General features: G+C 37.6%; 2 protein-coding genes across 10 annotated transcripts; one reads left to right on the top strand and one right to left on the bottom strand.

Moving 5' to 3' along the window:
- The first annotated feature begins 2533 nt into the window (after positions 1-2533).
- Positions 2534-25413, top strand: PANK2 (pantothenate kinase 2). Of its 8 annotated transcripts, XM_079127866.1 has the most exons (8): positions 2535-2911; positions 10357-10709; positions 13390-13643; positions 15186-15362; positions 18344-18467; positions 20084-20209; positions 23668-23711; positions 23815-25413. In XM_079127866.1, exons 1-8 carry the CDS (start codon positions 2653-2655, stop codon positions 23822-23824), a joined length of 1347 nt encoding a protein of 448 aa, XP_078983992.1. In that variant the 5' UTR covers positions 2535-2652; the 3' UTR covers positions 23825-25413. The 8 variants fall into 8 exon arrangements, 6 of the variants coding, with proteins under 6 accessions (XP_078983991.1, XP_078983992.1, XP_078983993.1 ...); XM_079127867.1 differs by having other exon boundaries at positions 23668-25413; XM_079127864.1 differs by lacking the exon at positions 23668-23711 and having other exon boundaries at positions 2536-2911; positions 24382-25413.
- Positions 25414-27542: 2129 nt separating this feature from the next.
- Positions 27543-112904, bottom strand: RNF24 (ring finger protein 24). Of its 2 annotated transcripts, XM_079127881.1 has the most exons (7): positions 112700-112904; positions 71507-71575; positions 48162-48311; positions 41432-41474; positions 40262-40303; positions 33454-33533; positions 27543-32709 (listed from the first exon to the last, which is right to left on the bottom strand). In XM_079127881.1, the coding sequence occupies exons 2-7, from the start codon at positions 71560-71562 to the stop codon at positions 32574-32576; spliced, it is 507 nt and encodes a 168-aa protein (XP_078984007.1). In that variant the 5' UTR covers positions 71563-71575; positions 112700-112904; the 3' UTR covers positions 27543-32573. The 2 variants fall into 2 exon arrangements, with proteins under 2 accessions (XP_078984007.1, XP_078984008.1); XM_079127882.1 differs by lacking the exon at positions 71507-71575 and having other exon boundaries at positions 112700-112898.
- Positions 112905-124100: the final 11196 nt, after the last annotated feature.

Here is a 124100-nt window from a genome sequence, read left to right as displayed (position 1 = left end):
TTAAGGTCCCCCTTTCCCAGGAATCCTTAGATTTCCTCCCGTGACAATTTCACTTTTTTTGGTGGGGGTGGTTACTGGAGATCAAAATCAGGAGCACTTTACCATAGAGTTACACCCCCCAGTCATTTTTATTTGTTTCTTTTAATTTTTTTTTTTTGTACCAGGGATTGAACCCAGGGGTGCTGAACCACCAAACCACATCCCCAGCCCTCTTTTATACTTTCTTTAGAGACAGGGTCTTGCTGAATTGCTTAGGGCCTTGCTAAGTTGCTGAGGCTGGCTCTGAACTCAAGATCCTCCTGCCTCAGCCTCCAGAGTTTCTGGGATTACAGGCATGCACCACCACGCCTGGCTTCTTTTAAAAACATTTTTGCGACGGTCTCGCTAAGTTGCCCAGTCTGGCCTCAAACTTGCAATCTTCCTGCCTCAGCCTCTTGAGTAGCTGGGACTACACGCATGCACCACTGTGCCTGGTGACAATTTCACTTTGTTTTTGTTTTTGTTTTTTTGGTACCAGGGACTGAACTCAAGGGAGCTTAACCACTGAGCCACATCCCCAGTCCTTTGTATTTTTAAATTTTGAGACAAGGTCTGTGCTAAATTGCTTAGGACCTTGTACATGCAATCCTCCTGCCTCAGCTTCCCGAGTTGCTAGGATTACAGGTGGGCAATACCATGCCTGGCCAAAAATTTCACGTTTCAAAAATAAATATCTAAGCTTACTCATGAAGTTGTTTATCTTTGGAGATTTGCTCCAAAGCAAATCTTCAATTACTCTTTTAAAAAATAAATAATTTAAGTATAACACATATACAGAAAAATGCACAAATCATAAGTGAACATCTTGATGAAATATTACAAAGTGAACACACTCATGTAACTATCACCCATCAGAGAAACATCACCAGCCTCCTGCCTATCTGGTTCCCTTTCATTACTTTTCTTTCCTCATTTCCTTAAAGTAACCATTGTCTTCACCTCTCCCATCCTCTACTAATGTTGAACTTAATTATTGTAGTGCTGGGGATCCAATTCAGGGCCTTTTGCATGCTTGGCAGGCGCTCTACCACTAAGCTATATATATGCCCAGCATCTGAACTTACTATCTGAACCATACAGTAATGTATTATTATTTTTTTTATACTGGGGTTTGAACCCAGTGGTGCTTTACCACTGAGCTACATCTCCAGTCCCTTCTATTTTTTATTTGGAGATAGGGTCTCACTAAATTGCTTAGGACCTAAGTTGCTGAGGCTGGACTTGAACTTGCCATCCTCCTGCTTCAGCCTCTAGTTGTTGGGATTACAGGCATGCACCCTGTGCCTGGCTCCGTATGTATTCTTTGGTTTTTGGTTTCTTTTGCTCAAAATTTGCATTTCTGACTTAGGATTAGAAACTTTCCATCTTGTTGCCATTGACATATGCTTCATCTTTTATTTTAGATAAACTTTAATGATTGCCAGATTGTCAGCAAGAAAAGAAGGGCTTTGACCCAAAGGCCCATATGCCTAGGGTAGGCACTTTATTGGATAATTAGCAAGCCACACAGTCCACTTAAACTTGAGGGGCTGAGGAAGTACCTTAGGGATATAGAGCTGGGTAGCAGGCTAAGGTAGCCTTAGATGGAAGGAGTGCCAGGAAGGGCTTTTGGTATAGGAAAGATACTGGGTCTCCGGGCTGTAGGTAATCATTTTCGCTCTTTAAAAGAGAAATGAAGACAACTAAGGGTGGAAAAAATATCCAAGTTCCAAGGCAGTCGCCAAATCCTATGTCCCCCATTACAGCACAGCGAAGTGGCTCTGGGTCTCCTTCAAAAAGCCAACCCAACTTCCGGGCTCCCACGCACCCTCCTTCACCACAGGAGGGTGGCGAAGGATTTATAACCCGCCTCCTTCCTCCGGTTGCCATGGAGACCAACCCCAGTCCTTTCAGTCCTTCTGGTACCCGGAACATCTCTCCAGCGCAGCCAGAATAAGAGGTGGCTTAGCGCAAACACGCTGGGGGAAGGGGGTCTAAGTGCAAAATAGTGCGAAGGAGCTGGAGGCCTCGAGGGTAGCTGCGGGACCAGATCCAGGGACAAAAGCTAATGTCTGTCGCGGTTCAAGCCTTTACATTTGCCAACGACTGGTGGCCAGGCGCTGAGGGAGCTCTGTTGGGCTGGAGGATGGCACCAGCCAGGAGAGGACCGCATGGAGCGGCGAGGCGGGACTCGAAGGCGTCCCGGGAGAGTTCCGGGGGCTGGGGCAGCGACCTACCCCGGGGTGGGGGAGAGTGGGGAGAGAGAGGCGGGACCTCGGCCCCTCCACCCACGAGCCCATTGGCCAGCTCCGCCATCACTCCTCACTGCGCAACATCGCCTCCTCCTCCGCGGTGCCCATGTACTCCTCTCCTCCGCCACCTTCTGCCCCGCCCCATCCTAGGAGCCTCTCATTGGACGGGAGAGCGGTCTATCCGCCTTGAGTCAGAGCTCCGATTGGACCAGAGGCCCTTGGGCCGCCCCCAACCTACTTGGATTGGCTTGATATGCCTTGGCGCAACGGAAGAGGCGGCCGGCAGAGGGTGCGCCTCTGCTCAGGCTGGACTGCCGCGGAGGAGGCGAGGAGGAGTTCGGCGCTGGGGGGCTGGCTCGGGCGGCAGCGGTGGCTGCTGCGGATGGGAGCGGGCCGGCTCGGCGCGCCCATGGAGCGCCACGGCAGGGCCGCCGCCACCTCAACCTCGTCGACCGGGGAGCCGGCGCCCGGGGACTCCGAAGGGCGGCGGCGGGAGCCACTGCGGCGCCGGGCGAGCAGCGCGTCGGCGCCTGCAATTGGGGCCTCGGCGGATGGCGTGAGGCGGGATCGGCCCAGCTCCTACAGCGGCCCTGCCTCGGTCTCCCGCCAGCGCGTCGAAAGCCTCCGGAAAAAGCGGCCGCGTAAGTGCTCCGCGGGGCGCCCTGCCCCCTTCGTTCCCGGCTGCCGTTTTTCCCGCGCGTGGACAGTGCCCCCGCACGGTGATCCCACGGTGGTGCGTGGCCTGGTGCTAGGCTAGAGGGCTCGAGTTCCACTAGCGCTGCGCCTTCAGAGTTGGGGCCCCTTCGGGCCCTCGCGGCCATTGGTCTGCGCTTCCCTCTTGTTGCAGTGCCAGGACCCTTCCTCCCTCTCCTTAGCTCCTCGGGCGTTCTTTCCCAGAGAGTCACATGATTTTATCCTCGAGAAGGCTTCTTTTGATTCATTTCCATCTCCTTGTCTCCCCTCCCCCCAAATCCTTTGACTCCCCAGTGTCTGTCTTCCGTGGGTTTCCAAAGAGCTGCTTTCCGAGACGTTAAGTCCCTTTTATCTCGCGATTTCGAGCTTACCGGAAAATGATTAACCGCCCCCGAGTCGCTCCCAGCCTAAAACTGGATTCCATGTTCCGTGCACCTCTAAGCTTTGGCTGCTTTTCTTCCCATGAGAATTCAGGTCATCTCACACCCAGATATCTTCCGTTTTCCTTCCATCTATTTGCAGGTAGTCACGATTCAGGGCTGTAACATTCTGGGCATTTACGGGTTTTAGTTGTGAAGGAAAACTTCATCTTCCTGAATTTTGCCTTGGGAGTTGCATTCGTTTTTCCCAGAGAATCGATTTCTCAGTTTTATTACTAGGTTTCTTTTTCTGCATTTTTTTTCATCCCTCCCTTTTACAGGTCTTCAGTTCAAGATTGCTGTCTCACAGCCATTGCTACTGTTCAAAGTATCAGTTGTCCTGATACTGTAATATGAGCTTTTACATTGTAGCCGTGTTTTTCATCGGGTTAGACTTGCTGATGGTGGTGGTTGCTAAATTCCTATTTGAGGTAATAGACTTGCCGAAATGAGGATTGTGAGAATGAGGTTAAGTGGCAGGGTGTGCCTGAAGCCTGTGTTGGTTAGTCTGTACCCTAGCCCAACCACTCATTTGCTTTTTCTATTATCATCTGTGATTTGGGTGATTAAATATAGCTCTGTTTTGCTATAGAAAGTTTGGGAATTTTCAGTTCTTTTATCTTTTCCCATCTTCTTGCAAGAGATTTGGAAAACAATCTCAACTGATTCCATTTTCAGAGTTAGTTACCTAGTTTTTATTTTATTAAGAAGCACCTGATTTTTAAGCAGCCAAAACATTAGTTCCTTCATTGTTTTGTAGTACATCATTGAAGATGTTTGTAAATTTCATATTCAGCAAGGAAGAAACACAGCTATGTAGACAGCCATTTATGGTCATTAGAGGATCATAAGTATTGTATTTTGGATGTTTGCATGGGTCCAGCACTCTTCTAAGATCTTTAATAATTCATTAGCCCTTAAAACTCTGAAATAAGTAGGTAGTATTCCATTTTACAGGTGAGAAAACTGTTATGTTTGCCCCGTGTTGATGGATTAGTGTGTGGTGGGAAAGAACTGTAAACTCAGGCCCAGGGTGTTGGTGCATACCTGTAATCCCATCTACTCTGGAGGCTGAAGCAGGAGGATCCAAAATTCAAGGCCAACTTGCCCAAACTAGGGCTTTGCACATGCTAGATAAGTACTCTACATCTGAGAATTCTACCAGCCTGGAGCTGGGTTTTGATTTTAGGTGTCCGATTTTAGACCCAAAATGTTCTTGATCCCCATATTGGGACTAGGGGAGAGCACATGTGATATACTCCAGAGGTGTGGTTATAAGAGGTTTTAAAAATTGTCCCTCACCCTCTCCAACCCCCCTTTCATGCAGAAAGGTCTAAAATTATTTAAAAATTGTTGTCAAACAGACAATAAAATGCAGGGTTTTTTTTTATACTTTTTTTTTTTTTTTTTTGGTGGTGCCAGGAATTGAACCCAAGGCCTTGCACATGCAAAGCAAGCACTCTACCAACTGAGCTATATTCCCAGGCCCCAAAATGCACAGTTTTGATAAACATGAGACCATACATTTTTATCAAGGGCCTCAGATGTGCAGCAGATGTGCAGTAGGTGTGGAAATCCTGGGATCATAGTACTCCATAGTGAGTTCTTTGAAGTTGACTCAAGTATGTTGTAGCATACCAGGGAGATCTTTGGGACTTGCTGATTTTGGAATCATGCCAATCATGAGAAAGCCTTAACCTTTAGTCTAAGAAGGTTTAAAGCTTTTGTTTGTAGCTTGACAATACTAACCTGGAAAAAGAGTATTTTCCTTGTCTTTTGAGGGAGCATCAGTGTTGGGAGAATAGAGTTGCTCTTGGGGTCCATTGAGACCCTGCCAATACCCTTATCAGGCTCTGCATTTCAGCTGCAGTTAAGGAATTAGGAGCCCACTGGGAGCTCAGGAAGAACGCTGATTTCCTGTAGCTTTGTGAACCCTTATTGAGAAACAGAATGGGAGAGGATGTTTTTTAACTTAATGTTTTATCACCTTTTTTTGTTTTCATTGCTCAGACTGTATATAATACAGGGCTTAACTCATGCTACGCAAGCATTTTACCACTGAGCTGTGTCCTCAACCCATGTTTTAAGCATTACCTTTAAATCTGAATGAAACCAAAGTAAATATAGTCCCTCATCTTGGATGTATAACAGATATGTAAAGTATTAAGCAAGACCTAAAAATAATTCAATTATGCAGCTGTGTAAAATGGCACAGTGAATTATTTTAGGGGTTATATGTATGAAACATGGTTTTGAATAATATGGTTATTCAGTGTTGCCATCCCTGCCCTCTATTTTTCTGGGACCATCAAGGCAAGAAGAGAGATGCTATTAAAAATATTTTACTTAAGTACTTTTTCAAAGGAGAGAGAGGGAGCAAAGATAATGAACTATATGCTGTTGGAGAGAAATCTTATCAGGCAGTGAAAAGAGTGCCTATTTTTATTGGTTATTTAAAGGAGCAGTGATGTTTATTGGACTTAAGTTAGAATAAACTGAGTACTTTGCAGGTTCAGAACTTATAGTACCTTTGTCTTTAGGAACTGTGTTTCTCAGTTTATGTCAGCAAGACATAACCAGGATATGAAACGTCCCTTTTTACAATTACAGCTTAAAGTTTGCTTTCTAAAAGTGAAAACTTTTAGAAAATCAAGTTTTTCAGTAGTATATACTTTTTAAAATTTTTAGTTGTAGATGGACACAATACCTTTTTTCTTCTTTTTTTTTTTTAATGTGGTGCTGAGGATTGAACCCAGTGCCTCACATGTGCTAGGCAAGCACTCTACCACTGAGTCACAACCCCAGCCCCAAGTGTACCATTTTTAATAGTGACAATATACCTGTAGTGTTAGACTTATTCCTAAATATTTTGTTTTTTGCTATTCTGTTGTGTATGACCTTTTTTCATGTCATTCTTACTGAGTTTTGTTTATATGTAATAAGCAAAATGAAAAGGTGTTTGTATCTGAACACCTTTAAGCTTTTTTGTTGTTGTTGTTGTTCTGTTGGTTTTAGTTTTCTTAGATTTTATACTTTTGGAATATTGAGATAATTGTTTTTTTTCCCTTCAACTTATAATACAGAAAACCTCAGTAATTGGAATTTCTACTGTGAAAACCATCCTTACATTCCTGAAAAGATTCCCCATTGCCCATGATGGTATTACTCTTTACTGTAAAGCTGGATTCCATTTAATAATTTATGGTGTTTTTACATTTGGGTTCCCAGATGTCTTTTTTTTTTTTTTTTTTTAAAACCAGGGATTGAGGCCTGGGGATATAGCTCAGTTGGTAGAGTGCCTGCCTTGCATGCACAAGGCCCTTGGTTCAATCCCCAGCACCAAAAAAACAAAACAAAAACAAAAAACCAGGGATTGAACCCAGGGGTACTTAACCACAGAGCCACATCTCTAGCCCTTTTTAGTTTTTATTTTGGGACAAGTTCTCGCTTATTTGCTTAGGACCTCACTAGGTTGCTGAGACTGGCTTTGAACTTGGAGTTCGCCTGCCTCAGCCTCCTGAGCTGTTAGGATTACAGGCATGCTGCACACCAGCCTCTCCTATAGTTTTGATATGCGATTATGCTACAATGATAAAGAAGCTTTGCCTGGAAACCAGTAGGGCCTGAGTTTTTATTTCCCTTGGTGGTAGATCTTTGACCTCTTTAGAAATGTTTTCAATGCATTTGATTTCCATGTTTTTTATCTCATTCTGAGCTATTTTTTTTTTTTCTAGTCGATCCATGTTAGTTTACATTTTAAACTGATTGCTATTGGCTTATATGTAAAATTTCTGAGCACATACTCTTTCATCCTTTTTTTTTTTTTTTTTTTTTAAAGAAAAGCCGTATCTTCTTTTTTTGGATGTAGTTAACCCGAATCTTGTCTGTTTACTGATGTTTTCATTAACTACTACATAAAAATTGTACATTATTTGTGGTTCTCTTGATGTTTTGATACATGTATATACTGTATGTATAATGTTCAAATCAAGGTAAACAACTTTCTCCTCAAACGATTTTTATTTCTTTATGGTGAAGATATTCAAAATCCCTTAGGACTGAGGGAGTAGTAGCTTTGTGGTAAAATGCCTTGGATTCGATCCCCAGCACTTCCCATCCGCACCAAATACAGCATACTATTATTATTTACATCTAGTTTGAAAAGTTGTGTTCTTTTTCTCTTCTTCTGGTGTTACCTATACATTTTTCACACATTTAAAGTTACTTCTCTGTTCTTGTCTAGAATTAATCAGAATCTTTATCTTTTCTTCCTTTTTCCAACACGGCAGAAATGCTGCTTGCTTTCACTTCCTACTCCTTTTTCTTCCTCTTTGACTTCCTATGTTGAAACCATGTAAGTATTTTAGTTCCAGATTGCTTGTTTTTTCTAAAAGTGCACTTGTGCTTGTTTCTCTGCTTATAGCCCATGGATAAAAAAGTTTCTTAGAGCTCTGGATGTTTTAAAATGATGTTGATGTGCACCTACTAATTATTGCAGAGGAAGTCTTGGAGTAGTAAAAGTTGAGCCCTTTTGTGTGTGAAGATTTCTTTTACATTCCACTTGAAAGCTGGTTTAGCTAGATAAAAGTTTCTAAATCCTTTTCCTAATAACTTTGAAGCAGGTACTCCATTGTCTTCCACCATTGCTCCATTGTCTTCTAGCTTCGTGTTGCAAAGTCTGTTTACCTTTATGTATTTGTGTATCTTTGCAGGGATTCAGTTTTTTCCGTAGGATTTCCTGAAATTTAGTAGGATATGTCTGGGTCTTCCTTTTTCACTAATTTCTATATTACACTTTCAACCTGATGGTTCCTTTCTTAATATAAAAATGCATTATGTTCTTTTCTTAATATAAAAATGTATTTATTGAAGCATAATTTACATACAGTAAACTGCAGCCATTTAAAGTGTACGACTTCATTTTGATACAAATATTTATCTAGGTATTGATGGGCATGGTGGTGCATTCCTATAATCTCAGTGGCTTGGGAGACTGAGGCAGGAGGATCTCAAGTTCAAAGCCAGCCTTAGCAACTTAGCAAGACCCTGTTTCAAAATAAACAAAAAGGACTGGGGATGTGGCTTGGTGCCCCTAGGCTCAATCCCTGGGGTACCAAAAAAAATTTATTAGTTATATAGACATACAGTCTCCATACTCCCAACAATCACGATTTGGGTTGCCATGGAAGGTGTTTTCCTTCTGTCATCTTTCTTCCAGCCTGTGATTTGCTTTTTCTCAGATGCAGAAGTGATTGGTTTGCATTTATTTTCACATAAGTGGAAGCATAAAATAGGTAGCCTTTTGTGCAAGTTGCTTTCTTTCACTCAACCTGTTTTTGAGATTCATGAATGTTAAGTATGTGGTAGTTTATTTTGGAGGGGGGTGCATTTGAAAGCATGTACCTTTATAACTGGGAAATTAACATGGGCATATTTTATATTTAAATTTTACCAGTTTTAGTCAAATTCTTTTGTGTGTTTAGTTTTATATACTTTTTATAATGTGTTAAATCTTGCAACCACACTAGTTGGCAGTCATTTTTAAAGTTTTATTTTTTCTGTTAGCCTGAGGACATTTAAGATTCTCCTGGTTATTCTTGCAGTTCTTCTTCAGGTACTTAGTTTTTCATTTTGTTGCTTTCATTTCTGTTTGGTGACTCTAGCTTGTACAGTGTTCATCCCTGGTTTGAGTTTTGTTGTTCTGTCAGTGAATGCAGTTTCTATTTACTGATCTGTCAGGATGGACCATAGAAGAGAGAAGGATGTGTGTATGGCCAGATGTGAGGGTTCCCCATTATTTGTGGGTAACAGTAGCCATCCTGATGTCATCTTTATTCTGGGACTACAGTGCCAATGAAGAGTGTCTCCGCAGGGGTGAAGTGGGGAAGCGGGTGGCCTGTCCATTTGCACCAAATGTATTTCCCTACCATATCCCTTGAGACTGCACCAGAGCCTGCTTCTGTTCCTCATGGCACCCATCCATGTTACAGCTCCAGTGGATCATCCACCCTTACATCCTCTCCCACCTTTGTAGTTGCTCCCAGTTTTAATAGCATTCCTCTTGTGAGGGTTGTGAACTGATATTACTTAGTTCTAGTAATATCACTAGATTACGTATATTTCTTGGTACCTGGAATTAAACCCAGAGGAACTCAACCAATAAGCTACATCCCTAGCCCTTCTTTTTTTATTTTATTTTTTTAAATTTTGAAACAGGGTCTTGCTAAATTGCTGAGACTGGCTTTGAACTCATGAACCTCCTGCCTCAGTCTCTCAAGCTGCTGGGATTATAGGCGTGTGTCACCACACCTGGCTCATTTTTCCCCCGCAAACTTATGATTCTATTATTAACAGGGGCTTTGGTCATTTGAACCAAAAATATATATATATTTATTGGGGGTGTGCCTCCAGTCTTGTTTTGCAACGCAAATGAACACTTAGTGCATCTATGATTTCTGACCTCAAACACCTTTTGGGTCTACTACTCTGATGACTGGAAGAGACCTTCCTGGCCCTGGTGATGCCTCTTTCATCCCCCAGTCCTTGTAGATTGTCCCCGATGCTCTTCTCTGAGCTCCCTGTAACGGGACAGGGTACTCCAACACTGACATGTACCATGTAGCTCCCTCTTCATACTATCACCACATAGTGTTAGCTAGGTTGTTCACATAAATTTGCCCAGCAGGTTACACACTATGCACTAGACAGTTTTTTATTTAAAAAAAAAAAATTATAGTACAGTTTGGACCTGTCTGTACAGGAAGTTAGGTTGACTCAATACTTTGATATTTTTCTTTATGATCTTTGTCCTAGATTTTTCCAAATCAGAGATGGTCACATTTATTTACCACCCCCCCCCCCCAACTTTTGTTTAGAATAAAATCCCTTGGGAACCAGAGGGTGTGAAATAAGTTGCTAGCTATAAATTAGGTTTTTGAAAAGAGCTGTTCTGATTTTTTTTTTTTCTTCCCTAGTTTTTCCATGGTTTGGCTTGGATATTGGTGGAACCCTGGTCAAGCTGGTTTATTTTGAACCCAAAGACATCACTGCTGAAGAAGAAGAGGAAGAAGTGGAGAGTCTTAAAAGCATTCGGAAGTACTTGACCTCCAATGTGGCTTATGGGTCCACGGGCATTAGGGACGTGCACCTGGAGCTGAAGGACCTGACTCTGTGTGGACGCAAAGGCAATCTGCACTTTATACGCTTTCCCACTCATGACATGCCTGCTTTTATTCAAATGGGCAGAGATAAAAACTTCTCGAGTCTCCACACTGTCTTTTGTGCCACTGGAGGTGGAGCATACAAATTTGAGCAGGATTTTCTCACAGTATGCATTTTTTAGCTTATATACAATTTATGGTAATTTGATTGTTAAAAATAATGCCAATTGCAAGTGGTAGAATATTTCCATTTCTAATGGAACTTTAATTTTCTTTAGTGCAATGAAGAATAATAAATTAGTGATAGGAGTTAGCCATCTAGAGATTGTTGTGTAGTTTACTTTTTGCCTGATTGAGATATGTTGATGAGAATCAGGACCTCTAAAAGCATTACGTCATTCCTTTACATGAATACTTAGTGAGTCTGGGATGAGGAGAATAAGAAACAATTAGCTTGAAAAATAAAACTTAAAAAAATCTTGTCATAAAATTGTTTCCAGACTCAGATCTATCACATGATTCTCGAGTGCCTTTCTATGTGCTCTGTGCTGCACTTGTTCACTGAATCTGTCTACCCCATCTGTCCCCTTGGGCAAGTGTCACCCAGCACTTGGTTTTGCCCTCATTCTGTGAACAGTTAGCAAGACCTTGAGCCTAGGTCCTTTGAGAGTGGATGTCAGGATAGGTGTAAGAGTTGACAAGTGAATGGCTAAGACCCTAACCTTCAAGGTGCAGTACAGATTTCAAATGTTTCCAGTGACCAATGTTTTTCATGCCACCAAATGAGATCATTAGACCAAAGGAGATTCTGCCTTTGTTTTATTCTACACATCTTTCTTTTTCCCTTGTGTGTCATTATATGGCTTTTGACTTTGTCCTCTTTCTTTGTTCTCTGTGTCCTGACTTTTTCCTGTAACAGGCCATAGTCGTCATAGTATGAAACTGACACTAATTATTTAACAAGGTTTTATATGCTTTGCTTGGATTTTTCTTGGTTGCTGGTTTTCAGTGGTTTCTTTTCCACCTGTGAGTATAGGAGAGGTAGCAGTAGAGAGGGTTCTTGTCCTTTGTGGAAGCCTCCTAGTGGACTTTGCACTATAACTGATAGAAGAAAACCTCTCTGTTTCTAGGACTCATCAGGGTTCTTTGCAGCATACTTGGAAACTATTCAGGCTATTAGAGACTCCATGTTGTGTGATAATCCAAGGAGAAGGTTCAAAGTGAATTTTATGCCTTAGGAATTGATACTTAGGCTCTTGGGATTTCTCCTTTGTATGCACCAGTGCCATACTTAAAAACTATATGAAATGTCTGTCAAATCCTGTTTGTGCTTTAGAAGTGATTAATACTAAAAAGTGAATTTTTAAAATGCTTTTATTTTTTAATGTGAATCAGATTTTCTTACTTTATATTGAGTTTGCTTGTTGGTGCTAAACATATATTCTGAGTAACTTGGGATAGTGAAATTACCTGTGGATTCAGTCATTGAATATGTCACTTGGATTGAGATTCATTAGAAATAATACCACAGCAGAACATTTTAGGATAACATGAATTATGGGAAGGGTAAAAGGAGAAATTGATTTGACATACAACATCAGAAAACTACTTGGATTCTAATAGCCCACTAGTGTAAAATGATTTGGCATAGGAGTGCAAATAGTGGCACTTAGAGAGGCAGGAAAGTAAACTTTGAATTCATTTTGACATGAGGAAGTGGCTAGATGAAATGACAGTGATGAGCACTTTGGGTTTGGTCCCAGGAGTAGCTTAATATTCTTAATTAGGGATTAATTAAATTAAGGATTCATCCAAGGTTGTCCATTAACTTTTCCATAACCCACAGTGACTGGGAATAAATTGAATATAAATGTAATCAAATGGGATTTGGATTAAAGAGGGAGAACTTGATGGGCTAACCTTGGTTATAAACAGAATTGGGTACTTTAGGGGTTGAGGCTTGCAAACATCCAGATGGTTCAGAAGTTCATAGACTTGGTGGTCTGTATCAGCTCTTCTAAGTACCATGAAAAGTTTATATATCTTAAATTTTCCTGTGCATGACTGTGTATGACACATGCATGTAAACATGGTTTTAAAAAGTCAAATCATTTTATAAAATTGTTTTCAACTTGCTTTTTGACTGACAGCATGTCTTGTGACTCCATTTTAATAACATATGGAGATCATCTTTATTCTTAATTGCTATACCAACTCCATAATATGAATAATAATTAACCATTTATTAATACTTCAAAGAAATTAAGTTAATAAAAATGATTTCAATTTTGATATTGCTAACCCCACTTTCACCAGAGGCTTTAACCAGTTTAAATAGGGAAAAAATCTTCTAATTGGTTACTCTAACACTTTGCTTTAGGTTAAATAGGAAGGTGTGGCTTCTTTTGATACTGCTCTATAGCCTTGAAGATGGTCTTTTAGAAGGCTGATGTCATAGTCTTTATGACTTCTGCCATTGTCACCAGGTACTCTATGACAGAGCTATGGCCCAAGTTGTGCACCTGCCTCATTGTACCTGTGAGCATAGATCTTGTTTTCTCCTTGCAAGTTGATAACCTTTCACTGAAGATTTTTGGCACACTTCTTCAGGTGCTGCAGCTATTTGTACATGGAATGTATTTGGGTCTGTGGGAGCAGGAGTCTGTTTTGGCAGTCCATCCTGTGTTTGTTGTTACTAAATCTGTTCTGTAATGATCTGTATCAAATAATATACATTTGCAGGTGTACCTTTATGGTGTGTTTAATGTAGAGGGTATGTGTTTTTAAACAAATTTTTATTTCTATTGGTTTGTTAAAAAGTCTGAATATATTCTTATTTCATTACAGATAGGTGATCTTCAGCTTTGCAAACTGGATGAACTAGATTGCTTAATCAAAGGAATTTTATACATTGACTCAGTTGGTTTCAATGGACGGTCACAGTGCTATTACTTTGAAAATCCCGCTGATTCTGAAAAATGTCAGAAGTTACCATTTGATTTGAAAAATCCATATCCTCTGCTTCTGGTGAACATTGGCTCAGGGGTTAGCATTTTAGCAGTGTATTCCAAAGATAATTACAAGAGGGTCACAGGCACAAGGTAAGTCTTTTATAGAGAAGTCATTGTTCATTCTTAGTATCATAATAGGTTAACTAAGTTTTTGGGTATTACATATAACTATACCTTCAAGAACTTGTTAAAATTATGTACCTTTAATGTCTTGTGAGGATTTTATTACCGCAGTTTAATAAAACGTTTCATCAATAGATTCATTGATCAAGTCCATAGTCCTGGCCCTCAGTTGGTTTTATGGTGGGTATATACAAAATAAGTAAAATTACTAGGTAGCATTTTGAGAAGGGAAGGTCCTAGTTTTGAGACCTGTAGATTTTGTGTGATAATTGGAAAAAATATATGTATATATATACACACACACACATATGTATATTTTAGTTGTAGATGGACACAGTACCTTTATTTATATTTAATGTGGTGCTGAGGATTGAATCCAGGGCTTCACACGTCAGGCAGGTGCTCTGCCATTGAGCTACAACCCCAGCCTGAATACTGTAGATTTTATACATCACATTCATACACACAAGTGATCAGGAGAAGGTATCTGAAGAGGGAGGTTTAGGTGGAAGAAGAGAATGAATATGTTTTGGTTTAAGAATCAGAGGTTACTTGAGGAAAAACAAGGATCTGGGATTAGGATGAACATTTTTCTTTTTTTTGGTACTGGGGATTAAAACCCAAGCATTTCACCATTGAGCCACATCCCTAGCCCTTTTTATTTTTTATTTTGAAACAAGGTCTTGCTAAGTTCTTAGGACCTCACTAAGTTGCTGAGACTGTCTTTGGACTTGGGATTCTCCTGCCTTATACTCCCAAGTCTCTGGGATTATAGGCATGTGCCACTATGCCCAGCTAAACAATTTTTTTTTTCTTTTTTTTTTTTTTTTTTAAACAAGAGTGAACTAAAGAATGAGAGGAGGCTGGGTGTGGTGCTGCATGCCCGTGATCCCAGTAATTTGGGCGGCTGAGGCAGGAGGATTGTGGGTTCAAAGCCAGCCTCAGCAACTTTTAGCAGCTCAGTGAGACCCTGTCTCTAAATAACTATAAAAAAAGGGCTGGGGATGTGGCTCAGTGTTAAGCGCCTCTGGGTTCAATCTCTGGTACCAAAAAAGAAAAAAATAGAAGAGAGTAATTGTTGGAGAAAACAGAGTAATGGAGTCTGATGAAGTGCCAGTGAGCCAGGGTGACAAAGTGCTTGAAAATGACTTCAGTGAATGCATGGAAAGAGGGAAAGTGAGAAGGTGCCAGTGTGACTGGTCCCAGGTGTGGGGCTGAACTGTAACTGAGAGACTGTGTATCTACTAGCGTCCTGACTGCACTGGGAACTCGGGAAGGGTGGGGGGGCCTACGTTTTGCTGCTTTGCTTGTCTCATGAATGTGTACATGCAAGGTGTCTATGAAGCAGACTTGTTTCATGTCATAGACTTGGTTTTTACTGATGGCATCTGCAGGATTATATTGGAGCAAGAGTGAATTGGCATGTGAATAGTTTTAGGGTTCATGATTTTTACTCATCTATTCCTATTTTTTAAAATATTGTCCTTTATTGCTTGTTTTTAATTACAGTCTTGGAGGAGGAACTTTTTTTGGTCTCTGCTGTCTTCTTACTGGCTGTACCACTTTTGAAGAAGCTCTTGAAATGGCGTCTCGTGGAGATAGCACCAAAGTGGATAAATTAGTGCGAGACATTTATGGCGGCGATTATGAGAGGTTTGGATTGCCAGGCTGGGCTGTAGCTTCGAGGTAAGGGAGCCTGTGTATACTAAGTAGTACAGGAATAAAATATTAAGATATGGGCATATGTTTTCTTTTAAGCAGCTTTATTGATATATAATTTATATACTCTGAAATCACCTATTTAAAGTGTGTAATTTAGTGGTTTCTAGTATATTTCCAGAATTGTGCATGATCCATCACAATTGAACCATCACCATGATCCATTTTCATCTCCTGGAAATAAGCCTTACATTATTAGCTGCCGCTTCCTATTTTTCCCACCCCTAGCCATGCCTGACACTAATCTACTTTTTGCCTCTATAGATTTGGCCTCTTCTGTATGTTTCCTGTTGTATCATGTAATATGTGATCTTTTATGACCAGTTTCTTTCACTGAGCATAATGTTTTCAAAGTTCATTTTTATTTTGTCATGAATATTTATTCCTTTTTATTGCTGAATAATATTCCATTATTTGCATATACCACATTTTTATTCATTTATCAGTTGGTAAACATTTGGGTAGTTGGTAAACATTTGGGTTGTTTCCACTTTTTGGCTATTTTTATGAATACTGCTAAATTTGGTGTACTTGTCTTTGTGTGTACACATTTTTTTAATTCTCTTGGGTTAGTATCTAGTAGTGGAGTTGCTGGGCCATATGGTAACTTTATGTTTAATCTTTTGAAGAACTACTAGACTGTTTTCTAAAGTGTCTGTATTTTACAATCTGGGCTTTTTAAGAGTGTTTAAGTTTGTTCCATGTCCTTCCAGGCTGTTTATCTCTTTGGCCTTAGCTGTCTTAATCGGCATGAAGTGATTTTTTTTCTTTTTTTAAATGGGAATTGAACCCAGGGGCACTTTACCACTAAGCTATATCCCCAGTCTTTTTTAATTTTTATTTTGATATAGGGTCTCGTTGAGTTGCTTAGGGCTTCATTACGTTGCTGAGGCTGACCTTGAACTTAACAGTTCTCCTGCCTCAGCCTCCTGAATCACTTGGATTACAGGTGTGCATTACTGTGACCACATGAAGTGATAGTTCATTGTGGTTTTGATTTGCATTTCCCTGATGGCTAATGATGAACAGTTTCACATGTGCTCATTGGCCTTATGTCTATCATCTTAGGAGAAATGTGTGTTCAAGTCTTTATCAACCTTTTCTGTTGTTTTTATCTTTTTATTGTTGAATTCCAATAATTGTTTATATATTGGATAAAGCTCTTTATTAGAGATATAATTTGCAAATATTTTCTCTCTTTTTCTATTGTCTTTTCATTTCCCTTGATGGTGTTCTTTGCAGCATAGAAGTTTTGAATTTTGGCAGTCCATCTTTGTCTTCTCTCTTTAGCTTTTGTACTTTTAGTGTCATAGATAAAAGTTCATTGTTTAATGTAAGATCATGAAGGTTTACTTCTATTTTCTTCTAAGAGTTTGATAGTCTCAGTTCATATATGTAGGTCTGTTACCCACTTCAAGTTAGTTTTTATGTATGGTGAGAAGTAAAAGTTGAAATGCTTTCTTTATTGTGTTGCTATCTAGCTGCCCCAGCACTTTTGTTATAAAGACCATTCTTTTCCTGTTTAACTTCTTTGGTCCCTTTGTCCAAAATCAGTTGACCAGTAATTAAATTGTAAAGGATTCCTGACTCATCCCAAAAGAAAAAAGAAAAAAAAAAAAAAAGAAGTGTTTAGGGTTATTTCTGGACCCTTAGTTCTTTGTCATTGGTCGGTATATTCTTAAGCCAGTTTTACACTGCCTTGGTTACCATAGCTTTGTATTAAGTTTTGAAACTAGGAAATACGAGTCCTCTAACTTGTTCTTTTTTTAAAGTCATTTTGACTATTTTGGTTTCCTTGAATTTCCTTATGAATTTTAGGATCAACTAGGCAATGTCTGCAAAGAAGACAGCTGAGATTTTGATAGGGATTGAGTTGAAACTGTTGACCAGTTTAAGAGTATTACCAGCTTAACATTGTCAAGTTGTCTTGTCCAAGAAGATGAAATATCTTTCCATTTATTTAGGTTTTTGCTTTTTTTGAAGTGTTTTGTAGTTTTGTAGATTTCAGTGTACAAGCATTGTACTTTTTTTTTTTTTGGTACCAGGGATCGAACCCAAGGGCGCTTAACCACTGAGCTGCATCCCCAGCCCTTCTTAATATTTTATTTAGGAGACAGGGTCTCGGTAAGTTGCTTAGGGCCTTGCTAGTCTTGAATTCACTCCTCCTGTCTCAGCCTCCACGGTGTGCCAGCGTGCGTGGCTGCCATTATACTTTGGTTAAATGTTTCCTGAGCATTTTTAACATCTATTTGATGTTATTATAAATGGAATTGTTTTGAGATTGTTTAGTAATACAATTGTATGTTGATACACATGGGTGTTAGTGGAAGAGGCACTTATTTATTCATGCTTGTTCATTAATTTTAGGCACTTAGTAAGTGCTATAGATTTTATTTTGTTTGGATCATTCACTCATTGGTCCTCACTTCCTTTTTGTGATTGCCTAGGTTTCTACTCTGGTCAAGTAGCAATTCTTATGGTCAAGAAATTAATTTCTAAGGGGATCTGAAACTCTTTAAGTAGCTCACTTTACATTCAACTGCCTGCACTTTGCTCTGATAAAGTAGTTTACCAGATGTCAATATGAGCATCTGAGTAGAACAGCTATGTGGTTGGGATGGATTGCTGATAGAACTGTCTGTGGTGGCAGAAAGGGTGCTGCCTTCTGTTGGATCTAATGAGATACTAACTGAATGTGGGACTATCTGGGTATCAAAGCTGGGTGTTGTTAGATACCACAGGGAAAGCTGCCTGTTCATTTAGAATGCTTGCGGGCTCTTTGAAGCTGAGTTCTCTGAGCAGATGCTTCATCATTTGTGAAATAAGAAGTTGGAATATGTGAACAGTTTTGCCCTAAAGAACAGTTTTATCTCAGTAAAGTAAAATTGAAGTTCCATTGGGCTGTGTTGCCTTTGGTTTAGCAATGGGATATTTTTTTCCCATCACAGCTTTGGAAACATGATGAGCAAGGAGAAGCGAGAGGCTGTCAGTAAGGAGGACCTCGCCAGAGCAACTTTGATCACCATCACCAACAACATTGGCTCCATAGCAAGAATGTGTGCCCTTAATGAAGTAAGGGTCATGGGTTTCTTATGTTGCTCTAAGGAAAATACTGAACTTCCTAAGTGGGTCCCACCTTGACATCAAGCTTTGTCTCTCTTTGAACATTGCCTAAATGTAGTTGTATGGGTAGACTTTTGTTTCAGTGCAAAGTTAAGATTTCTTCTAATACAGGTTAATCTTCACTGATTTATATTTTCTTCTTACTGAAGATAACACTGCTGCTGTCTAGGTAAAATGGCCTCTTTTGAGGAGAAAGTAGATGAAGTTAGGAAGGTAGCTAGTGTTCAGATGATGGGGAGTGGGGAGGTGGGTGATGATGGGTAATGATGCTGAATCTAGACTCCATGGTCATCGGGAGCACTAGAGGCCCAGGGAAGGAATCCACAGAAGTCACTGAAGCTGGGAGAAGACTGAGCAGGCAGAGGAATGTCACCCTGGCTCCCTTCTACTTCAGCAGAGCTGTGTCTTTGTGCTTTCAGCTTCTTTACAGTGCTGCCTTGTAGCATTCAGGTCAAGCAGCATTGTACAGGGCTATGAAAGAACCAAGAATGGGCTGCCCTTGGGGAAGGAGGATCTAGGATCCAGTTGGTGCAGCTTGATGGCTTGTCCCTATTTATACATTTTTGTTTAAAGTTATTCTTTAGATGATATAGACATGCAGCTTAAAAGGAAACCTTAAAGACATAGAAGGATTTGTTTCATTTTAATTAAAAAAATTTGGATGGCATCAAATAATTAAATTTCTTCATTTGAATATTATAACTACTTTTTTTCTTTATTGCATGTTCCCTTTCCTGTGCTTATGTATTTTAAGATAGCTAGTGTACATACCATTTCACGTATTTTACTTAAGTATTATACATTTCATGGCTGCATATTTGTTTGGGTTCATCTGTGTCATGAATTATTCACATAACTTGGGCATTTCACATGCTGGGTATTTGGTTGCTTGCCAGTGATAACTCTTCAGTATGCAGTTTTTAGTGTGAAACTACTCTTTGGCTCAGTTTTATTCTTGATGTGGGACTTACTTAGGAGTGAGACTGGTCTTAATACGAATCTTGGTCTTAGTATGACCATCTTATGAATCTTGGTGTATATTTGCTGGGATACTTTGCACACGGTTGCACCCATTTAGATGGTCTTTAGCAATGAATGAGTGGATCCATTGTACTGCAATTTTACTAATAATGTTGGGGGTGGAATTTCAGGTAGTTTTTTTTTGTTAATAGGTCTATAATTTTGCTTTCTTTGAACAATAGAGAAGATGAATTTTTCCTGCCTATTTGTGTGACTTGCCTATTTGTGCCACTTTCCTTTTTTTGAATTGGGGTTATAGTTTTTACTTGTGTAACAGATCTACTTAATAGTTGTCATTTGTCATATTTAATACAAATGTTTTTCCTAATCTCATTTCTTCTCCTGTGACATTTTTTGGGCATGCTTTGCAGTGGGTCCAGAGTTGTTTGGGGATCAAAATTTTGGAAGTCTTGGAACAAATGGATTAAATTTGATCATCAGTCAAGTTGCTGCTAAAAACTGTTCACGGTGCTCTTTTGGGGTAACTTTTATGAGAAAACAGAAATTAAGATGCAAACTAATTGCCTTTTTTTTGATGTGCTCAGAACATTAACCAGGTGGTATTTGTTGGAAATTTCTTGAGAATTAATACGATCGCCATGCGGCTTTTGGCATATGCTTTGGATTATTGGTCCAAGGGACAGTTGAAAGCACTTTTTTCAGAACATGAGGTAAGTGGACTTGTTTCTGGTGATGTGTCATATATACAAAAGGGCACAGTTTGCACTGTAGAGGAACTTGAAGCAGAGGCGAACTGGGCTGCAGTATTTCTGTGTTTTGTAATTGTATATGATTGTAATGTGTGAAAGTTTTTTTTTTTAACTTGCTATAGTACCAGGTAGATTTTTGGCTATTTTAATTGTAAGTTTAAGCAGTTTTTAGGAAAATAATTTTTTTGTTGTGGTGGTGGTGCTTGGGGATCAAACTCAGAGCCTTGTGCATGGTAGGCAAGTGCTGAGCTATACTCCCAGCCCCCAAAGGAAAAAAAAGTTGCTTAACACTTCTGTTTATTACTGTTGCTGTATTCTTTTTCGAACAATCCTTATATTTTTTGCACTGACTCTGAAAATGCATTTGTTCTGGGTTTTGACTTTTTTCACTGTTTCGATGCCAGTTTTTATGCATTGATACAATTCATGTACCATTTATTTAAGATGTATATTCTAAAAATGAATGGATCAGTGAAAAAATATTCCAGACTAGAACCACACTGTTGTAAGAACTTGTAGACAGGCTAGAAATGACAAAATGGAGAGGAATCACTAAATTGGTCAACCTGATATCCTGTCTTGGAAAGTACCCTTTTTTCCTCTTTGGAAAAAAATGGGATCAAAGGTATAGAAGGGTTTCTGTCTTCCCTCTCTTTGGTTGCTGGGCAGTTGAACTATTAAGTGTTGTTGGAGTTTAGGTAGTATTACCATGAACATTTTTCAGAATTATATGTGCATATTTACTTTTAAGTATTTATATGAATTGACAGAAATCAAAATAGGATTTGAGGTGCTGTAAATAAAGATTATTTTTTCCTTTAAAGTTGTTCTAACTTTTTCTTTTTAAATTGCTGGAGTTCTTAGTTAAAATCCCAAGTATACAAATTCTCCATATCAAAAAGCATTATCAAAGCCCCAAGTCATCTAATTCTTTTATAGTAGTAAATCAGTACAGAATTGCCCTGGGTTTCTTAGAGTTCATAATTTTTGTGCATTTTGCTTTTATAATCCTTGACCTGTTTTGTTTTGCTTTGTTAGAATAAAAATAAACTTTATTTAATGTTATGTGATACTATAAATTTCCTCTTGTATAATTTCTATATCTTGTTGAACCTTTTCCTAGGTAGAACTGAAGAGATTAGTTTCTCAACCTTTTTCAATCTTAAACCTTCTTATCATAACAACATTGAATATCTCTAGTCAGGAAATTGGAAATCTGAAACTCTTTTTGTGCAGGGGATTTGAACCCAGGAGTACTCTACCACTGAACTGCATCTCCACTCCCCGCTCCCTTTGTATTTTATATATACAAATATAAATATAAAATATATATATTTTATATATAAAATGTATTTTATATATATTTTAGTTGCCAATGGACCTTTATTTTATTTATTTATATGCGGTTCTGAGAATCGAATCCAGTGCCTCACATGTGCTTAGCAAGCGTTCTACCACTGAGCCACAACCCCAGCCCATCTCTACCCCTTTTTATTTTGAGATAGGTCTTGCTAAATTGCCCAGGCTTGTCTCAAACTTTAATTCTTCTACCTCTGCCTCCCAAGAGCTGGGATTATAGGTGTGTGCCACCATGCCTGGCTGAAATAAGAAAGTTTTTAAATGCTGATTGAGCATTTTGGATTTTGGATTTTTGGATTAAGGGTGCTGTACCAAGTCTATGCAAATATTTCAGAATCTGAAAAATGCCAAAATATGAACCATTCTAGACCCAAGCATTTTGGGTAGATGTGCAACCTATAGTTATAAATCTTTTTTTTTTTTTTTTTTTTTCTCTGGTACCAGAGATTGAACCCAGGGGCATTTAATCACTGAGCCACATCCCCAGACTTCCCCTTCATTTTTCATTTAGATAAGGGGTCTCTCTAAGTTGCTTAAGGCCTCACTAAGTTGCTGAGGCTGGCTTTGAACTTTCAATCCTGCCTGAGTCACCTGAGGCTCTGGGATTACAGGATTGCACCACCACATCCGGCTGTAATTAGCAATCTTTATAAACCCTAATGTGTTTTACATTTTTGTCGTCTGTACTGCCTGCTGAAATCATTTTTCCCTGTGTTTAGCATTGTTGCGGTATTTGTCCCTGTTTCTCCATTTGTGGTCAGCACTCTTACTCTAGTATTGATCATTGTCCTTTGGTCTTGAAGTATTCTGCCCTGCCACAGCAAAATGGTTGGTTCAACACATTTATTAACACTGTGTTTTTTTCAAGACTTCCTTCTCTTATTCTTTCCCATTGTTATCCTAGCACTTGCTGGTCTCCAACAACTTGTCTTTACTTGATTCTGGGTCTTCAGTGGTTAACTCTTAATGTTTTTTTTTTTTTTAATTGCAAAATAAAGCAACAGACAGTGGAAGCTACATGCAGCAACATATACTGCTGGTATAAGATGACACCTTGTGTCTGTTCTCTGTCAGTGTTCCCAAGCATTGCTGACTCTTGGCTGTGTCACCTCTACAATTCTGGCCTGGTAACAAATGGATGTGGCTGCCTTTTTGAAAAACAGAAATAAGAGTGACAGGGCCAGCCTCTCTGTGGTTTCATCATAGGTTTCTTGAGCTAGCTTTTCTGGTTTGTTTGTTTGTTTTAATTTGTTGTTTTTAGATATCCCTGAGAGCTAGTTTTTCTTTAAAGATAGACTGGACCTCACTGTTAACATATTTTAGACGTTTTTAGCACCTTCTTTGAAATTCACAGTCACATTGTTCAGGATCTTCCTACATTCCTTTTTCAGTTTTTTTTTTTTCCCCCCCCCACAAGAACACATATTCTTGTTTGTGTGTTGGCATCAGAGAAGCCCCCAGGAAAATTCATAGGAGAGGCATGTAGAAGAAATTATCTGCTGACTACAATTAGTCAGTCTCCTGTCACTTCTTGGTCTAGTCTTTCCCATTTCCCACTCTCTCAAGGCAGCCATCAGTGGAGTTGGACCCTCCTTGGGTCTTGTTGGGTCTGGGGTGCTGCAGTATAGTTACAGCAAGCCAGAGCTCGTTTTCCATGGAGACAGTGGTGGTGTTAAGGCAGGGTAGTCATTTCTTTTTTAAAGTACTTCAACACTTGATCTCATTGTAGAGACCTTGAAGGATTCTGTTAACATTGTGGAATTCTTCTCTGATTCCTGCTGGCATTCTCTGTCAGCATGGGTTTTATTCCACTTTCTTTACTATTTTGTCCTTTTTTGTTTATTTGTTTGGATTTTGGATTCTTGATTGTGTTGTGGTATGGCACTTGTCCTCTTTCAGTTGCTGCTTCTCAGTCTTCCCTCATTGCTGTCCAGTCCTGTGCTTCCCGCTCTGGTCCAGTGGATCCAGTGAGTGCTGGGCACAGCTGCTCCTTTGCCATCCTGTAGGAAACCTACCTGCCTTGTTCTCCACATCTCATGTTCCTGTGTTCCCATTCTCAGGGTTGGTGTCTTCAGACCTTCCCTGCTGCCCTCATCCTCTGCTTTAGGTGAGTCTTAAATTTGTTTTACCTCCTCCTCATTTTCCCACCTCCAGCTAGTCAGGTCCTCACCTGTGATGCTTCATGTCCTATCTCATCTTTATTCCTTAGTTGTCTGAATGTGTGCCATGCCTGTGCTGGTTCTCATCTCATTCTTCAGGACTATCCAGGTATCATCTTTTACCAGAATAACTGAGCTGCTATCGGCTCTACTGCCCTTGAGTACCTACTGTGGGTTTGATAATCTTTTTTCTTTTTCTTTTTTTTGGTATTAGGGATTCAACCCAGAGATGCTTTACCACTAAGCTACATCCCCAGCACTTTTTATTTTTTGTTTGAGACAGGGTCTCTCTCAAGTTGCTGAGACTGGCCGGAACTTGTTATCCTCTTGCCTCAATCTCCTGAGTCACTAGGATTACAGGCATGTGCCACTCACTGCTCCTGGCTGGGTTTGGTGTTCTTACACAGTGGTCTGATGTGTGTGGGGTGTCTTGTACGTCTAAACCTTCCCTGACTGGGGAGCAACTCAGCCTTCCCTATTCCCAGCCTGCCTTGGGCCTACTGCCAGTGCTCAGGAGTTAAGGGCAATGTTGATTGTAATACTAGTAATCGTATTTGTGGTAGTTTAAATAAATCAAAGGAAAATTGCTCTTAATTTTGGTGTATTGTTTTACAGGGTTATTTTGGAGCTGTTGGAGCACTCCTTGAGCTGTTGAAGATTCCCTGATTGTTACCCGGGAGGGCATCCTGGAAATTTCTACAATGGGATCTGTGGACTTTTTGTTTTTTAAAAGACTTACTCAGTTTTATGATCGTGTACTACCTGAATCAAAGAGGGAAATGACGTGTATTTTTCTAAGTCATCACGATAAATCCTTAAAAAAATTCAGTCTAAACTAGCAACCAGTAAGGAAAGATGCATTAAAAAACAAGTGGACCATGTCCAGGCAGTGTGAGGATCGCTGTGTTTAAGTTGCTGTTCAGGGTAGCACTGTTAAGCCTGTGGTGTTTTTGGAAATCTCAGCATAAACTCACTGCAGACACCCTGGGAGAGCTGTCCTGTGTTGAGCTGACTGGTTGTGGATCCTGTTTTAACTTGCTAAATGCAGGACAGGCTGCTGTGTATTATAATCTAATCATAGTTTTCTCAGTATGGCCTTAGAGATCATCTGTGCATTACTCTGGTTTGCATTTCTCTGGTTTGCATTTAGCCTTAGTGTATACATATTGGAAAATGGTTTATATCAAGCTTCTGCAAACTTAACTGGGTGGGTTAATTCTGTTCCAGAAACTGGAAGAGCAACTTTTAGAAGGGCAGCTCATGTTACTTCTGTTAATCGTGGGAAGATCTGTATGGAAGGAGAAAACTGCTGGCAGAATTCCCTAGGGTAAGGGGGCATTAGTGACCTGACCAAAGTGGGTGAACTAGTGGAAGAAGCAGAGGCTGGTATGTGACACCAAAGAGCCTCTGGAATTGACAGCTCTTCAAGGGGCCAGGTAGAGGATATCCTTTCAGGCAGAGTGGTAATGCAGGAATTGAGGTTATCTGCTGGTGAACTCTAGGAGCCTGTGGTGCTTGGGTTTCAGACTACTTGAGAGTATTGCTAAGGGCTGGACCTTTTCTTTCTGCTGTGCAGAACAGAATAATTTAAAAAGCCTTCCCCTTGGAGATGTACAGCTTTTATATCTTATGTATCAAGTGGTGTCTGAATCAGTTGAAGGCAAGGAAAGGCCTGGTATAAAGCAGCCTTGCAGTCAGAAGGAAGGTCCCAAGACTCTCCCTGTTCTGTGGTCTCTGCGTGCAGCTCAGTTTGTCTCTTTGGGGTGGAGGGGAGGCGATGGGTCAGGCACAAGATTGGGTGTGGACCATGTGACGGCAGCAGAGGGACTGGTTGCATGCAGGGTGTCCCATAGCTAGCTTTTTCTGCAAAGGGCAGCTGCCTTTATGCACATGCCTTGGCACTTCTAGAGTGTGGGTCCAGCTGGCCCGGGGCCTCCTGCAGCCTAGAGTAAGAAGGGTTGCTCCCAGGATGGCAGTTCTTCCTTGTTGTAGCTGCTTATCTCTAGGCCCTCCATTCTCAGTTGTCTGCTCGTTGGCTCCACTTTCTCCTTGCTACCAAAAACACCGCCACCATCCACCCCTTGTACTGGATGTGGGGGTTGGGATTTCTCAGCTCCTGTGCCCCTGACTTTCCTGCTCAGCTGGGCAGATTATTCCTGTGAACTTCCACCTCGTGGAGCACACTGAAGTGTGCTGTCTCTCAGCCCTGGCTATTTCTCCAGTGTAGCAAAGAAGGAAATTGAAACCTAGAGGGGAATATACCCAAGGTCACACAGCTGGTAATGGGCAGAACTGGAATCAAGTCCACATCTGTCTGGAACCACATCTGTCTGGAGCTGTGAATGTCCTTCAACTCGCCGCTCCTCTCTTGAGAAGCTGCTGTTTTTCCTCACTTTCTACCTTGTGCTCAGCCCACCCTGTCATTCCATGGCAGTGTTCTTGGTAGGCAACAAGTGAACTTTAAGTACAGGTCTCATGGGAGTTTCGGGATCTTTTTTGCTTCAACTCTTAGCAGGATCCTTTTGCTGCTCTGCCTTCTGGGCTACTTCTGCCTCTGCCAGCTTGTTCTCTGATGACAGATGGTGCCAATCCTGACTCAATTCTGGATCTCCTCAAGCAGTTATCAGCTTTCATCTTGACTGACTTCCAAGGCAGCACCCCAGCCGGAACTGACCTTTGAACTCAAGCCCCAGACATTGCTTCCTCTCCACCTATGGACTTCCAAGTCATTCCTGCAGATGTGCATTCCCTCATCCAAGCTTACCACCATCTCCCCACCTCCAACCCATAAGGTGCATTCAAAATAGTCAGCATGGGCACCACCTGTCTGCTCTCAGCAGTTGTTACAGTCTGCCTTCCATCTGGTGACCTGAGAGTCTCACCTTATACTACCCGCACTAGAAGCAGTATGTGGGCTGTGGCTATGGTGCACAGAAAAATACATGGCCTGAACTATGATAGGAGGAGGATGGCTGGTAAGGGGTAGGTGGTTGCTGGGTGTAGGGGATGAGGGCAGTGAGAGCACCTATGCTTGATTTTTGGATTGATCAAATAGCTGAGTTTTTAGGTTTGAGATACAGAGCTGGATAATGTGCATGCAGATGGGAAAAGCGAGGGGTTTCTGTGAATTCCAAAAGCATGAGAAATATAATAGTAATGAAATGGGCAGTGAAGGAATAAGAAACAAAACAAGCTAGTCAGAGGGGCCTGTGGCTCAGACTGAGGGCAGGTCTCCAGACGCCTGGGGAGAGAATGGATGAGGCTGCTCAGATTCAACTGCAAGGTCATGGATGGTCTCTGCAGTTTTCCGGAAGCCATGGGACTGAAGCTAAGCTGCAGATGTCCTAGTGAGGAGTGAGGAGAGTAGCACTGGCCTAGAGGATTTTTGGACCAAGACTTTTTTCTCTTCAAGACAAATAATTCCAGGTCTGGCATATAGCAAGAGGGTTGGTTTGGGGGTGAGTCCTTGGGGTCATGTGGGCTGAATGGGGAAAAAGTCCAGTCCTGCTACTTCAGGCCACCCCAAGTTCAGAATTGAGAGACTTGGGTCCACATGTGGCTGTACGTCCGAGGCCAGGTGGTTGGTAATGCCTGGACCTCCACTTGTAATCTCCATTGAAGCCTAGCATTCTTACCACCACTGCCTGTCACAAGAGTGGGCAAGCCAAAGGCATCAGGACCTACCTCCTCTGCTTGATCAGAACCTTTCCCTCTATTTCCAAGTCTTGTTACACAGGCCAGTTCTTCAGTTGAAAGACACATGCTGAATACCCAAATATTTTCAAAATCTGCTTTTTATTTACATATGTTTCAGTCAATTACATGCGTGTTTTGTTTTTAAACGAGTGATTAGCAAAAAATGCATTAAAATTTTAAAATAGCAATTAAATATACAAAAATATACCTTACAAAAAAACTGCGGATGTTTAAAAATATTCTGCTGCAGAATTTTTAGTGTACAAACACGTCTATGAAACCTGAGGCTCAGCATTTCATAAACCTTATTTTTGAGGGAGTTATACAATATCTAGTGAATAAGCCCCAGAGGGCTAAACTGCAAGACGAAAGTGCCCCCCTTCCTGGCAGTGATCTATCAAGAGACCCAGAGACGAGTTATCAGTGTTCTCTTGGAAGACCAGGCTGTCACCAGGAGGGACTTACTAATGCTGGGCACCCTGCCCCACCCACCTAGCTGTGCAAGGGAGGGAGGAAAGTGGACGGAGAGTAATGGTGCACAGCAGGCCTCAGACCTGCTAGGCTGGAACTGGCATAGGGAGCTGGGAAATTTTGTCAAAGTACAAACAAAGTCTCTTGACATTGGTGGGGCCTACATTCTAGGTTACACCATGTCTATAAAGCAGCAAGGGTGGTCTTCCTGACCCTGTGGCCACAGGACTGAGGACTGGATTGGGAAGCTGAGTGTAGATGCTTGATCTGAAGTGAAATTAAGTGATCTGCATCTTGCCACAATTTGGGCTCTAAAGCTGAACAGGAAAAATAATTACTGAGCAATTTCCACTCAATTGGAAGCACATTCCATGGCACATGGGATCTTGTTCATCTTACTAAAGAGCTAGGATCTGGTGTTTTCCAGTTATCACATGCAATTTTCAGAATTTACATTGGGAGTTTAGGTACCTCCATCTCCTTTACTTAGGGCATTCCTAACAGCTACAGGGAAAGACACCAAGGCCAGATACTCCAGAAGTGCCTGAAGGGTGTGTTTTACCACAGAATTTCTTCTCATGGATCAGGTTTAAGTGGGCCCAGTTGCACTTTAACACACATGGCTGCTGCTTGAAGCAGCAGGCAGACAGATACCATCAAGGCTGGTGAGAGGCACTGGGTGGCTGTTGGTGAGTGAGGCATGAGTCTACCCCTCCCCCAGGGCCACCTGGAAGAAGCAGCTTCAACTTTCATTTGTCCTTGAAGGACAAAAATGAACTTAAAAAAGATTATAGTTTGGGCAATTTGTTGCCAAATTGGGGGGGAAAAATGGTTGGGCGAAGGGAAAATTCTCTAGGAAGCATTTGCCTCTTGGGTGTGTGCATAAAAATGGGAAAGGGAAAGGAGCCCCTCTGGAACTTGGTTATGGACATTCAGGTACAGTAGCTAGCTGATTGGTAGAGCCTCCAGAGACATGTGCCCTATAGGATAAGCCGTCAGTTGCTGTTCAAACTCCTTCCTCAAACACTGGCACTCTGAGACCATGGCAGTCACAGGCAGACATCCACACTGGGCAGCCAGATAGGGGAGGGGCACTGCAGATACTGCTCAGGGTTGGGGAGCTGGTCTTGCTACAGAGCCTGCTGTGATGTCACATATCAGGAAGACCATCTGAAAACTGGTGCTCTTGGATTAGCTGGGCAGATGGCCTAAGGAAGCAGTTGCTGATTCACATAGGAAACTATAGTTCCAGTATGTAAACATCACATAAGAAAACACCTTATTCAAAAGGAATGTGATGCAAAAACATCCTCCAGTTCTGGGCTCACCTTTTAGAGACTGATTTCTCAAATGAATAGAAATGTCCCTTAATAGACCTGTCTACTATAAGGAGTAAAAAAATATACATACATACACACATGTGAATGTGTATGCATGAATAATATCTGGAAGGCTATATATACAAGGAACAAAAAACTGGGTGCTCATGTGCAGAGGAACTGGGTTTGATGGGCGTCAGGAATGCAAGGAAGACAATTTTTAACTGTTTTGTGAACCCTGTGCAGGATTACCTATTCAAAAAGTTAAATCTAGAAAGGAGAACAGCATAGAGCAACCAGGTCAGGGTGCACTGTGGGCAAAGGCAGGTGAAAGTGACCAAGGAAGATCAGGAGAGGAAAGGGAGACAGATGAACCTGCCACCAGGTAAAGCCCCTGCAACTTAGGAAGCTCTTGGGCCTGTGGAATTCAGATGTTACATGGATCAGCAGCCTGCTGTCCCCTGGTGCTAACCAGACACGACACTTGCCAGTCTTCCCAAGAGGTGGCAAGGACATTCACCACCCTGGGTGGTGAATGAGGAAAAAAGGCTTTGAGAGACAAGCCTGCAGAACAGCACAAGGCAAGTGAATGGTAGGGGGGTGATTTAAATAGTTTTGAGTCCTTCTGTCTAGAGCTCTGGGATACTTCCCTGTGTATCTCTTAATACCCAGGAAACCTCTCAGAAAATAATTTCTATAGTTGTTCAAAACAGCTTAAAGTGCAACCTGGCAACAGAGATAAGATGTGGAGTCATGAAAAGGGACAAGGCCCAAAATCGTTTTTTCTGATGCATCCAAGGGGTTTGGCACAGGGGAAAGGATCTTCATTTGTCAAGAACAAGGTAATTGGCAATGGTGGGAGGTCTCCTGTATTCCTTAGCCCAGACCTCCAGAAGCACCTGTTTCCATTTGGCCAGTTCTGTCTTGTCCTGCTCCTTGGCAAGAACAGTACAGGTTGCAAGGACTTTAAGGGGAGATAACTAAGGGCAGGAAGAATACTCTTGACATTTCAGCTTCAAGCCCAATTCTAGCAGAAGGAATTCCTTTTAAGAAGCACTTTGCATTCACAAGTGTTGAGAAGGTGAGGTTAGTGGCACCTCATCCAGGCACAGCATATCCAAGATGGGACCCAGTGCAGAATACAGGACATTCTTGTCATTTCCTCTAAAGGTCCTAACTATCTGGGATATGTGCTTTAACCTGCCTGGAGTGAGATGAGATTATGCCTTGGCACAAAGCCAGGGGCTCTGTGAGGCTATTTCCTTAGTACTAATGCACAAGGACAGAAAAGGGTGACAACTGAAAGGCTACTTTCCTAGGAAAGTAGTGAGTGGCAATAATTTGCACTATAGACCAGAACGGGAAATTTTTTTTTTTCCTATTGGAGCCCCATAACAAAGAGGCAGCAACATCTGTCCCAAAGGTCATGCCATGGAAACTGGTGGATGCTGGCCATTAATGAGGCTAGACCAGCAGCAAGCACATTTGATGTGGGTCACTGAAAACATTTCGCTGTAAACTGGCTGTTGCAGCATTCAACTCTATCATGCTACACACAACACAAAAGGAGGGTGAAAGAGTGTACAGAGTTCTCATGAGGGCCAAACAGCTAAGGCGTTTATATAAAAATAGTTCATACTTCTCTTGCCCTGTTTAGGCAGCAATCCAGTTGGCATACCATAAATAGTCACACATAGGAAACAGCCAATTCTGACCAACTGCATTTGTAATTTTCCAAACTGAATTAGCCTGGTACTTTTCTAAGCAAATGGGAATTTTCCTCCTCCTCTGACAAGCCACCTGAGCCAAGGTCAAATTCCCTCTCATGATGGTAGAGGCTGGCTTACAGAAAAAATGACTGGAGATGTACCATGAGCCAGCAGCAATGCCTTCTCCATCCTTTCTCCATGTCACACAGACTACTTCCAGTAAAAAACTCCCCTACTCACACTTTTGGGACAGAGTGGAGCAAAGCAGTTGATAATGCACCTCTTATAATAGGATGGGAAGCGGGGAAGAGCAGGCTATGGAAGTGTTCTGTCTTACCCACTGCTGCTTTACATGGCTAGTTTACACAGTGTTCACAGATCCTAATAGACTGAGTCATTTCTAGAAAAGTTGGACAGAGAGAGCCAGAGTAGCATGCATTTCTCTCTTATGAAGACACTTTCAGTTAGTGATAACAAGTTCAAATACTGAGGCACACACCAAGGGTAGACAGCCCTGCAGGGGTGTCCTGAAACTATTTACAATTACAAATGGATCACCAGCTTTAGGCTTCAGAATTACATAGGGACTTATAGGGGGTAGACTTCAAAAAGTCAATCACAGGCATTTTTTTTTCCTCTTAAGTAGAAACAGCACACGAGAGGGAAGAGAATTGAGGGAAGGAAGAATAGGAGAGGCAAAGGGGTCAGTATCCTCTTCATCCAGCTGGGCCAGGAGGACCGGCCTTTATCTTTAAGGCCATCTGAAGGGCTCACAGCTGCTTCACCTGAACCAGTGGGCCAAGGCCAGCAGCTACACTGGCACCATACTGTGCTTGTAGGGATGTGGGCAGCACCTTGGGGGCCCCGGGTCACACAGGGACTGTGGGCACAGGGTCTAGCCCCTGTTGAGGCTCCTGACAGGCCTCACTGATGAATAGGAGGAGGAAATGATAAGAGGAAATGGCTTCTGATCAGGCCTTTCCAAGCACATCTAATGTTTTCAGCTTACATGATTTGATAGCAAGTATTGTGAACTTGGCCTTATCAAAGGAACATCTGAAATGCTTGTGGGCCCTGCTTCACCAACCACTGGCAGCCGGCTGTGTTTCGGCTGGTGTAACCACTGGTTTTACTTGGCTCTTGGCTGCCAAAAGGGTTTGTGGTTACAAAGGGATGTGTGGTCTGCACAGAAGCTCATCTGTCCACAGGGTGGGGGTGTGGCTTTAAAGACCATCCCTCAGTTCCCTTCTCTAACACCTATGTTTATCTTCCCTTCTGCTTGATAAAGATTCACCTCAATATGGAGGTAAGTGTCTAGGAGATAAAAGTGTAAAGGAGTTAGCAAGAGACCTTCATGAAGTCTCCGGAATCAAACCTGCAGGCTCATCCATTCCTGCTCTCTTGGCCATGAAGTAGTGTCAGAGTGCTTTGGTTGTCACAAGACCCAGATGCCTAGGTTGCCAGCCTGGCTGACTCAGAGTTCTTCATGAGGCAAAAAAAGTCTACGGTAGCTGATGCCCCAGGTAGAAAGTAGCCAAGACAGAGACCACTTGTGTTCCTCCTGGCTCCACACAGATGTCGTATCCAACAACAGCCTGATCCTTGCAGTGAGCTATACAATGTTCTCTGCCCCAGGCAGGGGTCCCTGGGGGGGCCCATGGTCCTGCTTATGCAACTGGGCCAGCTGCAGAACTGGCATGTTGCACAGGGGACACACTTTCCGAACTTCCAGCCACTTAATAAGGCACCTGCAGAACGAAATGCCATATTAGGGGAGATGTCAGTCCCACACTCAGAGCAACTCCTGCCCCCATCTCATTGTTTCCAGGGATAGTGAACATGTCTGCCACCTAGAGCCAAATGCGAGAAGTCTAGTATTGGTTTCAAGGAGCCCCACAGTAGGTGGAAAAGACTTGTCACCCCCTGAAGGAATCAGACCCTCCTGTCTTCCACAAGATGATATTAGGAAGCCAGTTGGTATGTTATATCCTCAGTTATCCACAGCTTCTTAAGGAGTGAAGTATACTGAGGAGGGAAGTAGGAAAAATAAAATTTTCTAATAGAAATACAAAACACAAAATTCCAAGAGAAGGGAGACATTAATGCCTATAGTAAGGGGGAGGAGATGGCACCATACTACCATTTATATACAGACTTTATTTTGATTCAAAATAACTATGGTTTTGATTAAAATACATTTTTAGGAGATGGAAACTCATTGGAAATTTAATAGCTTTTTATAACCTGGGCTCCACACAGGTGTAAGAGGTGCAGGCTTTGCTGATCCTCTGTCCGAGCCCTGTCATGGTAGTCACATTCCACCTCTCTCAACCTTCTTAATGTCACAAATACACACACCTGCCTCTCAGAGGATGCCGTCAACTTCCTACATTACAGATGAACCAAGAAGCCATCAAGCTTCTTACCCCACAGCCCCCGCTTAGTTGGCTGACATGCCAAGTCACATTAAATAATTCCATGCCAATACTCACTTTCTGTGGAAGGCATGCTTACATGGACAAATCCCCAATTCGTCTCGAGGCTTGAAGTCTTCTAGACATACTGCACAGAGCTGAAAGACAAAGTCACAAATGAGGCCAACTGTCTGCTAGGTACTCACCCAAGTCACAGAGAAAAGTTCAGGTTCCTCGGTGCCAGCCATTTGAAGAGTCTCAACCAACTGGAATGCTAAGGCCTTCTGAAGAAGATGCCCATGCTCTTCCTGTTGCAACATTTTGAAGGTAGCAGGCAGATGGAGAGACAGAAAACAGGTACAGGTTCCTTTACTTCTGTGCATGAGAGAAGTATGGCAGGATTCCTCTCTCATACACAGGCTTCACCTTGTATCTGCCATGTGACCAGAAACTGACTTCCCCAAGAGATGCTCTGCCCGTTCAGCAGCACAGTCCCAGCTCCCAAGCACTCACTGAAGGGCCTGCTTGTACCCTGGGCAATTCCTACTTCAGTTTTTATGGCACAACTTGCAGTAACATGCTATTTATGGTTCTTGGAGCTGCCCACTGTGGAACTGACCTGTCAGAGCCTGTCTTTGTCAAATTAAAAATTATTAAAGTCACTAAATTAAAACTTACCATAATATGCACATGGGCCAAGATTGCTCTCTGACAGATGGGCAGTTCTCACTGCTTTCATACTCAAGTGTCCTGGATACCATGCATCATCACATTTACCCATATTACAGATGAGGAAACAAACTCAGAGCAATAAACATGTTGGGGAGAGGCCAGGCTTGGTGGAGTTGGGGAGTAGCTAGGCCTGACTGGGTACTCAAGTCTGTTACACTGATGTGTTGCTGAACCCGTCTCCTGCCCAAAGGTGGCATTCTTTGCTTGTTTTTCCTGTCTATGCCCAGGGATCCTGGCTCAGGCTATCACCATTTCTTGTCCTGACAGTAGATATGGCTTTGCTGTCATAAGCTTCTTCTTTTTTAATATTTTTAAAATATATTTTTTTTAGTTGTCAAAGGATCTTTTATTTTATTTATTTATGTGTGGTGCTGAGAATTGAACCCAGTGCCTCACACATGCCAGGCAAGCACTCTACCACGGAGCCACAACTCCAGCCCTGTCATAAGGTTCTTAACCTGTAATATGTAACCTAGCCTTCCTAGGTTAAATGTGTCTACAGCCAGTGTTGTGAATGTCAACCTTCCAACACACTTGAGGCAGCTACTGGGGTCTTTTGTATATAGCAGACGGGATCTTCTCAGTATGTCAGATTTAGCATCCCATCAAGACTGCAGGAGGGAAGAAGGCAAGAGAGGTGTCTGGCCTGGGCTTGGATACCCACTAGCTGTGTGGCCTCTGCTCTCACAATATTCCTCAGAGTGTTGTTCCTTATCTGTAAAATGAGGACATTACCTGGCCTGCTCCTCCCTGAACTGCTGGTAAGTCAGGTTGGAAGGATACAGTAAGGCATCTATCAATGCCAATTGTCTATAAATATTTAAAATTTGTGATGAGAGCATTATTTTCAGGTCTATTTTTATTTTCTGGAGGCAGGGTTACCTTTTGGGCCTTAGCTTCTCAACTATAAAGGCAGACAATGTTCCCACCTTCGAAACTGTGTGAACAACCCTATGATCTTCAAGAGTTAGCTTCCCTCAGAAGGCTAGGGCCTTCTGAAACAGGGTTAGGATTGTCTTCTGGAGGTTCAGTACAAGTTAGACACATTGCTCATTTTTATAAACTTAAATTTCAGGATCCAAATTTGTAGCCTTTTTAAAATGGAGTTTGTTACAGTTTCTAATGTGCTATTATGTTCTGCATAAACAAACTCTAAAACTTTAGATGCCTGAAGAAGAAAAAAACCCACAATATATACATACAGAAAGTAAACTCCGACATAGTAAGTGCTAAAGGTGACTAAAAATTAATCACAAAGAGACAAAAGCCTCAGACTGGTCTTCCTGGAAATTCCCCCAGGGCCAGAGTCATTTTACAACTTTCCTTTATAGATCATATTTTGCAAATGACCTTTGCTTTCCAGTATTTCAATGACAGATTGTTTGTCCAGTGTGACTTCCTATCAGTTTTATGAAAACTAAGATATAATTCACATACCATGATATTTACTCCTTTAAATAGGTAGGTATATAATTCAGCAGCATTTTTTTCTTTTCTTTTTCTTTTTTTGGGTGCTGGGGATTGAACTCAAAGCCTTGTGCTTACAAGGCAAGTACTCTACTGACTGAGCTATCTCCCCAGCTCTGCATTTTTTTCTTTTTTGTACTGGAGATGAATCCAGGTGCACTACTGAGCTACATCCCCAGCCTTCTTTATTTTTATTTTCAGACAAGGCCTTGCTAAATTGCCAGGGTTGGCTTCAAACTTGCAATCCTCCTGCCTCAGCCTTCTGAGATGCTTGGACTCAGGGGTATACAGGTGTGTACCACTGTGCCTGGCTGAAGAACTCTTCCCTCTCTGCTCTCAGTACTGAGCATTGAACCCAGAGCCTTGTCCATGCTGGACAAGTGCTCTACCACTGAGCTATAGTCCCAGCTCCTACAGAGGCTTTTAAACACATTCAGAGTTGTAATCCCAGTGATCCAGGAGGCTGAGGCAGAAGGTTCACAAATTTGAGGTCATCCTGGTCAATTTAGTGGGACTCTTTCTCAAAATAAAAAATAAAAAGACCGGGGATGTAACTCAGTGGTAGAAAACACCCCTGGGTTCAATCTCCAGTACTGGGAAAAACAAAAAATAATACATTAAACCATTGTCGCTATCTAATTTCAGAACATCTGCCTCACCCCCCTACACCCCCGAAACACACAGCCATAAGCAACCCCTTCCCATTTTCCCTTTTCATCAAATCCTGGCAACCAACCACTAATTCTGTTTTAATGGATTTCACCATTCTAGATATTTTATGTAAATAGAAGCATATAATATGTGGTCTTTTGTGTCTGGCTTCTTTTCCTTGGAATACTGTCTTTAAGGTTCATCCATACTGTAGTACTTCATTTTTTTTTTTGGTACTGGGGATTGAATCCAGGGATGCTTAACCACTAAGCCACACCTCCAGTCCTTTTTTATGTTTTATTTAGAAAAAGGGTCTCACTGAGTTGCTTAGCACCTCACTTTTGCTGAGGCTGGCTTTGAATTTACAATCCTCCTGCCTCAGTCTCCCAAGTCACTGGGATTATAGGCTTGTGCCACTGAGCCCAGCCTTCATTCATTTTTATAGATGAATAATGTTCCCTTGTATGGATATACCACATTTTGTTTATCCATTCACCTTTGATGGTCACTTGGGTTGTTTTTACATTTTGGCTATTATGAATAATGCTGCTATATATTTGATGTGCAAGTATCTATTTGATTCCCTATTTTCAATTCTTTGGGGGTAGAATTGCTAGGTCATAGAGTAACTCTTAATTTTCTGAGGAGCTATCAAACTGATTTCCAAAGTGGCTGTATCATTTTACATTCCTACCATCAGTGTATATGGGTTCCAATTTCTCCATATTATTACTACACTTATTATTGTCTTTTTGATTATAGTTATCCTAGTGAGTATAAAGTCATTTCCCTAGTAATTAATTATGTGCTTTTTGGCCATTTGTATTTCTTCCTTGGAGAAAAGTCTATTCAAGTCCTTTTGCCCATTTTTCAGCTGACATTTTTCATTTTTAGTTATGAGTTCTTGTATTTTAGACATAAATCCCTTATCAGATAAGCAATTGGTTTTGACAAATGTGTGAAAGTATTTCAATGGCAGAAGGATGGCCATTTCAATGAATGATGATAGAACAACTGCAAGTCCACAGGCATGAAAAGCACATACCACCTAAAAGCATAAGCCATCTGGAAAAAAAAAAAAAAATTGATAAACTGGGGCTAAAAACTTATTTTGCAAAAATCCCTGTTAAGATGAAAAGCTGGGATCATATATTGGCAGACCTTTTATCTTACAGGTTTACTATGACTGAGTTATAAGAGTTCAGATATAAGACTTGTAAATATTTTCTCTCTATGGGTTGTCTTCACTTCTTGATAATGGCATTTGAAGCACAATAGTCTTAAATTTTGTTAAAGTTCAATTTATCTATTTTTTTCCTTTGGTTACATGTGCTTAGTTGTCATATCTAAGAATCCATTGCCTAATCTAGGGTATTGAAGATTTATGTACTTAGGTTTATTCTAAGAGTTTAAGACAAATGAACAGAGAAGATAAAAATAACCCAATTATATGCTGTCTATAAAAAAATTTACTTCAAATAAAATTATATAGTAGACTAAAAATAAAAGGATGGAAAAGGACATACCACGCAAACATTAACCAAAAGGAAGCTGGAGTCACTATATTATCAAAGACTCTGGAGCAAAGAAAATTATCAGGGATGAACAGGGATCTTGAGAAAAGGGTAAATCACCAAGAAGACTTAAAAATCCTAAATGTATAACAGCCTAACAACAGAACTTCAAACAAATGATTAACTAAATAAAAGGAAAGATGTAATATATTCATATATTAGACAATAAATATAATAAAAGTCAATGCTCTCCAAATACATTTATATACTTAATATAATACTAATCAATATTTAGTTTTTGTTTTTTTTTTTACTTATAAAGACAAGCTGATTCTGTAATTTACATGGAAGGGCAAAGGAACTAGATTAGTGCTATGGCTTGAATATATGGTTTGTCCCCACCAAAACACACGTTGAGGCCTGGTCCTCAATGTAATGGTTTTGAGTACTGGTAGGACCTTGAAGAAATGAGACTTACCAGAAAGTGATTAGATCATGAAGTCACCACCCTCATGAATGGGTTAATCTTTCCTGAGAGACTAGATTATTCTTTGAGACTGGATTAGGTTTAACATGATTGAGTTAGACCTCTCAAGACTGGAATAGGTACTGTAACAATGATTATGAAGCTGCTCAGGTTCTTCTGTCTCTCTTGTTATGTGACCTTTCTTCTGCATATGCCTGCCCTCACCAGAAGCAGAGCAGATGCCAGTGTCATGCTCTTGGACCTTCAGCACCATGAGCCAAAATTAACATCCTTTCTTCATAAAGTACCAATGCTCAGGTATTTTGAAACTAGATTAAGTCATCTAATTAAAACAATTTTGCAAAAGAATAAAGTTGGAGGAACCATACTACTTAATTTTAAGACAATATAATGCTACTGAAATCAAGGCAATGTGATACTGATGAAAGAATAGGCACATAAATTATGGAAACAGGAGAGAATATAGAAATAGAGCCACAAAAATATGGCCATTTATCTTTTGACAAAGGTGCAAAAGAAATTTAATAGTGAAAGCAACTGTTCACCATAACTAGAACTGGTTATAGATAAATTGAACTTTAACACAATTTCACCATAACTAAACACAAATGGCCAGATTCAGCAAAACAAATTGATAGGAGCAGCTGGGACATTAATTCTAATATGTAATGAGGTAACAATCTACTTTTTTTTTTTTTTTTTTTTGTAGTATTAGGTATTAAACCTAGGGCCTCACACATGCTAGGCAAACATTCTATTGCTAAGCTCATCCATAGTCCCTTTTAAAAAAAAAACTTGTGAGACAGGATCTTGCTAAGTTGTTTGGGTTGGCCTTGAACTTGTGATCTTTCTGATTTAGCCTCCTGAGTACCTGGGATTATAGGTATGTGCATCACTGCAGCAACACAATACATTTTAATCATGTATTCAGGATTAAGTTTCTAAAAGTAAGGGTCGAATCAATACTGAAGACTTCTGTTCCTGACAAACCTAATTATTCAACTTGTTAATGTATATCGGAATTAAAACTTTTCATTTATTGTTATCAAAAAGATCTCAATTAGAAAAGACATCACCTATTACTTTATGTTAATTTTGGTCATGTGTTAAAATTAACTTTTGGAATAGTTAAATATCCAAGAGTAAGTGATGCTTAAATTTTTTTATGCTTAAATTTAATCCAAGGTTAGGAGTAAATTGCTATCAAACAGGAACATATTCAATTCTTTGTTAAAAAACATGTAAAATGACCAAAGGAGCATCAGATCATTTCAAAGTGTTTAACGACCATTTAAATAATAATTACTATTCTTCAAATAACTTCACAAATTAACTTTCTTTGAAGAGACAAACAATGTAGCTTTACCACAGTTAGGCAACACAAGTAATAACATTAAGAAGAATTTTTATAAACTATGTCTTTTTTATTTTAATAAAAAATGTTTTTTAGACTATATGTCTTAATGTCTAGAGCAGGATACACACATGAAAGTCTGTACTTAAATTACCAAGCAACACAGTGAGCATCTGTGATTCAACCCTGCAACTTAAGACTTAAGACAATTACCAGGATTTCTATTTCTACTTTTGTGCCCCCTCCCCATTCCATCCTTTGTCTCACTTTCTCCAATACCTATCCCTATGAGAAAATCACTGTGTGTGTGCGCACATGCACACACCATTAGTAGAAAGGTAATACTGAGAACATTTTCAATGGTGGAATTAGTACAAATTCACCTCAAATACAAAAACTGATTTATATCTTTTTATATAGCATGGACAGTGAGTAGCATTCCCTGTTGCTATGAAATCTTATATTTGTACTATCCCCTACTAAAAACAGTAAATATGTTATTTACTTTAAGGCTACACAATTTATCTTTATGTGATTTCACTCTCAAATGGTCTATTAAGAAAATCTAAATAAGACTAATTTTTCAACTTTGAAAATAAAGGTATTTAAGCATACCATAGCATATCACTTCTATTAGAAAATAATTTAAGAAAATATTAAAATGTTTATAAAAGAACTTACCTCATGTAAATTCAATTCTTTTACTTTCTCTTTTAATATAACCTGTAATACCAAAAAGTTATTTTGTGCTTATTTAAATATGTAACTTAAAACATTTTTCATTCCACTTAGAAATATACACATACACACACAAACTTTCCTTCATATTCAAACTGGAGACAATCTCCTTTTACAATTTGAGACATTTTAACAATATTCTTTTAACTTGAGCTCAATATTATATACTATATAAGTATAATATAAATATATTTAAATATATTCAGTATATTTTAAAAATCAAATTTACCATGTGTCTTATGACCTAATTAGTTCTATCAATTTCACCTATAAATGACCAAGGTCAATTTTACTTTCTTGTTAGCCTATATATAAACATGCTTACATTGTAAAGACTATGACAAAACTGATACAAAAGATTCATTTAAAACTAAAATATTCAACTCTGAGTCTCATATAAGACCTATAGGGAAGAATATGGGATTAACCAAGACATCAGTATGTACACCTAGGGAACAAGCAAATAAGTTCAGATTTCAAAGATACATGAATAAAAGATGAACAGAAAGATAAACAATCCTAAAATGGTGACATGGTCCTGTTAACATCAGTGTCAGCAAGGTTAATGACCCAAATGAAATGAAGCTGCCTCCTTCTCTGCCTATATTTAAAACACACACACACTAAAATTCTATGGACAACAAAAATTTTATGCTTAGAAGTTGAAAGAAAATTAAGGAAAATCTAGGCCTACCGTTTGGTGTCAGTGGTAAATGTTAAAGGATGACACGTGGAAGAAAAAAACTACTTTTATTTGGACTTCAAGAAAAGCTGAGTTATTAAAGCACAAACCAGTGAAGGACTATAGAAGGGTTAATAGCTATGATCCAAGTTTGTGGGCTTCTAATGAGTGACCTGAGCTAACATTTAAAGTACAAAAAGGAATAGATGATACCACTGTACCACAGCTCTGAGTACCACATCTCTGAGGAACTGCTATGTCTTCAAATGGAGAAGGGATTTCATTTAGTGAAATCTCTGAATTCTATTGACAGAAATGCTAAAATGAATATAAATAAATCCAGTCTTGATTTAAAATATGAGTGAAAATAATCTTAATTCTCAGTTTTTAGAAAAAGCATGATCAAAACCAATCTGAATTAAATTTCTTACCTGTTTGTATGCATAAAATTCTTTATGGGCTTGATGTCTTAGCCTAAAAGACAGAAATGAGCAATGAGATACTGAGATTTCCAATAAACTGAAAAAAAATTTTTTAAAAACTGATTTTTGATATTAATTTATATAACTTATGATCTAAAATACAGACTCTTGGGCTGGGGTTGTAGCTCAGTGGTGCACTTGCCTAGCATGTGTGAGGCACTGGATTCAATCCTCAGCACCACAAAAAAATAAATAAAATAAAGGTATTGTGTCTATCTACAACTAAAAAACGTTTTTAAAAAATCAGTCTTTATCCTAGACCATACTCAAATGACATCTCTTTTACCATGTTAGGAGAAAGTGAATCATGAAATGTTACCCAAACATAAGTTCTACTGAAATTTCATTAAAACAATCTCTCTACAATAAATAGTTTAATGAAGATGACAATTTTTTTATATTCACAAAAGTCTATTTGAGTCAATATTTACTATTTCACATTTTTCTTAAATAAAAATTTAAGTATAACATAATCTAATAAAGTAAAAAACCTTGCCAGGTGTGGTGGCACATTGCTGTAATCCCAGAAACTCAGGGGCTGAGACAGGAGGATCCTGAGCTCAAGACCATCCTCAGCAACTTAATGAGGGTCTAAGCAACTTAGCGAGACACTGTCTCAGAATAAAAAATAAAAAGGGCAGGGGATGTGGCTCAGTAATTAAGCACCCTTGTGTTCAATACCCAGTATCAAAAATAAAAATGTATAAATAAATAAAAGTATAAAACCTTAAGTATACAGTTCAAAAATTTAGTTATAGTCTGTTCTTTTGACTCACATGGTATTACACTATACACATATAATACAACTTATCCATTCTGTTGTTGAATAAAAGTGCTTCAAATTCTTCTAGATGTCTTTAGTGGACATAGATTCATTTCTGACGAGGATATAATTAGAAATAGAACTGCTGGTTCGCAGTGCTTGTACCAATTTCTATACCTATGTGCAATTTCTGAGAATTCTAGTTCCACATCTTTGCCATTATTTAGTGGGCTCAGTTTTAAAAAATTAAAAATTTAAATGCAATCCAATATATTAACTTTCTCCAATTACTGTTAGTTTTTTTTGTATTCAGTTAACAAAATCTCTGCTTAGCTCAAGATTAGGAAGTCATTCTCCTGAGTGTATTATGAAAATAATTTATTTTACCTATAATTTAAGTCTGTGATCTACCTGACACTGAACTTTATCTATGCTGTGAGGTAAAGGTCTGATTCTTTTAATCCCTATGCAGATTTTTCACTTGCCTTACCATTTTTACTAAAAAAACCCTTCTTTTCTCACTGTGTTGCAATGACACATCTGTTGTAAATCAGAGGTATCCAACATGTGGGTTTGTTTCTAGAGTTTCTATTTTGTTGCATTAATCCCTTTGCCTAGTCTTGTATAGTGGTTTGAATAGTATTAAAAGAAATTCATATTCAACTAGAACTTCAGTGTATAACCTTATTTGGAAATAAGAGCTTTTCAAATTGTTAGTTAAGATGAGGTCACACTGGATTAAGCTGGATCTAAATTCAATTTGACTGGTGTCCTTAGAAGAAAAGATGATAGGTAGAGATAGGAAATAAGGCCAAGTTATAACAAAGGAAGAGACTGAAGTGATGCAGCCACAAGCCAAGAAATGCCGAAGACTGCTGGCAACCACCAGAAGCTAGGAAGAGGCAAGGAGGGATACTTTTCTAGAACCTTCAGAAAAAACATGGCCCTGCTAACACTTTGATTTTGAACTTTCAGCCTTTAGAATTATGAAAGATGAATTTCTCTTGTTTTAGGTCACCTAATTGTGGAGCTTTGTTATAGCAGCCCTAGCAAATTAATTCATTTTGTGTCAATACTATTTTTAAAAACTTATTCTAAAATAATTTTAGACTTACATAAAAATTGTAAAAAAATTAGTAGAGTCCATATATACTTTTCTACTAGCTTTCCCAATGTTCACATTTTATAGAACCTCAGTATAATGATCAGAATTAGGGGATTAGTGCACTAATTAGGTTAAGGCTCATAACCCACATATTTCAATTCTAAACTTTCTTGCATTGTCTTACACATGAGCTTTTTGGGGACATCTCATATCTAAGTCATAATAGTGCTCCTATACAATACTAAATAAAAGTGATAGTCAAGGTCCCTATCAATATTGTCACTATTAAATATGATGTTTTTATTAGGTATTTGTAGATAGCTTTGATTAAATTTTTAAAAATTTCCCTTCTATTTTAGTTTGCTTATTTGAAAAATGATATGCTTAAGTATTAAATTTCATACTATTTTTATATTATTTTTCTTCCTTTTTACTATTAATGTTGTTATTTAGCATATATATATATATATATATATATATATGGATTTTTTTTGGTTTTTTTTTTTTTTTTTTTTTTTGGGGCAATACTGGGGATTAAACCTAGGGCCTTCAGCATGCCAGACAAGCACTCTACCATTAAGCTACCCCAACTCTATACTAAATTAAAAAAATATATTTTTTAGTTGTAGATGAACACAATACCTTTATTTATTTTTATGTGGTAACGAGGATCAAATCCAGTGCCTCACATGTGGTAGGCAAGTGCTCTACCACTGACCTATAACTCCAGTCCCCTGATTGATTTTTGAATGTTAAAACAATCTTTATTCATGGAACCAAATCCTATCTGGTTATGATGCATTACCTTTTTTGCACATATATGATTCACTAATATTTTGTTCATGATAAAGATTGATCTATAATTTCCTTTCTTGTAATGTCCTGTCAGGCTTTGGAAAGAAAATTATGCTGGCCTCATTATACCTGTTGAGAAAAATTTCCTCTACTTCTGTTCTCTGGAAAAACTGTACCAAAGAAGTCTTTTTTGCCTCAAGTGCTTAAACAGAAGAATTCACTGGTGAAATTACTTGGTTTGCAATTTCTTTATGGGAATGCTTTAATAACACATTCAATATTTATTATATATAAATTATTCATATTTTCCATCCCTTTTGTCAGTTTTTCTTTAAAAAATTTATTTTTATTCACATTACAATTATCCATGTTCTAGTGTACAAATCAATGATAATGTAATCACAATGCTTGTGTAACCAATAGCTGTCTCTAATGTCAAAAATTTTCAGCACCCCCCAATAAAAATACCTAGCACTCATTAAGTAATCATGCCTCCCTGCCCCCTTTCCCATCTCCTCCCAATTTCTAATTTGCTCCCTCTGTTAATTTTTATATCATGAATATATTCTATAAAAGGAATCAAACAATATGGAACCTTTTGTGGTTGGCTTTTCAGTGAGTATTATGTTTTCATGTATGTCCTAGCTGCATTATATATCAGTACTTTATGTCTGAATAATATTCCACTACATGTATATACTACAATTTGTTTATGCATTCAACTGTTGAAGAACATTTGGTTGTTTATACATTTTGGCTATTATGGATAATACTGTTAGAAACATTCCCATACTGGGTGTGGTGGCACACGCTTGTAATCCCAGTGAGTTGGGAGGCTGAGGTAGGAGGGCTGCAAGTTTGAGGCCAGCCTCAGCAACTTAGTGAGACCCTGTCTCAAAATAAAAAATAAAAAGAATTGGGGATATGGTTCAGTGGTTAAGCTCCCCTGGGTTCAATTCCTGGTACCCAAAACAAAACCAACCAAACAAAAAAGTCCTATACAAGTTTCTGTGTGGACACATCTTTTCATTTGTCTTAGGTATCCACCAAGGAATGAAAATACTAGGTCATATGATAATTCTATTTAATATTATAAGGAACTGACAAGTTCTTTTCTACAGTAGCTTCACTGTTTTACTCCCCACCAGCCCTTTGGTTTCTTGATAATGTCCTTTAGTATAATAATTATTTTTTAGGAGATGATGTTATGTTTTCCAGGCTAGTCTTGAACTCCTGAGCTCAAATAACCCTCCTGCTTAAGCCTCCCCAATTACTGGGCCTTACCTTTTAAATTTTTTACAACTCCCAATTTTTTTTCCTTTGGCTGCTTTGTACTTTTTGTACCAAATCTAAGAACCCACTGCCAATCTGAAGTCATGAATATTTCCCCCATATTTAAGAATTTCATAGTTTTACTTCTTAATATTTAGGTCCATTTGGAGTAATTTTAAAAACTATTGTATGAAGCAGGGGTTCAACCTTAGTCTTCTGCATGTGACTATCCAGCTGTCTCAGCTGGTTTAAAAGACAATTCCTTACCCACTGAATGATTTTGGCATTCTTATTGTAGATGTTTAGGTTTATTTATGGACTCTCAATTCTATTCTTTTTTTTCTTTTCTTTTTTTTTTTTTTTTTGGTAATGGGTATTGAACCCAGGGGTGCTTAACTACTGAGCGATATCCCCTGACCTTTTAAAAATATTTTATTAGAGAAAGGGTCTCACTGAGTTGTTAAGTGACTCACTAAGTTGCTGAGACTGGCTTTGAACTTGTAATCCTCCTGCCTCAGTCTCCTGAGCCACTGGGATTACAGGCATGTGCCACAGCACCTGGCTATATTTCTATCTTTATGCCAATACCACAATGTATTGATTACTGCAGGAAGTTTTGAAATCAGGATAGATTAATCTTTCTATTTTTCTTCAATATTACTTTGACTATTTGGAGCCCCTCACGGTTCCAAATGAATCTGAGGATTGATTTTTCCATTTCTGAAAAAAAGGTCATTGTAATTTTAATAGGAATTGCACTGAATTAACAGCTCTGAAGAATACTACAACCTTAGTAATATTGTCTTCTAATCCATGAACTTGGGATGTCTTTCCATTTAGTCTTCCTTAATTTTTTAGCAATGCCTTTTAGTTTTGGTATACATTTTACCTCTTTATTTCCAGGAATTTTATTCTTTTGGATGATATTGTAAATGGAATTGTTTCTATATTTTTTTGATAATATAATTCAAATCATCTATATGCTTACTGGTTTTTGTCTGCTTCTTTACTAAAAATAGTGTACAATACATTTTCATATACACAAAAGAGACAAACTCTTAAAATTCATTAAAATGAGGCTTGATTTGTAACTTCCTTTTGCTTATTAAGTAAATCTTTCCATTGGATCTGAATATTTTTCCAAAAAAGAACTTGTTACTTCTACCCACAAAGAGGGATCAATTAATGTTTCCATTTCTTCAATCTGTGGCTCAAATTTCATCCATTCTAGGAAATTCTCAAATTAACTTCCCCTTATTGATTACTCATTTAAGTCCCACTAATTAATATTTTAGTTTACACTACTAAATAAATACCTTAAAAAGTATGTATGAGGGCATGATTAACAATGCGGAACACTGCTGGAGAAAATGATAAAACCATGTAGCTTACGGCCACTATAAACTGGTGGTCTCCATTCTTAGCCTGACACTACACTCTGTTCTCTAATTCTTCTACGTGTTTATGCTCAGAATCCTAAGCTTCCATGCAGTGGCTGTTTCAAACCCTTGGCACTCTACAAGTTCAACAGTACCACATTCTCCCCATCATTTTCTTTTCTTTTTCCTCCCTCTTCTCTCCTTCCTCCTTCCCTCTCCTCCCTGTCCTTCCTTCCTCTTCTTTCTCCCTACCTCCTTCCCTCAGGGGTGCTCTACCACTGACCTACATCCCCAGCCTTTTAATTTTTAATCTTGAGACAGGGTCTAAGTTGCTGAGGCTGGTCTCAAATTTACAATTGCCTGCCTTAGCCTCCCGAGTAGTTGGGATTACAGGCATGCAACACCTCCCCATCATTTTCATTTGTGTTATTTTCTATTTCACAGGAAAAAAAAAAAAAAAAAAAGAGGGTTGCCACATTTGTAAACTCTCATTCCAAGACTTACTGACTTATATGAGTAATTATTCTCTATAATTACCCTCATCTCTGTTTTAGGAGAAGGTATTCTGTTTAGGACTATTATCACTGTATTTCTTAGGTTTGTCTCTTTGAACATCCATGATTTATCCTTTCTCACAATTCCTCCACAACTGGCTGGATTCTATCTTTAAAAACAACAACAACAACAAAAACAGGTTAGCTGATGGTGCATGCCTGTAATCTCAGTGATTGTGGAGGTTGAGGTAGGAGGATTGCAAGCTCAAGACCAGCATGGGCCAGTAGAATGAATCGGACATAATTTTCCTATGTATATATATGAATACATGACCAGTGAAACACCATATCATGTACAGCGACAAGAATGGGAATTTATACTCCATGAATGTATGATATATCAAAAAGCAATTTGAAGGGGGCTGTAGTTGTGGTTCAGTGGCACAGTGCTTGCCTGGCACATGTGAGGCACTGGGTTCAATCCTAAGCACCACATAAAAATAAATAAAGAAAATAAACGTATTATGTCCATTTACAACTAAAAAATATTTTTTAAAAAAGCAATTTGAAATCCCTGTGAAAGTAGATTTTATGGAGACAGACAATGATACAAGTATATCTGAACCAGGTGCTCATATGGATAGAAAAATTAACAAAGCTAATTTTCTCCTACAAAAGACTTGTCAGTAAATAGGGCTGAAGACTGCATAAAGGTATATTACCGATTACCAACACAGAGAAGATTAAAGCATTAAACATATTAACTTCAAGAAAATTTGCCATTATCACATTTGATTTTAAATATTTTAAAACCTGAGGGTAGAAACTTGACTGTTTAACATATTCTGAAGTAACATAAAATGAAAATTACCTAATCAAGTAGCAACAGAAGAGTAAACTAAGGATGAAGACAAATATAGCAGTGCCAAAAACCACAATATATATGTTGAGAGGCAGATTCTGGAATCCAATATTAGGCATCCTGAAGTTGTAATGTGGGAAATCTGAGCTCATGGATAAACTGTAGGGGAAGAAAAGAATGGAAAATAATTAGGTATAAAGACTAAGAACCAAGATAGCATACATGTATAGAGGCAAAAGTTTTCTCTTTTTTTTTTTTTTTTTTTTTGCAGTGCTGGGGATCAAACCCAGGACCTTGTGCATGCAAGGCAAGCACTCTACCGACTGAGCTATCTCCCCAGCCCCTGTGAGGCAAAAGTTTTCTAATGCTGGATTCCATTTGAAACAAGTATGACAGACATTCATTCATTGTACCACGTATTTACTATGTGCTTACTTACCTGGCACTATTCCAGAGACTAGAGGTCTTCAACTTGCATTCATTCATTAAGACATTTAATTGAAATAATGCCAGTGATCAATAAACACAAAAATGTTCAACCTCAAAGAAGTGCAAAAAGAAAAAAAGTCTTGAGATTTTTCAAACTCTTTAGCCTTTAACTTAATAACTCAACTCTGAAATTCATAATATTTATAATAGCAAAAAAAAAAAAAAAAAAAAAAAACCACAAAAAAAAAAAAAAAAAAAACTTAGACCTGGAGCAGTGGCTTATGTCTATAATACCAGTGAGGAATTTTAGAAGGCTAAGGCAGGAGCATCCCAAGTTGTAAGCCACCCTCAGCAATACAGCAGTGCCCTAAGCAACTTAACAAGATCATGTCTGAAAATAGAAAATATAAAGAACTGGGGATGTCACTCAGTGCTAAAGTGCCCCTGGGTTCAATCCCCAGTACCAAACAAACTGCAAAACAACAAATAACCACCCAAACAAAACAATACCCTGCTTAGATATCTCACAAAAAAGATGATCAAATAATTACATCATATGTTACTATATTATGGAGTCATGAAAACAGATGTTTTTAGTAAATTTTAATGTCAAGAGAAAAAGATGTGAGAAAATGAAACAAAAATTTCATATAAAATATGAAACCCATTTTGCAAATATAAATGTGTGTGTGTATATCTGTGCATTATGTGTATATAGGCAGAGAAAACCCTGAAAGTCAACATATAAAATGCTAACAGTGGCTTATGGTTTTATTCTCTTCTTTTTTAACACCTTTTATCAAGTCAGGCTCTGTTCTAATAATTTTACTAGCATTATTTTATTTAAATCCTCACATCAAACTTTTATGGATACTACAATTTCTTCCTGTTTTATACATAAGGAAATTAAAGCTCAGAGTATTTTGTCACACAGTCATACCTGGTCAACTATGTACAGGAGCTGGGGCCCCTCCAATTCCACAGCCAGGGCTTTTAGCCAACTCCAAAGTCAGTGTTCTTAGCCTATTTGCTTCACTGCCTTTCTTGTATTACTTTCATAACCAGAAAACAGCTAATGTTTTTTAAATATTAAAAAGGGGACTATTTCTGTTTTCTGTTTTGCTTGGTAATACTTAATGATCGCTATAAAGTTAAAATTTTATAAATGAAACCTGACTCATTTAGGTGATAAGCTTTAGTGATAAAGTGACTTATCACACCTCACTAGAACTTCCCTTGTTATTTTGATTCCTAATAGAAGTTAAGCCTGCTTATTAAGACCAAAGACTGATAACTGAATTATAACTATGACTACTACCAAAATCAGAACAGAACACAACCTTGCCAAGAAAATAAAACTTCCACTTTTTTTATGCATAGAAAATTTTAAAAATTATACACAGGTCTTTAGTGTTTTTGTTAGTTCTCAGAGGAATATTATATTTATGCTGTTGACACACTGAGATGGTGACTGGCTGTATCTGAAACCTAAGTCTTATCATTACTTAAAATTTCCAGTCTCTAATATCTCCCCTCCCCAAGAGGCATAGAAAGAAGTTTATTTAGGAAAGTAGATACATAGTCAAAGGAGAATGGGGCAATCTCAAGAGAGATGCTTTTGGGGTAAAGCAAGGAATATGCATTTTAGGGAGAATGCAGGCTATCTCCAGAAGGAGAGATAGTGACCTATTGGTATGGTTTGTTAATATTTATAAAGAGCTGGTGTTAGAAGCTGGACTAGAAGTGGAGCTAAGGTGGAACTACACAACTTTGTGTTATTTCTCTTGTGATTGTGTATATTCATTTTATAAGGAGCCCCATAAATTTTGTGCCAGTTTTTCTTGTGCTTGTGCATTTTCCTTATTTTACAAGGGAGGCCAAGGACATGTAGCTCAGAAGTTAGAACTGTTCCTGAGTGCTTTCTGCATCTCAATTGCTTATGGATGTTTCCTTTGAGACCTCTTTTTATCCCAAATTCCTATGTTGCCTCCCACCCCAGGCTTTGATCCCTTATTCTTAAGGGGTGCAGAAGGGGAAAAGTTCTGTCTTCTGTATCTATTTCAGGCTGATATGGGATGTTGTCCCTACCTTACCAGGGATCTGAGGTCTCTTCCTGCCTCATCTAATAGGGACAAAGAGAGATTGGTCTCATTGTTGGAATGTGTTAGAATCCTTGCCTTGTCATCCTCTTAATATGGAATTGTTGTAATCTGGAAGATACAAACTTTCTTAGGAGATTAAAAGGCAAGGGCTGATCAATAAGAGAAGAAGTATAGTTATGAGAGGTCCTAATAGTGATAATAGCTAGATGGGGCTAAGTAAGTAAGCTTTAATAGTTTTTATCTGTTTGTACATCTCAGGATATGAATTTGTTTAAAAGCATGGTCTGCCAGATCAGACAACTCAGGATAAATTTATGACTTTAGCAGTCTATTTTGAGAGTTATCAGATACTCATGTGTAAGACCTTTTCTCAATAACCTTTATCCACTTTTGGTAGGCCTGATACAAATGCATATCAAGTTACATTTAAAAGGACAAAAGCATTTTGTCCTTTGCTTATACTTTCCTGCCAGTTGTTTCATTAGGCCAAGTTGGTCAAAAATTGACCTTGTTCTTATCTACTAGTAAGGTCTTACCATACATGACTTCCCTTGGAAGCATCAGGGACATTTTCACTCTCCAACGACCCTCTTCTTTGCAGAATATACAAAGGTTTGTTTCTAGTTCTTGAGGGTCCTTAGAATCCCTAATTGGGAGGTTGGGTGACTCATCAGAATTGCAGGGCCCTTAGAAGGGTCCTGTCATTCCTGGGTCCTGGTTGACCTTATAGGCAAGGGCCAAAATATTGGCTTTTCTCCTTAGCTCTTTTACTTCCTTGAGTTTGGTCTTTGAACATTCAGCAGGCCAGTTCCACCAGTCTTACCATTAATGTCTATAATTTTTACAGTTACCCCATTTATTTAATTGGGATCAACACTAGTATTGGGAGTTAGCAGTATTTACTATTTGTCTTGTAGGTGATGGTTTATTATTTTTAACTCAGGTTGTTTAGTTAGAAGTAGTATTTATGCAAAACACTAATAAGCAATGGTTACAAAGTTTTCCAAGGTAAATACAAAGTGAAATTAACAAGACAAAAAACATTCAGTTTGTATAAGAGCTCTGAACCAAGGAACATAATTTTTATAACAACATTAATCTATCTTTGGTATACTCTTAGCTCCTATAAAAGTCCTAAATTTATCAACTCATTCACATATAAAATCCTTTGCCAGTTTCTTTTAAAACTTTTACAACCTTTAAATACCTTTTATAATTTAATTGAACCTTTAGTTTTTTATCATATCCTCATATCTTATACCAAAAAGTCAATAGCTGCAAAGAATCACTTTATCACATGGAATTTCTTCTCTGAGAACTGCCAAATGTAAATAATAGATACTAATTAGTTTTGAATCTTCGGCCATTTTTGCTTTAAGTGAGTTTTTACTCAAAACACACAATTTCCTTTTTCCTACACTCAGATCTTCTTAGGAAGGGGGATGTAGCTAAGGAGTATTTTACCAAATATATACAGCACATATGTTGTAGAGCTATAAGAAAATTACAGTTACACGAAACTTAGCTTTTAACTTTTACACTGTGGACAAGGGCACATTTGATGACCCTTGCTATGGTCAAGACTTGGGGGCTGGGGTTGTGGCTCAGTGGTAGAGTGCTTTCCCAGCATGTCTGAGGCACATGTGATTCTCAGCACCACATGTGAGTAAGTAAATAAAATAGGTCCATCAACAACTAATAAAAATACTTTTTTAAATGTTAAAAAAAAGAAAGATGACTGTACTTTAATCCCTAAGAAATCTCCCTTCTAGACAAACAGGGTTTGGTAAAATATCTTTCATCCTAGGAAATAAGAGCTTAAACATCTATGCAAGGTGTAAGTCTAGATGCTTGTTTCCATGATGTCACCAGCTAAATGTCATACTTGTCCCAACTATATCTCAACGATCTCATCTTTCAATAGGAAAATGCCTATCCTATTGTCTTCAAATGATCTTCAGGAGGACAAAATAATAGAAATTGAAGAGTCTAAAAACTCTAAGAGGGATGGACATTGTGGCACCACCTATAATCCCATTACTTGGGAGGTTGAGGGAGGAGGATTTCAAGTTCAAGGTCAGCCTCAGCAAATTAGTGAGACCCTGTCTCAAAATAAAATAAAATAAAAAGGGCTGAGGATATAGCTCAGTGATAAAGTACCCCTGGATTCAATCCTAGTACCAAAACCAAGCAAATAAACCCTCTAAGAGATAGACAAAAATATTGAGGTTTTAATATACGTGTGTGTGTGCATGCTTACACTTGTGGGAGGAAGTTACATATTAAATATAAGGAATAAATAACATAAAAGAAGTCTCAATAAAGACCAAGCCTCCGGAAAAGATTCTATCAAACCAAAGTGCCCCTTTCTCAGGGAGTTTGTCCACATGCACTGCTAAGCTTTGTGTCAAGGGGTCTGCTAACCTGACCTCCAGAGGCAGGAACTGGAAATCATATCCTGTCCAACAGAAGCCATCAATTTAGTTAGGTCAACTTGAAGTGAGGCCAGTGCAGTGCTGTGAGAATGATACCCTGTAGGGATGCTTGCCCTGGATGTACCACCAATGAACCCTTGCAGAATTCTGAACCGAGATACAAACATGAAACATTAGAGGTAGTGCTGTCATCAAAGAGAAGAGACATGTGCCTCAGTGATCCTGGGGGCTGGATGGTGTATGCTTATGAGTCCACACTACCTGGCAGAAAAAGAACTACATATTCATTATTCTAGTAATAATAATGAGGTCTTACGAATGTAAAAGTAATTGCTTCTTGTGGGAATGAAGAGGAGAAATGGAAGTTATAATGAATGTACTGCTAGATCTTGGCATTTCCAACTCATTTACATAAAAATCACTGTTTTCCCAATGTAATTCACAGGTTCTGCAATCTGTTGCCTTAATTTCAAACCACCTCATCAGTTTATAAAAACAAAACAAATAACAAAAAATATAAGCAATGGCAAGAAGATCTATTATTTTATCACCAATAGGACTTCTCACTAAAATGGTTTTAAGGCAGACTAGATGAGATTTGGATTCTTATGTAGACTGGAGTTTAAAACACTACCACAGCTAGATGAGCTGCAGCATCCTTTCTCAAGGCATGTTTGGTAGTCATATTCTTCTTAGGTTGGTTTCTATTCCTGGACAATACCACACCATTATCGTTCCCGGAAGTTAGTATTCTACTTTTATTTAAAAAATGCTTAGAAAGAGTGACTGACCAGTAACTATAATGCTGTATTTTACAATTTCCAGTTTACAAACCATAAAACCACATGTTTCTTTTTCTTATTTAAATATATTTTTAGTTGTTGATGGACCTTCATTTTATTTATTGATATGTGGTGCTGAGAATCAAACCCAGTGCTTCACACATGCTAGACAAGTGCTGTACCACTGAGCCACAACCCCAGCCCCCATTATCTGTTTCTTATAAATAAAAAGTATTCAAGAAAAAACTACTTTAGGCTTTCTTAATCTTTTTTAAAAAACAGATATAAGCCAGGCACTGTGGCACATACCTGTAAGCCCAGCAACTCGGAAGGCTAAGGCAGGAGTATCTAAATTTTAAGGGCAGCCTCAGGAAACTTAGTGAGATCCTGTCTCAAAATAAGAAATAAAAAGGGCTGGGGGTGTAGGTCAGTTGTAGAGTATGATGGGGTTCAGTCTGCCATACAAATAAAAAAGTTAATATATGATTTAATAAAAATGCATCCATGGCTGGGTATGATGATGCATGCCTATAATTATAGCTACTAAGGAAATAAAAAATAAAAAAATAAATCCTAAAATTAACCATCTTAAAGTCAATAAACAAGTGGGGTTTAAGACATTCATAATGTTATGCAACCACCAGCTCTACAGGGGTTCAAAACGTTTTCCTTATTCCAAGTATAATAAAACTCTACCTATCAAGCAGTTACTCCTTATATACTCTCTCCCCCTACCCCTGGTATCCACCAATGTGCTTTCTGATTCTACAGATTTGGCCACTGTGGATAATTTGTATACATGAAATCATAAATTATAGGACTTTTACATCTGATTTCTTTCACTTACCATAATATGAGATCTGTCCGCATTGTAGCATGTATTAATTTTACTTCATTTTATTTTTATGGCTGGAATGCCATTATTTCCTCACTTGTGACACACAATGTTTTATCTATTTATCAGCTAATGGACATTTGAGTTCTTTCAACCTTTAGCTATTATGAATAGTGCTATTAAGATTACTTATGCACAAGGATTTGTTTCAGTCTCTGTTTTCAATTCTTTTGGGTATATTCTTAGGAGTAGAATTGCTGAGTCATGCAGTAAATGGTTTAACTTTTTGAGGAAAAACTAAATTGTTTTTCACTGAAGCTATACCATTTTACATCATTACAATCATTACAGCAATGCATGAAGGTTCAAATGTCTTCACATCATCAACCTTTTTTTTTTTTTTATTTAATTGAGGAATTAAGCCCACAGCACTTAACCACTGAGCCACATCTCTAGCACCCGCCCCCCCGCCTTTTTTTAAAATGTTTTTAAATTTAGAGACAGGGTCTTGCTAAGTTCTTGGGGCCTTGCTAAGTTGCTGAGGCTAGCTTTGAACTCGTGATCCTCCTGCTTCAGCCTCCCCACGCCTGTGCTTTTTTTTTGTTTTTTTAATACTTATCTTCATGGATGTGAAGTGGTATATGTGCGCACGCGTGTGTGTGTGTGTGTGTGGTGCTGGGGATTGAACCAAGGGCCTAGTGGTTGTGAGGCACGTGTGTGTTTTGAGAGGGTCTTACTGTGTTGCCCAGGCTGGGTGTGAATTCAAGCTCTTCCAGCTCTAGCCTCTTGCCTAGTCATTGTGGTTTTGATTTTTGTTTCCCTAATGACTAATGATGTTGAACCTCTTTTCACATGCTTACTTTATTTGTACATCTTCTTTGGAGGGAGAATGGTGTTCAAGTCCTTCATCTATTTTAAAACTGAACTGTCTTTCTGTTGTTGAGTTTTAAGAATTCTTAACATATTCTGGACGCTAAGCCCTTTTCAGATACATGATTTGCAAATATTTTCTCCCATTTTGTAGGTTGTCTTTTTACTTTTTTGATAATGTCCTTTGATGCATAAAAAACTTAAATTTGATGAAATTTGATTTATCTTTTGTTCTTATCTTTGTTTTTTATCTTGATTCATCTCTTGTCACTTGTGCTTTTTGGTATTACATCTAAGAATCTATTGTCAAATATGAGGACATACAGATGTACTCCCATGTTTTCTAAGAATTTTAGTTCTTATATTTAGGTTTTATAAATAGCAAGCCTAAAATGTTACTTTTTTTGCCCTTGAAAAAACTTTTCACCATTAACTGAGTGTTGTGAATCACCCCTATAATTCCAGCTGCTCAGAAAGCTAAGGCAGGAGGATCACAAGTTTGAGGTTAGTTTATATAACTTAACAAGACCATGAGCAATTTAGTGAGACCTTGTCTCCAAAAAAAAAAAAAAGGGGGGGGGGGCTGGGGAATGTAGCTCAGTGGTACAGGGTACAGTGCCCCTGGGTTCAATCCCCAGGATCACTAAATAAATAAATAAACTCCCAACTTTTCATCAACCTTTTGCTTAGAATATGGTATGCCTTGGGGAATGTTCCATGTGTGCTCAAAAAAAGAGAAATGTATATTCTACAGTCATTAGGTAGTGTTCTATAAATGTGAGTCTGTTCAAGTTGGTGATAGTATTCAATTCTTATATGTGCTTGGTGATTTTCTGTCTCGTTTAAGTCATTACTGAGAGTGAGAAATTGAATTTCTCAACTATTATTGTTCAGTTGCCCCTCAATATCTGAGGGGGATTAGTTCCAAAATCCCACTCCAACCACTAATACCAAAATCTATGGATGCTTAAAATCTGTTATAAAACTGTAGTATTTAATATGACCTATGCACATCCTCCTATATACTTGAAATTACCTCTGGATTAATTGTAATACTGAATATAATGTAAATACTATGTAACCATTTTATTATAAAATGTCCCTCTTTATCTCCAGCAATTTTTTGTCTTAAAATTTATTTTGTTTGATAGCAGCAGTTATCTTATGCATACTGTTTTTAAGATATCTTTTTCCAAATGATGGAACTTGAAAACATTATGTTAAGTGAAATAAGCCAAACTCAGAAAAATCAAGGGTCGTTATGTTTTCTATGTGGAAGCTAGAGAGGAAAAAGGAAAAGAAAATTGGGGAGTGAATTTCATGAAAACTGAAGATCAGTAGAGGAAAAGGATCAGGGGGAAGGAGGTGGAAGGGAAAGAGAAAATACTGGAAAATGATACTGGTCAATCAAATCATATTATTATACTGTGTGCATGTATGAATATATAATAAATCCCACTATTATGTACAACTATAATGTACCAATAAAAATACGGGAAAAAAGATTTAAAAATAAAGGAAAAAAAGATATCTTTTTTCCACAATCTTATGTCTTAGAATCTAAACTATGTCTCTTGTAGGCAATACAGAGATGGACCTTAATTTTAAAAAAACATCTAGTCTGTCAATCTCTGCCTCTTAACTGGAGTATAATACATTCAATGTTCCCATGGCTATGGCTGGATTTATGTGCCACTTTACTATTTGTTTTCTAGATGTCTCATGTTCTTTTTCTGACCTCTTACTAAGTAGGTATTTTCTAGTGTACCATTTTATTTTTTGAATTTTAAAACATTTTTTCTTAAATAAAATTTTATTAAGGTAATTATAGATTCATAGGTAGTTCTATGAAATAACAGAGATACTTTGTGTATCCAGTTTCCCACCATGGCTATAATTTGCCATATAATATCACAACTATACATTAGTTATATGTAACTATAATATCATATTACAAACACTATGGACATTGACAGAACTCACCAATCTTATTCAGATTTCTCCACTTGTTTGTACTAATTTGTGCTATGTCTATATCTATCATAATAAGATCCTGAACAGTGCCCACACCATGAGGATCCCTAGTGTTATCCTTTAATAACCACACACTTCTACCCTTCACCTTTACTTTCATTTTTAATTTCAATTTATTTTTATTGTAAACAAATGGGATACATGTTGTTTCTGTTTGTTCTGGAATAACAGCATACCATTTGCATATTCATACATTTACATAGAGTAATGATGTTTGATTCATTCCGTTATTTTTTCCTCCCCCCCCCACCCTTCCCACCTCTCTTTTCCCTCTATACAGTCGCTCCTTCCTCCATTCTTGCCCCCCTCCGACCTCCCATTATGTGTCATCATCCCCTTATCAGTGAGATCATTCGTCTTTTGGATTTTTGAGATTGGCTTATCTCACTTAGCATGATATTCTCCAATTTCATCCATTTGCCTGCAAATGCCATAATTTTATTATTCTTTATAGCTGAGTAATATTCCATTGTATATATATACCACAGTTTCTTTATCCATTCATCAACTGAAGGGCATCTAGGTTGGTTCCACAGTCTGGCTATTGTGAATTGAGCTGCTATGAACATTGATGTGGCTGTATCTCTGTAGTATGCTGATTTTAAGTCCTTTGGGTATAGGCCGAGGAGTGGGATAGATGGGTCAAATGGAGGGTCCATTCCAAGTTTTCTAAGGAATCTCCACACTGCTTTCCAGAGTGGCTGCACTAATTTGCAACCCCACCAGCAATGTATGAGTGTACCCCTTTCCCCACATCCTCGCCAACACCTATTGTTGCTTGTGTTCTTGATAATCGCCATTCTAATTGGGGTGAGATGGAATCTTAGGGTAGTTTTGATTTGCATTTCTCTTATTACTAGAGATGTTGAGCATTTTTTCATATATCTGTTGATTGCTTGTACATCTTCTGTGAAGTGTCTGTTCATTTCCTTAGCCCATTTGTTGATTGGGTTATTTGTATTCTTCGTGTAGAGTTTTTTGAGTTCTTTATATATTCTGGAAATTAGTGCTCAATCTGAAGTATGAGTGGCAAAGATATTTTCCGACTCTGTAGGCTCTCTCTTCGCATTGCTGATAGTTTCCTTTGCTGAGAGAAAGCTATGAAGTTTGAATCTGTCCCAGTTATTGATTCTTGCTTTTATTTCTTGTGCTATGGGAGTCCTGTTAAGGAAGTCTGATCCTAAGCCAACAAGGTGAAGATTTGGACCTACTTTTTCTTCTATAAGATGGAGGGTCTCTGGTCTGATTCCAAGGTCCTTGATCCATTGTGAGTTGATTTTTGTGCAGGGTGAGAGATAGGGGTTTAGTTTCATTCAGTTGCATATGGATTTCCAGTTTTCCCAGCACCATTTGTTGAAGAGGCTATCTTTTCTCCATTGCATATTTTTGGCACCTTTGTCTAGTATTAGAAAATTGTATTTATTTGGGTTTGTGTCCATGTCCTCTATTCTGTACCACTGATCTACCTGTCTATTTTGGTGCCAATACCATGCTGTTTTTGTTACTATTGCTTTGTAGTATAGTTGACGTTCTGGTATTGCGATACCCCGTTTCATTCTTCCTGCTAAGGATTGTTTTAGCTATTCTGGGTTTCTTATTCTTCTAGATGAATTTCATGATTGCTTGCTCTATTTCTCTAAGGTACATCATTGGGATTTTAATTGGAATTGCATTGAATCTGCATAGCACTTTTGGTAGTATGGCCATTTTGACAATATTAATTCTTCCTATCCAAGAACATGGGAGATCTTTCCATCTTCTAAGGTCTTCCTTAATTTCTTTCTTCAATGTTTTGTAGATTTCATTGTAGAGATCTTTTACCTCTTTGGTTAGATTGATTTCCAAGTATTTTATTTTTTTTGAGGCTATTGCAAATGGGGTTGTTTTCCTCATTTCCCTTTCAGCTGTTTTGTCGCTTGCATATAAAAATGCTGTAGATTTATGCGTGTTGATTTTATAGCCTGCTATTTTGCTGAATTCATTGATGAGGTCTAGAAGTTTTCTGGAGGAGGATTTTGGATCCTCTAAATATAGAATCATGTCATCCGTAAATAGTGACAGCTTAAGTTCCTCTTTTCCTATTGTATCCCTTTAATTTCTTTGGTCTGCCTAATTGCTCTGGCTAGAGTTTCGAGGACAATGTTGAATAGAAGTGGTAAAAGAGGACATCCCTGTCTTGTTCCCGTTTCTAAAGGGAATGGTTTCAGTTTTTCCTCCATTAAGAATGATGTTGGTCATGGGCTTAACATAAATAACCTTTACAATGTTCAGGTATGTTCCTACTATCCCTATTTTTTCTAGTGTTTTAAGCATGAAGGGGTGTTGTATTTTGTTGAACGCTTTTTCTGTGTCAATTGAAATAACCATATGATTCTTATCCTTAAGTCTATTGACATGATGGATTACGTTTATTGATTTACGAATGTTGAACCATCCTTGCATTCCAGGGATGAACCCCACTTGATTGTGGTGCACAATTTTCTTAATATGTTTTTGGATACAGTTTGCCAATATTTTATTAAGGATCTCTGCAACTATATTCATCAAGGATATTGGTCTAAAATTTTCTTTCCTTGATGTGTCTTTTCCTGGTTTGGGTATGAAGGTGATATTAGCTTCATAGAATGAGTTCGGTAGGGTACCCTCCTTTTCTATTTCCTGGAATACTTTGAGAAGTATTGGAATGAGTTCTTCTTTGAAGGTCTTGTAGAACTCAGCTGAGAATCTGTCTGGTCCTGGGCTTTTCTTGGATTGTAGATTTTTAATGGCTTCTTCTATTTCATTGCTTGATACTGATCTGTTTAAATTGTGTATGTCCTCCTGGTTCAGTTTGGGAGGAGCGTATGTCTCTAGAAATTTGTCAATGTCTTCGGTACTTTCTATTTTGTTGGAATACAGATTTTCAAAGTAGCTTCTCATTATGTTCTGTAACTCAGTGGTGTTTGTTGTGATATTTCCTTTTGCATCAGGTATTTTAGTAATTTGAGTGTTCTCCCTCCTCTTAGTGTGGCCAAGGGTTTGTCGATTTTGTTTACTTTCTCAAAGAACCAACTTTTTGTTTTGTCAATCTTTTGAATAGTTTCTTTTGTTTCAATTTCATTGATTTCAGCTCTGATTTTAATTATTTCCTGTCTTCTACTACTTTTGCTGTTATTCTGTTTTCTAGGGCTTTGAGCTGTAATGTTAGGTCATTTAGTTATTGACTTTTCATTGTTTTCTTGGAATGCGCTCCATGCAATGAATTTTCCTCTTAGTACCGCCTTCATAGTGTCCCAGAGATTTGGATATGTTGTATCGTCGTTCTCATTGACCTCTAAGAATTTTTTAATCTCCTCCCTGATGTTTTCTGTTATCCATGTTTCATTCAATAGCATATTATTTAGTCTCCAGATGTTGGAGTAATTTCTCTTTTTTATTTTGTTATTGATTTCTACTCTCAGTCCATTATGATCTGAGAGAACACAAAGCAGTATCTCTATTTTTCTGCATTTCCTAAGGGCTGCTTTGTGGCATAACATGTGGTCTATTTTCGAGAAGGTTCCATGTGCTGCTGAGAAGAAAGTGAATCCGCTTGTTGATGGATGGAATATTATATATATGTCTATTAAGTCTAGGTTATTGATTGTGTTATTGAGTTCTATGGTTTCTTTGGTTGGATTTTGTTTGGAAGATCTATCTAGTGGTGACAGCGGTGCGTTAAAGTCACCCAGAATTATTGTGTTGTGGTCTATGTGATTCCTGAAATTGAGAAGGATTTGTTTGATGTACAGGGATACGCCATTGTTTGGGGCATAAATATTTACTATCGTTATGTCTTCCTGATTATGGTTCCCTTAAGCAGTATGAAATGTCATTCTTTATCCCTTCTGACTAACTTGGGCTTGAAGTCCACTTTATGTGATATAAGGATGGAAACCTCCGCTTTTTTACTGAGTCCATGTGTGTGGTAGGTTTTTCCCATCCTTTCACCTTTAGTCTGTGGATGTCTTTCTATGAGATGAGTCTCTTGCAGGCAGCATATTGTTGGGTCTTTCTTTTTAATCCATTCTGCCAGTCTATGTCTTTGGATTGATGAGTTTAGTCCATTAAAATGTTCAGGGTTATTATTGAGATATGATTTGTATTCCCAGTCATTTGGCTTATTTTTGGTTTTTAAATTGGCTTGGTTTCTCCTTTGAGTGGTTTTTCTCTAAGGTAGTTCCTCCCTTTGCCGACCTACATTGTTGTTTTTCATTTCCTCCTCATGGAATATTTGTTGAGAACATTCTGTAGTGCAGGCTTTCTATTTGTAAATTAACTTTTGTTTTTCATGAAAGGATTTTATTTCATCTTCAAATCTGAAGGTTAGTTTTGCTGGGTATAGGATTCTTGGTTGGCAACCATGTTCTTTCAGAGCTTGAAATACGTTGTTCCAGGCCCTTCTAGCTTTTAGAGTCTGAGTTTAGAAATCGGTTGCTATCCGTACTGGTCTCCCCCTATATGTAATCTGATGCTTTTCTCTCATGGCCTTCAAAATCCTATCTTTATTTTGAATGTTAGGCATTTTCATTATAATGTGCCTTGATGTGGATCTGTTGTGATTTTGTGCATTTGGTGTTCTGTAAGCCTCTTGCATTTGATTTTCCATTTCATTCTTCAGGTTTGGGAAATTTTCTGATATTATTTCATTGAATAGGTTGTTCATTCCTTTGGTTTGTATCTCTGTGCCTTCCTCAATCCCAATAATTCTTAAATTTGGTCTTTTCATGATGTCCCATAGTTCTTGGAGATTCTGTTCATGATTTCTTACCATCTTCTCCATTTGGGCAACTTTATTTTCAAGATTCAATATTTTGTCTTCATTGTCTGAGATTCTGTCTTCTAAGTGGTATAGTCTTTTGGTGATGCTGTCCATTGAGTTTTTCATTGGTTTATTGTCTCCTTCATTTCAAGGGTTTCCGTTTGTTTTTTTTTTTTGAGAAGCTCTATTTCTTTGTTGAAATGATCTTTTGCTTCCTGCAGGTGCTCTTTCAGCCTATCGGTATTATCATTCATTGCCTGCATTTGCTCTCTTATCTCATCCTTTGCTTCGCAAATCATCTTAATCATGTATAATCTGAAGTCCTTTTCTGACATTTCTTCTAACATACTGTCATTGGTTTCTATTAATATAGAATCTAGATTTGTTTGGATCATTTTCTTCCCTTGTTTTTCCATGTTGTTCATGTATCTTCCCCTCTAACAGTGTAGATCTGGGGTATTGCAGATTTCCCCCTATAGGCTTATAGTGGCCCTATACGTTTCCAAAACCCTTTCTTTAAGGGGAGATCAATATTAGCAGTGCCCAAGTCAGACACTATGCAATCCTAGACCAAATAGCCCCTATGGGGACAATAACAAAATTGTCATAGTAAACAAAATGAGTTCAAATATTATCTTCGGTAAAACAAACAGGTTTGCAATAAGGTCTGCAGTTTCTAATGGAGGAGAAAGAGGATGCAGAGGGATGTAGAATGTGGCTGTTAATGGGATAAGAAAAGAATATACACACGTTCTAGAAAATAGAAAGGGTGAGAGTGTAATCAAAAGAAATCGGATGTTAGCATGCAAAAAAGGGAGAAAGAGACTCTGAGGGAACAGGTAAATAAAAGGAAAAGAGAGCAAGAAAAGTAAACAAATAAAAACTTAAATTTTTTAAAAAGGAGAAAAAAGAAAATCTACAGTATAACAAGACATATACTAATGAAACCTCCCAGTGTTCAGTAGCCTAATGCATGAGAGGTACCTGACAATGAGCTTCAAGCCTCCAGCAGGCGTCACAGGATGGGATTTGCCCCACCCAAAGATCGGAGCTACAGCTTCCAGGATTATCCAAGATTGCCCCTCTGGCTTCAAAATGTGTTGGCAAATGGGGAGCTGCAGCTCAGGGGTGGATGTGGTCAGTTGGAGGTCCTGGAGACAAGATGTGGTTGGTCCAGCAGGGGTCCTGGAGGTCGGGTGTGTTTGATGTGGTTGTGGGATCCTGGAGGCCGGGTGCAATCAGTCGGTCTGGGGTCCCGGTGATAGGGCGCAGTCAGTTGGTCTGGGGGTCCTGGTGGCAGGGAGTAGTCAGTTGATGTGAGGGCCCCAGAGGCAGGGAGTGATCGGTTGGGCTGAGGTATCCTGGAGACGGGGCGCAGTCAGTCCGGCCAGGGGTCCTACAGGGCCTGGCTGTTGTCTCAAAATGGCGGCAGCCACGTGTAATCAAACCTGCAGGTACTGTGACAGAGAACTTCCAGGCGACAGGAGGCAGCTGGTGCTCCACTGATGGTTGGTGATCAGTTTGCTGACTGTTGTTGGAAGATCAGGAGGTGAACCTCGTGCGTTGGCTGATGGATAGGTGTAAGGCAGGCGATGGACAGGCGAGAGGCAGGCAAATGGCGGATGACAGACGCCTGACAGTGAGCAATCTGCACTCAAAAAAGGCGTCGATATGCTGGCAAACTGCAGGTCAACACAGCAGACAAATGGGGTAAACACCAGGGGATCGATAAGCAGCAAAAACTGCCTCACCGAGAAACAGATATCCTCTGCTTGAAACCAGAGTTACAGAGTGACAAGGAATGCAGCCTCCCTCTAGTCTGCCATCTTGGATCCAGAGTGACGAGGCACTTCACCTTTACTTTCATCTTCACCATTCATACTTAACTTTTGGCAACAACCAGAAATCCTGCATTTCTAAAATTCTATCATTTCAAAAGTGATATATAAATTGAATCATAAAGTATCTAACTTTCTGGAATTAGTTTCTTCTACTCAGCATAATTTTTTTGAGATTCATCTAAGCTTCTGTGTGTATCAATAGTTTGTTCCTTTTACTGCTACATAGTATTCCATGGTCTGTATGTATACAGTTTGTGTAACCATTCACCTGTTGGGGACCATCTTGGTTGTTTTCAGATTTTGGCTATTACAAATAAAACTATTATAAACATTGAGGTACATGATTCTGTGTAAACTTAAGCTTCACCTCTGTGTGATAAATACTCAAGAGTGCTTTGTTGATTTTTAAACTACACATATTTTAGTTCTTAGTAGTTACTCTAGAAATTATAATATGTATCTTATCACAATATAGAGTAATATTAATTTCAGTTTGCTCCAATATACATCCATTCCCACTCCTTTTTTAACATCATCATATCATCATCATCCTCTAGTCTATATATTTTATAAATCCAATAATACAGGTCATAATTACTGCTTTTACAAATTTTTGTCCTTTCAATATGATCAAAAGAGAGAAAAAACTTTATTTATAGCGCCTACCTACTTACTTTTTCAAGTACCCTCCCTCCCTTTCTTCCTTCCTTTCTGTATTAGGGGTTGAACCCAAAGGTGCTGTAACACTGAGCTACATCCCTGGCCTTTAATTTTATTTTTTAAAATTTTGAGACAGGATCTTGCTAAGTTGCTGAGAGTGGCCTCTAACTTACCATCTTTCTGCTTCAGCCTCCCAAGTCCCTGGGATTACAGGCATGTGGTACCATGCCTGGCCAGTACTCTTCATGATTTACCATTTGATATTTCCTGGCTCCATTACCAGGTTTTTTTTTTTTTTTTTAATGGTACTGTAGATCAAACCCAGGGGCAGTCTACCACATCTACACCCCCAGCCCTTTTTATTTTGAAACAGGGTCTTGCAAAGTTGCCCAGGCTAGTCTTGAAGTTTTGTCTTTTTTTAAAATTAATATTTTTTAAATTTGTTCTAATTGGTTATACATGACAGTAGAATGCATTTTGATACATCGTACACAAATGGAACATAACTTCTCATTCTTCTGGCTGTACATGGTGCTGAGTCACACCAGTAGTATAAGCATACGTGTTTATAGGGTAATGATGTGTCTCATTCTACTGTCCTTCCCATTCCCACCCCTCCCCTTGCTCCCCTCTGCACAATCCAAAGTTCCTTCATTCTTCCCTAAACACTCCCCCTGCACCTGCCCCACTATGGATCAGCATCCCCTTAGCAGAGAAAACATTCAGCCTTTGGTTTTTTGGGATTGGCTTATTTCACTTAGCATGATATTCTAGTTCCATTCTTTTACCTGCAAATGCCATAATTTCATTGTTCTTTAAAGTTTTCTGTTGTGTATATGTACCACATTTTCTTTATCCATTCATCTGTTGAAGGCATCCATGTTGGTTCCATAGTTTAGCTATTGTGAATTGAGCTGCTATAAACATTGATGTTGGTGTGTCACTATAGTATGCTGATTTTAAGTCCTTTGGGTATAGGCCAAGGAGTGGGATAGCTGGGTCAAATGGTGGCTAGCTTTGAAGTTTTAATCCTCTTGCCTCAGTCTACCGAGTAACTGGGATTACCACAGGCATATGCCACCATGCCCACCTCATCCCCTATCTTTTGTGCTATATGGTCATAAAGATCAAATCTTCATATTTATAAGCTCAGTGATGCATTTTTGTAATTATTGTTTTATGTAACTATCATTCATTTTTTTGGTACCAGGGATTAAACCCAGGGGCCCTTAACCACTGAGACACATCACCAGCCCCTTTTATTTTTCATTGTGAGACAGGGTTTTGCTAAATTGCTTAGGGACTTGCTACATTGCTGAGGCTGACTTTGAACTTGCAATACTCCTACCTCAGCCTCATGAGTTGCTGAGATTACAGATGTACACCACTATATTCAGCTTCATTTACTTCTTGAAATGGTTAAAAGTAACAGTAAATACGGATGCTGACTCTGGTATCATAGCTCACTTTCCTTGGCCATCCCACTTTTCTTTCTCACACCAAAAGCTGTAAACCAAGCAAGTCTTCCAGTGTCATATAACTTATGACAGAACTCTTAAGGTGCAAGCAGTTTCTCACAGCTTGACTGTAGTGTTTAACTGTAATTTTTTCTCTAATTTATAAGAAAAAGAAAGTTTTTGGCCAATTAGAAGTAACTCACTTCTTTGTTTTATACTGAGTATCTTTGTAGTCTCTTGAAACAGTCTTTTAAAACACATTTTTAAGTGGGTAGATAAGAGGAAACTTTTTAAATTTCAAAAATATGTCACTGAGCAGTAGAAACACCTAAGTTTTCTGATCAAAAGACATGCTGGGTTCCAGAGAAAATTATTATTATTGGAAAAAGACCTGTATGTACGCATATCCTAATAAAATTTCTGAATTCTAACATAGAAAAACTATGATAAGCTTCCAAAAAGAAAAGTCATGGTGCTATGATAGAAAGCATAAAGAACTATTACTAGATTTGTCTCGGGTCACATGTAATAGAGGGTTATGGAGTCAAGAGAGCCTGAGGTTTAATCATGAATTAGTCAGAGCCTTTGAGCATGCTATTTATCTTTTCTATGCCTCAATTTCCTTATTTGATAAAAGCAGAAAAACATTAGTAACTACTTTCTAGAGTCTCACAGGAATTAAGCAACTTAATATATGAAAAACATTTGGAACAATACCTGAGCACACCGTGTGTACATGAGAAATGTTAACTATCATTATTAACAAAAACACTGATTGACAAAAGACACTGTCTATACCTCCATCAAAATACAGCCGAGCAGACTTCTGATTCTAGAAAGATGGAGTAGATATTCATTCTCCTACTTCTCAAGCTAAATACAACTAAAACCTGTGGACATTACATATACAACAAACACAAGAAAGTTCAAGAGATCCAAGGAACTGTGTGGCAGTGTGTTCCCTGCAACTTCTTTTTATCTCACGTATCTCAGACTTGGAGCTAGAGAAGCTGACAAACCAGAAATGCCAACAGACAAAAACCAAAAAAGAGCCACAAAAAAATCTGTTTTCTCTAATCAAAGGACCATGAAAGGGGTAGACTGGGAGGACAGAAAACTTTTAGACAATGACTGCTCAATTTCAAGGTTAATATATCTCAGAAAATACTGTAGCTACATCCCTATACATGCCTGCCAAAGTAAAAAGAAGAGCCTAGATTTGTACCCTGGCTGAGAGATAATAGGGTGCCCCATTTGGTTTGCTGGGATAGTGTCAGATTAGGCCTCTGTGGAAATTGGGGTTTTATACTGACAGGGGATAATGAGGCCCCACCTTTGTAATATCAGTGGAGACAACATACGAACCCTGAGTTCCACCTCTTTCCACTAATGAGGTAACTATACTTTTTTCCACTGAAGTAATGACAGAGGAGATGGACAATCTTATTTTACTACCAACAGCAGCAACAAGCACTTTCCCAGTCACAGAGTACCAGTGAAAGCTTGGTAGAGAGCTGGAACTCCCATCCTGGTAATAACAAGGAGCCTCCTCACTCTCCCATGTCAACGGAGGCTAAGGGGAAACCTGGGCTTCTACCCTCACCTGGCATTAAAGAGGGCACTATATATCTCTACCTTATTTACTGTCAGAGTGATGTAAGGAAGTCAGCTAACACAGAAGGTTTAAATAAGATCTAGTCTTATAATATGCGGAATGTCCAGATTTCAAATGAAAATGACTCATAACAAGAACAAGAAAGATTGCCAACTAAATGAAAAAAGAAAACAGTTGCCAGCACTGATGACAGAGAAAGTCAGAAATGTCTGACAAAGATTTTAAAGCAGCCATCATAAAAAAGTTTCAACAAGCAATTATGAATATGCTTGAAACAAGTGAAAATGAAAGCCCCAGCAAGAAAATAGAAGACATGAACAAAACTGAAACTACAGAACTTAAAAACATTAGAAATGAAATGAAAAACTTAATGGATGGGTTCAACAGCAAAGTGGGAAAGAAATTGGAAAGGATCCATGAACTACAAGACAGAATAATAGAAACTAGCCAATAAGAACAACAGACTAGAATGAAGGAGAAACAAACAATGGCAAAAAACCCAGGGCCTCAGAGGCATGCAGGACTATAATAAAAAAATTTAACATTTATGTCATTGAATTTCTAGAAAAGGAGAAAGAGGGGGCAGAGCTGACAAAGTACTCAAAGAAATGACTAAAAAAAATTCCCGTATTTTGTAAAAAGCCTTAAATATACAGATTCAAGATACTGAGCAAACTCCAAACCCAAAGAGATTTACATTCAGGTATACCTTAGTGAAATTTCTGAAAACTAAAGACAAAGGAAAAAACCTGAAACATAGGAATGCATATTACCATTAGAAGGAAAATGGTTTGAAAGACAGATTTTTCACAAGAAACAATAAAGGAAAGAAGGAAATTATATGGAGCTCAGTGGTAGAGCAATTGCCTAGTGTGTGCGAAGCTCTTTCTGGATTCAACCTCCAGTACTGTAAAAAAGAAAAAAAGAAGGAAATTACAAACTTTTCAAGTGTTGAAAGAAGAGTCATCAACTCAGAATCTTACATCCAGCAAAAATGTCCTTCAGGAATTAAATAGGAAATCATATAAAGGAAAACAAAAGTTATTTGTTGCCAGAAGGCCTATTCAAGAATGACTAATGAAGTTATTACTTAAATGAAGTTATTTTAAAAGAAAGGAAATGATAAGAAAAGGATCCCTGGAACATCAGGAAGGAAGAAAAACACAATAAGCAAAAATATGGATAAACCAAATAAACTTTCCTTCTTTTCAGTTTTCCGAATTGTTTGATGGTTGAAGGGAAAATATAATTGTCTAAATTATTCTAAATGTATGAAGAGGGAATATCAACGTATTAAAAATAAGAGAAGAAAAAGAGATAAAAAGGAAGGCAAGACTTCTAATTTTCACTTAATTGGTAAAATGTTGACACCAGAAGACTTCATATATAATACAATACCTACAGCAATCAATGAAAATACTATACAAAGAGATATACTCAAAACACTACAGGAGGGGCTGGGGTTGTAGCTCAGTATAGAGCTTGCCTAGGATGCATGAGGCACTGGGTTCGATTCTTCAATGGTAACTAAAACAAACAAACAAACAAACAAACAAACAAAAAAACCCAACACTATAGGAAACTTCAAATGGACCTGAGACAATAATTCAAGTAACAGAGTAACCAGGTATAGAGAGAACAAACAGAAAACAAAAATCAGAATGATAGACCTTGCCTGGCAGGATGGTACATGTGGTCCCAAGGAAGCTGAGGTAGCAGGCGTACAAGTTCAAGGGCAGCGTGGCAACTTAGTGAGATCCTATCTCAAAAACAAAACAAAATATGCGCCCCCCAAATAGGCATAAGCCCTAATTTATCAATAGCTACATTAAGTTTAAATGGTTTAACTATGCCAATGAAAACACAAAGATTGGCAAAATGTATTAAAAATAGGGCCCAACAATATGCTGTCTACATGAAACTCACCTCAAAAATAATGACACAGGCTGAAAGGAATATAAAGAAAAAAATACATAATACAAGCATTAATAAACAGAAAGTAGGAGTGGCTATATTAATATCAGAAAAAGTAGACTTCAGAACAAATAAAATTCTCAGAGACAGAAACATTACATAATGATAAAAGGTCAAAGAAGACATAGCAATTGTAAATGTGTGCACACAAAATAACAGAGCTGCAAAATGTGTAAGGTAAAAACCAATAGAACTGAAAGATATAGACAAACCTACAATTATGCTTGGACACTTCAAAACCTTCTCTCAACATAAGCTGAAACAACTCCATAGAAAACTAAGAAGAACAAAGAAAAATTCGACAACACAATTAGCCAATAGGATCTAATAAAAATTTATAGAACATTTCATTGAGCAAGAACAAAATGCACAATCTTTTCAAGTATCTAAGAAAGTCCACATGCTCAGTTATTAAATGGACCTCAACAAACTTTAAAAAACTGAAATCATACTATGTTACTGTACACATTGGGTACAAATTAGAAACCTAATAGGATAAAATGTCCAAGCTCTTAGAAACTAATCAACACACTTCTAAATAATCTATGGGTCAAAAAGGATAATTTAACAAAAAATACTGAAATGATTGGAAATGAAATCAGAACATACCAAGATCTGTGGGACACCGGTAAAGGTGCTGAGGGAAGTTCATAGCATTAAGTATATATATTAGAAGAAAGACAATGTCTCAAATCAGTAATCTAAATGCCTACTTCAGAACCTAAAAAAGAGTAAAATAAAATCAAGACAAGCAGAAGGAAGTAAATAAGGAGGAGAAACTGGCAAAATTTGAACAGGGCAACAGTAGAGAAAAATCAGTGAAACAAAAAGCTGGCTTTACTCTTTGAAACAATCAATGACAAACCTGTGGGAAGAATAACAAGAAAAGTAAAAAGGGGCTGGGGTATAGTTCAGTGGAAGAGTGCTTGTGTAGCATGCATGAGGCCCTGGGTTTGATTCTCAACATGGAGGAGAGAGGAAACAGGAGAGAGGAGAAAAGACAAATTACCATTATCAAAAATTAAGTAGATGATGCCACCACAGACTCTGTAGACATCAAAAGGATAATAAAGATATGTACACATACACAGACATAAATTTAACAAAAATAGATAAATTACTAAAAAACACTATCACAACTCACCCAATAAAAAGATAATTTGAATAACTTTACAACTATTAAAGAAATTTAACTGATCATTTAAAAATTCATTAAAAAGAACGTTCTAGGCCCAGATATTTCATGACCAAACAGGGTTTATTCCAGGGATGCAAGTCTGGTTTAATATTTAAAAATCATTGTAGTCTACCATATTAAATAGCTAAAGAAGAAATATCACATGGTCGTATCAACTGATACATAAAAAGCATTTCACAAAATTCAACATACACTTATGATTAAAAATTTGCAGAAATTTAGAAATGGAGGTAACTTTCTCAACTTGATAAAGAGCACCTATAAAAGACAAACAAGTATATTTCAACTAGACAACAACAAAAACTGTAAATTATTCTTAATGGTGAAAGACTGAATACTTACCCCCCTAAGATCGGGAACAAGGCAGGATATCTGCTTTCACCACTCTTATTCAACATAGTGCTGGAAGTTCTAGCCAGTGCAATAAGGTAGAAAAGGGAATAAAAGGCATACACATCAGAAAGGAAGAAATTAAACTGCCCCTATTTGCTGACAACATCAATATCTACATAAAAAACAAAAAACCCAAGAACCTACAAAAACAAACAAAAAAACCCCCAAGGAACCTCCTAGAACTAATAAGCGAGTCTAGCAAATCTAGCTTCAAGATACAAAATAAACAATTAACAAAACAAAAATCAATTAACAATCAACATGTGAATACTGAAATTAAAAATACAATGAATTTATGCAATTGTTAAAAAAAGACTATATTCAATAGGATATGTATAGGACTTCAATGCTGAAAACAATAAAATGTTGATTAAAGAAATCAAGTAAGATCTAAATAAATGGGAGAGACATACTGTGTTTGTGGATTTGAAGAGTAAACAGAATAAAACTATTTTCTCCAAATTGATAAACTAAAATTCTAGTAAGATTTTTTAAAGATAAAAAGTTTACAAAATTTGGACAGAAAGATAGGTAAGGAACTAAAAGAGCTAAAACAGTTTTGAAAAAGGAATAAGGGAGAAGACAGTCTACACAATTTAATGACTTATCATTATAATAATTAAGACTGTGTAGTATTGGCAAAAGGACACACACAGATCAATGGAACAGAACACACACAAAATAACCCCCAAAGTGAACCATTATCTTACATACAAAATGTAAAACTATAATACAGTTGGCAAAAACAGAAGGAAATATTTGAGATCTGGAATTGGGCAAAGAGATTTGGTAGCAAAAGCATGTCCATTAAAGGAAAAATGATAATTGGATCTCATTATTAAAAAAAAAAAAAGCCTTCCCTTATGAAAGTCTTCGTTAAGTGGATATAAAGATATAGAGAGAAACTTTTCAAGATGGCAGAACAGAGGAGGTCACTTTCCTGGCTGCTCCGTGGAGTAAAGCCAAGAAAGCAGACAGGCAGCTTCTCAGCAAGGTAAGTAAACAAACAAACAAACAAAGCAGGAGACTTTACTGGAATTTAAAACTGGGCATTCAAAGCAGACCAGGGACTCAGGAGGTTGGATATAATAAAATAAGGAAGAAATCCCCAGTGGACAGTCACTGCCTCAGCTGGGCTGGAAGCACAAGCCAGAGCAGCCCCTCCAAGAGCAAAGTGGAGGCATAAGGGAATTAAAGGAATCTGCAATTTTGGGAGGCCCAAGGCATGACTGGGTACCAAGCATTTAGAGATCAAGAACATTGCCTGGCAAACCTGGAAGACACACTGCACAGTATCTGTGTGGGCAAAGAAGCTGCCATCTCTCTAGATGGCATTTGGGGACAAAGGAAGGAACCATTTTGCAGCCACTGTGCAGGGGCTGGCAGCTGAGGGGGCCAATTCCTGGCAAACCTGAGTCTGGCCCAAAATACAGGTCCAGTAAACACACACTGCACAACCTAGAGTGTGCTTAAGTGACCAGGAGAAAATCAAATGTGGAGAGAGGTTTACATAAGGCACTGGCAGTGGAAACCCACCCAGTTCCACCCCTCCCCCTCCAACTGAACTGCTTGCAGGAGGGACTGGGAGAGACACATCTGGCCAGGAACTGGGAAGGGTGGGGGTTGGAGAGATTGTTTGGAGATTAAACCTGAGACCATGAAACATGGGGTCCAAAGGAGATGACGGGGACTAAGAATTGGCTCCCCCACCACATGAGTGGAACCCAGCAAAGATTCCTGAGGTAGTCTTCCTGTATGGATCAGCAAGTACTAGGCACTGGAGGTGTGCTGATTTAAAATCTCCAGACTAACTGGCATTCAGCGAAGAGCCTGAAGCCCACATAAGCCTAAACCCTGCCTCCAGGAATTCTGCCTATGGGATTATCTCTCTCACTCTAGCAGTTCAGAGAGTGGAGCATCACATTCCAGACAACCCCACTTGGAACTGCTGAGAAGAGAAACAGAATCTTTGAAGTCCAACAGAAAGAATTCTTTAACTTTTTGTCAAGATCTTTTTAAAATTCTTTTTCTCTGTTTAATTGTGACCTTAATGATACATAGACATTTATACATATTCATATTTGTTTTTCATTTCTAGCATTTATGAAGCCAGTTGTTTTTCATGGATTAGTTTTTATTTTTGTGAATTAGGAGGTTTGATTAGTATATTTTACTTTTGTATTCTTTTATTTTTAATTTTTTAAAAAGTTTTACTTCACATTTTTTTCTTCTGTTTCCCTTGATTCTCTTTTCTTCTGCTAATAGTCAATCTCTATTGTTCTCTCTTTCACTCTTTATTCTTTTACTTGTCTCGCCTCCTCCCTCTCAATCATCACATCTTATATCACTTCCATTCTTTCCCTGTCCATTTGATATTATAAACCCTTTTGCAAACTTGTTTTTTTGTAGGCAGTAACTGATCTGTTTCTGTTTATTGTGATAATTAACATTGTAGATGTCATAGTAGGAACTATTTGATTTAATGCTATACATTGTTTGCATTGGTTGTTACTATTTGTCTCCCCCTTTAAACAGTGAGGTAGTAGAAACCTCCAGGAACATGGTAAGTCCACGGTAAGTAGGTTAGAAACTCTACTGCCTCAGATCCATTCCATTAGATGGGTACACACAAACAACATGAAAAAACAAGGGAACAAATTGCCCCAAACAAAGATACTCCAACAACAGAATCCATCAACATCACAGTGGAAGAAATGTCAGAGAAGTTTAGAATGTATGTAAACTGATCTGTGAAGTAAAGGATGGTATCAGGAATGAAATCAGAGAAAATACAGGAAGTGAAAGAACACTTCAATAAAGAGGAAGAGATTCTGGAAAATAAAAAAAAACAAGCAGATATCCTTGAAATGAAGGAAACAATAAACCAAATTAAAAACTCAACACAGTATCACAAACAAACTAGACCACTTGGAAGACAGAACCTCAGACAATGAAGACAAAATGTATAATCTTGAAAAAAGTTGACCACAGAGAGAAGATATTAAGAAACCATGAACAGAACTTCCAACAACTACTGAATAACATGAAAAGACCAAATTTAAGATTTATTGGGATAGATGAGGGTGCAGAGATACAAACCAAAGGAATGAACAATCTTTTCAATAAAATAGTATCATAAAATTTCCCAAACCTAAAGAATGAAATGGAAAATCAAATACAAGAGACTTACAGGACCTCAAATATACAAAATTACAACAGACCCATGCCAAGGCACACTGTAATGAAAATGCCTAACATACACAATAAGGATACAATTTTTTTTTTCTTTTTTTTTGCGGTGCTAGGGATTGAACCCAGGGCCTTGCACATGCCAGGCAAGCACTCTACCGACTGAGCTATATTCCCAGCCCATAAGGATACAATTTTAAAGGCTGCAAGAGAAAAAAAAAATATCAGATTATATATAGAGGGAAACTAATTCAGATCTCAGTTGATTCCTCAACCTAGACCCTAAAAGCCAGGAGGTCCTAGAATAACATATACCAAACTCTGAAAGAAAATAGTTGCCAACGAAGAATCCTATATCCAGCAAAATTAAGCTTCATTTGAAGATGAAATAAAAACCTTCCATGATGAACAAAAGTTAAAAGAATCTGCAACTAGAAGAAAGCTTGCATTATAGAATATTCTCAACAAAATATTCCATGAAGATGAAAAAAAAAAAAAAAAAAAAAAAGTAAAAACCAGCAAAGGGAGGAGCTACACTAAAGGTCAATCAAAGGAGAAACTAACTCAAATTACGAATTAGAAATAAACCAAAATGGGAATCAAATCATACCTCAATAATAAGCTTAAACACGAATGGCCTAGACTAAACAATCAAAAGACATAGACTGGCAGATTGGATTAAAAAACAAACCCAACAATAGCTGTCTCCAAGAGACTCACCTCATAGGCAGAATGAAGGTGATAGGATGGGAAAAAACATCATTCACATTAACAGGCAGGGGTTTCTATCCTCGTTATCAGATAAAGTGGACTTTAAGCCAAAGTTAATCAGAAGGGACAAAGAAGGCCATTTCATACAGTTTAAGGGAATTATACATCAAGCATAACAATCGTAAATATGCCCCAAACAATGGAGCATCTACGTATATCAAACAAACCCTTCTCAGTTTCAAGAATCTAACAGCCCACAACACAATAATACTGGATAACTTTAAAATGCCTCTGTCACCACCGGATCGATCCTTCAAACAGAAACTAAATAAAGAAGCTACAGAATTAAAAAATACAATTGATAATTTAGACTTAACAGACATATATAGAATATTTTATCCATCAATGACAGAATATACTTTCTTCTCAGCAGCACACAGATCCTTTTCTACTACAGACCATTGTTTTAGTCAGTTTTTTTTTTTTTTTTTTTTTTGCCGCTGTGACTAAAAGACATGACCAGAACAATTTTAGAAGAGAAAAGATTTATTTGAGGGCTCACAGTTTCAGAGGTCTTAGTCCACAGAAGGCCAGCTGCATTTCTCTGGGCTCCAGGTGAGGCTGAACATCATGGCAGGAGAGAGTGGCAGAGGGAAGCAGCTCATATCATGGAGCAGAGAATGTCTCCACTTGTCAAATACAAATATATACCCCAAAGCCACACCCCAATTCCCACCTCCTCCAGTCACACCCTACCACTTCAGTTACCACCCAGTTAATCCCTATCAAGGAATTAATTCACTGATTGGGTTAACACTCTTACAACCCAATAATCTCTCCTCTGAACCTTCTTACACCCAATAATTTCTCCTCTGAACCTTCTTACATTGTCTCACATGTGAGTTTTTAGGGGATACTTCCCATCCAAACCATAACAACCATGTTATATGTTGCCATACAATTATGCTATTGCCTTAATGTTTTTATTTCTATGGATATTAATTTTTATGTTCTTGCTTTTTTTTATTAAACTTGATTTTCATCAATTTTTAGGTGCATTATTTCTTCTCTATTTCATACATTTCTGCTCCTACTTTTTCCTTCCTACTACATAGTTTGAAAATAATGTAATTCTGGTGTCTTTCTGATACAAGTACTTTAAGTTATAAATGTTCATCTGAGTATTGTTTCATCCCAGAGATCCTGATATTTTAAGCTTTTATTATCACTTAGTTTAAAGCACTTTTTATTTACTTTTCTTGTGCTTTCTTCCTTGACCTCTGAGATATTTATAAGTGTGCCATTTAATTTGAAATAGTTGACATGTGGAGGTAGGGGTTCTATATATCTTAATGTGATTGATTTCTAATGTAACAAATCATTCAGGAAACACACACAAAATAAATAAATAGAAAGTAAACTGGGGAGAGGGGTGGTGAGAATCTTCTGTACTATCTGTTCAATTTGTATGTTAACTTAAAACTATCCAAATAAATAACATTATTTAAAAAATAAATAAAATAAGAAAAAAAGGATACAAAACTACAGATTGGAAAAAAAATTTAAAAACAACATACCTGATGAAGAACTAATATGTATACTCAAAACTCAACATTAAAAAACAAAACAGGGCTGGGGAAATAGCTCAGTTGGCAGAGTGCTTACCTTACAAAAACAATGCCCTGGGTTCGATCCCCAGCACCCCCCCCCACACACACACACGCAAACATTTATGGGTTAAACTGTGTTCTTGAAAAATAAAGGAAAAAATGGTGAAGTTAATACTTTAGATTGTGACCTTATTTGAAGCAGGATTGTTGTAGATGTAATTAATAAACTGAAATCATACAGAGTAAAGTAGACCCTTAATTTGATATGACTTGTGTCCTTAAAAGAAAAGACTAGGCACAAAGAAACACATGAGGGCAGACTGCCATTTAACAACTGAAGAGTGCAAAGCAGCAATAAGCAAAAAACACTGAAGATTATTGGCCATCACCATAACCTAGGAGAAAGAGTATACTCTCTGAGTTCTCAGACAGAACCAACTCTATCAACATCTTAATTTCAGTTTGTATATCACAGAACCATGATATGATAAATTTTTATTGTTTTTTAAGCTACCTAGTTTGTGATTCTGTTATGGAAGACCTAAGAACCAATGAACAATTCAATTAGGAAATGGGCAAAAGAGACATTTCACTAAAGTGGGTAAATCATTAGCCATTTAGGGAAATGCAAATTAAAACCACAATGAGATATTACTACATCCATCTATCAGATGACTAAAATAAAAAATCACGACAACACCCAATGCTGGAAAAATTTAGAAAAATTAGAATATTTGTATCTTATCTAACATCTTATCTGTTGGTGAGAGTATAAAATAGAAAATTGCTTGGCAGTCCCTTATCAAATTAAACATGCAACTACTATACAACTCAGCAAATATACTCCTGAGCATTTAATCTAGGGAAATTAAAATTTATGTTCATCTATAAATTTCTACACTATTATTCACAGTGGCTTTATCTGTAACAGCCCCAAACTGGAAACAACCCAGATGTCCTTGAGTGAGTAAATGGTTACCAGTGCATGCTTACCATACTACGGAATACCACTCAGCAAAACAAAGGAAAAGACTGGTTAAAAATACATGCAATAATTAGGATCACTATACAGATAATTCTGAATTTAAAAAAAGCCAATTCCAAAAGCTCACATTCTATTTGCACACTTACATAAAAACATCCTTTGAAATGATAAAATAGAGAACGAATTAGTGGCTGTCATGAGTTAAGGAGGGAGTGGGGGTAGGAGAGAAGTAGGCAACACCAGGGAGTCTTGATATGATAAAAACATTTGTATGTTGACTATCGAAATCAATATCCTGGTTATGATACTGTACCATAATTTTACAAGATGTTATCGTTAGGAGAAGTTGTATAAAGAATTCACAGAATCTGCTTGCATTATTATTACTATTTCTTTTTCTTTTTTCAGTACTGGGAACTGAACCCCAGGACCTTGCATATTGAATTACATCCCCAGTGTTTTTTATTTTGAGCTAGTGTTTTGCTAAATTGCCCAGGCTGGTCCTAAACTTATGATCTTCATGCTTCAGCCTTCACAGTAGCTGAGATTACAAGCTACAGACCATTGTGTTTGGTTATATTACTTCTTATAGCTGCATATGAATTTATGATTATTTCAAAATTATAAAAAATTAACAAGGTACACAATGAGAACTGTGATGGTAGAGCTCTATATTCAGTCAAACTATCTTTCATTTGGACATCTGTATGGGGGGATGAGGAAGAGAAGAAAGGAATAAAATAAAGGATTCAGATTATTTCAGCAAAGCATGTAAGATAGGAACTGGGAGAAAAAAAGCAAGGTAAGCTGGGTGCAGTGGTGCATGCCTATAATCCCAGTGGCTTGGAAGGCTGAGGCAGGAGGATCCCCATTCAAATCCAGCCTTAGCAGTTTAGCAAGGCCCTAAGCAACTTAGCAAGACCCTATTTAAAAAAAAGGGGAGGGGGGAGGTGGCTAGGGATGTGTCTCAATCATTAAGTGCCCCTGGGTTCAAACCCTGGTACCATTAAAAAAAAAAAAAAAAAAAAAAGCAAAACAGCACAAGTTAAATTGTGTTAAAAGTTATCATTTTTGAAAGGGTATACTACTAAATAAAATTGCTACAAGGTATAATTTCAAATATTTTATACTAAAATGTAATGCATATCATTTGCAGCTTTCATGCAATGAGATATATTATTTCGTCACCATCACTAAGGAGAAAGAAGCAAAGAAAACTGGATCATTTAAGCAAAATCTAGAAAAATAAAAAGGGAGAGGGGCAAGTCAAAAGATAGCAAATGTAAAACAAAAAGCAGAAACAAGATAAAAGTTACTCATGAGGAAAATAAAATAAATAACTTAAATTCCCTTAAAAACTCTAATATTACATAGAATCAATATTCAGCTATAAGCTGGTTTTAAGAAAACATTTTAAATGACTTAGAAAGTTTTACATGGGAATGTTAAAAAAATATCAAAACAAAAATGGCAGGCAAATATTACAGGGAGAAAGTAGGAGTGCCGATTTTTTAAAAAGTAGAAGTGAAAATAAAAAATTATATGGAACAATATTTTATAGTAATAAAAATATGAACCTTCAAGTCAAAAGAAAGGATATAAATACCATTCAATGAATAAAAAATATACACATGTATCTTTACAAAGAAAGCCCTTTCTTTTCAGAGGAATAGGGAACTTTTTTTTTTTAAATAAACTGGTTACTATGCCATAAAGAACATTCCAAAGAATGAAAATTATATAGGCTACATTCTGAGACCCCAATGCAATAAAATTAAATCAACAACAATGACAAATAAACAAAAGAAAATTAACTACTTGGAGATTAAAAAAAAAAAATCTTAGAATGATTTTGGTTTCAGTCAAGAAAGAATCAAAACAAATCACAGACCACTTAGAAATTAAGTCACATTGTAGGGAAAAAGCCTTGTATCAAGAGAGAAATGTATAACTTTCAATTCTTCATTAAATCTAAAAATAATAATGAAAATAAATGAAGAATTCAACTTTAGAAGGTAGAAAAAGAACTAAACAAAAATAGAAGAAGGAATTAATAAAGTCAAAATAAAAATAGATGAAAAAATTAAGGGGTTGAAATGAACCAATCAACCAGAATATTAATGAGAAAAAGATAAAAACTGTTGTGCTGATATTTTAATAAAATCTTTAAGAAAATTCAAGTATTAATTTCAAAACCTAGATTAAAAGTAAATTTTATAGGAATATAAGTAATAAAACATTCTCAAGGAGAAACCATGATAATAGAGAAATATCTACATGCAATGGTCCCAGGCCCTGAGCAATGGAAGTGGTACTGTACTGAGTGAACTATGTAAATTCTCTAGAATTCCTCTGCTATGAAAACTGATCCACAGTGTAGAGGAAGAAATGCTGAGAAGATAAGTATAATCCTGAAACCAAAACAAAAAATAAAACTATACACTGGAGTTTATAAATTCAAGGCCTATGGGTGAATTTAGCCTATAAATGTATTTGGTTTGGCTTATAAGAAGTTTTAAAGAACTGAGATAATAGTTTAAATTTGTGAGATTTAACATGAAATTTGCAATTTCTAGCTTCACATGAAAAAAGATCAGAAGATCTGATAACTTTGGGCATTCTTGCATGGCAAAAACTTCTTGGAGCTAAGTGGCCTTTTGCCAGGTTGCCATGTTGTTGCACAATTTGGGATGGCTGGGTGGCATTCTTGCAGTCTATAGTGCAAATATGCCCCTGGGCCTATGCCAACAGGGGCATTATTATTACTTCTTAACTCTGAACCAAATATAGGTTGCTATTTATTGTTCCATTTATGACATTATTTTCTCAAAGTAGATAAATATTTCTAACTCTATCCAAGTAACATAAGATATTGAGTGCTGCATGATTTTTATTTCAAACTCTTGCCTGGCCCCTGCTAGCACTGAGGTTGTATCCCTGTTTTATGTTTTCTATTTGTTTTTCCTACACCAGTTTATTAAAAACAACCACTTATTTATTTTTTTAATATCTGCATGGTTTTACATGTTAGGTATGGAGAAAAAAAAAAGACCAAATTTTTTCCAAATTACCATTTGTTCTAGTAATGGCATTTATGAAATTCTTTCTTCACTGTCTTAAAATTCTACCTTTTTCAGAGTTCTTACACATGCCTGGTTCTGTTTCTCAATATTAGAGACTTCCCCTTTTCCTGTCTACAACGGCCCACATCAGTATCCAATGCTTTCCTTTAATATAATTTTAGCTTACCAATAATTCATACATGCTAGGGGTAACAGTTCCATCACTCTTCCTTGCACAATCTTTTTTAAATTAACAAGTTAAAAAATACCCTGTTGGGAAACTGACTGAAGACACATTAAATTAATAGCTTATCTAACTAGGGAGAATGGGTCTTGCTGTAGTTTGAATGTTTGTCCCCTCACCCCAAACTCATGTTGCAATATAACTGTCAACATAATAGTATTAAGAGTTCTTCCCTCATGAACAGATGAATAGTATTATCAGTGAAGTTGTTCGGTCCCCCATCCTTGCCTCTCTTTTACTCTTTTCCTGTACTATCCTTGTTATGATGCAGCAAGAAGACCCTTGCCACAGGCCAACACCTTAATCTTGGACTTCCAGCCTCCAGAATTGTGAAAGACAAATTTCTATTGATTTAAAATTATTTAGTCTATAGTATTCTGTTAGAAAGCACAAAATGGACTAAAATAGGTCTTTATATCCAGGCATATAATAAATCTTTTCATTTATTCTAATCTTATTCCTTGCAATAAACTTGTACAGTTTATTCATACCAGTCTTACATTTTACATATATTCCTAGTTATTACATATAGGAGTGGGATTTTTTTTCCCATTGTATTTTCTAAACTGGTTCTCCTGGCATATAGAAAAGCTACTGTTTTTTTGCATATTTATTTTGTAGTCTAACCTTGAAAAATTTTTAGGTGCAGTTAAAGGTCAGTCTGGACAATTTAGTGAGACACTGTCCCAAAGTAAAATGGAGTTGGAGATGCAGCTCAGTGATTGACCACTCCTGGTTTCAGTGCCCAGTGCTATATACACAAATAATAATAATAATAATAATAATAATAATAATAATAATAATAAAACAGGATACATCTCTGTTCTTTTTTTAAAATTTTGATTCATTGTACACAAATGGGGTACAACTATTGCTTCTCTGGTTGTACATGAAGTAGAGTCATACCATTTGCGTAATCATACATGTACATAGAGTAATAATGTTTGTCTCATTCTATTCTTCTTTCCTTTCCCCTACCCCCCACCCCTCATTTCCCTCTACACAATCCATCCTTCTCCCATTCTTCCCTTACCTCCTCCCCCACCACCCCTGTTATGTATCATGATCCACTTATCAGAGAAATCATTCAGCCTTTGGCTTTTGGGGATTGGCTTATTTCACTTAGCATGATATTCTCCAACTCCATCCATTTACCTGCAAATGCCATAATTTTATTCTTCTTTATGGCTGAGTAATATTCCATTGTGTATATATGCCACAGTTTCTTTATCCATTCATCTATTGAAGGGCATCTAGGTTGGTTCCACAATCAAACTATTGTGAATTGAGCTGCTATAAACACTGATGTAGCCATGTCACTGTAGTAGGCTGATTTTAAGTCCTTTGCGTATAGGCCAAGGAGTGGGATAGGTGGGTCCAATGGTGGTTGTATTCCAAGTTTTCTAAGGAATCTCCCTAACTGTTTTTCAGAGTGGCTGCACCAATTTGCAACCTCACCAGCAATGTATGAGTGTACGTTTTTCCCCACATCCTCATCAACACCTATTGTTGCTTGTATTCTTGATAACAGACATTCTAATTAGGGTGAAATGAAATCTTAGGGTAGTTTTGATTTGCATTTCCTATTACTAGAGATGTTGAACATTTTTTTCATGTATCTGTTGATTGCTTATAGATCTTCTGTGAAGTGTCTGCTCATTTCCTTAGCCCATTTATTGATTGGGTTATTTGTATTCTTGGTGTAAAGGGTTTTTTTTTTTTTTTTAATTCCTTTATAGATTCTGAAGATTAGTGCTCTATCTGAAGTGTGTGGCAAAGATTTTCTCCCACTCTGTAGGCTCTCTCTTCACATTGTTGATTCTTTCCTGTGCTGAGAAAGTTTTTTAGTTTGAATCTATCCCAATGATTGATTCCTGCTTTTATTTCTTGTGCTTTGGGAGTCATGTTAAGGAAGTCTGGTCCTAAGTCAACATGATGAAGATTTGGACCTACTTTTTCTTCTATTAGGTGCAGGTCCATTCCTAGGTCCTTGATCCATTTTGTAAAGGTTTGTGCAAGGTGAGAGATAGGGGTTTAGTTTCATTTTGCTGCATATGGATTTCCAATTTTCCCAGCACCATATGTTAAGGAGGCTATCTTTTCTCCATTGTATGTTTTTGGCACCTTTGTTTAGTATGAGATAACTATTTATGTGGATTTGTCTCTGTGTCCTCTATTCTGTACCATTGGTCTAACTATTTTGGTGCCAATACCATGCCATTTTTGTTACTATTGCTCTGTAGTGTAGTTGAAGGTCTGGTATTGTGATACCACTTGCTTTGTTCTTCCTGCTAAGGATTGCTTTAGCCATTCTGGATCTCTTATTCTTCCAAATGAATTTCATGATTGCTTTCTCTATTTCTAGGAGGTATGTCATTGGGATTTTAATTGGAATTGCATTGAATTTGTATAGCGCTTTTGGTAGTATGGCCATTTTGACAATATTAATTCAGTCTATTCAAGAACATGGGAGATCTTTCCATCTTCTAAGGTTTTCTTTTATTTCTTTCTTTAATGTTCTGTGGTTCTCATTGTAGAGGTCTTTCACCTCCTTTGTTAGATTGATTCCCAAGTATTTTATTTTATTTTTTTGAGGCTATTGTGAATGGGGTAGTTTTTCTAATTTTTCTTTCAGAGGGCTCATCACTTATGAATAAAAATGCATTAGATTTATGAGTGTTGACTTTATATCCTGCTACTTTACTGAATTCATTTATGAGTTCTAGAAGTCTTCTGGTGGAATTTTTCGGCTCCTCTAAATATCATGTCATCAGCAAATAGTGATAGTTTGAGTTCTTTTCCTATTCATATCCCTTTATCCAACTAGTGTAGGAACCAACTGCAGAAGAAACCATTTTATCAGACCTATTGCTAAGGTTCAATAGTGAGCCACAATGTAGCCTCCCTGGGCTGTACTGCAACCATCTGAGCCAGCAGAAATTAGGGGGCAGCTCTGGGTCTGTATTAATGGTCAAGGGTAGATGTAAAGTTTTTGCAGATCAGCCCATAACAGACTGCTCTCTACCACACTGGAGGTCAATAAAATTTCAAACATGGATTATTAGATAAGATAGATTTCACTAGTAGAGTATAGGAATTTGCTTTGAATATGCATAAACCCTGGAGGACTTCAAGAAACTGATAAAATAAGCAGCTTTTGGTTAGGAAACAAGGAACCTAGGAAGATTTCTCTGTTTATATTCTTTTGTATCATTTGAATTTTGAATGCTATTAATATCATTTCAAAATATAAAGTTTTAAAGTACAAAAACCAGTGATGTATGTAACCAATATTTGTCTACATCTTCTTATGTTAGAGTCAAGGATATTAAAGAACTTAAAGGGAGAAGGTGCTAGAAATCTGTGCATATGGAAGTATAGGATAATTAAACATATGCTTTCTGCCACATTTATTGTACACCAGTGAATGTCAAATAGGTCCTCCAGAAAGTATCTGTATGACAGAAAAGAAATACTTCTTAAACCACTTACATTCATCTTTTTGAATTCTAAATTCATCAAAATTATTCTGTTTTCTGATTTTATTCTGTTTATTTCATGTGACTTTTACTTAAGGGAAAGAGTGTGAAAATTTGAGGCCCAGACCCTGGAAAATTTGAGGTCCAGTATCTCCAACAGAGATCCTGCACTAGGAGGTATTGCTCCTAGGCACCTAAGCTGATGCTCCTGGATGACACTAGTGCTACAATTCCTTCCAAGAACTCCAGTCTTTCTATGACATATTTTAAAGATGTCCCTCTGCATTTCCAGTCTTTTATAATCTTGTCTGGTACTAGGCTATTTAAAAGATATCAGGGTTCTATCAGGGAAAAGAGTTTCAGAGTTGTAAAATCTTTTTTCTTCAAAAGGCAGAGAGCTAGACAAGACAATTTGCTGGTATTGTGTATTTCCCTGAGTGTATCTTTATCTCTGTGTTTGAGTTTAAAGTCTGAGGTCATTTTTATCCCCAGAATATAGATTTTTTTCTTTTCAATTCTAAGAAACTGATAAATAGGTATCTTTATTCTGTCTTTAAGGGTTGTTTTTCTCTATAGCAACTTATAATATTTCTTTTCATAATGCTTCCTCCTATTTGTATCTCATTTCCATTATTTAGAGGCGAGTTGGGAGTGAAAAAACTACATCTACTGGAACAGTTATAACCTGTTTTTCTATCCCAGCTGCACTTTAATCTGGATATTTCCATTCAGTTTCATTTCACTGATCACCCCATTATTTTGATTCCATTTTAAATTTTTAAAATGTCATAAATCAGTCATTTTCTTTTTTATTTCAAGATAGGGCCTTTAAGCTGCCAAGGCTGGCATCAAACTTGTGATGCTCCTGCCTCAGCCTCCCTGGAAGTTGAGATTATAGGTGTGAAACACCTTGCCAAAGCTTAACCAGCTCCTTTTAATAGTCTTTGTGCCGTTCATCCTCTCCAGCCCCATTACTGGCAGTTCCAAACCCTCTAAAATTTGGGTCCGTTTCTTCTGCTACCATTGTTTTCTCTGAGTTTGTGCATAGCTTTTTTCTTCAGTGGCATTACCAAAGTTCTAAAATCAAGCCTGAGATGCTATCTTTATTTACCATAATTGAAGTTTGTTTCTTGAACTTTTTAAAAATTTTACTAGTTTGTTATTTTTATGTGTTTATATTTACTCTGCCATTCCCACTAATTATTCTGTCAGACCATAAAGACCTTTTTTCCATTCTTATATAATGATTAAATTTCTGTTCTTAATTTTCTTAAGATCCCATCAGATCATTCCGAGACCACATTTTGGTGAAAGAGATTCAAATTTGATGTCCCATTTTCCCTTTTAACCCCTATATCCAAGGCACAAAGTCCACTAAAATTTTACAAATAATCTTTTTGCAGTTTTGAGATTAACTGAGGGCAAAATTCTTTTTTTTTTTTTTTTTTTATTCTACTAGGGATTAAATCCAGGAGCATTCTAACTCTGAGTAATATCCCAGCCTCTGCACCCCACCCCCTTTGTTTTATTTTTGTGACAGGTTGCCATGAAGTTGTCCAGAACGATCTGGAATTTTCAATCATCCTGCCTCAGCTTCCTGAGTAGCTGAGATTATAGGCATGTGCCACTGTGCCTGGTACTAAGGGTAAAATTCTTTTAAAAGCATGCATGGGGGGCGGGCAGAGTAAAGCTGAGATGGGGGAGGATGAAATGGATGACAAGTCATGAAGGAGGAAAATACTTTCCAGTTGGACTTCACAGTCATAATTACATAAAGGCAATGAGAAGAAATAGGCAACAAAGAGCAGTTCCTATTTCAACATGAAATAACTAGGTGTAATAAAATATCTGCTTAGTTTCAGAAAAAAAGCTTGATTTTTGTTCTGCAACAAAACATGTTTTCCTCACAACAAAGGAAACCAAAACACAATAGGTGAACAATGTCTATGCCATTGGTAACTATAATTACCTGCAGATGCTTAATTTTCAACATCTTTCAAGTATGATGAATGGGCCAATGACCCTCTTTATTTAGAGCTGGATCTTAATTTACACTGATGGCTCATTAGCTCTTGATTCTTTTACAGGTGCAGAGCACAAAACAAATACAATTTTTTAAAAATTTAGTGCTTCCAGTTACTGCAATAAATAGTACTTACTGTTGTTATAATGTTAATCTGCTTATTTACTGATATTAATATAGAAAGAGACCATGAGAAAATCTTTAGTATGAATTTTTTAGAAAAATCTTTTTACTGAGTAATAATTATGTCAGTTGAGACATGCTTGTATCTATCTAATCCTTCAAGAAAACCAAACTGTGAAGGAAGTGAAATGATCATTATTTGTAGATGATAGTAAATAAAAAAGAACCCTACTGAAATAACAAAAAAAAATATATACAAAATATGAAAGACACAAAAGAAGATGCAAGTAAATACAAAAATATAGTCCCTTCTTGGTTATGAAGACTCTATATATTATAGAAATGTCAATTTTCCTTAAATTTATAAATTTAATGCAGATATATTTAAAAAATTAACTAATAGGGCTTGTCCATTTCTAAGACAAAATGGGTACTGAAAAAGCAAATTCCAATTTGAAGGTAAAATGAAAATGAGAGAATCGCCAGATACTTCACAAAAGAATAGATTTGATATATATACTGACACATGAACTGATAGACTACCAGAACAAAATAGAGATATGTTAGTCATTGTTGTTTCAGCTTTCCATCTTCTGGGCAAATGCATGACTATACTTCCTGGCCCCCTTATTGTGGGTGAAATGTGACTAACATTTGACATTGAGTTGTAAAGGGAAGTGATGTGTATGTTACTTCTAGGGTGAACATTTTATTGATGTGTGAAATTCTTCAGGCCTCTCTTTCCCTTAGCCAGGACTGCTGGCAATGTTTAAGATGATGGCAGATCTGTTAGCCTAAGTTCTCCAGTGAGGAGGTCTGGAACAAGGCCCTCAGCCAATTCTTGATGGACATAAACCAAAAGGAAGGAAAATTCAGTTAGGAGAATTGTCAACCTTCATGAGAACACCTCAGTAAAATTGACCATAGACTTAACTATTGGCCTAGCATTTCTATATTCAGGAATTTATCTTTTAGATATATTTGCACACATACTCAAAGACAAAGGTATTTATGCAATCTTGCTTGTAAAAGTAAAGGCTCGAAACCCTACAATATCTAACTGGTTAAATTATAGTATATAAGTATCATCTAATATTTTGAAATTAAAAGTACATCTCTGTGCTGATAAGACAGTTTCCATGATAATTTTGCTGATTAAAAACAAAAGAAAAACAAGGTTCAGAAAAGTGTATGGCAGGCTAACAGTAATGTAAAAAGCATTAAAAGAGAAGCTAGTTGTATATATGCCTAAATCTCTGGGAGGATGCATAAAAAATTGGTATTGAGCTAGGGGTGTTGGTGAATGACTCTAATTCCAGGAGCTCAGGAGGCTGAGGAAGAAGGATTTCAAGTTCCAGGCCATCAGGGGCAACAACTCACAGAGACCATCTCAAAATAAAATTTAAGAGGTCCTGTGGCCAGGGCGGGGGGATGACAAGTTATGAAGGGGGAGAATACTTTCTAAATTAACTTAACAGTCATAATTATATGAAGGCAATGAGAAGAAATGGGCAGCAAAGAGCACTTCCCATTTCAACATGAAATAAACTCTAGGTGTAATATAATACCCACTTAATTTCAGAAAAATCTGAATTTTGTTCTGCAAAACATGTTTTCCTCACAAAAGAGGAAACCAAAACACAATAGGTGAGCAATGCCTATAATGTCAGCAACATGGAAAGCTGAGGCAGGACTGTGCAAGTTCAAGGACAGCCTCAGCAACTTTTGATATCCTGTCTCAAAATAAAAACCACACACACACACACACACAAAATGTAAAGGTCTGGCAGATGTGGCTCAGTGGTTAAGCACCTCTGGGTTCAAATCATGATATGTGAGAGAGAGAGAGAACACCTGGTATGCAGCTCAGTGGTAGAGTGCTTACCAAGCATGTGTGAGCTTTGGGTTTGATCTCCAGCATCACCAAAAACAAAACAAAACAACAAACAACCCCCAAAAGAACTCTTATTAGTGATTGCTTCTGAAAGGGTTGAAAGGAGACTAATTTTTTCACTGAATATCTGCCTATAACAATTTTCCTATGTTGTTTGTAAAGATTCATAGGAATTTAAAATTTCTGATACTTATTTAAAAGATTAAGTTGAAAACCTGGCCTTTTCTGGATAGATTTGGTAAGGAAACTTACAAGAATTATTATCTCATAAATATCCTATAGCTATCTGTCTTTAATCAGCATTTGCTTATGTAAGGTAATTATCAAACGATAATTTTAATTCCTTCTTTACAATCGGATATACATTTTTTGCTCTGAGTTGTCTAGAATCTCTAGGATGATAGTAAAAATAATGTTAATAATAAAAATTCTTGTCTTATTCCTACTCTAATGAGACTGCCCTTTCATGAGTAAACAGAATGCATGTGGCTAAAGACATCCCATCCCCCAACATATTTACCATACTAAGTGTTATGGTTTGGATATGAGGTATCCCCCGAAAGTTCTTGTTAGCAGGAATATTCAGAGGTAAAATGCTTAGATTTTGAGAGTCGTAACCTAATCAATCTATCCTAGTTTGAATGAAGTGGGAGGGAACTGTAAGATGTAGAGCATAGCTGGAGGAGGTGGTCACTGGGAGCTGCCCTGCATCTTCCCTGCACCCCCTCTGCTTCCTGACCCCACCAAGAACTGAGCATCTTTCCTCTGCTGGGCCCTTCCCTCATGATGTACTGCCTTACCTTGAGTGGAGAACAATGGAGTTGGTGGTCTAGGGACTGAGAACTCTGAAACCATGAGCCCCAAATAAACTTTACCTCCTCTAAGTTGTTCTTGTCGGGTATTTTGGTCACAGTGAGATGAAACCTACTAAAACACTAAGAAAGTTTGATTTATTCCTGCTATACACTATTACTTAGTGAGTTGAAAAATGCATTTCTTGAGGGTAATAGAGATCTTATTGTTTTACCAGTTCAATATTATTATTATTATTATTATTGTCATAGTTCTCTTTATTCAAAAGTAAGATCTTAAAGACTATTGATATGCAGCTTTGATTTTACTAGAAAATCTTCTACTCCTTTGACCTCTTTTGGTCACAGCAACAGATTGGAATTTTTGAAAAAGAACCTGATTGATCTATGTTGGACTGCATTAGTGAAGCAGCTAAATCAATAGAAATAGCAGAAAGAACAATTAATATCTGGTTGAAGCTACACAGCAGCCCTTCACCATGTCTAGTTAGAGCAATAAACCATGTGAAATATGAACTCAAAATAAACTTTCGATCCCTTAGATGTAAAATAAGAAAACAAAAATCTGTCATTGACAACAGGAAGCACTATGTATTTTGACCAAGATCCTTGTTTTACAATTAGTTATAGAATAATTTACTTTTGAAAACAAATTATAAGGTTATTGAGTCTCTCATAATTGGTAGATTGGGCATATTGTATTCTTCCAGGGCTCTCCTGAAAATACTTCCATGGATTGTACTAATGGCTTTGGCTTAAAATTTTAGGAAAACTAACACATTTGAGGCTCTCATATTTTAAATTCTCTTCCTAGTGTCATGATTTCCAAAGCAAAAGGACTAGACGTTGGCTTAAACAAAACAAAGTACAAGTAAAATCTCTATATTAAGTAGACTATAATGTTCAGCTTAATTCTTTGGGTTTTTCTAATGGTTTAGGTCCAAACTGATTGTTAATGATAAAAGATTTAAAATATCAGAAACACAGTTATGTCATCTATGGATTTCAACTTCACTTAGTGCAGAAATACAGTTAATCTAAGAAAAATTACATAAGAGCAGCAGTTTAACATATAATCCATGAAACTAGAGAATCTTTTTTTTTTCCAAGCAATTCTATAGAATTGGAATCAAAATGAACATTTTGTTTAGTGCTTTACAGTTAAATACTAGGATTCACATACCTAAATCCTATTAGTCTTTATAGTTACCATGGGATGGGTACTATACTTTTCAGATGAAGAAACTTGAGAGAAAAGTCAAATTGGCTGTCCAAATTAAAGTATTAATGAGTGGTAAAGGAACTGAAACCTATACCTAAAACCAAATCTCTTACTCTTCTCACGAGATCCTGCTACATTTCACTTTAGTAAGCTTGAACCTAACCAACAGGATTAGAATAAATGCACCAGTGAAACAATTCCTGTGACTGGTTTCTGTAGGCAGGCAGTTAGCATGCTGATGCACCTCGAGTCATTTTTGTTGTCTTAGAAAAGAGTCAAAAGGGCCAATATCATACTTCTCAAATAATCTGGAACAAAATATTTACTTTAAATTTTAAAACAATTTTAGATCTACAGAAAAATTGCAAGAATTGGCTTTCTCTCTCCTACTCACTTTCTTTGTCTCTTCTCCTGGCTTTTCACACTCTCTCTTGCACACGCCCTTTCTCTTTTCCTCTCATTTTCTCTCTTACCCTGCAGGGAGACACTCTGTTTGCTTAATAAATCCTCTTATGTCAAAAAAAAAAAAAAAAAAAGCAAGAATTCCCATACTCTTCACCTAGCTTTCCCTAATGTTAAATAAAATCTTACATAATTATAGTGTGATGACAGGAAAAGTCTAACAATAATCCTATTAATTAAAATATCTAATTTATTCTAACTTCACCTGTTTTTCCATTGTTCTTTTCTTGTTCTAGGAGCAAATCCAAGATCTTATATCACATTTAGTTATATTTCTTTAGTCTCTTCCATGCTGTGACAAAGACTTTTTTTTTTTTCCTGGATACTGTAGATGGAACCCAGAGGCACTTTACCACTGAGGCACATTTTATTTTTTATTTTGAAACGGTCTCGCTAACTTGCCAAGGTTGGCCTCGAACTTGTGATCCTCCTGACTCAGTCTCCCAAACTGTTGGGATTACAGGTGTGAGTCACCATGCCCAGCTGAGAACTGCATCTTTTAAATTAAAATTAGTCAAGGTTTATTTTATTCTGAAAATGGCATGGCATTTCTGGAAACAGCATTGAATGTGGAAGACTTGCCCTGGGAATTGCTGGGTCTATGTGATGACCAAGGAAATATCCTGAGCTAAATAATGAGCTAAAGTGACCCTAAAGATAGAAAAAAGAACCATTTTTTAAATAAGAACTGAAGGTGATAATCTGAATAGGTCAGTGATACTTATAGACACCTATCCATAATAAATCAACAACCAATTCCTGGAAAAGCAGAGGGCACTAGACAGATATAAATATAATTCTGTTTTTTTTTTTTTTTTTTTGCGGGGGGGGGGGTAGTGCCAGGGATTGAACCAAGAGGCACTTAACCACTGAGTCACATCCCCAGCCCTTTTTTATATTTTATTTTGAGACAGGACTGTACTATTGCTGAAGCTGGCTTTGAATTTACAATCCTCCTTTCTCAGCCTTCCAAGCTGCTGGGATTACAGGTATGCACCACCATGCCTAGGTACAATTGTTTAATGGTACAGTTATAAAGGATTTATTTAATTTGTTTTTAAATAAAATTCAGTCTTCAAAGCAAAATAACAAAATTCAAGTATACAAAGGTTACTATTAAAAGGCACTACATTTTCTCTACATGTGGACTCCCTTTTCTAATTGGTAGCAAAACAGTTGCTGAGCTGTGAGTGACCCTAATTCAAACTATGAAACCTGGAGGTTTATAATCTTTAGACTCTCAGAGAAGTGGCAAGATGGTCATCTGTAAACCACAATAAGAACTCTTTATTCTTGAGGGCTCTGGGTTGAGCACAGCTGAGCACATTAATTCCAAGGACTTTACTGGTAAATCCTTTTCTTTCTTTCTCTTTCTTTTTTTCTTTTTCTTTTCTGTGTGTGTGCGTGCGTGCGTGTTGCTGGGGATCAAACTCAAGAACTCATACTTGCTATGCACACACTCTACCACTGAGCTATGTTGCTAGCCCACTGGTGAAGTCTTAATTACCAGAAAAGGTATTAGTTTTTCAGAATTCCTACAGAAGCTTAGAATCCCTGAGGAGGAAAGATTAGAAGCCATAAACTGTATATACTAAAAGCAGAATAAAGAAATTAGTAAAACAAGCACTTCTAAACAAATGAAAAGTTGAAGAGTCTTTAAAATGAGAGAAAATGTCACCCATGCTTTAGAAATTCATCAGCAGGAGAGAGTAAATCAGAGAAAGCCCAAGGCAATAAGTGTGCGCTGAACAAGATGCCACAGCAGAGGCATTAATCCTGCAGGCTCCAGTTTACCACTCTCCCAATTTGGACCACAGGTAAGTCTTAATCTCCCAATTGTAAAATGAGGATAGTTATGACACCCCCTCCTGGGAGTGTGCCTGACATTTGAGTGCTCATCATTGCCACCAAGTTCTCTTTTGGTTTTCTGTTACAAGGCTGATATTGGCGTTACTGTCCGAATTTTCCTAAGTCAGGAATCATTTGAGTCTGAAACATATCTTCCTGGGCTACAAGTGAAACTCTTTTCTGAAGTGACTGGGGTGGAGTATGGAATTTTGGAAAATAAGTATTGGTTTAGTTCCATTTCTTTAACAATTTCAGGTGGTTAACTTGTATAAATTAAAAGTTTATCAGTTTGGGGGTCTTAATTTTGTAGAAGAAAATTCTGTGGTCATAAAATAGCATCTACTAAGCTCATGACTTATTCAGTAATCCTCACAGAATTATGAATCCCAAAAAGCATGTAGACTGCTTTTCATGTACTTTGACACTGGTAATAATTACCTGAAATTTCCAGATATTATAGTTCTAAGCACTGCCTCAAAATCCCTTGTTTGGCAGGGTGCTGTGGTTCACACCTGTAATCCCAACTACCCAGGAGGGTGAAGCAGGAGGATACCAAGTCTGAGGCCATCCTGGGCAATTTAGTGAGACTGTTTCAAAAATAAAATTTAAAAAGGGCTGGAGTTGCAGCTCAGTGATAAGAATGCACCTGGGTTCAATCATCAGTATAGTCCAAAAAACCCAAACCAAACTTCCCCCACTTCGTCTGCTAGAATCCCCTTGTTCTTTTTTTAAAAAAATTCTTAAGATGATTTTAGGCAGAGGATGGAATAACTGAGTTAATCGGGCAGATGAAGTAAAGAGCCAAAACTTGCAATACTATTAACACTGGAAGTTTTCTTTCCTTTATGAAACATTTTACAAGACCACTACTATAATCTTCATCATGCATAGCACTATTATCTTAATTTTACAGATGCACACATTGGAATGTAGGACTTTTTCCTGCCTACAAAATAAGGAATGAGATGGGAGCTCAGGCCAGATGAAGACTTAAGCCTTACAAGGTATATATTCCCAGTAAGGTCACTGTATATTTGGATCAAGTCTATTCCTTGCTTGATTTTTTTCCCCAGGGGCTACTGGGCTCTGTGGAAAAATTTAACTAACTCAACTCACGAGAGCTTGTCTTATAAACTATACTCAACTCTAGAATTCAAACAAGAAAATATCTCTCTTTTGGGTGGTCCTCTTGCACTAACCCAATTACAGAAAGGAGAATGACATATCCTTAAGAGATGTTTCACTGTCAAGACTTTTCCCTCTAAAAGGACATTTCCATTAGGTTGTAATATCAACTACTAGAAACACAGAACCCTCCTTTCTTTAGAGGAAGAGATATATAAAATGGCAAATGCCCCTTGGTTTTCCCCTTTATTTATGATTAATAAGACTGTGGCAGAGACTGTTGATGTGACCTCCTTCCCCCATTCCCCAGTATCTGTTCTCCTTTCTTCACCGAAATTAAAAGGTTTTAGCTAAGCATACAGCTACAATTCCCACAGTCTCCTTGCAGCTGTGCATGTCTGCATGTTTTAGTTCTAGCCAATGTAACGGATGTACATGACAGTTTCTGGGAATCATGCTTAGCAGAGCACTCACAGGTGCCTTCTATCTTCTGCTTCACCCCTTTCTCCATCCTGTTCCCTGTAATGCTCATGCCACTACCCTCCTGAATAAGAATGAGATTTACATACAGCCTGGTGGGGGTGGGGGCAGTAAGAGGGAAATGGAGATAAGGTCTCTTAAAGTTTTAAACTCCATATCAGACTTGTGTCAACTTTTACATGAATCAGAAATAATTTTTTAGTCTTGTTTTAAGTCATTTGCTGTTTTGGGTTTTCTGTTACAGCTGAAACCATCTCATACATTGATGTTCTAATATTTTTATATTCTAACATTTTGACTATTGATATTCTAATGTTTTAAATTATTTTGTATTCACAGACCATTCAGAACATCAGACCACAAATTCTAAGTTTAGTTCAGAAAAACACATAGCTTTCCATCATGGCACCAACATTAGATAACTCATCAGAACAGGAAATTTGACATTACCATGTAATCTTTTTTTCTTTTTTGTGGCACTACGAATCAACCCAGGGGCTCTATACCACTGAGCTACATCCCCAGCTCTTTTTATTATGAGATGGGTTTAAGTTCTCAGGCTGGCCTTGAATTTGGCAATCCTCTTGCTTCAACGTCCTGAGTAGCTAGGATTATAGGAATGCACCACCACGCCTGGCTATTAAAACTCCTGGTTATTACAATGTACTGTTGACATGACATAGGAAGTAGTCTGGGACCACAAGGAGTATATTTACCAATTAACTTTACAGAACCAGAGTTAAAAACTATTAGCACTGTGCTGGGGACTCAGTGATGGAATGCTTGCCTGGCATATTTGAGACCCTGGATTGGATTCCCAGCACCACAAGAAAAAAAGACCTTTAGCATTAATTAAGTACCACAGTTCAACCATCTACCTTTACAGAGAAAACAAAGCACACAGAAGTTGGATGTTCAAACTTAAGACTCTGGCATTTTTTAAAAACTACATCCACAAATTTGGGTGGAATATGCTCTGAGGATTGCATTTCTATGTATCCTGCCTCCAAAATCTCATTTATACTACAGAATAAATAACTCTTATCTGAAATGTTTGGGACCAGAAGGTATTGAGTTGCAGATTTTCTCCCAGATTTTAGAATATTTGCATACATGCAATGAGAAATCTTGGTGATGGGACCCAAGTCCAAACATGAAAGTCATTTATGTTTCACGCATACACAGTATGAAGCTAATTTTACGATGCCTGTGTTTTACTGCAACCTGTCACATGAGGTTGGGTATAGAATTATCCAAATGTTGTGTCAATGCTGAAAAATTTTTAGATTTTGAAGCATTTCAGATTCAGGTTTTGGGGCTTGGGATGCTGACCTGAATATACAGTAACTGGTTAACCCAAAATAAAATACCTAGCATTTAGCTCATAAAGTTACATAATAACTAAAACTGTAGCATGTAAGTCTACCATTATATAACAAAGTGAGTTATACAGAACAGTCAGCAGAAAAATCAGTTACAAGAGTAAAATAGCAAATAAAAATGACAGTGGTGCAACAGTTTTGGTTACAATAGTCCCACAGAGTTACACGGTATTATTCTCTGTATTGAAAGATATACCAATGATCATGACATTATTTATGCACACAAAAGCAGCTACACAGAAATGTTGGGACATGAATTCTCCACATTGTATACTAGAACACCATTCTTTGGTCTGCAGCTACAGTAATTAGCTTTTAGAGAGCTTTTCTCTTCATTTGTGACTAATAATGAGTCAGGGGACACAAGTCAATTTTCCTTATTACAAAGTCACTTCATCTCCTTCCTACAGATAGGTCAACATGCCTCTAAAAACCTTAATATAACAAAAAGACAGAAGGATAACATTATGCTAAGTCAAAGAAGACAGTGACAAAGGGACACATATTGTATAATTCCATTTATGTAATTCCAGAATAGGCAAGTCAATAAAGACAAGAGAGAAGACTGGAACTGCTTAGGGTGAAGAGAGTGGGGAGTGATGACTTAAAGAATGAGGTTTTTCTTTTTATTTATTTATTTATTTACTGGTATTGAGGACTGAACTTTACTACTGAATTATATCCCCAGTCCTTTTTATTTTACAACAGGGTCTGGCTAAATTGCTGAGAATGGCCTTGAATTTATAATCTTCTTGCATCAGTCTCCCAAGTTGCTGGGATAGCAGGCATATGCCATGGCTCCCAGTTCTTCTTGAAATATGACAATGATCATGTAAAAATCACAAGAATGGGAAATTATACTCCATGTACGTATGTCAAAATATGTTCTATCATACATAATTTAAAAGAACATAAAAGTTTTTTAAAAATATAAAATTTTAAAAAATATGAAAATGTTCTAAAATTGTGATAACATGCTCTATTCTATGGATATACTAAATCCAATTAATATTGCATTTAAGTGAGCAAACTATATGGAATGTAAATTATTTCTCAATATAGATGCTTAAAAGTGGGGGGAAGAACTAACTAAAACAACCATCAAAAATTTTATAAATATATACACACATATATATGTATATATTTATGTGCTATATGTGTTTGACCATCTGATAACCACTGGAACAGAACCTCTGACCCAGCACAGCGCAGTAAATAGGCTGAGTCTGGTACCATAACTGGCCTTGTACTTATGAAAAGATGACTGAGATTTTCTTGTGTTCACTTTTTCCATGATCCCATCCTTTGTATATAATAACAATAAACATTAGGAAAGCACTTTATTAAAGAAGCTAAACTACATCCACAATAAGTCTGAAGTATTCAATATAATTACCTCCATCTGAAGCTGAGAGGTTGTAAATAGCCAAAAGCTACACAGGGTTAAAACTTGCTCAAATTCCACAAGCTTTTCCCCACATCATTCTACTTTTCTGCCTCTGTGAAAATAAATCTGGAATTTACTATGCAAAAGAAAATATGCTTAGGTTAAGAGAGTTGGAAGTTAGCCTGAATAAAATCTAAATGCAGGATCCACTGATTTCATTGCATTTGTAGGAAGTTATCTTAGCCAGAAGAGTACTAGAATTCCTTTAAGAAGTCAGTTTTCTTCATATTTACAGGAACTTTTAAGTCAGATCATACAAAAAAGGTCAGGTAAAAAAAAAATCAGAATAACAACCTCAAATCTAATAAATGCAGGATTAAACTGTAACTTCATTTCATTTAATGAAATGAAAGTAGTGGAGTTAATTCATCAAGAATTTTTTATCAAAAATTTTTCATCTCTATAAATTCATACTGAACAACACATGGCATATAAGAGATTCTCAATAAATGAATTATGAATAATGGTAGAACAATAAAGCAGAATACTGGATGAAATAATTGAAATATTCTTAAAAAGACAAAAACTACTCTTTATTCTGGTAGAATGTATAAGCTTTTTGATCCGATAGAATGTACAAGCTTCGTGATCTCCAAAGAGCAGGCTGTGAACTATTGTGGTTCATCAGTTTCTAGCTCTTATTCTCCCCTCCCCTCCCCCATGTTATAAACAAGGAAAGAGGACAAAGGAGGGAGGACAGCATCCAAGCACAGTGGGCTTTCTGGCTGCTTTAGGGAGGGCTAGGAAACAAGAGAGTTGCAACAATTTCCTACAAGGGTTATTAACAGAAAGCAAGTGCTTTTTGCTTCATCCCATAGATGAAATCAATCCTGCTCAGCACCTAGCACAAAACTTGCATATACTAGGTATTCCATATCTATGTTTAATTCACCAAATAGAAAATGTCATTTTTAGCACTAAAACCATTTTAGTGCTCAGATGAGGAATAAACAGTTTTCATATTTAGCTCAACCAATTAAAAACAAGTATACTGATTTTATCTATGATGTTTTTATTTTTTCACTTTTTGTGGTGCTAGGGTAAAACCCAGGGCCTTGAGCATGCTAGGCAAGCACTTTACCATTGAACTACATCCCTTGCCCTTTGTCTATGGTCTTTTGAGATATCCCTTTCTGATGGCATTATTTATTTTTCAGAAGACAGTGTTATTATTTTTAAGTAAACAGTATATTCATAGCAAGGGTTTGCCTATGAAGAGATCACATTAAGCATATACTTTTACTGGTCTTCTCCAATAATATAATTAGAGGTTGTCTAGCAATGGTTAAGAACACTCGATATGATTAATTTTCATTTGATATCAAGGTTACTTTCCTCAGAACACAAGGATTCAAGAAATGAATAAAAAGTCTTAAGGTAAAATGCAGCAGGACAAATAAGGCTTTCTTTCTTTTTTATATTTTTTATTTTTAGTTGTAGATGGATATAATATCTTTATTTTGTTTATTTATTTTTATGCAGTGCTGAAGATCAAACCCAGTGCCTCACACGTGCTAGGCAAGCACTCTACCCCAGAGCCACAACCCCAGCCCTAAGGCTTTCTTTACTCAGCATTTTTATTCAGTTAAAAAAAAGTGAAGACATGAAGTTAAATAAAAGGTATTCTGAGAAACAGTGATCAAGAAACTCTCTCCCAGAAAGTAAAATTTAAATGAAAAGAACAATATTCAATGAAGAATTCCTTCAGCCTGTAGAATATTTAAGCATTAATTGTATAATACACAATTGTCATTTCTTTACACACAATTTCCCCCAAACACTGACAATACTTTAGGGATAAACACACACACACACACACACACACACACACAGTAACTGACAGATAGCATATAAGAGAACACATTTAAAAGATAGTATGTTCTACGGTTTTCATTTGTCTTTTTATAGGTGATTTGTAACCCATGGATCTGACAAGTTAAGCTCCTTCTACATGAAAGATTTAAAGACAAATTAAAGTGGGGGAAAGAAACGACTGAAGAGAAACTTTAGCTTAGACTGTATTCAAACTAGTAGGCTCCAACAGTATGAATCCTAGGATAATCAAGAATTTGGAATCACTAGGCAATATTTCTGAGAAATAATAAAAATTGGGCAAGTGAAATTCTTCATTAATAAAAAAAAATTCTTAGTTTCAGTCAAGGATAGGAGCAGAGGTAGGATAAGTAGAGGAGCAGAGTTCTTTTTGTAATCCAAATAGCTTTAGATCAAAAGTTTAACTGTCATGAAAGACCTCTACAATGAAAGCTACAGAACACTAAAGAAAATATTGAAGAAGATCTTAGAAGATGGAAAGATCTCCATGCTCTTGGATAGGTGGAATTAATATTGTCAAAATGGCCATACTACCAAAAGTGTTATACAGATTCAATGCAACTTCTGTTAAAATTCCAATGACATTCTTCATAGAAATAGAAAAAGCAATCATGAAATTCATTTGGAGAAATGAGACCCAGAATAGCCAAAGCAATCCTCAGCAAGAAGAGTGAAACAGGAGGCATCACAATACCAAACCTTAAACTATACTACAGAACAATGGTAACAAAAATAGCATGGTATAGGTACCAAAATAGACATGTAGAGCAACCGTATAAAATAGAAGGCATATAGACAAGCCCAGTAAATATGGTTATCTCATACTAGACAAAGACACCAAAAACATACAATGGAAAAAAGACAGTGTTTTCAACTAATGGTTCTGGGAAAACTGGAAATCCATATGCAGCAAAATGAAATTAACACCCTATCTCTCACCCTGCACAAAACTCAAAGTGAATTAAGGACCTAGGAATTGGACCAGAGATCTTGCATCTAATAGAAGAAAAAGTAGGCCCAAATCTTCAATATGTCAGCTTAGGATCTGACTTCTTTAACAAGACTCCTGAAGTGCAAGAAGTAAAATTAAGAATCAATAAATGGGATGGATTCAAACTAAAAAGCTTCTTCTTAGCAAAGGAAACAAGAACATGAAGAGAGAGCCTAGAGAATGGGAGAAAATCTTTACCACATGCACCTCAGATAGAGCACTAATCTCCAGGATATATGAAGAAGAACTAAAAAAACTTAACACCAAAAACACAAATACCAATCAATAAATGGGCTAAGGAACTGAGCAGACACTTCACAGAAGAAATACAATCAATCAACAAATATATGAAGAAATGCTCATCATCTCTAGCAATTACAGAAATGCAAATCAAAACTACTCTAAGATTTTATCTCACTCCAGTCAGAATGGCAATTATCAAGAACACAAGCAATAATAAACGGTGAGGATGTGACAGCTACATCAATTTTACAGCAGCTCAATTCACAATAGCTAAACTATGGAACCAATCTGGATGCCCTTCAACAGATGAATGGATAAAGAAAATGTGGTACATATACACAACAGAAACCTTTAAAAACAATGAAATTATGGTATTTGCAGATGAAAGAATGGAATAGAGAATATCATGCTAAGTGAAGTAACCCAATCCCCAAAAACCAAATGATGAATTTTTCTCTGCTAAGCAGATGCTGATCCATAGTGGGGTAGGTTGGCAGGCAGGGGGAGTGTTTAGGGAAGAATAAAGGAACTTTGGATTGTGCAGAGGGGAGTAAGGGGAGGGGTGGGGGAGTAGGGATGGGAAGCACGGTAGAATGAGACAGACATTACCCTATATACATGTATGATTATACTACTGACGTGACTCAGCACCATGTACAGCCAGAGGAATGAGAAGTTATGTTCCATTTGTGTATGATGTGTCAAAATGCATTCTACCTTCATGTATAACCAATTAAAACAAAAAAAGTTCGACTCTCTAAAAATAATATCTTGCTTAAGAAGCAGACTAGAAAAAGATACTTGAATATGATCATCACTATTTCTGTTTATCTTGACAAAATAAATTTTAAAACAATGCCTTTTGCAGTATTTATTTCTTTATACATTTTTCTTTATTCCAGACTCAGGACTATTTAGAAACTTAGTGATATTTATACCCTGCCAGAGATTCTAGTTTGACAAATGAAAAGATCAGATATTCAGCTGCATTAAAGGAAGAGGGCTGTGCCAAATTAACTTTGGGAATCCCCTGACTTTTTATCCTAATTTAATTCTTTCCTTTCCACTGTTTGATTTGAGTTCATAAAAGGCTTTCATATATTTCCACTTTTAACTTCTAGAGGTACTGAGTACATATCTCAATAACAGAAAAATAATCATTGACATGTTGCTACAGTACTCAGAATTTTTCAATGTCTCATTAAAACAAGATTAAATCCTCAATTCAATGAACTCAATTCCTTTTCTTCTGATTAAAGCTTGTTATCTTTTACCAATGACACAATAATATAAAGTTCTATGGTGGTCTCTTACACAAACTGTATTTTCAGGGTAACACCAAATAGCGCTTGATGAAGAAAAGGTTTTCTTTACAGAATTCTTGCTAAAAAAGGTGGAAGAGATGACAGAACAAGAAAAATCATTTTGCTACCATGGATAAAATACCTGTATTGATGTGACCATCAATGGGGTCTTTTGGAAATACTAGAGGTGGGATAGCCAGACACAACAAGCCTCAAGATGTGATGTAGTGGTGCCAAAAACAGACAAACAAACTTAAATTTGACTTTAATCAAGCTTCTACAGTTAACTTCCATTCATAGGAATACAAGGAATGGAGCAACAACCACCACCATGATGAAGCAAGTGACAAATCATGAATGTGAGAAGGTTCACAGGATAACTGACCCAGTTCCTGAAATGAATTCCTGACAAAAAAAAAAAAAAAAAAAAAAAGAGGGGGGAATTGCCCTAGATCAAAATAGACACAAGAGACAAAATGACCAATGTTATCTGTAGACTCTGGATCCCATAATTCTCTAAAAAAGATTCTTAAGTCAATCAGGCAAAGCTAAATCAGGTCTAGCTGTGAGATGATACCAAGAATTAACTGTTAATTTTATTAGGTTTGAGAACGGCATTTGGTTCTGTAAGAAAATGTCCTCATTTTTTAGAGATATGTAGAGAAGAACACTAAATACTAGAATTTGCTTTAAAATACATGTTGGCTAATTATGTAGAAGTGGAATGGGTATATGGAAAATATCATTTTCTTCTTATATAATATACCCAGTTATACAAAATAAGTATTGTTTTATTCCTGAAGTAGGTTATTTCACTGAAAAACAACTGTAAAGAACAAGCAGTTTTTACAGAATATATATTTAAAAAAATTTTAAGGATGCAGCTGTGCATCCCTCCCCTCAGACCTGGTCATGCTTTTATATATTAAGTTCTAAATGGGTGGTGGTAGTGAATTGAAATAGAGAAAATGAAGAAACAGAAAACAGATGTCACAGCTGCATTCTGAACTGAATGCGGTGCGTTTTTCTTTTTGTGTAATCATTTGTTTACTTTTCTAAGAACCCAGGGCCTCCTTCATATCCCTCCTGAAATAGTACTTGAACTTTTATTATGCAACATTCACGATGTATTCCACGGATAGTGCTGACTAAGGTTCTCTGGAGCTCAATTTTCAAATTTTCTTTCAAGTAGTTCAAAGTAAACCAAAAAGAAAACCAACAGACTTCTAGAAACATTTTTGAAGCATAAAACATTTCATCTTTAATAAAGCAGTGTTTCTTAATCTTTTTTAAGAGTTATGAACCCTTCTGAAAATCTTCCTGTAGAAAAAAATTATATATTTATATATATAAATTATATATATAAATTATATTTTTTTAATATAATAAAAATTATATATTTTTTTCAAAGGGCTTTATAATAGCTCTGAAGGCACCTGTTAGAAACTCTAATAATATGTTCTCATGGGTAGATAACTCTAAACTAAATACAAATCATCAACCCAATAGTCCAGTCCTCCTATGAACTGGCCCAGGTTTTTCAACCTCTTTTTCCACTACTTCTCTAAATCCTACACTTTAGTCAAATGCATTAGTTATGGTTGCACATTTTTAGTTTTATGATCCACAATAATGTTTTGATGATTGTTGTAAGGAGTAAATAAATACATGTAAAGCTACAGGCATGAAATGTTTTCAGTATAGGTTAACAAATGTGAAAGATGATTTCTCAGTATTGCCTTAATATATTGCTTTTTGATTTTTAAAAAAATCTTTCTCACTACCACAAGAACTCCTTCTAGCCTGTTTTCAGAGATCAACAAGTCTGAGTAAAAAGTTAGCTATAGCAATGCATAAAATTTCCAATACATTTTTGGGGAGTTTTGCAATTTCTTTTATACTAAGAAAGAGAGCCTATACTTTTGATTTCCCTACCCACCCATTTCCCACAAACTACATTAACTCATAACTTGATGTTTCATTATCTGCTAAACTCTTATTCAGTTCAAGATCAAGATATTATTTGGATATGATATCTAGATTCTACTGCAAGTTTATACCACGGAGCATAATTTCAAATGTTCAGATGTGGGAGGGAATCAGAGAGATACAGACAGTTCATAATTTTTTTTGGTTTGGCTAGATAAACAACAAATATAGGTAATGCAGAACCATTTAATCTTCAAATTTGGGGGAAAATTTTTTTTTTAATTTGGGACCAGTGATAGAATCTGGGGGTGCTCCCCAATGAGTTTTATACCCAGCCCTTTTCATTGTTTTATTTTGAGACAGGGTTATTGCTGAAACTGGCCTTAAGCTTGCAATCCTTTTGTCTTAGCCTCTCAAGTCACTGGGATAATAGGCATGCACTATTGTGCCCAGCTAGAAAAAAAAAAAAAATTTTAAGGCAATATAAAGTATAGAGATAGGCTGTGGTGAAACCATTAATTTTGAGAATAGACAATATCATCATAATGATGCTCACAATACTTGCAGGACTATGTTTGCATTTCTTTTACTCTCCAACTACTATGACATTAAGTTTGGCTAAAAGTGAAGAACTGTATCTAATACAAACAAGAACCTACCTAAGAAAACATAAAGAAAAACAGATAAAATGTGAAAGATTTTAAGATAACATACAAAATTAGCTCTTTTTGGGGGGTAGGTATTGGGGATTGACTCAGGGGCACTCAACCACTGAGTCACAATCCCCAACCTATTTGTATTTTATTTAGAAACAGGGTCTCACTGAGTTGCTTAGCACCTTCCTGTTGCTGAGGCTGGCTTTGAACTTGCAATCCTCCTGCCTCGGCTTCCCAAGCTGCTGGGATTACAGGCATGACACCACCACACTTGGCCTAAAACTAGCCTTTATTGAAGCTATACTTTATATAGGAGCAAGTTTTATGATATGATATGAGGAAAAGTTTTACTTTCAAATGACCAAAACCTTAAAAGATGATGATGACCATGAAAAGAACAGGCAAACCTCCTTAAAGGAAAGTTAATCGGGAAATCTGAAAGCATGTAAACTGGTAGTTACTTAGAATATAAAAAACATTCACCTTTATTTGTAAGCAACTTAATATACTTAACACTGAATCCATAAAAATTCAAGTTGCATTAAACTTTTCCAAAAGCAATTAATAACATGAGGTTCACTTGTAATGCTATCTAAGAAGAAGCTTCCTTTCCCTTGCTACTGCAGGCTGGCTCTAGTCCTTAGAGCAAGCACCATGGAGGTCTGATGCAACTCTCTGGTGCCAGACTATCCATAGGGGCAGATGGAGGCCACAGGCGGCTTCCCCAACAGTGGCCAACCAAAAGTAAAGCCACTGGCCAGCTATTCATGTGCCAGCTGGCATGAAACAAAGTGTCTAGTTCCTACCTCCAACACAGAAGAGGCTTAGCCAGCTGGCTTTCAAAGGACAGCACTAGTTGAGTGCTCAACAATTTCTTTCAAACCATCTGGCATTCCTTTAAGAACCCTTAATTTACCCAGCACTATACTCTGAGGTCTGAAATGCTCAAATAATTCAAAGAGTCCCTATTACCTATCTAGACAAAAAGAAAGAAGCAGGATAACTGCTAAATTACTTCTAGAAATGATGTCTAAAAACTAAAATTATTCTCAATTTTAGCTTGTATATGGATTTCTTAAAACATCCCACGATTATTAAGCAAACATTCAGAATAAAGACACAAAAAAAAAAAAAGGTAATAAGATAAAGTAAACGTTTAACATGCATAAAGCATTCCTTAAGGCTGGCAGGACCTAGTTCCACTCTGAACTTTTAAAGCCTGTCTTGTATTCTTCATTGGCCCTCAAAGTAGAACTTTGTATTGCTACCTATATTAATCTTCCCAGCTAGCTAGTATGTGAAAAAACCAGTGTCTTATAATTACTTAAAAAAATCTGTTTGATGACATATTGGGTGTTTTGAAAGTTTTAGTAAATATGAAATAAGAAAAGTGAATGTGGAAAAACATGAAGAAGGAACTTCACCTCTGAGCTAGCAAAATAAACAAAGAACAGGATACGGCTTGAAACAAAAGTATTTTATTAAATGATCAAAATGATTTATCAAATGACCCAAACTGCTGGAAGTGGTACAGGGTGCTTATTTGCCAACTGTAGATCATTTTACCAACCAATCACACAGGATAATCTGCAGCACAGAGAGGCAAGGAATCAGAAAAAATAAATAAATAAAACCAAAAATAGCTGAGTGACATTCACAGTCAATATCCTAGGAGACTCAAGTATTCTGAACAAAAACATTAGAGTCTGGGTCATAGTCAAATGTTATAAATTGGAGGAGGCAGCAATAATAATTGTTTTTCACTGAGTTCACTGCCATTCCAAGTACTGAATTTGTCATTTCACATGTTATCTCATTTGGCTCACAGAAGAAGCACATGAAGTGGGTACCATCATTGTTTCCATCTTAGCGATGAAGAAACAGGTTAAGAAACCTGCCATTAGTTACTTGTCAAAAGTAAGATAGCTAGAACTCAACTCCAAGCAGTCTGATGCTAGAATACAAGTAGAAAACTGCCAATATTAAACTATTGTAGGAAAGACTGAAATGGAACCTAGGGAAAATTCAATCATGATATATTACTTAGGCTTTTTTCCCAAGTGTAGCAAAAAGTGGGTAATTTAAAAAATTGAAAATATTTTTTTATTAGAAAATTTTATAAAAAAAGCAAGAGCGGTTTACTAGTTTAAAATATCAGTTGTGGGGGGCTGGGGATATAGCTCAGTCGGTAGAATTGCTTGCTTGGCAAAGCACAAAGAGCCCTGGGTTCAAGCCCCAGCACTGTCAAAAAAAAAAAATAAAAAAAAGATCCGTTGTGCCCTTTTGCCATATATTGAGTAGTTTGAGCCAACAGTCTGCTCTAGGAGACACACTTTGGTAGTATAATAGGACAGATGAAGGTCCTTGCCTTCCTGGAGCTGACATTCCAGGGGCATAAGTGAAAAAAGATCAGTAAACAATAGATTTCAAATGTGATAGGTACTATAAATGAGACATGGAGGAAAAATGCACTTCTCATGTGAGACTGTAACTATACAGGTGAACAGGAGGAGATGGATGGGAGACAGGGAAGGTTGTAATTTGTTGTTACTTTTTTTTTAAAGATGAGCAACATGGGAGCATGTGGGTATGCTGACATGGATAGATCCCTGAAGAGCTGATGATGCAAGGAGTTAGGAATTATGAGAGAGTATAAGGTAAAGAAGGAATGAGGAGGAAGACAGTGAAATGGTATACATGTATATAGATAACCTTGGAAAATATAATCTATTCCAGAAGCAAAAGAAAAGAAAAAGAGCTATACCAAGATACATCAGGAAATGTTAGGAATAGCACAGATAAACTGATGATCCTAAAATCTTCCAGAATGGGAAGAAAAAGGGATTAGGGATCAGGATGCCACTGAACTTCTCAATAGCAACACTGGACACCTACAATGTAACAATGCCTTCAATGAGGGATATTAATTTTCAATCTACAATTCACCACTGAACCAGACCACCACTCAAATACCAGGGTAACTAAGATTTCATCTCACTCCAATTAGAGTAGCTATTATTAAGAATATAAGCAACAATTAGTATTTTTGCGAGGATGTGAGGAAAACAGTATATTCATACACTGCAGGTGGGATTGCAAACAGGTGCAACCACTCTGGAAAGCAGTATGAAGATTCCTTAGAAAACTTGGAATGGGCCCACCATTTGACCCAGCCACCCACTGCTCAGTCTATACCCAAAGGACCTAAAATCATCATACTACAGTTGACGAAGTCACATCAATGTTTTTAGCAGCTCAATTCACAATAGCTAGATTTTGGAACCAACCTAGATGCCCTTCAACAGATGAATGGATAAAGAAACTGTGAAACACACACACACACAATGGAATATCAGTCATAAAGAAGAATAAAATTATGTCATTTGCAAGTAAATGGATGGAGCTGGAGAATATCATGTTAAGTGAAATAAGTCAATCCCCAAAAACCAAAGGCCAAATGTTTTCTCTGATAAGTGAATGCTGATTCATAAAGGGGGAGGTAAGGGAAGAATGGGGGAAGGTTGGATTGTTGTAGAGGGAAATGAGGGGAGGGGAGGGGCAGGGGAGAAGGAAAGATGTGGAATGAGAACAAATATTACCCTGTGTACATGTATGATTACAAAATGGTGTGACTCTACATTGTGTATAACCAGAGAAATGAAAAGTTGTACTCCATTTGTGTACAATGAATCAAAATGCATTCTGTTCTCATGTATAACTAAATAGAACAAACAAAAAAAAAAAAAAAAGTGAGGGCTGGGGACTGTGGCTCAGTGGTGGAGCACTTTCCTTGCATGCATGAGGCACTGGGTTTGATCCTCAACACCACATAAAAATAAATAAAATAAAGGTATTATGTCCATCCACAACTAAAAAAGTATTTTAAAAAATGTGAGGGTAAGATGAAGGCATTTCTAGATATGCAAATTCTAAACTCAGGAAGGAATTTCAGACTTTCTAAGTACCCTTTCTCAGGAAGTTACTAAGGAATGAGGAAGACACAGGAGCCAAGAAATAGGAGATCCTGGGGGGGGGGGGGGGGGAATGGCAAAGGGAATTCCCAAGATGATGACAAAGGGAACTCCAAGGATGATAGCTGTGCTTTCTGAGAGCACAACAGTGCAAACTAGAGTTGGAAAGGGAGGGCTCCAGCAGAACCATCTCCAGTAAAATGAAATGAAACCATGATGGTTACCTTTAAAATACTGAAAGATAATCAGTTTTGTCATAGTTGGAGGATGAATTAGTGATTGATACAAACACAACTAAGCACATGAAAAACAAAAGAAGCAATTACTTAACTGAAAAGAAATAAAAGTTGTACAAGAACAAAATGAAATAATAGTACTCTACATGGCTCATCTGTGAATAATAGGCATAGTCATAGCCACAAAAACACTAATACTGAATTTAACTGGGAACTGTGCAATACCAATGAGGATGAAGTACAGTTATATAGGATAGCTGAGTCCTCAACTTCCAAAGTAGAAGTCCATTTTCCCCTCAAAGGTAAAACACCAAGAATAGTAGTATAAAATTAAAAACAAAATAAATAAGGAATACCAAAAGTAACTGCAAAGAGCTGTTAGTCTGACTCATGTGAAATTGCTGATTTTTTAAATAATTTCCCCAGTCTAAAACAGATAATTTTATAAGATGCAAGCTAATATGTTACAATAAAAGTACTATTAATTTTAAAATAAAAACAATTATTAATAATGCTTAATGGACAAACATTTTATTTTTGTTAGCAGACACTGTTGGAGTTTTTAACCGTTTTGGTTAACAAAAAGTCACTATGAAGGAAGGCGTGGTGGCACATGCCTGTAATCCCAGCAGCTCCAGAGGCTGAGGCAGGAGGATTGCAAGTTCAAAGCCAGCCTCAGCAACAGGGAGGTGCTAAGCAACTCAGTGAGACCCTGTCTCTAAATAAAATACAAAACAGGTCTGGGGATGTGGCTCAGTGGTTGAGTGGCCCTGAGTTCAATCCCTGGTACCAAAAAGAAAAGGAAAAAAAGTCACCATGTATACAACTACGCCATGACTAATATAATAATATTAGTAATCTAATGAATGTAAATAATACATTTACTACTAAAACAACATTTAACATAAATTAATCTATTTTGATATTATATAAATCACTTCAGAATTTTTTTCAATTACTATACTACAGAAACATTAGACTCTTGGTAAAGATTTTGATTAACAGAATGCTGAATAACAAGGTCAGGTGTATTAAGGGTCTTTTGTTGTGCTTGCTTCAGTAGCACATATACTAAAACTGTGAACAATACAGAGAAGATTAGCATGGGTCCTACACAAAGATGACATGTAAATTCGTGAAGGTTCCTTTTTTGATGTAAAAAAATAGCTAGGTCATTCTTGCAAAATTAAAGTTCTATGAAATTGCAGTACTATATACAAGGCTATCAGTGAAAATTCCAGTTATACTGCTTATCTAAAACTTCCCTTTACAGTTTGTTTTAAAAGTACTCCTAAAAAATGTCTTATGCAGGAAAGTCAGGCAGTTTACAAATGTATTGGAATTACTTCAATATTAGTGACATAGTTTTTAAGTTAATTTGCCCAAGCTAAATTTACTGATATTTAAATTTTATTTAAGTAGAACACCACAAACCCCAAACTTCTCTCATTAAAATAATGTCAACTTTTACTAATTTTAACTCTTACAAAAAAATTTTTTTTGCACTGCATAAGAATTTTACCAAGAATAACAGATCCTGATCCAACCAGTGGAAAATTTCCCTTTGATTTAAAAAGAAAATGTTTTAAACAGAGGGAATATACATACACAGATGTTGTGGAGGTTTTCATTTCATTTTGCACCCCAAACTACTAGGAACTAAAATACGATTCAAAAATAAATAACAACAGGGCTGGGATTGTAGCTTGGGGTAGAGCACTTGCTTAGCATGTGTGAGGCACTGGGTTCCATTCTCCCACCGCGTATAAAAAAAATAAACATTCATCAACAACTAAAAAAAATATTTTGCCAGGCAGGCACATGCATGTAATCCCAGTAGCTCTGGAGGCTGAAGCAGGACGATCGTGAGTTCAAAGCCAGTCTCAGGAAGAGTGAAGTGCTAAGCAACTCAGTGAGACTGTCTCTAAATAAAACACAAAACAGGGCTGGGGATGTGGCTCAGTGGTCAGTGCCCTGAGTTTAATCCCTGATAATTAATAAATAAATAAACAAACAAACAATCTTAGAAAATTGAATACAACCAACTATTTGTCATCCAATATAAATTCCCCTTTTTAAAAAATATTTTAAATTTTGAGACAGGGCCTCATTAAGTTGCTGAGGCTGGTATAAAATTGTGATCCTCCTGCCTCAGCCTCTGGAGCCACTGGGATTATAGACTGTGTCACTATGCCCAGCTCTTAATTTTTTTTAAACCTCCCCTATTTTGAATTAAAAATGTCATAACAAAATATTTTGGAAGTGTTTTTGCAAATGAATTTTCCCATCACTCCACAAAATTAGAAGGGTGAAAAAGAAACTGAAAATCATCCAAAAAAATCAAGTATCTTCTAAGATTTAAATAATCTGTTTAAAAAATAGCAAGGAATCGATGGTGCTATACAACGGCTTCCTTTTAATTGATCTACATCAACTGTAACTCCTCATAACTTTACCACGACAACAAAGTCAGACAGGCAGTCCTACCCAGCCAATATCTATGGGACCTGCAGTGCTTCTTCCTTCTCTCTCTGGGGAAAAGGACAATGAAAAAAGGTGTTCTGTTTTCCAGTAGTCCTGTAAGAGGAGCCATTGAGCTGGGCTGCACAACCAGACAACAGAATACAGGAAAATTCAGATCAAAGGAAAGGCGCATGCCAGGGTAATAAGCAATAAAAATCTTTGCCAAAGCATTAGCATTAGGAACTTTAAAAAAAATGCAAGGATGTGGAAAGAACCTGCTGGACCACCTTCTTAACACAAGAAGACAGGAATGAAATCTGCCTATACTGGGGATTCCAGAAAACAATGTCCTAGAAATATTGGAGTATTCCCACAGACTTGTTCTCAAGTATAAAGACATATTATCAATGAACTAGAGCCAAGAAAGCAGTGTCCGCGTGTGGGAGTATTCCTATGTACACAGATCTATTACCATTAACTAAACCCCAAAAGCAAAGTACTCTAAACATACAGCTAGACGAGAATACAGAAGTATATTTTCAATGAACGAAACCCACCGGTTTTTCAATCAGAAACAGAAAACTGCTGTTTGAAAATAATATCACAGAACTGGGTAAAGGTGTGAAGTTACGTTTTTGTTTTCCTTTTTTTTTTTTTTTTTTTTTTTTTTAAGCCCCCTCTTCCCCTTTATACCCCTCTTGAGGATCTCGGATTCTCGCATTTCAAGGGTGTCTCTCTCACATACACCCCAGCAGGTCTCCAGAAACAAAGGAGGCTCCTGAATTCTCTGGCCTGTGGGAGCACACCTCCCCCCATGATGAGGCCACCATATGACTTTCATTAATGAGTAAGCCAAGGAGAGAGGTCTCGAGGCAGACCACTGCCACGCACACTGTGACAACCAGGCACGAGCCGAGCACCACAAAGAAAGCGGGGGAGAGGGTCGGGACCGGGAAAACACTGCCACGCCGCGCCCCCACCGAGCGTCCGCACCGCCAGCACCCAGGCAGCCGCCTCTACATCCTCCTCCTCGCGTACCTGCTCATTCCCGCCGCCTCCCACGCCCGGGGACCCGACGCCAGAGCTGTGGCCCGCGCGGCGTGAGGGGGCCCGCGAACCTGCCCCGGGTGACCTCCGGGTGACAGCCCCACGCCGCCCTTTGTGCGGGATTCCCCACCCCCCGGTTCGGGCCCCGGGCCGCGCTGAACACTTCTTCGCGTTCCTCCCCGGCCTGAGGCAACTGTCTCAGCCCTCCGCCCCCAGCCCAGCCCGCCGAGACGCCCCAGAGTGCATGGGGAAGGTTGACGCGGGCCCGCGATCTCCTCAGCATCCCGGACCCGGACCCGCCCCGTCCCGTCCCTCAAGACCCAGCCCGGGGGCGGCGGCCTCGGCGTCCTGGTTCTCGTTCGCTCACTTACTCGGGCGCGCCGGCTACTGCGGCAGCTGGCGTGCGGGACCGTCAGCGCCCGGCAGAGGGCTGAGGGCTGCGGGAGGCAAGTGTCCGTCGGGACCGGCGCTACTGAGGTGGCCGCTGCAGACTGCGCTCGGCGGCCCCGGGTGAGGGGCGGGCCCGGCGGGGGAGGGGCGCTCGCCGCGCCTCTCATTCATGCAGCGGGGGCGGGGTGAGGGACCCGGATGCCCGGGCAACTCCCGCCCACCTCGCTAAGGGCCCTTGGCTTCAGTGTCGACAGTGCGCAAGCGCGCGGTTCCCTACCCAGGCCCGGTCCCGCCCTGCCGGCTGGCGGAGTCTAACAGCAAAACTGCGGGGGTTTGGGCTGTCTTTCTGGAGTGTTCAGAATTTCTCTTGCCCTGGGAGCATTTTTTCACAGTGAAAGGTTGAGACGCCATCTCTTTCGAGCATCCCGCCTAGGAGTCCTCGTGGACACAGGGATGCGCACGAGATGGGACACCCATTAGTTTGATGGGGAGATGTACACCCCGCCCCCTCTTCCATCAGTCTTTGCAAGACAGCCTGAGAAATGAGACGTGGACTCTGCCCAGACAGTGAAGAGAAGTGTGTGCAAGAAACAATGCATATCCTTATTTAATTATATCTTACCTAGCCCTCTCAGCCCCCAATTTCCAGGTAAGAAATTTACCTTTTGGTGGGGGCTCAGCCTTTCCTGTAATACTAAGACCAAGTGTCTAATGCAGCTCCAAGGATTTCTTGTTTTTAGCAGGTAGTGTGTTCTTGTTCCCAGTTCCTTGACTTTGCAGCTCATAGGGCTGGGAGGAAACAGCAGGCCTCAAAACCTCCTCCGAGACTTCTCAGCAGTGTGAGCACTGCCCCTCAGAATTTGCAAAAATGATCGCCCCCCTTTCCTCAGTCCCCACCCCTTCTAAAGTTCTTCTTTCTCCTACCCTCCCGGACCGCTCACATAGACCACAAATAGCTCAGTGGCTTAACTTTAGGAAGTAAAATGTCGTCATGGAAATTGCCTGCAGGCCTGTTCCTCCAGCTTAGACAAACCATAAGCTTCCAAAACAAGGGGGAAGTAAAGAGGAAACATTAGTGAGCATCTCAAGAAGTAACCTGCTACTCATTGGTCACAGTACCCCAAGGTGAGAGATGGGTATAAGCACGTGCTGGGGAAAGCGAGTAGCTCTTTGATTGGAGCTGCGGAAGACCATCTATCTTGCAGTCAGTCACAGCGGTTACCAGGATGATCTTCTCAACCCAGTTTTACTGATACTGATACATGTCATTGTCTAAAGAGGATCTTCTCCTTTCTCCCCTGGGCTGCCGAAAGACATCTCAATCCATTCCCATGCAAATCTATTCTCATGATATGCAAATCTCATTTCCTGCCCACCTGGTGCCTTAAACCTTATTTTTCAACCTTTTCCAGAATACCATCATGATGTTTCACCATGAGTGACTTCATTCCTGCTGATTTCTTTACAAGGAAAGCAAACACTTATTCCAGCAACACATAAAAGTTGCTTTTTCCTCTAAAAATCCACAAGAGATTTTTAGGGCTGTGAAAATCCTCTGTAAGATACTATGATGGTGAACACAAGTCATTATACATTTGTACAAACCTGTAGAATATACAGCACCAGTTATTCGTACGGCACCTAATGTAAACTATGGACTTTGGGTAATGATGATGTGTCGATATAGATTCATCAGTTGTGAGGAATGTACTGCCTCTGATGGAGGATGTTGATAACTGGGGAAGTTATGCATATGTGGGGAGTATAAGGGAAATTGCTGCATCTTCCTTCCAATTTTGCTGTGAACCTAAAACTGTTCTTTAAAAATTAAATATTAAAATTCACTTTTTTAGGAGGGTCTCCTTACTGTCTTCACCCACTGACATACTTTCCTTTGAAATCCCCACCTGTGCCATTTACCCTTCCCTCTGGGCACCAGGCACCCTTTGAAGTCCCCACTCATTTGCATATTTTGGCCCCCACCAGAATGTGAGTCCTTCAACATCAGGAGCAGTGTCTCCTTAGAACCGAGCATGTGACTGGCACACAATAGACATGCAATAATTATCGGTGGAGGCAAGTCTCCTGGCAGCCCAAGGAGGCTTCAAGTGGAAGAGAAATGCATTACTTTTCTTCTCCCTTCTTATGGCTTTGCTCCTTAGACCTGTGTTTGGAAACCTGTTTTATTTGTTTATAAAACTTGGCTAGTAATTGCTAGTCCAAACAGGCTACAGGGTAGAGGGTGGAGTGGCTCCAGCTTCATGTCTTTTGTCCTTAGGAAAATTAGGTGTTAGAGAGAAAGAGAAAATTGCTTAGTGATGCACAAGGGTTTACTCACTGCCCTTTTCCACTCTCAAGCACTCCCCATTTCTCTAGGCAAAGTACTTGTGATGGAGGGGTACAGGTGCATCAAGGGAGATCTGGACTGTTCTTTCTCTGGAGGGTTTAGGTGGGTTTCCAGGCATTCAGAATTTGAAGGAGTGACTTTCCCAGCTAACATGTTCCCTTGTTCCACCTGAAAGGTAGGGGGGGTGGAAAAGACTTCACTGTTTAGTGGTTTGGAAGATGCCTCTCTGTGTGTCTCTATCGCCTTTGTATGGTTTGCATGTGTCCCTTAGATTTCGTGTGTTGGAAACTTAGTCACTAATGCAACAGTGGAATCTTTAAGAGGTGATTAGGTGAATGGATTAATGCCAGCATTGTGGGAGTGAGCTCCTGATAAAAGGATGAGTTTGGTTCCCTTCTCTCTTTCTCCTATATGCACTGTCTTGCCCTTCTGCCTTCCATCATGGACAATGCAGCAAGAGGGCCTTCACCAAATGCCAGCCCCTGATCTTAGACTTCCCATCTTATAGAACTGTAAGAAATAAATCTCTATTCTTTATAAATTATCCAGTCTTGGGCATTCTATTATAGCAGCAAAAAAGGACTCAGACACTCCCTCCTCCTAACCTCTCCCCACCTTCCTATATTATACTTTCTTTATAATAATAATATTATAATACCAATTATGAATAACAATAATAAGAATTATTATTAGTGATACTGGAGATTGAACACAGGGGCACTCTACCACTGAGTTATACTCCCAGCACCTCCATTTTTAAGTTCTTTTTTTTTTTCTTTTTGTACCAGGGATTGAACCCAGGAGTGCTTAACCATGGAGCCACATCGCTAACCCTTTTAAAACATTTTATTTAAAGATAGGGTCTTGCTGAGTTGCACAGGGCCTCACTGAGTTGCTGAGACTGGCTTTGAGCTCATGATCCTCCTGCCTCAAACTCCCAAGCTGCTGGGATTACAGGTGTGTGCCACTACACCTGACAAGTTCTTCATTTTGAGACAGGGTCTCACTAAGTTGCTGAGACTAGCCTTGAACTTGAAATCCTTCTGTCTTAGCCTTCCAGGTAGCTGGTACCCATCTCAGAAAACTCTGCCCTTATCCACATGGTCAGAAGTCCTTCAAGACTCCAAAAGAAATGATGTCTAATTTTAAATCAAGTAACTGTGACTAATTTTAGAATAGCAACTTTCTGTATAGCAACTACAGTGGGAACAGGAACTGGATTTAGTCATCCTTGGATTTGGCACTTAATGCACGTTTGTCAAATGACTATCTGACTAATGAAGGCAAAATCAGTCTTTCAGATAGAAGCTAGAATCGAAGATTGTCTACAGCCCAATCCCTCTTCCCTACCTAGTGGTAGGTAGATCCTAGGGGAAGGGCTGTCTATCTGTTGAATGATAAACCATCTCATAAAAATATCTCTCTCTGGTCAATCACTTGACTGTTTAATTAGCCAGAGTTCTGATTGACCCTTTCAAGGGTTGACCATGCAGTGCTTTTGGCCTCTTGTACTGGACCAGCAAAGGAGTCCCACCATTCTGTGAGAGCAGAAGGTGTCCTCCTGTATTCCCTGAGTTCCTTCATTCCAGGAATAATGAAGAGATCTGTCAGGATGGTCTCCTCATGTGGACTCTTGCTGGGATGTGACCTTGTGTTTTTGTGTGTGTGTGTGGGGGGGTGGGTGCTTCTCAATGCAGGATGTACATGTGTGACCATGAAGCAGTGAGAGTGGGGAGGAAGCAAAAGTACCTGTGTGCACGACGCCTTTCGGCCTGGCTGTATGTCAGTGAAGAGGCTGGGAACCAGGGATTCTTTCTCCAGTCACTAAAAAGCTATCTGCCTTTTTTGGTACACAACACAATCCATCCTTCTCCCATTCTTCCCTTACCTCCTCCCCCACCACCCCTGTTATGTATCATGATCCACTTATCAGAGAAATCATTCAGCCTTTGGCTTTTGGGGATTGGCTTATTTCACTTAGCATGATATTCTCCAACTCCATCCATTTACCTGCAAATGCCATAATTTTATTCTTCTTTATGGCTGAGTAATATTCCATTGTGTATATATGCCACAGTTTCTTTATCCATTCATCTATTGAAGGGCATCTAGGTTGGTTCCACAATCAACTATTGTGAATTGAGCTGCTATAAACACTGATGTAGCCATGTCACTGTAGTAGGCTGATTTTAAGTCCTTTGCGTATAGGCCAAGGAGGGATAGGTGGGTCCAATGGTGGTTGTATTCCAAGTTTTCTAAGGAATCTCCCTAACTGTTTTTCAGAGTGGCTGCACCAATTTGCAACCTCACCAGCAATGTATGAGTGTACGTTTTTCCCCACATCCTCATCAACACCTATTGTTGCTTGTATTCTTGATAACAGACATTCTAATTAGGGTGAAATGAAATCTTAGGGTAGTTTTGATTTGCATTTCCTATTACTAGAGATGTTGAACATTTTTTTCATGTATCTGTTGATTGCTTATAGATCTTCTGTGAAGTGTCTGCTCATTTCCTTAGCCCATTTATTGATTGGGTTATTTGTATTCTTGGTGTAAAGGGTTTTTTTTTTTTTTTTTAATTCCTTTATAGATTCTGAAGATTAGTGCTCTATCTGAAGTGTGTGGCAAAGATTTTCTCCCACTCTGTAGGCTCTCTCTTCACATTGTTGATTCTTTCCTGTGCTGAGAAAGTTTTTTAGTTTGAATCTATCCCAATGATTGATTCCTGCTTTTATTTCTTGTGCTTTGGGAGTCATGTTAAGGAAGTCTGGTCCTAAGTCAACATGATGAAGATTTGGACCTACTTTTTCTTCTATTAGGTGCAGGTCCATTCCTAGGTCCTTGATCCATTTTGTAAAGGTTTGTGCAAGGTGAGAGATAGGGGTTTAGTTTCATTTTGCTGCATATGGATTTCCAATTTTCCCAGCACCATATGTTAAGGAGGCTATCTTTTCTCCATTGTATGTTTTTGGCACCTTTGTTTAGTATGAGATAACTATTTATGTGGATTTGTCTCTGTGTCCTCTATTCTGTACCATTGGTCTAACTATTTTGGTGCCAATACCATGCCATTTTTGTTACTATTGCTCTGTAGTGTAGTTGAAGGTCTGGTATTGTGATACCACTTGCTTTGTTCTTCCTGCTAAGGATTGCTTTAGCCATTCTGGATCTCTTATTCTTCCAAATGAATTTCATGATTGCTTTCTCTATTTCTAGGAGGTATGTCATTGGGATTTTAATTGGAATTGCATTGAATTTGTATAGCGCTTTTGGTAGTATGGCCATTTTGACAATATTAATTCAGTCTATTCAAGAACATGGGAGATCTTTCCATCTTCTAAGGTTTTCTTTTATTTCTTTCTTTAATGTTCTGTGGTTCTCATTGTAGAGGTCTTTCACCTCCTTTGTTAGATTGATTCCCAAGTATTTTATTTTATTTTTTTGAGGCTATTGTGAATGGGGTAGTTTTTCTAATTTTTCTTTCAGAGGGCTCATCACTTATGAATAAAAATGCATTAGATTTATGAGTGTTGACTTTATATCCTGCTACTTTACTGAATTCATTTATGAGTTCTAGAAGTCTTCTGGTGGAATTTTTCGGCTCCTCTAAATATCATGTCATCAGCAAATAGTGATAGTTTGAGTTCTTTTCCTATTCATATCCCTTTATCCAACTAGTGTAGGAACCAACTGCAGAAGAAACCATTTTATCAGACCTATTGCTAAGGTTCAATAGTGAGCCACAATGTAGCCTCCCTGGGCTGTACTGCAACCATCTGAGCCAGCAGAAATTAGGGGGCAGCTCTGGGTCTGTATTAATGGTCAAGGGTAGATGTAAAGTTTTTGCAGATCAGCCCATAACAGACTGCTCTCTACCACACTGGAGGTCAATAAAATTTCAAACATGGATTATTAGATAAGATAGATTTCACTAGTAGAGTATAGGAATTTGCTTTGAATATGCATAAACCCTGGAGGACTTCAAGAAACTGATAAAATAAGCAGCTTTTGGTTAGGAAACAAGGAACCTAGGAAGATTTCTCTGTTTATATTCTTTTGTATCATTTGAATTTTGAATGCTATTAATATCATTTCAAAATATAAAGTTTTAAAGTACAAAAACCAGTGATGTATGTAACCAATATTTGTCTACATCTTCTTATGTTAGAGTCAAGGATATTAAAGAACTTAAAGGGAGAAGGTGCTAGAAATCTGTGCATATGGAAGTATAGGATAATTAAACATATGCTTTCTGCCACATTTATTGTACACCAGTGAATGTCAAATAGGTCCTCCAGAAAGTATCTGTATGACAGAAAAGAAATACTTCTTAAACCACTTACATTCATCTTTTTGAATTCTAAATTCATCAAAATTATTCTGTTTTCTGATTTTATTCTGTTTATTTCATGTGACTTTTACTTAAGGGAAAGAGTGTGAAAATTTGAGGCCCAGACCCTGGAAAATTTGAGGTCCAGTATCTCCAACAGAGATCCTGCACTAGGAGGTATTGCTCCTAGGCACCTAAGCTGATGCTCCTGGATGACACTAGTGCTACAATTCCTTCCAAGAACTCCAGTCTTTCTATGACATATTTTAAAGATGTCCCTCTGCATTTCCAGTCTTTTATAATCTTGTCTGGTACTAGGCTATTTAAAAGATATCAGGGTTCTATCAGGGAAAAGAGTTTCAGAGTTGTAAAATCTTTTTTCTTCAAAAGGCAGAGAGCTAGACAAGACAATTTGCTGGTATTGTGTATTTCCCTGAGTGTATCTTTATCTCTGTGTTTGAGTTTAAAGTCTGAGGTCATTTTTATCCCCAGAATATAGATTTTTTTCTTTTCAATTCTAAGAAACTGATAAATAGGTATCTTTATTCTGTCTTTAAGGGTTGTTTTTCTCTATAGCAACTTATAATATTTCTTTTCATAATGCTTCCTCCTATTTGTATCTCATTTCCATTATTTAGAGGCGAGTTGGGAGTGAAAAAACTACATCTACTGGAACAGTTATAACCTGTTTTTCTATCCCAGCTGCACTTTAATCTGGATATTTCCATTCAGTTTCATTTCACTGATCACCCCATTATTTTGATTCCATTTTAAATTTTTAAAATGTCATAAATCAGTCATTTTCTTTTTTATTTCAAGATAGGGCCTTTAAGCTGCCAAGGCTGGCATCAAACTTGTGATGCTCCTGCCTCAGCCTCCCTGGAAGTTGAGATTATAGGTGTGAAACACCTTGCCAAAGCTTAACCAGCTCCTTTTAATAGTCTTTGTGCCGTTCATCCTCTCCAGCCCCATTACTGGCAGTTCCAAACCCTCTAAAATTTGGGTCCGTTTCTTCTGCTACCATTGTTTTCTCTGAGTTTGTGCATAGCTTTTTTCTTCAGTGGCATTACCAAAGTTCTAAAATCAAGCCTGAGATGCTATCTTTATTTACCATAATTGAAGTTTGTTTCTTGAACTTTTTAAAAATTTTACTAGTTTGTTATTTTATGTGTTTATATTTACTCTGCCATTCCCACTAATTATTCTGTCAGACCATAAAGACCTTTTTTCCATTCTTATATAATGATTAAATTTCTGTTCTTAATTTTCTTAAGATCCCATCAGATCATTCCGAGACCACATTTTGGTGAAAGAGATTCAAATTTGATGTCCCATTTTCCCTTTTAACCCCTATATCCAAGGCACAAAGTCCACTAAAATTTTACAAATAATCTTTTTGCAGTTTTGAGATTAACTGAGGGCAAAATTCTTTTTTTTTTTTTTTTTTATTCTACTAGGGATTAAATCCAGGAGCATTCTAACTCTGAGTAATATCCCAGCCTCTGCACCCCACCCCCTTTGTTTTATTTTTGTGACAGGTTGCCATGAAGTTGTCCAGAACGATCTGGAATTTTCAATCATCCTGCCTCAGCTTCCTGAGTAGCTGAGATTATAGGCATGTGCCACTGTGCCTGGTACTAAGGGTAAAATTCTTTTAAAAGCATGCATGGGGGGCGGGCAGAGTAAAGCTGAGATGGGGGAGGATGAAATGGATGACAAGTCATGAAGGAGGAAAATACTTTCCAGTTGGACTTCACAGTCATAATTACATAAAGGCAATGAGAAGAAATAGGCAACAAAGAGCAGTTCCTATTTCAACATGAAATAACTAGGTGTAATAAAATATCTGCTTAGTTTCAGAAAAAAAGCTTGATTTTTGTTCTGCAACAAAACATGTTTTCCTCACAACAAAGGAAACCAAAACACAATAGGTGAACAATGTCTATGCCATTGGTAACTATAATTACCTGCAGATGCTTAATTTTCAACATCTTTCAAGTATGATGAATGGGCCAATGACCCTCTTTATTTAGAGCTGGATCTTAATTTACACTGATGGCTCATTAGCTCTTGATTCTTTTACAGGTGCAGAGCACAAAACAAATACAATTTTTTAAAAATTTAGTGCTTCCAGTTACTGCAATAAATAGTACTTACTGTTGTTATAATGTTAATCTGCTTATTTACTGATATTAATATAGAAAGAGACCATGAGAAAATCTTAGATATGAATTTTTAGAAAAATCTTTTTTACTGAGTATAATTATTCAGTTGAGGACATGCTTGTATCTATCTAATCCTTCAAGAAAAACCAAACTGTGAAGGAAGTGAAATGATCATTATTTGTAGAATATAGTAAATAAAAAAAGAAACCCTACTGAAATAACACAAAAAAAAATATATACAACATATGAAAGACACAAAAGAAGATGCAAGTAAATACAAAAATATAGTCCCTTCTTGGTTTGAAGACTCTATATATTATAGAAATGTCAATTTTCCTTAAATTTATAAATTTAATGCGATATATTTAAAAAAATTACTAATAGGGCTTGTCCATTTCTAAGACAAATGGGTACTGAAAAAGCAAATTCCAATTTGAAGGTAAAATGAAAATGAGAGAATCGCCAGATACTTCACAAAAGAATAGATTTGATATATATACTGACACATGACTGATAGACTACCAGAACAAAATAGAGATATGTTAGTCATTGTTGTTTCAGCTTTCCATCTTCTGGGCAAATGCATGACTATACTTCCTGGCCCCCTTATTGTGGGGTGAAATGTGACTACATTTGACATTGAGTTGTAAAGGGAAGTGATGTGTATGTTACTTCTAGGGTGAACATTTATTGATGTGTGAAATTCTTCAGGCCTCTCTTTCCCTTAGCCAGGACTGCTGGCAATGTTTAAGATGATGGCAGATCTGTTACCTAAGTTCTCCAGTGAGGAGGTCTGGAACAAGGTCCCTCAGCCCAATTCTTGATGGACTAAAACCAAAAGGAAGGAAAATTCAGTTAGGAGAATTGTCAACCTCATGAGAACACCTCAGTAAAATTGACCATAGACTTAACTATTGGCCTAGCATTTTCTATATTCAGGAATTTATCTTTTAGATATATTTGCACACATACTCAAAGACAAAGGTATTTATGCAATCTTGCTGTAAAAGTAAAGGCTCGAAACCCTACAATATCTAACTGGTTAAATTATAGTATATAAGTATCATCTAATATTTGAAATTAAAGTACATCTCTGTGCTGATAAGACAGTTTCCATGATAATTTTGCTGATTAAAAACAAAAGAAAAAACAAGGTTCAGAAAAGTGTATGGCAGGCTAACAGTAATGTAAAAAGCATTAAAAGAGAAGCTAGTTGTATATATGCTAAATCTCTGGGAGGATGCATAAAAAATTGGTATTGAGCTAGGGGTGTTGGTGAATGACTCTAATTCCAGGAGCTCAGGAGGCTGAGGAAGAAGGATTTCAAGTTCCAGGCCATCAGGGGCAACAACTCACAGAGACCATCTCAAAATAAAATTTAAGAGGTCCCTGTGGCCAGGGCGGGGGGATGACAAGTTATGAAGGGGGAGAATACTTTCTAAATTAACTTAACAGTCATAATTATATGAAGGCAATGAGAAGAAATGGGCAGGCAAAGAGCACTTCCCATTCAACATGAAATAAACTCTAGGTGTAATATAATACCCACTTAATTTCAGAAAAATCTGAATTTTGTTCTGCAAAACATGTTTTCCTCACAAAAGAGGAAACCAAAACACAATAGGTGAGCAATGCCTATAATGTCAGCAACATGGAAAGCTGAGGCAGGACTGTGCAAGTTCAAGGACAGCCTCAGCAAACTTTTGATATCCTGTCTCAAAATAAAACCACACACACACACACACACAAAATGTAAAGGTCTGGCAGATGTGGCTCAGTGGTTAAGCACCTCTGGGTTCAAATCATGATATGTGAAGAGAGAGAGAACACCTGGTATGCAGCTCAGTGGTAGAGTGCTTACCAAGCATGTGTGAGCTTTGGGTTTGATCTCCAGCATCACCAAAAACAAAACAAACAACAAACAACCCCCAAAAGAACTCTTATTAGTGATTGCTTCTGAAAGGGTTGAAAGGAGACTAATTTTTTCACTGAATATCTGCCTATAACAATTTTTCCTATGTTGTTTGTAAAGATTCATAGGAATTTTAAAATTTCTGATACTTATTTAAAAGATTAAGTTGAAAAACCTGGCCTTTTCTGGATAGATTTGGTAAGGAAACTTACAAGAATTATTATCTCATAAATATCCTATAGCTATCTGTCTTTAATCAGCATTTGCTTATGTAAGGTAATTATCAAACGATAATTTTAATTCCTTCTTTACAATCGAGATACATTTTTTGCTCTGAGTTGTCTAGAATCTCTAGGATGATAGTAAAAATAATGTTAATAATAAAAATTCTTGTCTTATTCCTACTCTAATGAGACTGCCCTTTCATGAGTAAACAGAATGCATGTGGCTAAAGACATTCCCATCCCCCACATATTTACCATACTAAGTGTTATGGTTTGGATATGAGGTATCCCCCGAAAGTTCTTGTTAGCAGGAATATTCAGAGGTAAAAATGCTTAGATTTTGAGAGTCGTAACCTAATCATATCTATCCTAGTTTGAATGAAGTGGGAGGGAACTGTAAGA

Source organism: Sciurus vulgaris (genome assembly GCF_902686455.1).
Source record: "Sciurus vulgaris genome assembly, chromosome: 2".
NCBI lineage: Eukaryota > Metazoa > Chordata > Mammalia > Rodentia > Sciuridae > Sciurus > Sciurus vulgaris.
The sequence above is the reverse complement of the archived record's forward strand: the minus strand, read 5'-3'. Positions and strand labels throughout refer to the sequence as shown.

What these genes read in the sequence shown, in the direction of transcription:
- PANK2 (XM_079127865.1), top strand. Translation starts at nt 2,653, where the DNA reads ATGGGAGCGGGCCGGCTCGGCGCGCCCATGGAGCGCCACGGCAGGGCC. An exon ending in CCTCCGGAAAAAGCGGCCGC is followed by an intron (nt 2,912 to 10,356) that starts GTAAGTGCTCCG and finishes TTTCTTCCCTAG; the next exon opens with TTTTTCCATGGTTTGGCTTG. An exon ending in AAGAGGGTCACAGGCACAAG is followed by an intron (nt 13,644 to 15,185) that starts GTAAGTCTTTTA and finishes TTTTAATTACAG; the next exon opens with TCTTGGAGGAGGAACTTTTT.
- RNF24 (XM_079127881.1), bottom strand. Translation starts at nt 71,562, where the DNA reads ATGTTGAATAAGAGTGGTGAAAGCAGATATCCTGCCTTGTTCCCGATC. An exon ending in AAGAATTGAATTTACATGAG is followed by an intron (nt 33,534 to 40,261) that starts GTAAGTTCTTTT and finishes TTTGTCTTTCAG; the next exon opens with CTCTGTGCAGTATGTCTAGA. An exon ending in AAGCATGCCTTCCACAGAAA is followed by an intron (nt 32,710 to 33,453) that starts GTGAGTATTGGC and finishes TTCGTTCTGCAG; the next exon opens with GTGCCTTATTAAGTGGCTGG.